The sequence below is a fragment of the Lygodium microphyllum genome, chromosome 7, assembly GCF_053477565.2.
Source record: "Lygodium microphyllum isolate KBCC chromosome 7, Lygodium_microphyllum_v1.1.10, whole genome shotgun sequence".
Classification (NCBI taxonomy): Eukaryota; Viridiplantae; Streptophyta; class Polypodiopsida; order Schizaeales; family Lygodiaceae; genus Lygodium; species Lygodium microphyllum.
Window position 1 is genome coordinate 138543697 of NC_141141.1, and position 144179 is coordinate 138687875.

At 39.4% G+C, this 144179-nt stretch overlaps 1 protein-coding gene across 1 annotated transcript; it reads right to left on the reverse strand.

Moving 5' to 3' along the window:
• Positions 1-36411: 36411 nt before the first annotated feature.
• SWP (RNA polymerase II transcription mediator) lies at positions 36412-105743 on the reverse strand. The gene is made up of 7 exons (XM_087682036.1): positions 105345-105743; positions 68868-69962; positions 68599-68693; positions 42987-43161; positions 40545-42887; positions 39341-40461; positions 36412-39112 (listed from the first exon to the last, which is right to left on the reverse strand). The coding sequence occupies exons 1-7, from the start codon at positions 105561-105563 to the stop codon at positions 38164-38166; spliced, it is 5997 nt and encodes a 1998-aa protein (XP_087538162.1). The 5' UTR covers positions 105564-105743; the 3' UTR covers positions 36412-38163.
• Positions 105744-144179: the final 38436 nt, after the last annotated feature.

Genomic DNA, 144179 nt, shown 5'->3' on the forward strand with positions numbered 1-144179 from the left:
AGGGGCAAGATCACATAGTAGCAGTCCACCTAGAGGAGGTGCAAGAGTAATAAAATTCTGGAGAAAAACTCCATACAACACATTGCTAAGTTGACCTTTCCTAACATGCAAGAAGTGCTGGTCCATTTTAGCTAAAAGAAATGCTACCCAATTAAACTTAACACCTTCAAGTATCTTGATAGATGCAGTGAATAATTCTTTGGGCAAGTTTTTTAATGCAAACTTGCCCAACATGAAGCGATCTTATAGAAATTGACACAACTACTTCCATATAGGATAAGAGATATGGGTCATTGATACCTTGAGTTGCTAATAACTTTGTTAAGTACCAAGGGGTTTGAAGTCTCCTTCTGTAAAAGGGCAAGAATCTCCTCTGATGCTAGCTGTTGGTTACCATTAGGCATAAAGGAAGCGGAAAGGGATAACAGTAATACCTCAGTGATGTTAGCCACACATAAGTAGACATTAAATCCATATACCAAGCCACAATATTTCTAGTAAGGCTAGCCTGATGAATACAATCAGCGTCTAGAAGGAGGGAGTAGTCATGCACCAGTAGTGGGACATGCTGAACCGTTATCGGTGGAGTGGAGGAAGATGCCATTTGGACTACACGAGATGAAAGCCACACACACACAAACTAAGAAAAAGAGGGAGTTCTTGAAAAACCCACATAGTCCACCATGAAGACAAATATCAAGAAGGAAACTAGAAGATAGACAAGGATTCCCCAAGTAGACTACATCCTACCAAAAATTTGCAACATGACCTATGCACATATGCACCTAAAAGCTTCATGGTATGCAAACATACACACACCCTGAAACCTCATAGTAGTCAAGCACTCAAAGCAAATATAATCTTAATCATACTGCATCCTTGACATTGAATAGACTTGTTCAGATATTTGCCATCACACCCACTATGAACTCTTTGTATGAGGCAGTTCTGGGCTTGGGACATGTAGGTAGAATGAATCCCATATACATAGAAAGGGAAACTTGTACCCATCCAACAACTATAAAGCATTGTAATTGACTACCACTTTTTGACATATGATGAATGCAATAGCATGATGCTTTCTCTTTTCAATTAGTGTCTTTTTTAGTCTATACACAAGATTTTTTTTATGAGTCCAAGCTTCCATCTTGAAACCTAATTCACTTGAGTAACAGTCAAGTCCAGTGTCTCTGTCATCATGAGCTTAATCTTCATCTTTCATCTGCCATAGACATGCTCTAGATCCCGCATCTTCTGACATGGTATTAGAGCCTAGTTGGGCATGCCTCAGCTTGGCTTAGCTCTCTCTTAGTCCCTTTTCAACTCTGGTTAGCTCAGTCCGGCCCATGACTTCATCTCTCAACTCTACCTTCACTTGAGCTTCCATGCCTTTCATAGCCAGCTGCACCTTGTCAACTTGAAGCTCTTATATCTCACTCCGCAAGTCAAATCTCTTGGATCTTCCTTCTAGAAAAGTGTTTTCTTACTTCTAGAACTTCTTTTTGTCACCTCAATCACTGACATCAAGAAACTATTAGCTCAACATTGTCAAAATTCTCAGTCACACTGCCATAGCTTGCAACTATGACCTACAAGACATACCTTGCTTGGAGTCCCTCAATCTCACAATAGAGGCCATTTCAGCTCACAATTTCTTCTGAGGACCTCTTCATCACTTCAAGGTACTCCTCTTGGTACATCATAGTTAGACATTGGTGATCATTCAAGCCAGCATTGCGTGATTTTGTCATCGCTACCGAAATTGCGCCTGTGATAGGTTGTACTACTGCCGCCATCACTACAGTCCACGATTCAACCTGCGAGCTTAGGGCAAAGTAAGCTTGCTATATAAGCTTCTTTCTCACCAAATGGATTATCAAATGGCTTTGTCTACTAGCTACACAAATCAAAAAACCACTCATCCAAAAACCCTAAGTACAGGTCCACCATAGCCATTTAAACTTCAAGCTTATCTATCATCTCATTTTCTCTCTCGTGCAACTTATGCCCAATCATTGACACCTTTGATTCACTGATTTACTAAAATCCACACATCAAGGAGGAGATTCTCGAAGATCTTTGGAGATTTTTTGAAAGGTTTGTGAAGATTGGAAGACTGGGCATTCAACATCAAGCTCTTCTCCCACTTCATTTCTCTCACTCCTCTTGACTCAAAAAAGTTGCTACCACTCTAATCTGAGTTCCCACTCAGTTCCCAACAAAGCATCACTCCAAATTAGCAATAGAAATCAAACATCAAGCGACAACAAGCATCAAGAATCATCATCTTCAAACCAAAGTATCTCTTGTGTCTTTTCACACATTAAGTTTCAAATCTTTTGCTAGTCAGAAAATTAAATATTTGAAGCTTATGACAAACATGAAGGTCTTCATGAAGATGGTATTCATAAAGAGTAGTACAATCATTTTTACTCACTTGTACCACATAGAAGATGTACTTGCTCTACTTGCAGGGAAGGATGGAGTTGTGAGCCTTCAAGTGCCATCAATATTTCCATTTGAAGACATGCATGTTACCTTGGAGATAGTGCAAGAAATTGAAGTCATTTTTTATGCCTCAAAGATAATGATATCTTTTCTTGAGGGGGACATGGACATGAAGACTAATGTAACTAATGCAAGAAAAGTCAATAAAGAAGAAGACCAAGAGGACCCAGAAGAAGAGGACCAAAATATCAAAGCAATGGATACTGAAGCTGCAAGCAAAGTGAATAACAAGTACAAGATCAAAAAGAGCAAGCTGGACTACATCGACAGGAAGACCTACAATAAATTGAAGATCTATGAGAAAAGAAATGCTGAAAACCGCAAGGATCTCACAATCCTTGACCCAAATTTTTTACTGACTTTTTTAGCCTTGTATTTCCTAGCCCAAAATGCTCCTGTCATAAGCTTGTAAACTCCTCGTGTAGCCTTGTACTACAACTGTTGTACACTTTGTGAGGCCCCTGTTACAGCCTCTAGATATCCACCATGTTTGTGGTACCCATACTTAGCCTTTTCTGCGATAGCCTCTAGTGTTTTTACCATGTTTATGGTGTGCCCACACTTTGCAAGTGTTGCTCTCACTAGGCTAAACTTGGGTACTTGCTGCACAATGTCCATAGACTGTCCATAGCCTGTGTCCGGCCGTTCCCACTCAGGACTGACCTCAAATCAGGGTTTCCTTCCTATCAACAAAGTCTCTAGGGAGTAGCTAGCGTCGAGCTCCATATGAACCACTTTGCATAGGAACAACAGAGTCAAAGCGGATTTATGGTGCACTTGGTTCATGGAGAATGGGAAACGAGAGGATGTGAAGCTCAACCTCTCTGCCCATAAGGCATTGTCCCATTCCATTCCCCTAAAACAGCATAAATCGGGATCCTAACTCTACTGACGCTAAGTCTTCATAGTCTCGTTATCACGTCTTTTGAGAAAATTTTTGAGCTAACTAGGACCACCCTTCCGTAGGACGACCCAAGTCATGTCCACCGCACTTTCCTCGGTTTGCTTAGTTATCTAATTACCTACCACATTATGTTTGACACAAAAGCACCTTCCTTAATTAATCAATTTAATCACTGGTTCCTTCACGTAACTTAGGCACTAACACAAAAACAATGTCAAGCAAGTTCCCTTTTTAAATATCTAATCTTTATTTATCATAGTCTCGGAATACATCAAGTATCATGCCCGAAGGCTATCCCAGCAATCTACAAGATTGCTACTCCAAGTTCCGCCTGTAGACTAGTACACGGGCCTCGAGATCCCATCCCGAGTCATGTCGGCCTCTTGTGCAGAATCCACAGGCAAGGAATTTACAACCAGAGCCTCCCCTAGCACAGAAGCGTCCTCCTGCTCCAAGAAGCACCCACGGAGAGACCTCTTGCGGTGGCGGGTTAGGTCCATGTACCCAGCACGGCTAACAACCCCCTTGGATAGGGCCAAGTAGACAGTCGAAGGTAACTAAACCTGTCTCTCCCTCCAGGATTTTAACCTGAAGCATTAAGTGTTTTGCCTTGAATTAGTTCCTTGAGCAAAGAAGTTCAAACAATGTACCTAAGTGTACAATCACGATCATTTCAGAGGTCATTTGTACGACCAACTGCTAAGGTGTGATTCATTCTTCTCAAATGCTCTGAGCATTCGATCCTGGATCGTTCACGACTTGGCGAGATTCTAAGGGCTTGGCAAGCTAAGGTGTGATTCATTCTTCTCGAATGCTCCGAGCATTCGATCTTGGATCATTCGCAACTTGGCAAGATTCCAAGGGCTTGGCAAGCTAGGTTGCTTGTTTCCCCTTTTCCTTTGGGTTAGGGTTTGTATGCTACCGACCCTAATTACCCTTACCTTGGGTCTCCTTGCAAGATAGATCATGGACAACCTCGTTGTCCTTGGTTGGTCCACTTGCTGGTTATCTCCTATATTCCTTGAAGTACCTATGTATCTTTATCTTTGATCTTAATTGATCAAGATTGTCTATCCCCTTGACCATGGTTGGTCAAGATGGTTCTATTTAGAACAGCTCTACTCCGCCTTTAGTATAATCTTCTTAAGCCTTCTTAATAATACTCATAGGCGCTTAAGCTTTTGACTATCCCTCTTGAAGTCACCAAGGACTTTGACATGGGACTCATGGATCTCAGTCCAATTTGGCATATTACAAACAACGTTGAATTTTCCTAACAACTTTAATGCACACAACATAATGCCATGCCTTCATTTCAATGCTTACAATTTTGCTATAATCCATACGCTATTTTAAGCCACATATGCGAAGGTACTTTCTATGCCTGCAATCTTAACATTATCCTCTATGTAACATTTTACATGATCTATAACCTTCTTGAATGGTTTAACTTTATGTGATCATTGTATGAGTCTAGTTGCACTTTAAACTTTTCTGCTGATTATTACATGTGCCTTAGAATCCATCTTGCGACATGGACATGCACTTTTTTTCTTTCAATGTTCTTTGAAATGCATTTTAAGCAAGAACTTGTGCAAGGAGTAATGGACTTTATGCAAGAATTTTTGGTAATTTGTGATGTAGTTTCTAATCAATTTCACCTATTACGATGTCATCCTACAACGGAGATTATCTTGTTCATTACATACATCACAACTATGTTCATATCTAAAACACGCAATTAATGTGATGCATGTGAATATGATTCTTCGCCGTGATGATTATAACCTACGATTTAATAATAGAGCAACCTGGGTTTGGAGTGATGCCGTGATTCCCGTGGTATTGATGCCTGATGAACCGTTCGCGGTTGCGGTGCCACCTTGATTCGAACCTCCATCCACGCTTACAGGGTTTCCGACCATCTTTGTGGAACTATGGTTCGGGGCCATACTCGAAGACATGTGTATGAGTGATGGGGTTCTCGCACTCTCCTAGCAAAAATCTCACCGCCTCTCCTTGAGTGGGAAAATAAAATAATGAAGGGGGAGGGAAGTATCTTTAGGAATTCTTCTTCTTCTTCTTCTTCTTCTTCTTCTCTTCTTCTCCTCTCTCTCTCTCTCTTCTTCTTCTTCTTCTTCTTCCTCTCTTCTTCTCCTTCTCTCTCTCCCTTCCTCTTCTTCTTCTTCTTCTACTCTTCTTCTCCTTCTCTCTCTCTCCTCTTCTTCTCCTTTTTCTTCTCTCTTCTTCTTCTTCTTCTCTTTTTCTCCTTTCTCTCTCCCTTCTTCTTCTTCTTCTTCTCTTCTTCTCCCTCTCTCTCTCTCTTCTTCTTCTTCTTCTCTTCTTCTCCTTCTCACTCACTCTCTCTCTCTCTCTCTCTCTCTCTCTCTCTCTCTCTCTCTCTCTCTCTCTCTCTCTCCCCTTCTACTTCTTCTTCTCCTCCTTCTCTCTCTCTCTCCCTTCTTCTTCTTCTTGTCTTCTTCTCCTCCTCTATCTCTCTCTCTCTCTTTCTTCTCTTCTTCTCTCTCTCTCCCTCCTCTCTCTCTCTCTCTCTCTCTCCCTCCTCTCTCTCTCTTTCTTCTCTTCTCTTTCTTCTCTTCTCTCTCTCTCTCTCTCCCTCTCTCTCTCTCTCTCTCTCTCTCTCTCTCTCTCTCTCTCTCTCTCTCTCTCTCTCTCTCTCTCTCTCTCTCTCTCTCTCTCTCTCTCTCTGTGTCACGGCCAGGGGGGGCACTGTTCACGGATGATAGGGGGGTTGGCTTTGTCCATCGAGACCACAAGGAGGGGGGGTGCTCTGCCTCAGCCCCATGAGGGGATTTTATAGAGGGGGAGGGAGGAGGTGGCTTATGGGGGGGAAAGACGGCCATCTAGCGGCCGCCACCCCTCCCACCTGGGGGCCACATGCCCCCCTCTCCTTCATTACTCACACACACACTCTCTCTCTCCCCGCCATGCAGTCGACAGGGGGAGAGAGAGGGAGTAAAAAAATTTAAAAATTTTTGAAATTTTTTTAAGGGGGGGTTCTCATGGGGGGAGGCACAAGGGGGGCACGGGGGATATTACATCCTCTCCCCCTTAAAGGAATCGAGATGTCCTCATCTCGAGAAGACCTGGGGGTATTGTTGGTCGAGAGTATTTTCGTCCATCTAGGTGGCATCCTCTTCTGGATAATCTTTTCACTGGATGAGGTATTCTCTCAAGGTCCTTGATCTCAAATGCCTCTCCCTAACATCTAGGATTCTATCGAGCCGTAGCGCTAGGATTCCTTGGCTAGGCATTACAATTTGCTGATCATCAAGTACATGATTCCGATTAGGTAGATACTTTTTCAATAGGCTAACGTGGAATGCATTATGAATATTTAGGGTTGCAGGCAGCTGTAGTCTGTAACCATTAAGTTCTGGGCACTTAGTGATTTTATAAGGTCCACAATACCTTGGACTTAGCTTCTTGTACTCTCCCAAGGACAGTGAACTCTTTTTAGGCCGTACAGGATGAAGGCCATATCACCTTGAGTGAAGGATCTGTCTTGCTGTTTCAAGTCAGTGTAGGCCTTCTGTCTATCCTTGGCAGCTTGAATATCTTATCTTATTAATTTGATTTGATTGTCCATGTCTTCCAGCATTTGTCTTGAAGCTTCTACCCTCAAAGTTGGATCTAAGAAGTTCAAAGGGGTACGACAATCATGCCCATACAATGCTTGGAAAGGGGTCATCTGAATACTTTGTTGGTAAGAAGCATTGTAGGCAAACTCAACCAGTGGTAAGTATTGAATCTAATTTTTGGGTTCGCGATAGCAGTTTGCCCTAAGCATATCTTCAATGACTTGATTGACTCTTCTGTTTGACCATCAATTTAGGGATGGTAAGTTGTACTGAAACAGAGTTGAGTTCCAATAGCCTCAAAGATAGCCCTCCAAAAGTGTGATGTGAAGAGAGAGTCACGATCACTAATGATTCTTCTGGGTAACCCATGAAGTTTGAATATTTCCTTGATGAATAATATTGCGATGTCTGAAGCTTTATCGTTCGTCTTGATAGGGGTGAGATATGCGACCTTGGTGAGCATATCTACTACAACCATAATAGAGTTATATCCTCCCTGAACTTGGGGTAGGCCAACAATGAAGTCCATACTAATGAACTCCCATTTCATTTGTGGAATGTCAAGTGGTTGCAGTTTTCCAGGCATTTTAACATATTCTGCCTTAATGCGTTGACTAGACAAACATTCCGTGACATATTTGAGTATGTCTCCCTTGAGCCTTTCCCAATAATAGCTCTTTCTGACTGCATTAAGGGTCTTGGCATAACCAGGATGTCCTAAGAAAGGGGAGTCATGGTCTTCCCATAGTATCTTCTGCTTGAGAGTTTGGCTTGTAGGGATACATAATCTTGTCCTAAAGTAGACAAGCCCACTACTGACAGAGAATTCTTGATACTTCGTCTTTAGCTTTGGGTCTTGATCCTTGATGGGGATCTCCCTTAGCATTTTTTGATAGACTGGGTCATGATATGCCTCCTCTTTTGCTATCTCAAGAATCGGGTTGTTTGGCATTGATACCTTTGTGGCTAGAGACCTTGCTGTTGATGGATCTTGCAAAATGAGAGAATTTAGAAATGCCTTGCGATTGAGTGCATCGGCAACCACATTCTCTTTTCCATGCCTATATTTCATTTCAAAATCATATTCTTCCAGCACTTCAATCCATTGACATTGCCTCATATTGAGCTCATTCTGAGTGAAAATCCATTTAAGACTCTTGTGGTCCGTTACTAAGGAAAATATGTTGCCTAGCAAGTAATGTCTCCAAAGTTTGAGAGCATGGATGACAACCAATAGCTCCAAGTCGTGGGTAGCATAATTCCTTTCATGGCTCTTCAATTTTCTTGAAGAATATGCTACGGGATGACCTTCTTGCATAAGGACACATCCTAAAGCAAGTGTGCTAGCATCAGTTACAACTTCAAACTCCTTACTAAGATCAAGAAGTTTCAGGATGGATGCTGATACTAAGATTTGCTTTAGTTTGTCAAAGTTGGTCTGTTCAGCAGGTGACCATACAATTGCTACTTGTTTCTTTAGTAGATCAGTCAGAGGTGCTGCAATCAAAGCATAATCTTTGATGAAAATTCTATACCATTCTCTTTTCCATGCCTTTGTGATTGAGAATTTTTTATGGTTGCTTGATTCAACCCTCTATAGTCAATGCATAGGCGAAGCGTTCCATCTTTCGTCTTTTCGAATAGCACTGGAGCTCCCCATGGTGAACTGCTAGGACGGATGTAACCTTGGTCTAGCAGTTGCTTGAGTTACTGCTTCAGTTTGATAGCTTCCGGAATGGACATCTTATATAGCCTCTTTGTGACCAATGCAAATCCTGGCACAAGTTTGATTTTGTGGTCGACTTCCCTTTGAGGAGGAAGTTCCGTCAGATCTTCAGGAAATACGTCTGCGTATTCCTTTAACCAAGAAGGTTCTTCTCCAGATTCCTAATTCTAATCTAGCTTATTCAGTTTAATCAGATAGCCAGGTAGACCCTTTTGAACACCTTTTATTATCCGTGTTGCCTTTGCCAACTGTATTTTTGGCTTACTGGCCTCACCTTGAGTCGTGACTAGTTCCCCTTCATAATTGTGGAAGGAGACTTGGCCCTTCCCATAGTGGATGTGGGCATCATTGGGTATTAGCCAATCCATTCCGAGTAAACATTCATGGACACCTAGATTCATTACCCTGAATCTCGCAGATGTTGGCTTCCCACCCAGTAGGAATTTCACCTTAGTAGTTTGCCTAGTACAAGTGACTTCACGACCATTTGCTAATTCCACAAGTAAAGTAGATGCACCTATTGTGGCTATCCCTAATCTTTTTGCACTGATTGGTGAAATGAAGGAATGTGTACTGCCACAGTCAATCAGGGTTTTGAAGCTTTTACCTTGATATTCTAATGGAGTTTGAATCAATGTGAATTGGCAATTTGGACCCTTCTTGTGAAGAGTGGCGTGAACCATCGCCATCTCCATGTCAGCATCCATGGATGGATCTTCTTCATCGTCCAGCTCCTTGTTGGAAACACTGGAGGTTCTCCCTCTGGCCATAATGGTGGTTCCTTGGCCATGAGCGGCTCTATTTTGACCTCGGAATTGCCCCTGGCGATGTCCTCTGCCAAGCTTGGGACACTCCCTCTTGAAGTGTCCGAGCTTGTTGCAATGGAAGCAACGTGGATTGTGATGATTACTTTGTGTTGGAACAAAGTTGTTGACAGCATTGGCACTAGCTTTCTTTCTTTGGCCCTGATTCTAACCCTGCGCTCTCTTAGTCTGAGCCATAGACATACCCTTATTCTAATCTTTATAAGGCCAAATCCTATTGTACCTTGGTTTGGTCTGCACCTCCTGTATTATTGGAGCACTCAAATGAGTGCGTCTTGTAGGTCCATTGGGCGCATCAATTCCAATCGAGTGTTTATGGGTAGATTCAACCCAACACAAAATTTTGACACCTGTTGTGTCATATCCATTGGGGGTGCATACTTTAGGAGTGAAATGAACTTCGAATAATATGCTTCCAGGGATAATCCTAGCTACTTCAAGTCATAGAATTCATTCATCTTTTGTGTGCGGTAGGAAGGTGGTAGATACCTCCCTCGCACAGCTTCCTTAAGCTTATCCCAAGTGACTGTCCCCTCCGAGATCGCTTGGTCTCTACACGATTGTTCCCACCAAAGTCTCGCTTTGCCTGTAAGCTTAAGTTTGGCGAGCATGGCTTGGTTAGCAGGTACAGTTCCTGCTGTCTCAAAATAGTCCTCCATGGACTCAATCCAAATCATGGCGTCGACTTGAACAGTCCTTCCCTTGCCATCAAACTTGGGTGGCTTAATTTGTTTGAGAAGGAACTTCTTCTCTTGAACCACAGCTAGACTTAGTGCAGGAGTCAGATTTGGAACCTATGCTTGGGGTTGCATCTGGGCAATAAGATTCTTTATGTTAACATCTTATCACACATTCCCATATTACGTTAGTATGACTAGCATAGATTTTTAGCTATGTGATTTAATCACTTAACACCTTAGCTAACATTTACGATCAAAATAGACAATTGTAAAAAGTCTTATTTATTCATGAAGGCATAACCCTTTGAGTACTTTTTTTTTTGTAAGTAGGACAAGCTGATTGATACATCAGTTTGGGGAAAATAAGATTGTATTACAATCGGCTACAGGGACAGAATAATAATATGGAGTAGGGTCATAGAGTTTCAGGAAACGGTAAGTCATAGGAAGCTTGGGATATCCCTTCCTTTGATACCCGTTCTTCTCATAGCACCCTAACACTTTAATTCTATCAGCAGAGATCACCCAGGTCACTTCTTCATAGACATACTTATTCTACTTGACTTGCTGGCCGTTAACGTGCAAAGTTGCGTTTACGTGGCCTTCGACAAAGATGAATAGCTTCACGATCTTTAAATCCTTCATCCACTTGATTCTCTTCAAGTTGGTCTAAAGGTACACGAGTCGGTGGGCTACTATGTAGTATATTCCTAAATCTCCCATCCATCTTTGCTCCGTATACAGGGGTGAAGGTTTATAGATGTGGTCCAGAATATCCATCATGCCAAGCCTCTGGCGATAATTCAAAGCATGTATTGCAGTCATGAACATGACCTGGAACACCAAGAACTTGCTCCATGCTTCGTGACTCTGCAACCCAGCATCCATAAGTGAGTAAAGAAATCTTTTCAACAGAAAACACTGCTCTATTATACTCACCTTTCCCTGTTTATCCCCTTATTCCCTTTATTTTCCTCCATTAAGTTCCCATCTGATCCTTAGATCTCGTTGGTTTGCTCTGATACCAACTATAACATGTCCGCTCGTCCACTTGTGGGACACAACTTGCGGATTTATGCTGCACTTGGTTCATGGAGAATGGAAAATGAGAGGGATGCAAAGCTCAACCTCTCTGCCCATAAGGCATTGTCCCATTCCATTCCCCTAAAACATCATAAATTGGGATCCTAACTCTACTGACGCTAAGACTTCATAGTCTCGTTATCACATCTTTTGAGAAAAGTTTCCAGCTAGCCGAGACCACCCTTCCGTTGGACGGACCCAAGTCACATCCACCGCACTTTCATCGGTTTGCTTAGTTATCTAATTACCTACCACATTATGTTTGACATGCAAAAGCAGCTTCCTTAATTAATCAATCTAATCACTAGTTCCTTCATGTAACTTAGGCACTGACACACAAAAAATGTCAAGCAAGTTTCTTTTTCAAATATCTGATCTTTATTTATCATAGTCTCAGAATACATCAAGTATCATGCCCGAAGGCTATCCTAGCAATCAACAGGATTGCTGCTCCAAGTTTCTCCCATAGACTAGAACACGGGCCTCGAGATCCCATCCCAAGTCACGCCGGCCTCTTGTGCGGGATCCGGAGACAAGGAATTTACAACCAAAGCCTCCCCTAGCACCCAAGCTTCCTCTCGCTCCAAGCAGCACCCACGGAGAGACCTCTCACAGGAGTTAGGTCCATATACCCGGCACGGCTAACAACCCCCTTGGATAGGGCCAGGCAGACAGTCGGAGGTAACTGAACCTACCTCTCCCTCCAGGATTTTAACCTGAAGCATTAAGTGTTTTTCCTTGAATTATTTCCTTGAGCAAAGAAGTTCAAACAATGTACCTAAGTGTACAATCACGATCATTTCAGAGGTCATTTGTACGACCAACTGCTAAGGTGTGATTCATTCTTCTCGAATGCTCCGAGCATTCGATCTTGGATCATTCGCAACTTGGCAAGATTCCAAGGGGGGGCAAGCTAGGTTGCTTGTTTCCCCTTTTCCTTTGGGTTAGGGTTTGTACACTACCGACCCTAATTACCCTTACCTTGGGTCTCCTTGCAAGATAGATCATGGACAACCTCGTTGTCCTTGGTTGGTCCACTTGCTGGTTATCTCCTATATCCCTTGAAGTACCTATGTATCTTTATCTTTGATCTTAATTGATCAAGATTGTCTATCCCCTTGACCATGGTTGGTCAAGATGGTTCTATTTAGAACAGCTCTACTCCGCCTTTAGTATAATCTTCTTAAGCCTTCTTAATAATACTCATAGGCGCTTAAGCTTTTGACTATCCCTCTTGAAGTCACCAAGGACTTTGACATGGGACTCATGGATCTCAGTCCAATTTGGCATATTACAAACAACGTTGAATTTTCCTAACAACTTTAATGCACACAACATAATGCCATGCCTTCATTTCAATGCTTACAATTTTGCTATAATCCATACGCTATTTTAAGCCACATATGCGAAGGTACTTTCTATGCCTGCAATCTTAACATTATCCTCTATGTAACAATTTACACGATCTATAACCTTCTTGAATGGTTTAACTTTATGTGATCATTGTATGAGTCTAGCTGCACTTTAATCTTTTCTGCAGATTATTACATGTACCTTAGAATCCATCTTGCGACATGGACATGCACTTTGTTTCTTTCAATGTTCTCTGAAATGCATTTTAAGCAAGGACTTCTGTAAGGAGTAATGCACTTTATGCAAGAGTTTATGCAAGAATTTTTGGTAATTTGTGATGCAGTTTCTAATCAATTTCACATATTACGATGTCATCCTACAACGGAGATTATCTTGTTCGTTACATACATCACAACTATGTTCATACCTAAAACACGCAATTAATGTTATGCATGTGAATATGATTCTTCACCGTGATGATTATAACCTACGATTTAATAATAGAGCAACCTGGGTTTGGAGTGATGCCTTGATTCCAGTGGTATTGATGCCTTATGAACCGTTTGCGGTTGCGGTGCCACCTTGATTCGAACCTCCATCCATGCTTACAGGGTTTCTGACCATCTTTGTGGAACTACGCTTCGGGGCCATACTCGAAGACGTGTGTACAAGTGATGGGGTTCTCGCACTCTCCTAGCAAAAATCTCGCCGCCTCTCCTTGAGTGGGGATATAAAATAATGAATGGGGAAGGGCGTATCTTCAAGAATTCTTCTTCTCCTCTCTCTCTCTTTTCTTCTTCTTCTTCTTCTTCCTCTCTTCTTCTCCTTCTCTCTCTCCCTTCCTCTTCTTCTTCTTCTTTTACTCTTCTTCTCCTTCTCTCTCTCTCCTCTTCTTCTTCTTCTCCTTTTTCTTCTCTCTTCTTCTTCTTCTTCTCTTCTTCTCCTTCTCTCTCTCTCTCTTCTTCTTCTTCTTCTCTTCTCCTTCTCACTCTCCCTCTTCTCTCTCTCTCTCTCTCTCTCTCTCTCTCTCTCTCTCTCTCTCTCTCTCTCTCTCTCTCTCTCTCTCTCTCTCTCTCTCTCTCTCTCTCTCTCTCTCTCTCTCTCTCTCTCTCTCTCTCTCTCTCTCTCTCCTTCTTCTTCTTCTCCTCTCCTCTCTCTCTCTCTCTCTCTCTCTCTCTCTCTCTCTCTCTCTCTCTCTCTCTCTCTCTCTCTCTCTCTCTCTCTCTCTCTCTCTCTCTCCTTCTTCTTCTCTTCTTCTCCTTCTCTCTCTCCCTTCTTCTTCTTCTTCTCTTCTTCTCCTTCTCTCTCTCTCTCTCTCTCTCTCTCTCTCTCTCTCTCTCTCTCTCTCTCTCTCTCTCTCTCTCTCTCTCTCTCTCTCTCTCTCTCTCTCTCTCTCTCTCTTTGTGTCACGACCAGGGGGCATTGTTCACGGATGATGGGGGGGAAATGCTGCAACCACGGTCAGGGGGGCCTGCTGTCGTCAATGAGGGAGGGGGCGCTCTACCTTAGCCCCATGAGGGGATTTTATAGAGGGGGAGGGAGGTGGTGGCTTATTGGGGGGGAGGAGGGGGAAAGACGGCCATCTAGCGGCCGCCACACCTCGCACCTGGGGGACTGCATGCCCCCTCTCCTTCATTACTCACACACACTCTCTCTCTCTCCCCGCCATGCAGTCATTAGCAAGGGGAGAGAGAGGGAGTTAAAAAAATTAATAATTTAAAAAAATAATAGGAGGGTTTCTCATGGGGGGGAGGCACGAGGGGTGGAGCCACGGGGGATATTACATCTTTCCTTGGCCATCAAACTCAAGTGGTTTGATTTGCTTAAGCATGAACTTCTTTTCTTGGATCTTGGCAGCATTAAGGGTAGGAACAGCTTCTTGTGGTATCATAAGATTTTTTCTAGTTAGCTCTACGAATGTTATCATACAATTTGTTCGTATCTTTTCAAAAAGAGAAATCATTTCAGAAGGATAGAAATGCTTTATATTAAATTTTCAAAGAAGGTTACATCATGATAGAGTTTTCCAAATGAACTTAAGGAATCTAACCATGGATTTTAGATATATTTACTAACTCGTAATTCTTAATTGCTAGAATGGTAGCCAATTTCATATTCAATGGATAGACAAAATAATTTCTTTTGTTGTAGGGGATAAATACATGGTTTATTTTGGGATGGCTAGTTATTTGGGAGAGAAGATTTTCCTAATACAATCTAGACATAGCATTTGGATACATCCATTGGGTAATAATTGAGCTTTGAAGAATGGATATCTAAAAATTGGTACTTAAAAGGAAGATTAGGAAGTCCATCTTTGGCATAATTGTAGCGTTTAGAGTGGCCAATACCTATGATTCGGTCCCGCTAGGATGACCGTTGTCGCTTCCTCGTAAATATATCAATTTAGTTTAACCTCCTAGCCTCTAGTGAATAAAGTTGAATTCACTTTGGCTTCATGTAATAAATAAACCTTCATGACTTGGTCTGAAGGAAGGTAAGACAGTTTGCATCAATATAACAAATTCCACCGCTTATCATCCAGTGTCTTTCCCCGTATAGTGGAGAAGGATCGTAGATGCAATCCAAAATCCACATTACTTTCATTCTCCATCCATAATCCGTAGACTGCGTTGCCGATGTAAACATTGCTCGAAAGACTAGGAATTGCTTCCAATCTTCATCTCTCTATGGTATGATTTTAAAAAACACATCAGCAAGAGAAGGGGGAAAACATCTCACATTTCAAGCTACATTTACCAAGTTCTTTTTTAATTTTGTTTCGCTTTGATACAAGTTGTAATGTACCTGCCTTAATTTCTTGACGGATAACATTTTAGTAGTTTCCCAGAGTTTACCTTCTAGCCATCGATATCCGTACTCTAATTAGAATTATCAGATTTTTTCTGGCTACTTAACCCTAGGTCTATCGCACAAGGAAAGCATCTTGTCGTTACCCGCGGAGGACCAACATGAAGGTTCCTAATTGACCTAACACTCACCTGTCAACAACTAATTCACATCTGGAGGTGTCCTTTGAGAGGCTTCTTGTTGTTCGGAATGAGCAACTGCCATTACCCTTGGTTCATGGAGTACAACACTTTTTTCTAGTAGTAGACTAAGGATTTATGAAATCCCTCGCAATGCTTTGGCATAGACATCGTACCTTTTCCCTAAGATAATTTATAGTTCAGGTTCTAAGACCAAACCCTAAGTAAGTCAACAAATCGGCCCTTCCTAGAGTTTCTTCCTAGTGTTTGTTTTTGGGGAAACCTCTCGGCTAATTGAGACCACCCTACCATAGGACTGGATTCGTTGGGAATCGATCCACCCACTTCCCTCTATGGAAGTTCTTAGTTATCTAATTATCTACCATATTACGTGAAACATATAAAAACAACTTCATTAATTAAAATCCTTTTATGCACATTTGTTCCTTTACGTAATTTACTCATGGACATACAATCAGAATTTAAAAAAATCATTCGTTATATTCCATAATGTGTGTTCTCCCATACACACAGGAGAAAAATTACAATTTCACGTAATGCCTCATCCAACGCATCTACACGTCACCAAGATCAAATCCACCTATAGCTAGCATTTATAGGTGTCCCAAGTAGAATTTGGGTCATACAGGGGGCCAAGTAGTTCTTATGTGCGAAAAGGGATTTACTAGCCATAGCCCCCCTAGCACCCTATCCACCTCCTACTTAATATGATCCCTGCTGGGAGACCTCTCGCCATCGGAGCCGATTCATGCTTCCGCGGCAGTAAAAACATCCCCTCTTGGTATGGGGATTTAGCACCTATCCTTGAGGGAGGTAAAAGGCTCCTCAATCTTTATCTATTCCAATACTTAATTCAATCAGAATCTAATCTCGAAGATCACAAACAAGATTGATGTCTGCAAGCAGTTATGACTTCAATCAATCATGTAACTTTCAAGCGATGCTTAATTCTAGTAGCAATCGACACTTGCGTTTCACATAATGAAATCTTCCCCTTGGAATTTAACTAGGGGCATCTAGATTTTGGGGTCTCTAAATTCCTAGTTCTTGTAACCAAGTTTCTAGGCCTTAAGTCAATATTTCTCAAGAGACTTATCTTATTTGGATAGAACTTTTTTAGAAAAACCTGTGGTATCGCGATTGGTAAAGGATTGTTATCGACACTCGTGACTCCATTAGTGACTCCCATGTGCTCGCAATTCCAACTGTTGCTTCCATGATAGTAGGGTCATTTGCGATTTCTACTTTTGAATTCTTTTTCTTTAGGGCCATGACAAAAATATGATTCGTAGAAGAAGAAGAAGAGAAGCACGGCAATAATACCAGTTGGAAAGGGTATAAGACTCTTGATGATGATGATGGATATTATGGGATTCAATGATGTAGGCATCGCGGATGATTCTTCTTGCCTCGTGGAGAGCAATACTTCACTCTCTCTAGTAGATGGTGGAATAGATATGAGAGTAGAGGTATGATAGAATAGGATAGAGTTCTTCAGTATCTTCTCTTCTTGGATCAGAGTAGAAGATGATGAGAGACCTTCAACATATCCCCTTCCTTGGGTTGAACGGAATGATGTCTCTTCGTCTCATGCAATAGAGTTTCCTCCTTCTCGATGAGCATCTCCTCCCATCAAGATTTCTCTTGTCTCTCTTTCTGGTCATCCCCAAGCCCTCAATTTATAGTTTTGCAAGGGAGTAGGAGAGAGGACACGTTCTTTTTTAGCGTTTTTCAATGACATCATCGATGACAAAGAGAGAATGCTTTCTTTTAGCACTTTTGATGACATCATTGATGATGCCAGAGAGGGAGATCCATTTTTGTAGTGTAAAGATAAAAATTTATGAATCTAACAATAAGCACCGTGTGGTGTGTCATCGGGCGGTCGTTACTTAGCAATGAGCTACGAAGGCTTCATTGGCACCATTGGCTGCGCGCAAGAAGCTCCCGCTAGCTTGTAGGAAAATCTTCATGGGAGATCACCCATCTCGATAGTGTCCTCACCCAAGTGCGCTTAATTGCCAAGTGACTATCCACTAGGCTAGCTATTTTTGTGTTGTTCTATACTAGAAACATAGTTTTAATAAGCTAGACTTGGGAGGGTCTCCCAAGTCTTTCTTCCAAGAACTAGCATATAATACCTCATTAATTATCTTCATAATGAGAGTCAAGTTCATAATTAGAGCTAGTATTTTAAAAATAAATAAATAAATAAATGTGCAACATGAATCAATTTTCTTTGGAATGTATATGCACATTAAAATAAACTAAGTAATGGGGACATTACATGAGGACATTGCTGGTCCTTCCTCTTCATGCCCATCTAAACGCATAACACAAAGTAAAATGGAGTAGCAGAAAGAGACTGAAAAAGCCATACCTGAGCATGTTATGGAGGATGCATCTCAAGAGAAGAAACAAGAAGGGAAGAAAAGGGGCAAGTATGTTGGTTATATAGGTTACAATCAAATCTTGAGACTACCATACACCTCAAAAAGGTCTTGGAAGATCACATACTTGGTACCCGGGGAGTCCACCTTATAGAACATGTAAGATACCATGTGAGTTCAAAAGAAAGGGTATATTTATTATGTTGACTTACAGTTTTCTAAAAATAGAAGGGGCTTATAAATGTGCTCAATGTAAATTCACATTATGGGTCATTTTATTCCAAATTTCTCATCGGCACAATTGGGGGGGGGGGGGGGGGATAGGAAGGGGGGATGCCCGGGATGTGTCTATTTGAGAGCCCTAAATAAAAGTCCCATCTCCTTTACCACCACTCTCTCTCTTGGTATACAAAGTGTTGGTTTAATTTCAAACCACTAGCCTATTTGTTTGGGATCTCCATACTTCATAAGGAGCCTATGCCTCTTTCAACATCTACTGCTAGCTATTAGTTTGTACCTTTCTCATTCAAACCAAAAACATATGGTCTATAAGAAAAAAACTAATGCTTTCTCTTTGTAAAATCCTCAATATCAACCCTCAAATAGTGGAAAAATAGCATTGTACCTTCCTTCCACAAAAAGACAAAATAAAAAGCTATGCCTACAAAATCATATCATACAATTTTGTTGACATAGGCCTCACTTTTACAAATGACTAGGTGCTTTCTCTTCTAATCACCTTATCATTTTCTATATGCCAAGACCACTTGCTTCAACCTATGAGGATACACCCTCCTTAGTGATCTCTCTACAAGGATCAAATCGAAGATTGAGACCCAATATACTCCTCATAGCTAGACTTAGGAGGGGTACAATCGCATCTCAAGCCCCCCTTAAGTCTTTGGGTCCTTGATTTATCTTTTGATCTTATGCATATGTAGAAGATCAAAACTATGCTTGAGATATGAGCTTCATGCTGCTCAACCATAATTTTTAGAAGAATACAATATTTGAAAAGAAAAGCATTCATCAGACACTCTTATGTTAGGCCACCAAATATGGATGCCATGAAAAAAATTAGCTAGCTTAGTCATGCACGTCATGAGTGTCATGAGTGGTACACAATATGTAGGGTTCATTGGTTGAATTTTATCTTAAAGCGCTTTTGTCACCCCTTTAATTGTTTTGCAAAGGGAAAAGGAGAGTGTGTGTGTGTGTGTGTACTTTTGTGGAAATTTAATATTTTGCGAAAGAGGAGTTAGAGAGAGAGAGAGAGAGAGAGGCTAGTTGATGTTGATATAGTGGCTGAAATTTTTTGCAACAATTAATGCTAAAAATAGGGTAAAAAAAGAGGTTATTTATGTTGACACTTTGGAGATGTGTGAAGTCATTCAAGAGTTTGTTGAGCATGAATGTTATGGGTTATAAAACAAGGTTGAAGCAAGGGTGAATACAAAGTACAAAACAGTTGCAAAGAAGGTTAAGTTTGTTGAGCTGATTTTAAAGACCATAAAGTGTGGAAAAGAAGCAGATTAGTGTAAATTTTAGGTGGGAATTTAAAGCTGACGGAAGTAGAACCTGAAGATCCAATAATTTTAGATATCAAGAAAGACGGAAATGCAAAACTTCAGTCGTTGCGGTGACTGCAGATTTTTAGCAATTTTCTCGACTTGCTAGATTGAAGAGAGAGAGCTTCCTAGCCATTCGGGATGTTGAGTTGGTCAAGCAAGATTTTTCAGAACTGAATTCGGGCGTTAGACGTTTGAGATGCTGGAAGCTGGACATTGTCAAGTGAAAATGGCCAAGAGATTTAAAATTTGGGCCTGCCCCTTTAGTAAAAGTTTTGTGATTTAGGCGGGGGGGGGGGCGCCGTTAACAACACCGTTCAGGATGTGCCACCTCCCCTCTAGCCGATGATTTGGTTGGAGATGGCCATGGCAGCCCACAAGCAAGCCACCAATCAGATGAAGGCAATGATTTCCTTGATTTTTTTGCTTCTCGTTGCCATTCTCTAATCGTACGATGGCTGCCTAATGGGGAAGATGAAAATCTAGACTTTCTCTCTCCTCTCTCCTTTGAGGGTTGTTCTTGCTTGATAGAGTGACTTTATAGCTAGACTTGACCGAATAGATAGACTCAAATATTGCTTGATATGGAGTGTGGTTATATAAAATATATTGCACCATTAACCAACAAATAAAGTTAATTGATAAGTTTTCTTATAGTTAAACATAAATAAGAAGGCAAACTTCTTACCATATAGTCAATAAATTTTTTATTATCCAAGGCTTCTATCATTGTTTTTCTAAAAATGTTAAATTGGTCTTTGAAGTCTTTGAGATCACCATCTTTCCATTCAAAATTTTTACAATAAAAAACTATTCTTTCTAGTGTTTTTCAAACTTTGTCTTTTCTATTCCAAGCTTTACATTATCAATATGATCCTTAACTCCATTATGCTAGAATTGCATTGATTGTGTGTAATGGTTGAGCCATCTTTTCTAGATTTTATATTGCCATTTTTTCCCTGAAAGCCCAATAACCTTCTAGCTTTCACCCCATTAATAGATGAATTTTTTGGGAGACACAATTTTCATCCTTGGAATTTTAAGGATTTGGTTCGATTACAAGATTATGTCTATGCAAATAAATTAAAGATAAAAACTTGTGTGGTCTTGGTTATAGCATCTTTTCTAGCTAACAAGGAGTTCAACTTCCAAGAAAACTCTATAAAAAGATGAACAAGCTTTTCAATCATTTTGCAAAGTATTCATGTTAAGCATTTGACTACTAGTCACACAAAGTCAATCTTCAGTGACCAATAAGCTTGAGGAATCATAAAGTGTCATGAGTTTTTCCATGATGCACATTTCCCTTGTAATAGGGTAAGTGTCCCAATAAGAAGATGCTCCTAGAAGGAGTTTCGTCCATCTACCAATAGAAGATTACATCTTCTCCAAAATTTCATTAGTTTTTGAAGTAGCCAATCAATGAGAACACATCATGCTAGATAGTCATTGGCCAATCATCTTCTCCCACAACACTAATTTCCTTCTATGATACTCGAAACCTTATGTTATAATGCATATTTTGGATGGTTGATTAGTTATAAAAAATTTAATTTGAAGTAGCAAATAAAATTACAATAAAGGTCACAAAAAACCTCTCATTACTTGGCCTCTACCTACAAACTCCCCAAAAAGTATAGTGCACTCTTTACTGGGACACTTATCCTATGCCAAGTTTGTGTTTGGATGAATAGCGACCTAAATGTTTTTTGAACTTTATGATTGGGCTTGAAAATAAAGAATAAGTCAATCTGGGCTAAATTAGGAATATACTACTTATGCCAATGTTTCACATTTCAAAAGCAATGTCTCAAACAAAGGCTACCAATCATTGGTTATATTCCACTGATTAAGAGCATCCTATCCTAGCTCTTCGTACCATTTTTACTACCTAATGTGATTGACAATGCTGAGGTAAAGTAATGTATGCATGCTTCCTTGCATATATTTATCAAATGTGTGAGTATGCACCTATGTATACTTGTGTATATATTACCTTCACCCATATAAAAACATTAGTAAAATTATTTGTGTTAGTGCATATTACACATATCCATGCTAAAACCCAATTGACATCCATGTCGAACCCACTAAGACACTACAAAAACCTAACCCAAAGGACTTGTATTAAAACAATTGAATGATATAATTTTAAGAAAGAACCCAACCCAGTACCTATTATCCCTTTGTTACGAAATCACATAGAGTATTAACAAATAATATACTTACAAATCTAGTCATCAATAAAGGTTCAAGGTTGTACTTACAAATCTTATGGTTCAAGGTTGTACTAGTGTAAAATACTTAAGGAACCTAAAAAGATGGATTAAGAGAAAATTTTAAGCTAAGGGTGACCAGAAGGGTCTCATTCTGACACATGGATACAATTTTTAAAAATATGAAACTTACAAACTTAAAAAGTGAAGGGTCTCAGCTTTTCACATTGAGAACTCAACAAAACCTTGATAACTTAAGTATCACTAATCTAGAGAGTTATGTTCATAGGTAGGAGATGCTTTATCCATGCTAAAACCCTATTGACATCCATGTCGAACCCACTAAGACACTACAAAAACCTAACCCAAAGGACTTGTATTAAAACAATTGAATGATATAATTTTAAGAAAGAACCCAACCCAATACCTATTATCCCTTTGTTACAAAATCACATAGAGCATTAACAAATAATATACTTACAAATCTAGTCATCAATAAAGGTTTCTTATGGTTCAAGGTTGTACTAGTGTAAAATACTTAAGGAACCTAAAAAGATGGATTAAGAGAAAATTTTAAGCTAAGGGTGACCAGAAGGGTCTCATTCTGACACATGGATACAATTTTTAAAAATATGAAACTTACAAACTTAAAACGTGAAGGGTCTCAGCTTTTCACATTGAGAACTCAACAAAACCTTGATAACTTAAGTCTCACTAATCTAGAGAGTTATGTTCATAGGTAGGAGATGCTTTACTAACATGATACCATTGAAGACTTGAAAAGAAAAGGATTGTGAGAAATTATAATGTTAGAAAATGTATAACCATGTTCCCACTAAACCTAAAGGATATCCTCTTCATAAGCTATGTCTTTGTACACAAGAAAAAGAAATTCAAGAGCAACCTACAAGTGCTAAGTGAATCTAGGTGCTTAAAAGTTAAAGTAAGAATGTAGGTATACAAGGCTACTTAACACACATTAAGCACATAATTGGTGAAGCTCAATCATAGTATTATCAAGACCACCATCAAATTTTAAGTAGCTAAAAAATAATCTTTATGAAATGTAACATGTCTACAAGTCCATACAATTGACATGAATATGCTTGGGATGATATCACACTGTGTAGCTCACAAAGTAGCACCAATGAGATTATACAAACCCTAAAATCTCAAATGGAAACATGAAACCTTGCTTACTATCATATCTAGGTCACAACCAAGATATTTAATTCCAATCTCTCTAGATCTCTCAATGTGCAAGGTATTACCTCGATGACTTACAAGCTTCAAGGTTCATTGACCTTAGGACTTCCCTCCAAATGAATAGTAAGTATTCAAAAGTGAAGTCAAACATGTAGAAACACCCGTTTCCTAGAAATAGTCTAAAATTGGACCATTCAATTTGGCTATCCCAGCAAAAGTGAGAATGCTACCACAATCATTGTAACACAATGCAGATGATGAGTCCATCCAACGATGCTCCCCTTGAAATATTCTCAATGTGCACACTCAATAGGCCCTCTAACAACTATCCTATACACCAATTTATGTTTTCTCTTTCCTAAAGGGTCTTAGGTTCCTTTGGACTTATCTTTCCAATGTTTTGATCTATGTTAGATTAATGTTCTTTTGACTCCTATTTTAAAAAATTGTGTCTCCTTTTCTTAGAAAAAGTAGTGACTTGTCAAAATTTTAACAAGAGAAACAAACTCACTGCCTTCAAATGCTCACACAGTAATTCATATCATTTTTTAATGATATTCTTAATTCATATAAAACAAACTCAAACACCCTTGATCAAAAAGGAAAGTCTTGCAAATTCTATGGCAACCAGAGTATAATACACCATTGACCACAAACCAAACTTAATGTGCAATCATAAAAGCAATCACACTCTAAATCGACCACTATCCAAAATCCTTAAGCACACAAAAGGCTGCACATGAATAGCCTCTTCTAGTATGACTCCCCTTAGTAGTGCTTTTGGCCTCCTATGATGTATGGACATCTACTTTGTCTTGATGCTTGTCACTCTATGAATGAAGGACCACAATGTAAATAGTCCCTTTCTTCTTTTTTATTTTACTTGAAGAATTTTCTTGTTTTCACCTACCAAATGCACATATTATGTCAACACGCCAATTCACATTAGTTTGTTTAATGGAGAGATCGTTGAGGTTTTATTGCTCTCCCTACATTTTATATCCTTGATAGCATCATTATTAACTCTACTAAACACTTTTTCCTCGACCAACCAAAATAAAAGCAAGTTTTCGAAGAAACCTGATTTGCTCTTCAAAATCTATATGAAAGGCCACTTTTCTAACTAAAATAATTGAAAAAAAAATATCAGTATATTTCAGGGAATAAGTTAATTCAAATCGGTATTTTAGAATTCCAAACAATACCAAATACACTAAAATGTCATTTTGTGTTAGCATTGCTAGCCTCTCTTCTATATTATTTGCTATTGACTCCCCTCTTTTTCTTTTCTTACAATAATGGCTCCTATTCTCCTATTGTACCAATAGCATTATTTTGATGCCTTCTCAATGTCTAGCATGCTAAGGTAAGCTTTTCTTCAACTTTACTCCTCTTCACTACACTCACATCTCTTTGACAACCCTTATATCCCTCATTCTTCATTAGGCCTTCGCAAGTTTACAATATTACTCTTTCTCATCACAATGTCCTATCTCAATTTCTTCAATCCCTTTTCTCTTTGTTTAACCTTTCTCACCTCAAGAAGGTTACCTTCTCCCTTATATACACTAGGGACCCTTCGCCTAGGCTGCACAATACACAACACTAGACCAGCATTGCACATTGGTCCTCTCTCTCTCTCTCTCTCTCTCTCTCTCTCTCTCTCTCTCTCTCTCTCTCTCTCTCTCTCTCTGTGCGCACGCATGCACATTTGTACGTGCCAGAATAATTCCCGACCCAACCCTATACATGGCCCACCATCCACATGTATGCCTATATTAAGATTAAAATATTAATACAAACATAAGATTATTATATTTTTATAAATATAATAAAACATAATCAAAAATGAGGTTGGGGGTTACCCCACTCTAATAAGACTTGAAACACCCAACACTACAACAGAAACAAGGCATAGACGCGCATGTTAGACGCGCAAAGTTGGGCGCGTCTATCATTGCGTCTATATGTGCATGTAAAAGAGCGTGTGAATAGACGTGACTTTTGCATCTATATATCCACGTAAATAGACGCTAATATAGACGCGCCTTCAGACGCACAATTATTTAACCACCTGAAATTGGACTTAATATAAATAAAAAACAGAGTTAATAATTATTTAACCACCTGAAATTGATTCTTGAGTATGCACGTGTGCGCATGATAAAAACCATAGAATTAAGAATACACATTGAATCATTGAATTAAAAAACCAGAGTTAATAATTATTTTTACATTGCTCTCTAATGAATGGCAATTCCTCCTGTTGACAAGCCTGATATAAGTAATTTGCAGCAAGCGACAAAAACCTTATTATACAATTAGTAGCAAGCATTGCAATATGTATCTCGTAATTTCTCTACTTGAAGATGATAAAAAATACTTCCTTTTTATTATGGAAAATTCAATTTAGCTTTAAACTTGACTATTAATTCTTGAGTATGCACGTGTGTGCATGATAAAAACCATAGAATTAAGAATACACATTGAATCATTAAGCAAATTAAGTATGTTACAGTGAATGATCCATCTCATCTTCAATGAGATCAGCCCTTGCTAAACTATCTACTTCTAGGTCTATGTTACCAAGAGGTAACGAAACAAATAAGTCTATCCCACTATCAGATGTGTTGCTATATTTCTCAATAACTTCATCAATATCATCAACAATCACATTATAACACCATATTGGGTAATATGGGAATTTCGCATAAGTTTGGGACACGTGGTCAAATCTTTGGATTTCTTATAACTTGAACACTATAACTCCAAATCGAGTGATCTATAGCTCAATAGATTCCATTTTTCAAGCGCTTTCCAATGAATGGTTACATCATATGGTTTTGAGAAACTTATGGGCATGTTATCCAGGTGCCACCTTTTTAGTATTCAAAAAATGGGAATTGGGAGATTCCCAAACTCACTAATATTGTGTTTTATTGTCTTCTTCTGCGTTTCCTTGAACATCCTCGCGAGGTTCATCTTGTACTATATCACGCATATCATCCATTATGGTGTCATCATGTACATCATCATTAATTGTTGGATTGTCATCTGCTATCTCCATGTCGATAATATTACCATATATTGGTTTTGAACTATTAGATATAGGGATGACATACCACCATCAGTTATTGTTTACCATTGGATGATACACAACCTGTATTTGAAAAAAAAAAAAGCAAGAAACTTAAATACTTATTATATTGTGTATATATATCACATGTATACATATAAAAAAATTAGCTTTTGCATATATACATGCTCTCATTGTTGAGGTAGTACTAATGTGTCATTCTTGTTTTGGTGAAATTTTGTAGAGTCAATGATTACAAAACCACTTGGATGACATCTAATTGTGCAATGCTCACCATTTGTTACCACTTCTTTAAACCACTTCACATCCAGTACATATATAAAGAATTGTCTGAAGTCAAGCTTCAGAATATCTTGGATCAAGCCACAATAACCTTCCATGGTACCATTGGCATCCTCGAAGTGAGCAAGGACACCACAATCTTGGGTATTTCTCTTTTCATCTATACGTTGAGTTCGAAGATGTTTACCCTCACACCAAATAGCATTGAATAATGTGCACTAGTAGTAAAAGATTAAGATCAAACATGTCAATTATTTATATAAAATATAACTTATAGAAACAAATTAATTGATAGTATGTCTCACCTTTGATAAGCAACCTCATGCGTATTCCCACTCTTCTTGAGATATATTAATTTCCTCCTATTTTTCCATTCTCTCCATTTCCTCATGTAACCAATCTATATCAATATGACGTGGGAGCGCATTTAGATGATCTGGAAATGAGACATTATGTCCATATCTGGTGCGAAATGCTTATCTTTCACTTTTTCTTCTTGCCCTTGCTTCATTATATAGTGTCACCCATTTGCTCATTAGATCACTATTGAGCACACAAAAACTATTTAACTTACGAAGTTCTTCTTTTCTTAGCACTTTACACATTCCTTTTCCTTGAGGTATTATAGAGTTCATCCTCAAGTTTTCATCATCTTTCCATAGTCATGGTTGAGAGGAGTCCACTTCAGCAAGATATTTAGATATATAAACAAGGGATGATTGCACTAACCAACCCTCAACCATGCTTCCCTCAGGCCGTGCTTTTTGCCTCACAAAATCTTTCAAGGTTTTCATGAAGCGCTCAAGAAAAAACATCCACCTTGCATGAACTGCCCCAAAGTGCCATCTCATCAATCAAATGTACGAGTAAATGTAATTGAGTAGCCAAAATGAATCGAGGAAAAATTTCCTCCACCAAACAAACCACCTCAACAGATAATACTCAAGCATCTTGCAATGTGTTTGGATCAATTTCCTTTGAGCTCACGTATCTGTCAGGATGTATTTGAGAATTGTTTATTTTTGTGTAGAAATTCAAAGATATATAATGAAAAAATACAATGTATACACACCTCACAAGCTCTCCCATCTTGTAAATGATATCACGTACATCTTTGGATACACAATGGGATATGCTAGTAGGAAGTACGAACTGAATGTAAACAATATTCATAGATCAAATGATTAGTTGAGGAAAAAGTCATCATACCCCAAAGTTTACACATAGTTACTCCACTAATTACTATATTCATGGTTAGAGATACCCTTACTTGAATCATTTTGTGCCAATCGTGGAACTTCAAACCAGATAGTTGCTCCACATCTCTTTTCTTTTTCTTTATGAAGGCTCCCTTGAGACATCTCATACATCTTGTGGGTGTTCGAAAGCTACATATTTGTTCCTTCACAATTTTTTCCTCCTTCTTTGACAACATCCCACGAAATATGACACAATCATTGACACATGCATGGATCTTGACATAATCGAGGCATCCCAGAGATGTCAAGTAATGTCTTGCTTGCTCCCTCTTAGTTGGCAATTTGTTTCCTTTTGGAAGCATTTGTGATAATAACCTACATATATTTTTTAAAGTGAGTTAAAAAACCACCAACATATATTTCTGTCTGATTTCAAAATAGAACAATTAATATTATGATTCATAAGCCAAACTGAATTCATACCTACTTCAATAATGCATCCAAACTGACATTACTCCATCCATAAATTGTTTGCAAGTTAAGTATCTCGAGGGATGCACGAAGAACGGAGTACGTACAACCTTCATACAACGGAGTAGATGACGCTACGTATAGTGGATCATCTGGCTTCATAGAGTGACCTTCTTCCTAAACCGGTTGCGAAAATAGATGGTGTACCATGTCCAAAATCTCATCCTCTATGACTTGATGGGGCATTTCATGAGGGCTACTATCATGGTCGTCAGTCTCCACTCTTCTTGAAGACTCTGCCTCCTCGCGTCGACGTTTTGCAGCCTCTCGATGTGCCCGGGAGGGAACATCTGAGAATGTGGCACCGCATCCTGCTCGACCACAAAAAGGAGTTTCATGTACGTTGATATATCTTGAGTAACATAGACTAGCAATCTTAGTGTTAAAAAAACAATGAATACCGGTGATTTTTCTCGGTCCCATTCTCCATACATGCTGAGATGTGACATTGCAACTCGACGTGCTCGAAAAATACACCCTCGACAACGATCACACATGCATTTAATTTTTCGTCGTAGCCAGGCATCTCGATTATGAAGACGTAATGTTTCATCCTCACTTGAGAATGTGCTCATTGAGTCATCAGCATGCACCGCACTAGGTGATGATGACGACATGATTAAACCTAATTCATGACAACATCAAAATATTTGTCATTCATATGTTTACATAAAAACTTCAAGCTGGCGTATTAATTATTCTAAGATCTCAATTATAAATACACAAAACTCATCATAAATACATTAAAACTTATGATAAGAATTCACTATCAAAACTTATCTTAAAAACAAAAAATTATGATAAAACCTAAATGTGCATTTATATCTGCGTTTACGTACGCGTCTACATTAGCGTCTATTTGCGCGTCTACGTTCGCGTCGATATACATGTTTACGTAAACTTAGACACGCATATACACGCCAAAATAGACGCACACGTCAAAATTCAAAACATACTTAAATCATTTCTTTTCAAACTACGCCTTTCCTTTCTTGCGTTTTTTGCGGTTCTAAAGCTCGAGTTTAGCCGACATACAGTCTCTTCATGCCTCACCTAGTCTGTTCATGCCTCACCTCCTCATGACTCACCTCTTCTTTCATTTCAAACACACAAGAAGGGAAAAAGGAAAGCCAAGGAGAGGAAGAAAGAGAGAACAAGAGAGAGGAGAACAAGAGGAAGAAGAAGCAAAGGGAAGAGACAACAAGCAGCAAGCAAGCATCAAGGGAGAGTAACTCACCAAGGAGAGGAAGAAGGAGAAGGAAGAAGTGCCACCACCCGCCACACCAAACACCCAAGGTGAGTCCTCTCTCTCTCTCTCTCTCTCTCTCTCTCTCTCTCTCTCTCTCTCTCTCTCTCTCTCTCTCTCTCTCTCTCTCTCTCTCTCTCTCTCTCTCTCTCTCTCTCTCTCTCTCTCTCTCTCTCTCTCTTTGTGTATCAGGATTTCTGATTGCATTATGCATTGCATTTTGTAAATCATGAATGGCGGTCGTCGGACCGAAATTAGCCGACTGAGCGCATCTGCATTTCAATGCAGACGCAGGGATAGACGTGAAGAAATGTTTTCTCTCATTGCGTCTGAGGCCGCATCTCAAAGCGCGTGTATTCTGCGTTGGAGACGCGAGAATACACGTGCTCTGCACAGAGACTTTGACTTCAGATTTGCGTCTCCAGGCGCGTGTATTCTGCAGTCTACACGCGAGGATACACGTGTGAGCCAGAAGCATTGACCTAGAAATCGCGTCTGATAGCGCGTCTATACTGCATCTTAGATGCAAATATAGACGCGCTCTGGACAAAGGGTTGACTTTAGGAACGTGTCTGAGAGCGCGTCTATCCTACATTTTAGACGCGATTATACACGGGCCAGTCAGCTCTAACAAAAAACAATTTTCATTGCCTAAACAATATATTTTTGCAATGATGAATGTGACCAATCCCATGTTTGTGTTTATCAGTTTTCTTGATTCATGATCAAATTTTTCTATGGGATTTTCACACCTTTGTTTCACTTAAATGGACCTTAGTAAGTGCTTACAAAATACACTTGAAGAAAATGAAAATGTGTGAGCATCAAAAGCCTTCTCTTACATAATGATTCTAGGCTCACTGAATGATTTTTTATAATTAATGTTGGATTGGATCAAGGATTATGGCTCTTTGAAAATGTTTAGGTGTGGATGAAGGTAATATGATTTTTTGTATGCAAACAAATTTGCTTTTTCTTGTGTTTTTTTTTGCAAATGTCGCATCCTAGTTCATCTAGCAATGACCCGGATTTGGATCGCATGGATGATACATTGGCCTTGTTCGATAGGGGGATCAATGCATTTTTTGGAGGTTTTCCTAGTAGGAAAGACTTCATGGGAGAGATGACCGGATACCTTGGCCGCTCTGCCACAGCAGACGAGGTGTTCAGTGTTATGTCTGGAATGCCTCTGACGTCTTTGCCTAGCACTACTTCCCAAACTCTAATTGCAGGTACTCCACGTGCAGCACATGTACATGCATCGGCTGAAGCACAAGCATCAACCAACACACGTGCATCCAGCGAGGCAGAGGGTAGTCGACAAAGAGGGAGGAGGGAGAGTCGAGGGGGAGGACGAGGCTTATGTGGGGTTTGCCTAGGAGGTGGCGAGCGATCACCCTCACCAGTAGATCACGTAGAGGAGCCTGTACACCAGTACTATAGAGTTACAAATACTGGTGGCATCTTCCATGATGATGAAGAAAGGGATGTAATGGCGTACATGAGGAGCGTCGTGAATGCGACGTATAAAGATTGTTTCGTCTACTTCAAAAATCAGAAAATCGGCTTGTGGCGAGAGGCGTTGAGGGCAGTCCATAGGAGGTACCCAAATCTTGAGGGTCAACGATTCTCGGATGATTGGGGATGCACAAAAGTGAGGGATTTGCTTCACAACAAAAGATCCCACCTCATGGCATGCGCCAGGGACTCACTGCGGAGGCAAGAGGAGGGGTGTGGAGCCTATAGCCAACCACCTATGTGCCACCGCATAGAGTGGAAGAAAGCCAAGAAGAAAGCAGCAGAGAAAGTGAAGAGTTGCCAACATGCAGAGGCGCGACGCATCCAAATGGAAACCATGGGATCGTCGCATTATGGATCGGGCGGCAGAGAGTCGTGGGAGGCAGAGTTTGTGAGTATATTTTGATTTCTAGTTTTTTAAAATTTATATTTCTTTCAATTCTTTATATAATTTGTTCTAATACATTGTGTCTCATAATTGTTTGTATATATCATGATTGTTTTGCAAACTACTATTGTTGGTAGGATACCTACTCCTAGAGAGGTAGGTTACCATCGAGGCCATAACCACGCAGCCACATGGCTTCACTTCTATGAGGAGGGTCTCATCACTGAGGATCAATACAACCGGGCTATGAGGATTCGACATCCAGAGGAGGTATGTTTATCTTACTTTCCTATTAAAAGTATAGCTAATTATAACTTTTTCTCCACCATGTCTATGTAAGCAACCTTGATCTTTTGTGTGTGTAGGCGAACCCGAATGTGGAGCATAGTGAGGAGGGGGATAGCGACACTAGTAGCCATGGTGGTGCTAGCAAAGATGTTTTTTCTTCCGATTCGTAGAGGAGCACCATACCTCCTCTATGGCCTTGTTTTTTTGTATATATATTATCCATCTTTGAGCCTACTGCTTGCGGCCACGCTTTAGGTCGCAAGCACTTAAACTCCCCATGTAAATGCTTTTGATCTATAATGAATACATGGACTTTTATTTTCAATTCTCATGCTTTTAGATCCATTGTCTTTTTCCCAAATGCACAATCTGATGTATGGGAGGGTTCCAGTTCTGTTTTGTGCGTCTATTCGCGCGTCTAAATTGTAGAAAACACGCGTTTATAAGCGCGTCTAAAATGCAAAGTACACGCGCTCATACACACACTAGATAATTCAAGTTTTTAAAAAAATAAATATCTTTTTTTTAATGAGATTTTTTATTTTTTGTTCCCATCTATGGGTGCTTGTAACAGTGCGTCTACAGGCGTGTCTATATGCCCGTCTAGTTTGCCAAATAGACGCGTTGGTAGACGCACAGAATAAACTAAATAAATAATAATTTTAGTTTTTTTAGGCGCTTGTATTCACGCATGTATATGTGCGTCTGTTGCGCGTCTATTTCTGCGTGTAAATTCCTTTATACATGCGATTATAGACGCGAATTCATAGACGAGCAAATAGACGGGAGGATAGATGCGCCCGTAAGATTTTCTCTATATTCAAAAATCACGTCTAAAAGTGCATCTAAGAGGCCTTTTTGTTGTAGTGCAATGTTGTTTTGACCTTGATGTATGAAAAGTTGAATAAACTATGATCCTCTTTAAATCATTTTGCAATATTCCAATGAATGACTGCCGCAAAAAATAATGTCATAGTCCCCCATAAAAGTAATAATGATCGAAGCCTCAAGTAGATATTCAAATTTAAAAAACACCTCGTCATCATAAAAATGCCAGTTGTTATCATAATAGCATGTGGCATACCCGATAATAGTGTAATGGCCACCACTCAATAGCCCTATCAAAGCTTTCTTTAATATATATTATAGAGAATCATGTTGTCAAGTGTTTTTGTGTAAATTATAAATCCCTAGAGTTGTGCCTTGTTGGTAGAATTTTTTTTGTACTTGATTGTTTGTGTGATTGGTTGTGTTGATTTTTTTAGCTAAATTTTGAATTTGTCTAGAGTAGGAATTGTTTTTGTCTTGATTTTGAAATTGTTGTGTTTGAAAACTTGATAGTCTTGGTCGAGATTGGTGTTTTTTTTGATAGATTGGAGCAGGATTTTGATTGTAGCTACTAGAAGTTCTAATATATGTATGTTTTTTTGCAAATATTTTTACACATCAAGGGAATTATGGATTCATGAGCACTTCACGTTGCACTTGTTGGATGCACTTCACTTGGGAGCTGTCTCTTGATTTTTTCAATTACTTTCATGCCATAATTGGGTTAATGCACTTATTGCATCATTTTGTAGCACTAGCATGGCATGATGCCCATTGCAACTCTATATAGTAAAACTTAGATGCACATGTACTTAAAAGAGCATTCATTATACAAGCACAGTTTTTTGCATACACAAGTGTTGGGATGTTCGTCACTAGAATAAGAACCTTAAGATGAGTGGGAAAGGTGGTTTCATGAGTTTGAGGGTCATGAAGGACTCCTCTAGTTATAAGAAAGGTTGCTTACCTAGTCAACATCATGAGAACCACTAATTGTCATGAGTGTTTATAAGTTTTAGATGGGTGGAGTGGAGTGCAACAATTATTCTTTTAACTAAGTGTTGAGAGGTCGGGTTAAGGATTTAAACTAATTAAGAAACTTTGTTTGCATCTTGCATGGCGCACAGGGACTTGTAGATAGACTAGTCACCAATTATATTAGCGCATATTTTTTTTGTGGCATTGTTTGTATGATTGCATGGATTAGAACTTTTCACTTCTTTTCAAATCATATCTGATTGAGCACGGAGTTCATTTTCAAAGCATGTCTTCAGCCACAGGGCGCATTGCATTTGATCAAGAACAAGTTATCCATACATATTTGGCATATTTTTTTCAAGAGCTATGGGAGGCAAGGGAGTGCAACCAAGGAAATAGCTAAGGTCTCCTCGAATTTATTACATAAAGGATGCATGTAAATTGTTGAATTTTGGGGATAGTATTACCTAGATCACATATATCTTTTCATAAGGATTGTTCAAGCTTCCAAGTACTTGATGATGGAGAGAGCTTCTTGGGGTACTTGTTTTGATCACATGAATTACCCAAACTACCTACAAAGGATGATAAAGAATCATCATTTCCACCTAAAGAGAGCACATTGCCTTTGGAAGAACCCATCGAAAGTACAACCTACCTATGATGCTGAGAGGAAGATGGTTCATGAAGGACATTTTGGTTCAACCAGTGTGTTTGGGAATATCTAATTCTCTAGGGACTCTTGATGTGATAGCACAAGAGCGTGAATTGGAAAGAAAAAAATGGCAAAGGAGAAGGAAGATTCATGATGACTCACAAGCCTACATATTGCGCAGTGTGTACTTCAAGAATATGAAGAGGCAAGCAGCAATTAAGGTTGATAAGAGGCAAATATTCTAAGGCATTGTTGCAACAATGGAAAAAGGGACCCTATGATCGTCCTGCTCCGGCTGGTCGCCATGCAGCTCCTCACCTCGCCCATCAATTGCCTCTCGGTTTGTTGATTCGGCTTGTCGACTGATCGATTCCTTAGCCTCTTACCGGATTATAACATATTTGATCAAGCGCCAAAACGGTTGCTATTGCAAATGGTGGCACATACTCTTGCTGTGTTATTGAGCTAGCAATAATATCAGAGTAGTGCGCACGTGATTTTGAAGCATTCCTGAGTTGGTAGCATTGCAAGAACTACGCTGATGTGTTTTGCTCAACGAGATTATCAGCTAAAGGCTGCAGAGCTTGCGCCACTTCTCTCGTGATTGTCCTCAGTTCAGTAGTTTTGGTTTTCGCAGTGGGGATATGGTGGTGCACGATCTTACGGGAGAGTCTCTGGTGAATGGGTTATAAGCTTGCATGAGAAGGAAGGCAAGCAGGAAACAGATGTGAGGAAAGAGCAAGCTCCGATTCGGACCGTGCCGAACGAACAGGCTTAGTACAGGCTGTGGCCGACACAGTTGCAGTAACATTAAAAGTAAGCTTCAATGGCTGATAATCGGATGACAGGCAGATGATAGTAATAGTTGCAGCTCACCGTCATTCTAATGGCAAGACGAAATGCGGAGGCTCCAAGACCAAAAAGATGGTGAAACATTATAATAGGGAATTTAGGATTTTTTTATGCACTTTGGAAACCCCCATACCTTTATTATTTTATCACATGATGAAATCTTGTTCTATTACTTAAAGATTGAGTTTACTCTAAATGTTATATAAGCTATCTTCTCAAATGCCACTTTCAAATATAGATCAAGATTTAGTCACATGGTCAAATATTTATCACCTATTTAAGATTGGGACTTGGAAAATTCTTAAATTTTCTCCAACATGGTGTTGTGATGATTTGCATAAAACAAAATAAAAAGCTTAAAGAGCTTTTTAAAGCAGGCCTTTTTGATGAAAGGCTATAAATACATGGCTAACGAACATGGGAGGGACGATAATTGAGAGGATTTGAGAGGTTAGTCAGCGTTTCCAAATTGGAGGCCATTAATCCATATTGAGCATGTTTGATGGGTTCCAACTCTCGACTCTAGAGCATAGGAGGTCTTGTGATGAAGAGCCCTCTTGGAAGTATCGAGCAGCTAGCGTAAATGAATGAAAGCTCTGATTTCGAGTAAGACTTTATTGCATAGTATATTCTTTTCTCGTAAGTGTCACTATGGATTTATGAAGCTAGTGATACAAATTTTGTCTGGTATTTTATTGGAAGCTTAGTTTTGGGATATGGCTCTTAAGAAAGAATTGTGGACTATGGTCTTGAGCATGTTTTATCATGTGTTATGCAACTGAGTTATGTGATTTGTTATTAAGGAGCTTCAGGATGTCTCGTATTTGTCTTTGTTTCATTGCAAGAGATGCAGTTGCTTGGAGGTTAAATATTTCTAGAGTGGTAGCTCTGTGATGGGTTTTTTAAGACATTGATCTCAAGACCTTCCGTTCTTTGTTTTATGGATATCATTTCTCAACACTTGGATAGTTTGTAAGGCTACAAGAGATATTATCATTGTTTGGAAAATTGGGTTATGGCTATATATCGATGGAGTTTCCCGTCGAGTTTAGCACCTAGACAAAGTCTAGCATTACTATTAACACTCCTTGTCGTCTTGTCTTCGGGTTGTGAGGTGTGTTTCCATACTTCACTGCTCGTGTAACAACGCAACTCACACTCTCAAGAATATTCTCCTTTTTGCTTTTCTCTTCACCCTTCTTTATTAACCCTCACTTTTGTAGCCACCATCTTTTTTTCCTTGGCATGCATTTATTTTTTTCCAATAAATACAAATGGAGTTTAGAAACAAACTACAATTAGATGCGTTCATATATGCACAAAAGTAAGATGTTAGCCATATATGTTGAAACATGTGAAGCTTCCTTTATAGAAAAAATAAAGAAGTTGTGCATATCAAAGACCTTGTGTCCTCAAGACACAAGCAAAATTTGAGCAAACTCATAGCCTCAAGCATCATCATGATGTCAAAGTAGCTCAAGTATGATGAGATGTAGAAGTACCCACGTGTAGTGCATGGAGCGTTGTAACACGATGAGCCATATTCAATGTTGAGCAAAAAATGCATTATGCATTTAGGAGCTTCTCCAAGAAGGGTATAATTCCATCCTAGGTCCCCCTTAGGTCTTGATACAATCCTTGCTCTTTATTATTCCTACTTCAATCAATATAATTTGTACCCTACAAAAATTCATGCTGAAAAAATGTATCCCATGATCAAATGTTCGTGCTTAGTTGAAGGTGTGAATTTAAAGAAATCACACTTGAAAGTCATGAACTTTATGCTCCACATAAAGCCACCTCACCCCTCATTAAGAAGAAGAAGAAATCTCCACTCTACTCCATGCTTTTCTAAGGTTTTGTTATAGACTAACATATGAACAATGTACATGATGACAAAAATATATATTCTCTTGCTTGAGTAAAAAGCTCCCAACCCACTGCTAAGTCTAAAGGACTAGCCACTTGAAGCTTCCATATCTAGTGTGGAAGGCCATCTTTGGGATACCTTCTTCAGCTATGTGAATTTGGCGGTAGCCTGAACTAAGATCTATGGAGCTGAAGTATTGGGCTCCATGGAGTCTATCTGATAAGTCATCCACCAAATGGGGTATTTGTTTTTCATGCTAACCTTGTTGAGTGCCTTATAGCCTACGCACAGTTTGAGTCCTCCATCGTTCTTCTTAACAAACAACACTAAGGTTCCAAATGGGGACTTGCTTGGCTGGATGATGCCTTACTCTTCCAATTCATGTAGTTGATTCTTCAATTCCATCAATACAATGTGATTCATTCTATATAGGGCCTTAATTGTTGCAACCCTAGGATCAACTCGATCTTTATGGCCTACATCTCTTTTGTGGGGTAATCCTTTGGGTATTCTAAGGCATCACATTTGTATATTCCTAAAGCACTTCCTCTACTTCTTTGTTGTTGCCAACCTTCTCCACTTGTTTGGTGCTACATGCTCATGTCCAAGGTTTCAACTGTGTATTGTCATAATTCACAGTTGGACTATTTTGTGTGTACAATAGAAGCAATCATTTAGGCATGGTAATTCCTTCCAGGTTGACCTTGAGAAATTTGAATAAAATCCAAGCACCTACAGTGAACGTTGAGATTGCCATGACTTGCAAAATCCCATCCATTCCAAAGATACTCAACCTTCCTTTCCCGTCCATTCCAAATATACTCAACCTTCCTTTCTCCAAGGAGGGCCTTTCAAATGTAAATGTCTATAGACCATTAGTTTCACAAAATAACTATGGAAAGTATCAAAAATCACACCTTCGAGCTGACTTGAGAAAAGGCTAATATACAATTCTGATGTGTGACTTGTATTTGTATATTATTTCATATTTGAGCACTATTTGACTGCATCCTTTCCGACCCTGTATCTTTGCCTCATCATATGTACAGCAGCCATGATGTCATGACCCATAGAAGGTGTTCTTTGCCCTCCTCACAAGTCCCTTGACAAGAACCGGTTTCACATTTTTGTTTCCAGTTGTCATAATTACAGTGATGACAGGTGCAATAGAGCAGCTTCCAAATAAAAGGAGGGAGTTCCAAATCATGAAATTTACTTTATCCGGATAGAGGTAGCCATAAAACACGAGATATCAAAGCTGAACCACCTGAATCTTTTCAAAGATAGCATGCAAATATCCAGCGAGCTGTCACTGTCCCAACCTATGTATCATACTGGAAAATGAGTAGATGGATGCCAGTCAAGTTGCACCAGCCATGGGAGGAGTGTTGACAGTCCCACGACGAAGCTGTTGTAGAGCAGACTGCAGGGCTGTTTGGATAGTCTCTGCCACTGCTTGTAGCCGACCTTGTCCTTGATCAGTAACATTCCCGCCCCCAGAAACTTCTACAGCTCTGGCAACTTTTTCCTTGCATCGCTCCCAGTCCTCAATGCGAGACCAACAAGCCCGACCACCATGGCTGCCTTCCATACCAATGAGAGAGATGCTATTACCTTCTCCAAACATGTATCTCAGCCTTACAGCAACACATTGAGGAAGCCAACCAGCTCCCCCTGCCACATTTATGTGTGGAACATGAGAAGGATCAAAGATAACAGTCAATGTAAACTCAACCAAGCTCCTAGAACGGTCATAGTGTACACTGCTTTTTGGTGATGAGCTGCCTCCACCCTGTGAGATCATATCCTCCTGTGCACATGCATCCTGACCAACCCCTACGGATCTGTTTTCAAGACACAGTTCCAACTTGGGCCGTGGTGGCTGGCTTGGATCACTTACCTGTACATGCTGCCCTGTCTTAGCAGAATCTTTTTTCCAAGCTATGAGAACAATAAACTCACGCAGTACAGGAACTGGAAGGGTAAGCATAGTGACAAAAGATGCCAGCCTTGATGCATCATAAGGCTCAAATGCAGCTCGCCTAGCGAAAAAGTCGCCAATTTCTTGCATCTCTGCAAGACTTAGATCATTGTCTGATCCAGCTATGCCAGGTTGCTGCAATGGTTGTGATTGTTGTGATTGCGACTGTTGGATTTGCTGAACCTGTGGCTGATGTGTTTGTTGTGATTGTTGCTGTTGCTGTTGTTGCTGCTGTGGTTGTTGCTGTGGTTGATTTTGATAACGTTTTACATTTATAGCCTGAAGTACAAGCTGTTGACGATGCACACTAACCGCAAAGACACAATTCCTGTTGGCAATAATCAAACATTAATACTGCAAAAACAACCTTCTTCAATTGGCAGATCGTACAGCTCTGAAGTATAAACCACTATAATCCTAAAAGACAGTCCACAATCAAACCTGTGCTGGCATTCTGCCTTTAAACACTAATTTGACACGACTGCAGAGCTTAAATTTTGGCACCACCTACATGTGCGGACAGGCTAATAAGATGAAGACAAAGCAAAAACCTCACCGGATAAAAAAACGCAAAGCAGGGGTCTCTGGGTCATGGTTGAGAAGGGTTCCTTCAGTCTCCTTTAGGTGAGAAGCTAGCACTTCCTTTATAATACCAGGAAACTGGGCAAAAAGCCAAACCACACCAAGATATCTCAAAGTTCCTCTGAGTACCTTCTTGAGGAAAGCCAACGGAACCCATACTCCTCCATAGCCACCATCGTCCGAGAATCCATAGCCAGCTGCATTCAACTCCCTATGTGAGGGATGGAAGCTCATGCTTATCCCAGGAACCATGCTGCGGCCAGCTGTCATATTGTTCAAAGGACCCAAAGACTGTTGAGATACTACATTTCCAGTATTTGCCACTCGAAGGAGTGAGCCTGCTTGTGGGTTACCACTGCCAAAACTGGGCCGAGCCACTCCAGCAGGGCCAACACTCACCCTGCTTGAAGTTCCAGCAGAAACTTGACCCAGATTTGTTGCAGATCCAGTGACACCACCTGCTTGGGCAGGTTGCCCAACAAGTGCAACCACAGAAGGTGCTGGTGCAGAGTCCAGACTGTTATAGCATGCTGTAATCTGCTCCACTACAAAAGGACGAAATTGTGGGCAAGGAAGGGACCCTTTAGCCCCTGGTCCACTTCCTTGTGGCGGTGGAGCTGGCTGCAACCACACATGATCCCCAGAGAAACAACGCATGTCCACTGCAAACTGTCTACGATAAAATATGCGGATCCAGTAAGGAGAACGCAAGACAACCGATACATCCGTGGGCAACAAAGAGCTTGGCACAAGACCTGTTCCTCTACCAGGTCCAGAGACTATAGCTCCAGTTTGTGCAGCTTGCATCGAGCTTCCAATGGCCATGGCATTGCCACTTCCAGAGAGTCCACCTGTCAAAACCCTTCCAGGGTTACTGGGAGATGTGACACTAGGATTGCTGGGTGAGAGAACCTGGCCCACTGCTTTTGTAAGTCCAGTTGTGCCAGTATTAGCTGCAGGTCCAATTGGAGTAGTTGACACCGGCATTCGAGCAGGCCTGACAGCACTAGCAAGCGAATGCAATGGTCCAGCAGTCACACGTATGCAGCTAAGAAGTAATTCGATTTCTCCTGCATTGATGAAATCTTCCAGATGCTGCATTGAGATAACAAGAATTGTGAGGAATACATGCAAGACTGTCATACAGGTTTTTGGATAAGCATAATGATGTATATTACCTTTGTATGGGGCCATAGTTGATCAGGTGAAACATGCACAGTACAACCTTTTTTCCCTCTTTCCCACTCAACTACAAAGCGAGCATTAACTGATCCAACTGAGATTGTGTAGCTGAACCATACACTTGTAATCCCAACTGCTTCAATGCGAGAAGCTTTCCTCATAACTTCCGTTATTTTTTCTCCTTCAATTCCATTTGTGTACCCTTTATTCTGCAATTTGGTTAATTCACCTTTCTCATCTCCTTTGACTTCTAAAACCTGCTTGATCCCCAAAGCAAAGACTCGAGCATTCCACAAGCGTTCAAGGTCCGCCAACATGTTTTGAATGCTGTTGTCTTCTACCAACTCGTACATCAGTATGAGACCATAAGGTGTGCACTGTATGTGAGAGTCTGCTTCAGAGGCTATAACTTGAACTCCATGTGAGAGACCTTTCTGATGCTGAAGCTCATATAACTCCTTAAAGTAATCATCATTTACTCTTACCTCCCATGCAGTGCTTCCTGGTTTACCAAGACATAAGCGAAACAGTTCCCATCCACCATGATTGCTTGACCTGCAATCTCTTCTTATCTTAGGTAGACGGAACCACATATTTGAAGAAGGCCTTCGATAGCCAATTTCTTCAGAAGAAGAGATACCGCAAGAAAACATCTGACTAAGTAGTCGAGAATACTTAATACAGAGAGAGCATCTTCTACTGGCTTGCAGAAGAAAAGCAGTGTAAGTATACATCGATGCTTCTCCTTGGTTTGCCGCTGATAACAAGCTAGGATATGTTTGTCCCACAGTTTGTTGTATTGCACTAGACAAGCCACCACTACCTGATGTGGTTATAGCTAATGAATCAACTGCTTGCATCTCCGCTTCGCATTCCAGTTTCCTTTTCTTAAATGTCTGTATTGATGGATGGCCTTGAAGAACTGGTAAAGTAAAAATAATGTCAGAACCTTTGCGCTTGCGCTCAGAACTTTTATCCATTGAACTAGCGGCCTGTACAGAGATAATTTGCTGCAAATGCACTGACATAGGTGATGGAACAGGCTTTGTGGGGGAAGACAACCCAAGGGAAGGGTGTGTATGTTCAGTCATTTCTGATGACTCAAGCACATTATTTGCATTCTCAGTCCTTGAAACCAAGGAATCTGGCACAGGAGATCTTCGAGCTGGTGAAGGTGTGTGTGCAGACCCACCTGGAGACAATACAGGGTTGCGTGACAAGCTTCCTGGAGGTACAGAACCCTTTGCAGCAGATGGTTTTGAAGATGGCACAGAGCTCCTATACAAAGGTGACCCTCGTACAGGTGTTGCCATGCGAGCTTGTCTTGATGGTGAAGTTAGTAGAACCCCATCTTCAAAGTTGTTAGAACCACTAGTTGTACCAACTGTGCTCTTTGATGCAATGGTGTCTATTAGCTTTGAAAGATCATCATCATCCAGATTTATGGGAGAACTTGCACTGTCTCCTGGATTCAGTGGTGATTTTGAGAGCAATGTTTCAGTATCAGTTCCTTGTCTGGATCCAAGAGTTCCTCTTTGAAAAGAAGAACCCCTTGAGGGACTTGTTAGAACAGTTGAAGGATTTCTTGAGGGGCTGCCAACTGCACCAGAAGTATTTCTTGAGGGACTTCCAGTTGCCCCTGGACTTCCTACTGCAGGCATAAGATTGGGCTGCCTTACACCAGCTGACCATCCACTGCTGATGGTACCAGGAATTCCAGAAAATGATTTTCCTGCCAGGCTATTTTGAGGTAAAGCTTTGTTTGTGCTGGTTTGGTTTGAGAAACCCAGGTTGCCATGTTGTCCTGATTCCACACTTTGATTGAACATCTGAACTGAAGGAAAACTTATCTTTCCACTGAAGGGTTTGTCTGCATCAGGATTTGGCCAATTCTCAAGGGCAGCTGGACTTGATTTACAACCATCAGCACTGGAACCAGATAATGTTTCATACCTTTTGCAGCCAACAAGAGCATTAGGTGCACTGTCGGTCTCTATACCATGCAAGCTGACATTTGAGACTGCATCTTTATGATGTAAGTTCACTCGGCTCCCATCAAAAAGGCTGAAGTTAACTTCATCCTCAGTTGCAGCAAGAGAGTGATAAGGTATGTCCAAGGTAGCCACCACCTTAACAAGTCCACCAAGCACAGAGTTTTGTCCATTGGAAGACTGCAGTTGAGCTTCCAGCAGCGTAAGGACAGGCATGAAGCTGCTATCCAGCTGAAGGGCCAGAAAGAATCTCTCTCCACAATTTGGGAAACCCATAATGAGAGCATCTGGTCCCAGCTTCAGTGAATCTGCTGGAACTTTAAACACAAGTGCTCCCTTCTCGAATGGCTGCATTCATTAAAAGAGGAAATAAATACCCAGGAAATATAAAAACCACACCACACATTCACATTATAAACATGAATCACAAATGCACCCAAAGATCACCTTGAGCTTTATTGAGGCTCCAATTGAAGCATATAGATGAAGGAGACTCTTGTTACGCAAAGTAATGAATGCATCAACGGGGTTTTTCAATCCTGCATTCAAATCATCCTCTATTTCCTTGAGAGTTGCTGATGCAATCAGCGTATTGATAGTTCTCAATAGAAATCTCCCAGTCCTGAGAGTCAGGGTGATAAACAATTATTTAATGATGTGGAAGAAAAACTATTCAAGCAAACTTTCAGAGGCTACGGGATCCTGAAGTGCAGATAAAATATAAGTGACTGCACAAGAGTTATTGGGAGGTACTCTACTCAAAATTTCAGAAGTATACCACGCAAGCATGAAAATATATAATTAAAACTGTTGTTCATGCCAGCAAAATGTGCTGAATGGAAATTCAACTTGGGTGCTATTTAAGACAACATCCAGCGATATCTGCTCTTTGTATTCACATCTTTTTGGTGGCACTTGAAAAAAAGGGTACTTGGAAAAACAGCAACCTCTAGCATCTAAGAAAGTGCTTTCTCATATGGTCATACTGTAAAAAGTGGTATGTTTAAACAAGGATGCATATTCAACATAAAATATCAATTTATACTATCTGATGCAGTTCAATAGCTAACTCTAGCTATTATAATATATAATGCAGGTAAATAGCTAAGTCTAGCTATTGGCATCAATCTAACTTCTCTATGAAATTAAGATTTTAAATTTGATACATCCTTTCAGAGAATCAAGTTGGTACATTTGCATTATTTTTTTTAATTAAGTCAAAATATAGAACACTCTTTGCATATCAAAGAGCTGTTTTAATAGCACTAATTACCGGAATAAGATCTTAATCTTGACAAATATGTTGGAACGAAGAGAATAGAAAGTGTTGATGCCATTAATGATAATAATGTGCTTTTTACTGTCGCAGCAGCACTCTTCCAGCAGCTAACCAAAGCTCTTGCTATTGATTAACTGCAGAATAAACAACACAAAGAGGCGACACGCATTTGTGCGCGTGCGAGAGAGAGAGAGAGAGAGAGAGAGAGAGAGAGAGAGAGAGTAGCAGCAGCAGCAGCAGCAGCAGAAAGAAGAAAGCACATGAAACCAGCCTTCCTTCTTGGATAGGGTGGTAGATGACCTGATTTAACACAATTCACAGCAAGCAACAAATTCAAAAATCTGAGATTTGACGCTTTACCAATTAATCTTGGACAGCCGACACCCAATCCGCCCCAACAACTAGTGCCCCTTGCAGTATTTCATTAACTAGTATTGCTCCAATTCGAAATATATGGAGATATATGGTGATCTCTCTCTTCAAAGCCCAATACAATTGGCTATCACAAACAACCAGCAACAACAAAAATCAATTTGCCCCTTGATTTGACTGAAGATTGGGCACAAATTGATCCTTGGGCTCTTACATGTGGGCAAATCAAATGGAGATGGTGAAACCCTTTGGATCAGCTGTAATTTCTTCACTTACAGCTGCTACTCCGCTGTCCAGGTCTTCAATTAATGAGCATGGTTCCCAAGGTGGCTGAGAGAGACCCTAATTCCTACTATAAGTTAGGGTTTGACAGTAGTAGATCACTGTTGCCCTTCACCAAGATCTGGAAAATGCTGAGAATTGCTGAGAGAATGTCAAAGGATGAGAGAGAAAGCTGAGAAGAGAGAAATTTCTGAGATCCATGGCCAGAAAGTGATCAAAACAGCTATCACCTTCGATAGGACAACCAAAAATGTTGTGGCCTACAGCCTGGGAAGGCTTGGATGCTGTGGTCTGCTGCTGTAGACATCAAGGATGTTGTTGGCTGCACCTGTAAAGCCTCCTGGCCATTGTTGCCTAACTGTTGGCTGATGATCTCTCTCTCTCTCTCTCTCTCTCTCTCTCTCTCTCTCTCTCTCTCTCCAGCTGATGTCCACACTCAACCATTATATGAAGGAGGCTCATCACCTTTCCCAACTTTGCCTGCAAATTTTAAAATGCCAAGTAACATAGACTCCTCACTTTCCAAAAAGGAATATAAGCAGCAGCAAACAGCAATGTTTGCCTCCTTACACACATGTACCTCCCAAGCTTTTGCCGTTTTTGCTCACATGCTTTTGAGAGCTAGACAGCCAATAGCCCTTGTAGCATTCAATGCAATCTACATTGCTAATAACATGAGAAGCATCTCCAAATCTCGCATGCATACATCAATGTTTGTCAAGGAGTCTTGCACTCCAACACTTGGATGTAATCTATGACATACATCCATATCACTTTACACTAGTACCCTTCTTCCACGACAAGACACATGCATAGTGAGTCACCATCCCAAGTGCACCCACAATACTTGCATTTGCATTAATATTCTACCTTTCCCAACTATTTTGACAATGGTCACATGGTCTCATTCTACTTTTAGTTTCTTCTTCTTCTTCAAAACTAACACAAATTTAGTGTAGATGTGACATCACCAATGTAAGATGAAGACATTGAAATTAGAAATTTGGCTATAAAAGCTTGTTGCAAATACAATCAAAATCAACCTTGATAGAAACCAATATATATGAGTTAGAGAAAGAGAGAAGTCTTGACTCATAATGTATATGTAGGCCATCTCATGGGCTACACATTGATGCCCTTTCATCCATGATCTAGGCTCCTAGGCATTTAAATTGTTATTAAATGCTATTGTTGCCCCTAGTGTCCTAGGCACTACTGTCAAGCACTAGGTGACACTAGGGTTAGGGTTTATTTTAGGGTTTCCTATGAAGGTTAAGCCATTAGTGTTTCATTTTATTATAAATAGCCACTTTGTGCCTCATTAGCACATTAGTGTGGCATTATTCAATGTGATCACCTTGAGCATTGTACACTCTCCCTCATTAATACACTGCTTCTCATTCATGATTGAGTATCCTTGTGCTTTGATTAATTCTTTCATTCTCATTCATTTCCCATCGAAAATGTTTGCATGAAAGGAGCTAACATAGATGCCTTTCTGACAAGCATCAAATATCTCATTCAACAATTATTAAATATTGATGAAAAAGTTCCAAATAATCACCTTGTTTCCATCACTCTTAATGGCCTAACGGAGTCATATCAAGGTTTTGCTACCACCTTGCGGCTGGTACCTATTGGCAGCCAAGTTACCCACACTTTTGACCTACTTGTGTCTCTTTTGTTGCAAGAACAAAGCCGTCTCTACCGCAACCATGGCGATTGAACAAGCCTTTTCTACCCGCCATTGTGGAAAAGGTTGAGATCAAGTGAAGCACAAGCACGCTAGTCAAAAACCAGCAAATAACCATGCTCGGCATTCATCTTCTTCATCAAATAATTCATCCAAGACATCTTCTCATGCTGGTCTATTCTCTTTCCATCCCTCCAAAGGTACATCCAACAAACGAAAAAGGGGCTATACTGAGAAGAAAAAGAAAAGGTCGATTCTCATTGTCACCAATGAGACTGCCAACCTCACCAAGCACAAGGAATATACTTTCTTCATCGAATATCACTATAATCCTTCTATGCATGATGCTTGTTCTCTTATCACTTATGCTGCTTCTACTTGGTATTTTGACCATGGTGCTTCTAAGCACATCACTTCTTATTGAGAATTATTCTCATCCATTTCTCATATACCGAAGGGGGGCATAGTCATGTGTGCAAACAATGCCTCTCTTATGCAATTGAAGGCATTGGTATTGTGCAAGTTAATACTATTTTTGGCACTTTCATGATGTTACAAAATGACCTCTATATGCCAAGCATTAAGAAGAACCATCTTTCCATCTCAACCATTGCCACTTCACGCTTTCATGTCCTCTCTGATGGCCCTTGATGTGCAGTTTATGATGATCGAGTACCTTCTTCTATTGTATTGACCAACACTCTCCCATCAGGACTTTAATGTCTTGATAATTATGATCAACAACATGCAGAAATTTCTCTTGATCATGCTCCTTTAGCAAGTGATCTTTTTATGCCACATGTTCCTTCAATGCCACATATTTCAGATTTACTGATTTTTATTCCATACATTGATATTCATTTATTATTAGGATCAATGCTATCCAAATTGCAGCATTAAAGCATTATTTCCAGCAACCACTTGATGTCATTTATGTTGGTGTTCTTTGCCCACCTATGGCTTCCCGATTTGTCACCATTAAGGGGGGGATATTATCATCACCAATTAAGTATTCGGCTACCAATCAAGTATCATAACTAGCAGCCCTTTTGTGAATCATTGGCAAACAATCAAGAGTGTCTTTACTCACCTCAAGGACACCAAGAATTTAAGGCTTTTCTTTAAGGTTGTTTCTTCACGTATGCATAGATTTGCTGATTGTGATTGGGCTAGTTATTCAAAAGACATTTTGACATATCTTTTTATGAAGGCTATACCTCCATCAAAGTTTCGAGCTATTCAGCTATTTCTACTCATGATACCTTTTTAAAAATAATCTATCATTCATTGTATTGTCATAGCTTGCTATATCCATCAAGATAAACATGTGCAACCATGACCACATATTTCTTTTTATTTTCTAGGATTCTATCATTCTTTCTAAAACAATCCATCCATTTCATGGAGGGGAATTTGAAAGCCATCTCGTGGGCTACGCATTGATGCCCTTTGATCCATGATCTGAGCTTCCTAGGCATTTTAACTATCATTAAATGCAATTGTTGCCCCCAGTGTCCTAGGCACTAAGTGACACTAGGGTTAGGGTTTTCTATGACGGTTAAGCAATTGCGGTTTCATTTTATTATAAATAGACACTTTGTGTCTCTTTAGCACATAAGTGTGACATTATTTAGTGTGATCGCCTTGAGCATTGTACTCTCTCTCACTCATCAATACAATGCTTCTCATTCATGATTGAGTATTGTTCTACATTGATTAATTCTTTCATTCTCATTCATTTTCCATTAAATTAATCGTACAATTGCTCCATGCCTAGGCCAACAGTGTAATCACAAAGAGAGAGAGAGAGAGAGAGAGAGAGAGAGAGAGAGAGAGAGGGGGAGGGAGGTGTTTTAGCTTAAGAGCACAAATTAATTGCAAACTACAACCTACAATCATGGCATGAAGGCTAAGCACTCTTTCACTTTTTTCTAAACTTCTATCCCAAAAGCATGCACCTTTGAAACCCCTTCTCATTCTCTATGTTTTCAAATGTCTACCTAAAATATCATATGCATCCAAAAATAACCATGACCTTGATCATAGACATTCCAAAGGTCAGAGCAAATGTCTCTATAGAATCCAAGCCCACCTTTTGAGCAAAGCCCTTGGTAACAAGCCTAGCCTTATGCTTGTCCAACGTACCATGAGTAGAGTATTTGGACCTTTACTCTCGTAGACCCATTGAACACCAATCACTTTTATATGTGGGGGATACCAAATAAAATCTCAAGTTTGACTCCACTCAATGTAATTGATGTCCTCCAACCAAGGTAGTTTCATATGTTTAGTACAATACATTCAGTACATGAAAATGTGTAGTTTAGTATGTACACAAAATTTTAAGAATAAAATTCGTTGTTTCATACGTTCATTTAAAAAACAAATATAAAATTACACATAAAATCAGCCTATATACGTATAAACACTACAACTTAAAGATAGATCATGAAAAGCACAAAGTTTCTATGAATTTGAGTTTAGACAACAATTGCAAGGCCATATAAGAGTTGAAACTTGAAACTAGAGTCAGATAAACCATAACATGTTCGATTGAGTAAGAGAAAACGATATAAAATCGCATTTTCCATGGCACATGCTATAGCCTATCACTCAATGCTCATAAAAAGACTCTAAATGACAATATACAAAATGGCTCGTCACTCATGAAGACTCATCATCAGGCCCAAATATATCAGAAGGTGGAGAGCCACCCTCACTAGAAGAGGCCTCAGACATGTCACCAAAGTCTCCATCACTAATAACGTTTCTATCATCATCATACTCAGGCTCTCTAACATGAGCATCCTTTACAACAACTACATATGCAATAGGAAAACTCCCCAAGTCTCACCTCACATAGGTCATGATGGCTGGTGCAACGGTGATCCTAGTGCTCGCAACTCCAACAACAACTCAATGCCCCTAATGGGTGCGTGAGATTCGACCATCAACATCCTTAAGCTCTATGTAGAGATCCCTGAAGATGGCCTCCTTCTCCTCATTTCACTCTCTATTAACACTCTTCACGATGGCCCTACTCTACTTCAACTCATCAACATTCATCTATTGGAGCAAAATGATAAGTTGACCGTTACAACTTGCATACGAAGATTCAAATTTAACTCTAAAAGAAATTGGATAGTTAAATTTTTAACTTAGCATTTACCTGTCTAGCCATAGGCATCTCATGCATAGTCCGTGGCATACATAAGTTAGAGCAACAATAAATTAGTCGCTCTAACTGCCATGTACTCAACTTATTTTGGATCTTAGTATGTATGAGAGAATATGGTGACCAATTTTTCTCACATGTACCAACTGAGCAATCCTACATTGGATAAAAAATTCAAGTGAACTTCAATGTTCAAAGTTCAAACTTCACATAGCAATCAAGATTCAAAGATTATAAACTCTCAAGGTTCTAGTCTCTAGATGAGAACTTACAAGTTTAAAACGAAATTTTCAAACTTCAAAAGTTTAGCTCACCTGTGTAAGAAATTTACGCTTAACTTTTTGGACTTGGATACTTGATATCCAAAAGATTTTCACCAAACTAGAGGCTTGACCAAAGAGAACCTCTTCCAATATAGAGCACTAGCAAAAGTCGCTATAATTGATGATTTCTTATAGAAATGTTGTGTGCTGGTCCTATCCACTACCTTGGGAAGGTAGGCATCTCTATTGATTGCCAACTCCTAATCCAAAGATTTATAGATAGGATGTTAGAGGGCAGCAAGACCATGAAAGGATTTCATCGCACCTTGGTGTGGCATCCAATATATTAACACTACATTTTAACAAAAACAATACATTTAGCCTTTCCAATTTGAAACTTAAAGTAATTGATCAACTTGTATAAAACTTACCTCAAGTCCTCGACATCAAGTGCTTTGCATACCTTTATCTCCTCAATGGCCTCTCTCATAAACTGTACAAGAAGCTCTGAGGTGGTTCCCTCCATGTCAATCATGTGTCACACCCTATACAAGGGGGTGATTGCTATGACCAATGCATGCACATCGTGCCAAAATGCATCTTTCAAGGAAAGCCTCCAAATGCCTTTCCCCTCTTCTACACTCGAGAGTGGCTTCTCCTATAACTAGGCCTTAAACTCCTTCGAGACCATTGCTTGTTGAATTTTACTTTGCACATCATATAGTTGCTCTAGAAGCAACAACATGGTGGAAAAACGGAACTTGGAGGGCTTTTTGAGCTCCACGTCACTATAGGACTATAGGCGCAAAAGATAGCAAAGACCTCTACTTTCTTTGTGATGAAATCTACAATGCGGCAAGCATCTATAACTCTTTTTCACCCAATCAAGTGACCCAATGTCTTCCATGAGGAGGTCAATCAAATCCACATAATCCCACCCAATATAAAGAATTGCATATTTCAAGATGCCAAAGAAAAACTTGCCGAGCTTGTATTTCCCACTTATATCAACAAGTTTTTAAAAATTGAACCATAAATAATGTAGCCATGATCTCTTCCACTTCTCCCTAATGTCAAGCAAGTCACACTCCATGCATTTAACCTCATCCAGAAGATCCTTTATGTAGATCATCTCATTAGCTCCCAGTCGATACTCTTTATTCCATGTTTTGGGCTTCACTAGTATTTTTTAACTATCACTTACGACGATTGTTACCCCTAGTCATCTAGAACTAAAGTGCCCCTTGGGTTAGGTTTTTCATGGCTGTTAAAGTCATTTTAGGGTTAGGTTTTTCTATCAAATGACACTTTGTGCGACCCTAGCACTAGAAGAGTGACATTATTCATTCTCTCTTTTTTTCGTAATAGGTAATTGTATTAATCACGAAAGATTACAAGATTACAAGGTGCAAGATGGCTCTATGCCATCATGCACAAAAAGATACAAAGTCACAACAATAGAACAAAGAAGATTGTTGTATGCCAAGGAAGTAAATCCTCCCAAGGGAGAAGATCAGCATACCAGCTAAGATCTAACTACAAATACAAGAAACCCTTGAATTCGGCAATATGTCCTTGAACACCTACAGCTCAATCAAAGATGAACACATTCAGATGACCCAATTATGCCAATAGCCCCAAAATCTGAAAAATGAAACATATGTTTTATATGTTGCTATGGTGTGGTGGGATATTCTGGACTCCCAAAAACCCAATCAGAGAGGTGTAATAACGAACCAGACACAATTCTCCAAATATTTAACAAGAAAGTCCAAATCTCTCTCTCTCTCTCTCTCTCTCTCTCTCTCTCTCTCTCTCTCTCTCTCTCTCTCTCTCTCTCTCTCTCTCTCTCTCTCTCTCTCTCTCTCTCTCTCTCTCTCTCTCTCTCTCTCTCTCTCTCTCACACACACACACACACACATAGATTGTGCACAATCACTTCACGAGGGCCAACAATGGTATTACAGTGGCTTCCACTATAGCCTTCGCTCACAATCACCTTCAAAGCAACCATTGTCATTGAGCGCCACGCCTTGATTGGCTAGTACCCAAAGCCATTGCCACTGCATCAACTTTCATCACTCCAACAAGCGGCTATCAACTACTCGTCACCTGTAGCTCAACACCTAGCTTCCACATCAAACAAGCCAATTGCCCATCTTAATAGTTAACATTTAAAAGCTTCAAAATTTTTAAATCACCATATCAGCAATGCCCTAAGACTAATCTGTCCACCACTTGCCCAAGGTCCCCTCACAACTTGTCGCACTTGTCCCAATTTCATCATGTCAATTACAGAATTATTCTAGTGGACCTATTGCAACTTGGGTCCCCCAACACCTTCTCAATACTTCGTCATCAATCTTTCAACATCTGAACAACCATTGTCTTCTGCATACCAAGGCCATGTTCATGCACTTCTCCATACTTTGCCATCAATCTTTCAACATCTGAACAACCATTGTCTTCAGCATACCAAGGCCATGTTCATACACATGCCCCTTCCAAGCACAATTTGGGGCAAATTTAGGGGTTTTGTCAAATTTTCCCAATTCTATCCCAATTCACACAAAAATTTTGGGACTTTCCATCAATTCCTAAAAATATTTCACTAAATTGTCAAACTTTGTCATTGCTAATTGCCAATTTTGGGGTTTTTCATTGTGTCCCTCCAATTTCGTCAAAAATTTTGGCGGCTTTTATCAATTTTGGTTGAATTCATCCAATTCGAGACCTAATTTGGCATTTGGTGCAACATCAAGTATCATCAAGTAAAAATTTTATCAAAGTTCTAAAACTTCTATTCAATTTTTGGGCAAAATTGGGGACTTTTGCCCACTTTTACCTCCAAGGCACCCAAAATTTAGAATTTTGCCTCAATTCACTTCCTTTGGCCTCAACATGTTCAAAAATTACATTATTTGACTTATTGTCCTATTTTTTTCTCAACATTGAAGCAAATTTCTATTTCTCGAGTGTATTTCTAGGGTGAATACTCTCAATTTTTGCTGCCATTCATTTTATTAACCATCATCTTTATCAGGTAATATTATATATCCTCAAAATTATTATTTTCAGCATACTTTTCTCTCTCATCAGCAATCATGCATATTTAAATATTATTCGTCTTCCACAAAGCAGCTAGCAGTATTTCTATCAATGGTATGGTAATTTTTCATTTTGGGATTTATTTTCTCTCTCTTCATTTCTACATACAAGTCATTTTTTATTTATTGGGCATGCTTTGTGCCAACGACAAGCTCCAATGCACTAATTATCCTATATAAGCTTATATGTTGCGACATGTTCTTGTTGCAAAGAATCTATGGAATATTGTAATCAACATCGAGCAAAGGCCAGGGTAACATGGTAAGTGACTGTCTTAATAAAAAACGGGCAGCCAATGGTAAGATGAGCAGCAACCAAGAAGAAGAAATAGGCGATTGGTTTCCTTTCAAATAAAGTCAATGAGAAGCCTCTCTGAGATGCTATTGAGTTGCACAAGGCTTGGGGCAAAGTGAGAGATCAGACAATCTTAATCTTCTTTGACTAAGGTGCACTAGTGAACTTCATATCTCCAAAGTCGGCCGATAAATTAAGCATTCATCCAAAGAAGATGGGGTCTATAAGTACGATTGGCTGGTCCTACCAATGTTAAACCTATTACACCTATCATTGGCAAATTGCAAATTCATGATCACTACAATGTGAAATGTTAAAGAACTTTCAACATTTTGATTGAGCTTCACATAAGATTATTAACGGAGACTACTTCAATTCTAGTGCCCCCAACTGTAGGGCCTAGGCATAGTGACCGTTGCACTAGCTATAAAGGACATGGGTATCGGATATGCAATGCCTAGACTCACAACTTTGGGGTGCAAGGGCAAGATGAGAGAATTGGCTCAGAACAACAATGAGTTTCTGAGCTTAAATATAAACCTCTCAAGCAATGTGGTTTTTAAACCTTAATTCAAAAGTATGGCCACTATTTGAGCGGCAAGATCTCAAACTTAAGTTTGGGCAGCCACTTTAGATTATAAGTGTGGAAAAGCCATGTTGGGGCAGGTTGAAAAAGTAAAGATGTGGGAGAAAGTTTTGAAAGTCTTATCTTGCCATTCTCAACTCTCTCTCTCCCTCTTGGAATCAGCCACAAGCTGTTTGGCAGCAATTCTTGTTCGTTTTTTAAGGATTCAGCCATATAGATTGAAGCTCAAACTTCTGCATGGATCCATGTAATAGTTAAGATCTATCCAATTTCCAATATAAAATTTCTCTCATCTACAGCTGAGATCTACAATTATTGATCATTGTAATTAAGTGCTTGATCAAGAATCACTTACCCTATCAAAGAAGGCAAGCTGGTTACATGGTTTCATTGCCGGGATAGTTGTAATTAAGTGCTTGATCAAGAATTACTTACCCTATCAAAGAAAGCAAGTTGGTTACATGGTTTCATTGCCGGGATACCACTCAATCCCTTGATTTGGTGGGCTCGAGGCACCTGATTGCAAGCCAAAGCTTTGTGCTAGTCCTAATTTTTGTGCTCAGCTAAGAAATTACAACAAGATGGAATCGCATAGTGATGATGCCTCTCAGTATGGACATTCACATAGGAATGAAGGAAATGCAATGCCTAATCTTGAACAAGGCTCATACCATGGACAACAAGCTGAAAATGTTGTTTTTAGGCAAGACACATGGCCTTGAAGGCATAATGAGACTAATGACAGCAAAGTGAAGAGGAATTTGATGACCAATTCAAGAATTGGATTAGGACAGCAACAAATCTCTTTGGTGAATTGGCAAAGGATCCTCGGTTCACCCAATATTTGAATGCTCCAAAGGATAGCAAGGGCAAGAAGAAGAAGTTGTCTTTTACACCTTCAAGACAACAAGATCCACCAAAGGCAGTGCCAAAGCCTTTACTTGAAGCTCCCAAAACAGGGCAATGAAGCAAAACAACCTATGAGGCAAGAAATGCAAATACAAGGCCAACATGGAAGTGCCAATCCAATGGATTTTGGACAACCGGACATGCATACTATGACACGGCAAGCCATGATACTTTGGTATCTTTTCCACTTGCATAGGCAAGTTTTGCCAAGTAGCATCCTTTTAATCCCATTTTCCAACATTATCCAACTTATTAAATTAATGTTCAAAAGATTATTTTTGAAAATTAATTTAATAATTATTCTAGTGCCTAGAAAAATAATTCCATCAGCCAATAATTAAATTGGCTAGGCTAATTTGTCTCCCAAGTGTCCTTGAGCAATTATTGACCTCTAGATTAGCATTAATTAATTAATTAATGCCTAGTCTCTAATGTCACCACCGACATTAGTGGCCAATAAATTGGTCTAGGCCCAAATCTGAGACCAAGTACCACCTAGTACCCGTCAACATAACTTATTACAACTTTTGCCTTTGACACCACCTGATATCTCAAGGTCCTAGGTCCCACATTGTGAAATAATTGACATGCACTTCACATATAGGAGGTGTCAAAAATAGCAATTATGCTCTAATGCGATGTCAAAACAAGTGACAGTGTAGAGAGACAACAAAGTTTGCAGGGAGTAACACAAAGTGTATACGGCAAACACTAAGAGGAAAGAGAAACTCAGAAACATAAGAAGATGGTGATGATGCATTGAATCATGCTATGAAAAGAAAAGCTAATACAATGGAGCCGAAGCTCAAAAGATGACTACACTCTTCTGGTCCAAATCAAGTGGCAACATCTATAAAAAATCTGCAGAGTGAAGAGAGCAAAACGCAGTCCTTCGGGAAATGGGCTATCAAGGTAATCATTGGAAGGTAAAGAACAACTGTCAAGGGAGCGAACCGCAATCCTCTGATGCTGTCAAAGATATGGAAAATGATCACTAGCTGTCAAGGGAGTAAACCGCAGTCCTTCGATGCCAAGGAGTGACCTGGGCAGCAAAACGCAAATCCCAGGATGTTAGAGTTGTCAAACATAGGGAGAGCAGCCCAAATGCTGACGCCAAGTGGATAATGATAATGTCAAATGATAATGAGTTGGGCTACACAAAAGCAGGTCCCAACATCCTTTGTAACAGACAAGTGATGCCAAGTGATGGAGAAGAAGCCACGCTACAACAACACAAGTCCCAGCAGATCCAGCAATAGAGGACTGATAAAATCATTGACGCTAGGTGAGGTAGAATACTGCCAGAGGCCAGGATGCTGACACCAGACTGGAGATGATGACGCCAGGCAAGAATAAGACCTCCCTACTAAGAAACGTAGGTGAAGGTGGAGCCTGAAGGAGAAGGGTGCTGGCGCCAAGCAAATGATGGTGACGCCAAGTAAAAGATGCTCCAATCGCAAGGCATGATGATGAAGCAGGGCGCCTAAAGCAAAAAAGAAAGGGTGAAGGCAGCCACAAGCCACAAACTGTAATGTCCTCCTAAAGGGGTATTATGCTAGTGGAAGGAGCAGGTGAGAGAAGGGAAGTGGTGGTGAAGAATAACTGAAGAGAAGTGGGGTGGTGAAGAATGAATGAAGTGATTGTCTATTTATAGGCATAAGTTGTCTAGGGTGGTGCACCACTGGGTGGGTGCCCACCGAAAAAGTAGCCAAAATGTGGACATCAACCCTTTTTGGGGCTATCAATGTGAAACCCTAAAATAAAGTGTGTGAATTGAAGAAGTTTCTCAACAGGAGGATCACATAACAAGGGACTATTCCAATAGGGACATCCCAAGGGAAACAAGCCCAAAACATCGGTGGGATTGGTGCCCAATGTTATTAGTGATCAGCCCAACAATGATGCTAGTGAGTTGTGCAGAGCATGGAACAAAATTAGAGATCCACACATTGATATTCTTTGATAATGGGGCACGAGCCAACTTCATCTCTATAGACAAAGCAACCCATCTAGACATCAAAGAGAATGAGATGGGATCTATGGGGGAAGTTTGAATGGCATGTAAAGGCCATGCAAAGCCCATCACACTGCTCATTGAAAAGCTTTGGTTGCATATACAAGGATATGTGGACAACGAAGAGTTCTTCATTGTTGGAAATAAAGGCCCTCGTGCCTTTAAATATACTCGAGTGTTAATACACCTTAGCACTTGTACTAACACATATATATCTATCTAAAAACCTAAAGGTACACACTCGTCAATGTACCTAAAATCGTGCACACTCTTTGCTTTGCTCTCTCCCACTCTCTCTGTCTCTTCGCGCCTAAGGAACTCCTACTGTCTCGATCTTCATGCCTAACCCGTCATTACAAACTGGTATTAGAGCTACGGTTGAGACATTCGTACCTCTCGGAGTTCGAGCAGGTCGTGAGCTACAGAAGGCTCCAGCGTGGAGAGAGTGCGCCTGACCCCAGCGTGGAGAGTAGAGAGCTGTAGCGTGGCAACGTGGCAATGCTGACGTCAGACGCTGCACGGCTCAGAGACGAGACTGGAGGGAGCTGCACATGACAACTGTTAGACTGGCAACAACCAGCAGTCGCGACTAGGCAAGCACAACCATCGACACGTGACGGGGCACTTACAGCTAATGAGCTGCACGACAGAATCACTGGCGGCGGCCTCCGCACGTGACAGATTAGCTGGCGAGACTGCCGACACGCAACGCAACAACAGGTACCAGGCAGCAACCTGCACGGCGGGTGCATTGACTCATCATTCAACATTTTTTTTCTTCAAATTTCCTTTTTTTGAAGTTCCCCTACTGAGGGTTCACGTGTGGAGGTACAACGGAAATTTCCGTGCAATTCAAGCCCAGAAATTTGGGGCTTTTCCCAAATTTGGGGATCCTAATGCAGAACTGGACAATTTGACTCTGAAACTGTAAAGTCAGTGCACTTTGCCCGGGAATTTTGGGGCTTTTCACATTTTAGTGAAATTCTTTCAATTTCACTAAAATTAGTACACGTAGGACTTGGAAAATTTGGGGATTTGTCCATATTTGGTGCGAGCAAGATGCAACAGTGATATCTATCTCAAAAATTGCAGAAATTTGTGGCATTTTGCCTCCGACATTTGGGGCTTTTCATGTGCATGCACAAATTGGGCTGAAATTTACCCAATTTCTCGACATTGATGCACATTGGACCCCGTGCAATTTGGGGCTTTTGCAGTTTGGGAAAAATTTGTGCACCATTTGGTCATTTTATATACATGGTTAATTCCATGTAATTTGGGCATCCAACACTTCAAAATTTGGAGGTTTAGCTGAAATTTCTCTATTTTGGTAAAGTTTACCTGCTCTGTGCATGACAGAAAAAATGCAAATGTGTGGTTGATGCTTTGAGCACAAAAAAATTTGGGGCTTTTGACCGTTCGTGTCAAATTTTATGCCTATGGCTAAAAGTACAACAGAAATTGCAGCTAAAATTTGGAATTTCTCATGTAATGTGATGCATATGCCCTTGGAACAGCTGTAATCAATGGTGGAATGCTGTAGCACATGGTTTGGTGCTTCTGAAAATTTAATTACAGATCTGAAATCTGTGATTCTACATGGTCATTTATTGCTGGTTGGTATTTGTTTGTACCTTGGTCACTTGGTGACAGTTTGGGCCTGCATTTGCTGATTTTTTTATCACATTTGGGCTGAAAATCATGGCTGGTAGCAGTGACAGCAATAATCTCATGCACATAAAGAAGCTTGAAGGAGCACATAACTTTGCAGCTTGGCAAAAACAGTGTTACAATATCCTGTTGCAAAAGAAGCAGGCAAAGCCGATTAAAACCAAAGGCGCAAAGCCCGCGGACATGGAACTGGAAGATTAGGATGAGTTAAATGAGCTTGCACACTCAACCATCGAGCTATCAATTTCTGATGCCTTGTTGTTTAACATTGAAGGTTTGGATTTTGCATATGCTATATGGACTTGACTGGAAGAACTGTATACACAGAAGAGTGCTGCAAGCAAAGTGTATTGGCTAAAAAAGCTTATGGATTTGCATATGAAAGAGGGTACAGCAATGTCTACGCACTTGAGTGAGTTTAACTCTATTTTCAGCCAGCTGGTTGCCTTGAAGTTCTTGATTGATGAAGAATTTAGGGCTACGTTGTTGCTTTGCACTCTTCTAGAGAGTTGGGATACATTTGGGACTGCTATGAGCAATTCCAATGCGATTCTTTTGTATGCTGATGTAGAAAGTGCTCTACTTATGGAAGAAATGAATCGGCAGAACAATGCATCCAGTTAGTCTTCTAGTGCTTTGCATACTAGGGGCAGATCACAGCAGAAAGGCAAATCTGATAGCAAGGGATGCAATAAATCACGTGGCAAAATGTTGAATGCCATCATTGTGGCAAGAAGGGTCACTTTAAATGTGACTGCTACAAATGGAAAAAAGAGAAAGGATGTCACAGGGACGTGAAATTTTGAGATACTTTAATCTTGCTAGTAACATTTGATTAAGTTATTAATCAAATGTGCAAGGTTGTTTAGCACATGTGATGCACATGGCAGTTATTTCATGGGAAATCAATTCTTCGCAACAAATCTCAGAATTTTCTCTCTCTACAGCATTCTCTCATCTCCTCTAGTCTATGCTCAAGCATTCTCAATAATTCTCAGCCATTGGTAGCAGAGTACAGCCAAATTTGGTGGACAACAGAGAGTTTACTGCTGTAAACCCTAACTTACAGTAGTAATTAGGGTTTAGCAACCACCTTGGAACCCGTGCCATCAGTTAAAGGCATTGTACACTGAAATCAGCACCGGAAATTCGTGGAATTGTGAGAATTTCAGATGCCAGCCCATCTATTGTGAATTTGGGATAGCATTTGATCAGTTGAGGTTCCATTGGAGCAAGTCCTAGGTGAAAATCAAGGGGCAATTTGCCCGAATACTTTGCTGATTATTGAAACAGCAAGGGGCTTTTGAATCAGCCAAGGAGATCGTGAAATCTCGGCTTGTAATTTATCCATTAGCAATTGAAATTAAAGAAATACCGAAAGGGGCGCCAGTTTTGGGGTCAACAGGGTGTCCACTGTCCAAGTTTATGAAGGTAAAGTGAGCATTTCAGTTTATGTTCATTTTCTGATTGCTGTAATTAAGTGCTTAATCAGGTTAAACCACCCTATCCGAAAAGAAAGGCTGGTTTCAAAGGAAAAGGCAAGAAGATAGATGATAGCAAAGAAGAGAAGAAAGAAGGTCAACCCAAGAAGAGCAGTGTCAAAATTGAAGAGGTGAATGTAGTCACTCATGACAATGAGGACAGTGGGAATGATGTACTTTTAGTCTCTTCACACTTTGGTGCGTATGCTTTACTTGCAGATATAGATGATCACATGCATACCTAGATTCTCGATTCAGGTGCTTCCTTCCATATCACCCCTCATCGAGAGTGATTCTCTACCTATACAGGGGGTCGACATGGTGTTATCCATCTTGGGGACAACTATGCATGTGGCATTGCAGGTATTGGCAGTGTGCAGTTACAGTTTGAGCATGGTTCTGTCTTCACACTTCAGCATGTACAGTATATACCTCGGCTCAAGAAGAGCTTGATTAGCACAAGGCAGCTAGATGATAATGGTTTTCATACCACCTTTGGTGATGGAAAATGGAAGATCTGTAAGGGATCTGGAGCGATTACTTGAGGTTGTAAAAGTGATATTTTGTATCCTCTCCATGTATCTAGTGTCAGTGATCATGTTATTGCCGTGACTAAGCAGCCAAGAGTTTCTTTGTGGCATGGCCGGTTGGGACACATGAGTCAAACAGGAATGAAAGTGCTTTCTCATTTGGGTTACTTGCCTTGTTTTCGTTATGCTGATTTTGAGCATTGTGATCATTGTATTTATGATAAACATACACAGACGTCTCACAAAAAGTCTCTTTCTTTGAAATCTTCTCCTCTAGAGTAAGTACATTCAGATGTATGTCAGATGCCAGGATTATGTTTAGGGAAAAAGAAATATTTTGTCACCTTTGTCGACAACGCTACACGAAATGTATGAGTTTATCTTATTCATAGCAAGGATGAATTGCTTGACAAGTTCAAAAAATTATTGGCATTGGTTGAAAATCAAACTGATAAGACACTCAAGTATCTTCGCTCTGATAATGGTGGGGAATATGTGTCCAAGGCCTTTCAGGCATTTTGTGACACCAAAGGGATAAAGAGGGAGCTCACGGCTCCTCATCATCCACCCCAAAATGAAGTTGCAGAGCGTATGAATTGAACCATACAGGATAAGGTCTGTACGATGCTGTCTCATATTGCATTACCCCATGGTTTTTGGACACAGGCTATTATAACACTCGTTCACTTAATTAATTGGTCACCGAACAAGTCTTTGAGAGGGGGAGTTCCCCAAGAAGTGTGGTCGGGCAAGCCACCTTTATATGCTCACCTGAAAGTGTTTGGTTGCGAGGCTTTTGTGCACATTCGTAAAGAAAAACGCAACAAAATTGAGCCAAAGTCCTGTAAATGCATTTTCCTAAGATATGGTAACGGGGGTGAAATGGGGTATAGACTGTGGGATCCCGAGAAAAGGAAAGTAGTATGCAGCAATAATGTTATTTTCCAGGAAGATCACATATATAAACAGCCTGAAAAGACTGAGGAAGTCCGTAGGGTTGAATTCCGATAAGAAATACCTTTTGGACAGCAAAATGTGCCCGTTGTATATCTACTATAAATGAACTTGTAAATGCAGAAAATAGTGCTGGAAATAATCAGCCAACTATTGCCCATGATAATGAGCCACTACATGTGCAGGAACAGCCAGGACAGCAAGCTGTTAATGCTAATTTGCAGGCTGAAATGCCAGGACAGCAAGCTGAAAATGCTCAACCACCAACAAACAATGATCATTGGGTTAGCAAATCGTCTAGGGTTACTAGACAACCTGATAGATTCATTCCTGGTGCAAATAATATGGCTGATTATGTCATGTTGATAGACTGTGGTGAACTGTCTTGCTTCAACGAAGCAATGGACAAATAGGACAGCAAGAAATTGTATAAAGCCATACTGTCAGAGATGGAATCTCTTGAAAAAAAATGGCACTTGAGACCTGGTATAGTTGCCTAAAGGGCCAAAAACCCTTCCATGCAAATGGATTTACAAGATGGTCACTTTTGGTTCCTCACCAAAGTACAAAGCAAGATTGGTTGCGAAGGGATACAAGCAAGAGGATGGAATTGACTTTGATGAGATTTTCTCTCCTAAAGTCAAGATGACTATATTGAGAATCATTTTGGGCTTGGTTATAGCTAAAGATATGGAGCTCATACACATGGATATAAAGACTACGTTTTTACATGGTGATCTGCATGAAGACATATATATGCAGCAGCTTGAAGGGTTTGTGGAAAAAGGGAAAGAGAAGAGGATATGTAAACTCAAAAGAAGTTTGTATGGGCTGAAACGAGCACCAAGAGAATGAAATGGGGTATAGACTGTGGGATCCCGAGAAAAGGAAAGTAGTATGCAGCAATAATGTTATTTTCCAGGAAGATCACATATATAAACAGCCTGAAAAGACTGAGGAAGTCCGTAGGGTTGAATTCCGATAAGAAATACCTTTTGGACAGCAAAATGTGCCCGTTGTATATCTACTATAAATGAACTTGTAAATGCAGAAAATAGTGCTGGAAATAATCAGCCAACTATTGCCCATGATAATGAGCCACTACATGTGCAGGAACAGCCAGGACAGCAAGCTGTTAATGCTAATTTGCAGGCTGAAATGCCAGGACAGCAAGCTGAAAATGCTCAACCACCAACAAACAATGATCATTGGGTTAGCAAATCGTCTAGGGTTACTAGACAACCTAATAGATTCATTCCTGGTGCAAATAATATGGCTGATTATGTCATGTTGATAGACTGTGGTGAACTGTCTTGCTTCAACGAAGCAATGGACAAATAGGACAGCAAGAAATTGTATAAAGCCATACTGTCAGAGATGGAATCTCTTGAAAAAAAATGGCACTTGAGACCTGGTATAGTTGCCTAAAGGGCCAAAAACCCTTCCATGCAAATGGATTTACAAGATGGTCACTTTTGGTTCCTCACCAAAGTACAAAGCAAGATTGGTTGCGAAGGGATACAAGCAAGAGGATGGAATTGACTTTGATGAGATTTTCTCTCCTAAAGTCAAGATGACTATATTGAGAATCATTTTGGGCTTGGTTATAGCTAAAGATATGGAGCTCATACACATGGATATAAAGACTACGTTTTTACATGGTGATCTGCATGAAGACATATATATGCAGCAGCTTGAAGGGTTTGTGGAAAAAGGGAAAGAGAAGAGGATATGTAAACTCAAAAGAAGTTTGTATGGGCTGAAACGAGCACCAAGAGAATGGTATCATAAGTTTGGTACATTTATGCAATCTCAAGGTTTCCATAGAAGTCAAGTGGATCACTGCTTGTACACTAAGAAGGCAGCAGATGGGAGCCTGATTATCTTGGTTTTGTATGTTGATGACATGCTGATTGCTAACAGGGATACTCATGCACTGGATTCATTGAAGCAAAATCTTCAAGGCAGCTTTGACATGAAGGATCTTGGTGATGCAAATCACATTCTTGGCATGCGAATACTCAGAGATAGATCAAAAGGCTTACTCTATCTATCTCAGCAAGAGTATATCTCCAAGGTTTTGTATCGTTTCAATATGAAGGGAAGGGGGGCAAACAATTGGGATTCCATTACCTCCATATGTGAAATTCAGTGCAGAGGACAGTCCTACATCTGATAATGAGAAGGCTAAAATGGCCAAGTTACCATATGCTTCAGCTGTTGGCAGTTTGATGTATGCTATGGTTACAACACGTCCTGACATTGCATTTGCAATGGGAGTGGTTAGCAGATACATGGCAAACCCTAGCAAGAAGCATTGGGATGCAGTGAAAGGTATTATGAGATACCTCAAAGGCACAAAGGAGTTGTGCATCTGCTTTGAAAAGCAAAAGGTATCTGTTGTTGGCTTTACGGATGCAGACTATGCTCATCATGCGAATTACAGAAAGTCCACTTTTGAATATATGTTTACTTTCACAAGAGAAGCAGTCTCTTGAATCTCCGGGCTACAAAAATGTGTTGCATTGTCTACTATAGAGGCAGAGTATGTGACTGCCACTGAGGCATGCAAGGAGGCTTTATGGCTTTCACGTTTAGTGGGAGAGCTTGGCATCACAGAGTTACCTATTCTTCATTGTAATAGTCAAAGTGCTATCATGCTAGCACGGAATCTTGTCTTTTATGCAAAGACAAAGCACATATAAGTGAAGTACCACTTCATTAGAGATGTACTTGACAACAAGAGCATTGAGCTTGTCAAAGTGCACACTGATAATAATCCTGCAGACCTTCTCACGAAGGGTCTTCCAGCAGAGCGATTTGCTCATTGCCGACAAATGATGGGAGTTGGATAGATATATGTATTTCAGCTTTGTACATACCTAGACTTAGCTGATTCTTTTCTCCTTTTAAGACACATTGCCTTTAGGTGGGAGGTTGTTGGGAATAAAGGCCCTCATGCCTTTAAATGTGCTGGAGTGTGAATACACCCTTAGCACTTATACTTACACATATATATCTATCTAAAAACCTAAAATACATACTCGTCATTGTACCTAAAATCGTGTACACACTCTGCTTTGCTCTCTCCCACTCTCTCTGTCTCTTCGCGCCTAAGGAACTCCTCATGTCTCGATCTTCGTGTCTAACCCGTCACTACATTCATTACTCCACTTGAGGACTCTGATGTGTTGCTTGGTATACCATGGTGTCACCGTATACATGCAGTAATTGATTCACATGCAAAAGCAATCACTATTGAACATAAGAGAAAGACACTAACACTTGATGTAAAGTTGAAAGGGGAATCTATCCCTATTGCATCTGCAACTATCATTTCTCAAGTAATAAAAAATCATTCAGCGTATTTGGTTTTTACTAAGGATAAGTATGATAGTGAGAATATTGAAAATATCTCTAAGTTAGAGAAAGATTGCTTGTCATTTCTGAAAATGTATGATGATTGCTTCTATCAATCACTTCCAAAGCAGCTACCACCTAAAAAACCTGAAGATCATGGCATAGATCTTATCCCTATAAGTAGCTCACCTAATAAGCCACCCTACAGAGTTAGTACAACCCAACAAAAGGAGATTATGAGTCAAGTGGGTGAGCTATTAGAAAAAGGGTTGATTCAACCTAGCACATCTCCTTTTTATTCTCCAGTGCTTTTGGTGTAGAAAAAGGAGGACTCATAACATATGTGCATTGACTATCATGCTAAACAAAATCATGATAAAGAATCAATCAAAGATTATGTTATAGATAGATTGCAAATGGCAACCATATTCTGCCATATACATTTGAAAAGTGAGTATCATCAAATACGCATTAGACTGGAGGATGTGCCTAAAATAACTTTCAAGTCATCTTTTGGATCATATGAGTTTTTTGTCGTACCTTTTTGGCTTACAAATACTCCTGTCACTTTCAATCAGATAATGGATCTCATCTTCAGGCCACATAGGACATTTGTGAACACTTTCTTTGATGACACGATTGTCTATTTAAAGAATGAGGCAAAGCATAGAAGACATTCGAGCGTTGTGTTCAATAAGTTGTGTAAGCATAGGCTGATTATTAATGATAAGAAAAGTGAATTCTTTTTATATAAAATCCACTTCTTGGGGCACATTGTATTGGCTGATGGTATTCACATGGACCTTGCTAAGGTTGAGGCAATACATTCATAGCCACCTTTGGAAAATGTGCATGAGATCCACAGCTTCTTGGATTTATATTCTTACTACGAAAAGTATGTACGCAGGTTTACTAAAATTACATCTCCATTGATGCTTTGCAGCAGAAGAATAATGCATCCAATGGGTTTTTAGCAAGAGTTCTGGACTGTTTCTCAGTTTTATCTGAAGTTTATGCTGGCTGGAAATTTTCAGCAAGTTTGGAACATATGGCATGGTTAGACAACAGTAGCCAATGTTGTGATTGTGATGCCTTACGAAAATTTCAATGCGATATACTTTTCCTTTGGCACAATGCAGTGCAATCAGGGACGATCTCTCATGAGGACGTGAAATTTTGAGATACTTAAATCTTGTTGATAACATTTAATTAAGCTACTAATCAGTTGTGCAAGGTTATTTAGCACATGTGATGCACATGGCAATTATTTCATGGTAACAAGCCAAGGACCTAAAGGATGCATTGGATATCCAAGGCAAAAGTTGTGATAAGTTATGTCAGCTAGGCTTTGGTGTCAGTTTTGACCCTAAGATAATTGTTTGGCCAATAAGTGTCAATGTGATACTAAAAACCAGCATTAATTGGTTGATTAATGCCACTCTAAGGGTCAACAAAGGTTGTGGCCCACTCCAAGTTGCAAATGGCCTAGCCAATTCAATTATGGATGGGCACATTTAATTTTGGGCAAGGTTAGAAGGACTGAAGTTAATTTATAGAATTATTCAATTCTGAAAATTAATTTAATGGCTTAATAATGCTGAAAATTGGGTTTAGAAGGCTGCCACTTGGCAAAAATACCCACACAAATTGAGAAACATCTTTTGGGCTGTTGGAGGCATTCAAATCAGTTTTTCAACTTTGTGTGTGTATGTGTGTGTGTGTGTGTGTGTGTGTGTGTGTGTGTGTGTGTGAGAGAGAAGGTGCTACAGATCAGAATTCAGACTAGTTTTCAGTCATTTGCTGCAGGAGACATCAACCGGAGGCCCTAGGGGATCAAGCGCCAGCAAGAGAAGGACCATCAGGATCAGGTGACAGCATCTTGAGGATGGCGACAGTAGTTTTGGGCCTCTCTACCAGTAGGTGGCAACTCAAGGGAAAACTTGACAGGCTGCATGCAAAATTCAGCCATTTCCCACAAGAAATCTCTGAATTTTCTCTCTCTAGCATTCTCTCACTTATTCCAACCCATTCTCAAGAAATCTCGGCTTATCTCAGCCATTTGGAGCAAATCTCAGCCAGATTTGGTAATTGACAACAGAAAGGATTATGCTGTAAACCCTAAATTTTTGCAGAAATTCAGGTTTAGCAACCACCTCGGGACCTGTGCCATCAATAGAAGGCATCATACATTGAATTCAACACCTGAAATTTGTGGAATTATCAGGGAACTTGGATGCCAACCTGTCCTTTGTGAATTTGGGGTAACATTTGGTCTGTTGGGGTTCTCTTAGAGCAAAAGTCCTAGGTAAAATTCAAGGGGCAATTTGCCCAATCTGTTTGCTAATTGCATCTACAGCAAGGGGCTTTTGGATTAGCCAAGGAGATTGTGGAATCTCAACTTGTACCCAATCCATTAGTCAATACAATTAAAGAAATACTGAGAGGGGCGTCAATTTTGGGGCCAACAAGGTGTCTACTATCCAAGATTATTAAGGTAAAGTGTGCATTTCCATTTGTGCTCATTTTTTGACTAATGTAATTAAGTGCTTGATAAAGAATTACCACCCTATCCGCGAAGGAAGGCTGGTTACAGCCAGGTATGCAACTAGAATGTTTGATCAGTTGGGAGGGCATACAAGGCAAATGACAAATGGAAAGGCAGCAACAACATTACCCCTGGGCCACTATTTTTGCAAGCTAGGGGCTACATTGATAGTTGTGGAGGCCCTTAATCAGTACCATTTCTACATAGCTTATGGGATTTACCCAGACACACACATGCACAACTAGCCCTCGAGTCCTCTCGACACCTAGCTGGAGAGGGAGACACCTCATGTTGGTATGTGCAGATGTCCACCTCGTTTGCTACATGGTTTCAACATGGATAGATTGCCCCCCTTTCAGTACCCTTGATGCACCCTCCGTTCCTCTATGTCACTCAGAGATCAGCAAAGTCATCAAAATAGACCTCACTCACTTAGATGTCAAGAGGACATGGATAGCACCAGTACAAGAACTAGGAATGAAGATGGCTTTCTATCAAAAGTATCTTCTTCATACTGCAGAGGATGGCTTTTTAGTCCACCCAGGATATATGGACAGCCACCTATCCCATAGTCAAATGTGCTATCGGCCAGCTGCACACCTCCTCACACAGGTTAGAGATTGGAACTGGCAAATATCCCAAAGAAGGACATGTCAGATGTCAACTAGAGCTAGAGACTGAGGAGCACTATATTTGCCACTGCCCAGCCAATTTCATTGTCTATTCATAGATGGGTTTGGACCACTATCAAGGACCATGGATTGTACTGACCAGCAATGTTTGGGCCTTTTTCTCCTAGAGATAAGGCAGTTTAGAGACATGCTACTCAGGGGCAGAGCATTAGCTGCCATACGCCTACCCAAAGGCAGCTTACAGATTTCTTTACAAGTGTCCAAAGGATCCCAGAGCAGTCCCAGTCCCACTCTGCACCTGGTGGGGGCATTGAGGAGACTTTGATACAACCACAGTCACAGCTCATACCTACATGAGGGGTTGTGATAGACTGAGTGGTCCAGCTTGGCCAATCCAGGCATCCCAGACCTCAACATAGTATGAAACCTGCCCAGCCTACACGTAGGACAGTTCCTGTTTTCAATCAATCATTTCTCACATGCAAATTGAAAGAATGTCAATGTGCATGTGTGAAACCAACTGTGCATACTCCCGGCATTCACTTGCTCAATAGCCATCAGCTCAGTGTTAACTTGCATATGGGAAGGGGGTGATTTGTGTTGTGATTGGTACAGTTACAATCCATGGTAGGTGTGCTTGGACATTGTTGAAGTAATCTCTTTGCAGTAATCAGGGAATACTGTGGCTTAATGGCTAGGTCTCTTTACAATGGTTGCCTGCATGTTCAGCAGTCCATTGCATGTCAAGTTACCAAAATCATTGTAGTCTTCACACAATACCAACATAACTTTAGATTACCAAGTTCTAGGCACTTCTGGAACAACTCTAACAATACAAAATCATGACAAAAGCAAAACAACCAAAAAACTAGCAGAAAGAGAACAGCATAGCAGTTTTCCCAACAGCTTACCTAATGTTCATGCCAAGAGCTAGATAGCTCTTTCCATATGCTCGAACACAAAGCACTTCTTCACCAACTTCCCCACTATCAACCATTCCACTTTCCTGAAATCAGTACCACAAGTTCTTATCATCAGTCATTCAAGCTGCATGAAGATGATCAGAACACCTACAAGCTAACAGCCAAAGGAAAGAAAGCAACTTGTCTTTTTATAAATTTTCCAGGCAGGTATTTGATAACTACAATGAGGGCAAATTCCATTCTTTGGGAGCACATACTTCAATGAGGGTTTTCTCTGATTTGTTCCCCTCACTTTTGACAGTTCGCAAGACCACATCGGTATCCACTCTGTAAAGTTGACTGTTACTTTTCAGGCAACGTTCTACCTCACGAAGCCGAGTATGTATGTTGCACTGTATGGCACTCAATAGAAGCCTTTCAACATCAACAGAATCTAGATGAATTTGAAATTGGGCATCAAGATTGCTAACTGGGTCAATTACAGAAGGAACATGAGAGCAAGCTACATTATGATCTGCCCCTTGTTCTATTCTCAGAGCTGGCAAAGATGCCAAATCGTTTCCTTTGCATAGATCCAACCAGTAAGTGATCTTTAAAGCTGGTGAGCTGGATGGTTTTCCACTGCCAATATCTGTCTCTCCATCAAGAGCAATGCCCTGCACCTGACCTGTACTCTGGCCTAAGCTGCTGCTGGACCCTTCTTGAATGATCTCAAACCTGATTGCATCCCTCCATCGCCCTTGTCTCAAGGATCGGACTTGTCTAATAATCGTATCCATGACCCATGCTGTGCAAAACTCATGTAAGACTGAGAATAGAATCTGAAATGGATCTTCTAAAGCAGCCATCCGACGCTCCAGATCATCACGAAGGGCCAACTCCTGTGAACCAGTAAGCTTCAACCTGCCACTACCTTCACCCACAAGGATTTCCAAGTGCAGAACTCTCCACAAGGATGGATTACCTCTGTACCCAAGTGTAAGATGGGCCTCAAACTCCTCATTCACACGCAAGGTGACTCTCCCATTGGCAATGTGGACTGCGGACATCTCCCTTGGAAGGGGGATGTCAAGCAGACGTGAACGCAACAATGTATCCAATTTTTGCAGTGTAGATTCTTTCTCATCACCAACCAGCATTGGTTGCATTCCAAGATCCTCAATACATTTGGGTAGACGCCTGTAACTACCTGTGAGCAGTACTTCCACAGCTGAAGGAATGTCATACATGGGAGCACGGGCTTGCTGCAATCCCTCATGAAGGAAAAAAAGTGAATCTGCTGCCTGGATGAAGCTTGTGTCATGATTAGAGAGTGTTCCCACAAGCTGCTGACAGCATTCCACCAATGGCATCTGAGACACACAAGAATAGAAATTAATGTAACTCTTCCATTCATAGGAGAGAGCGAGCTGTTAAAAAGTACAATATCCTGCTGCTGAAGTAAAAGAAGATGATGTTAAAGGCATCGCTTCTTTTTGAACAAATATAGAGACCTTCCTATAAAACTATGCCATTGTAGTAAGTATAAGTGTTTACAATAGATGATAAATGATAAAGCAAATATTAAGAACCTCTAGAACTTGCTTCATTATGGTAACAGTAATTTGCTTGGGTAAGCCAATGGAGAATTGTCTGCGATTTTTTTTAGTTTGGTGGGTGGGTTTTTTTTTTTTTTTTTTTTTTTTGGGGGAAAGGCCCATGAACAAGTTTCCAAAACCAAGCATGTACAAAATGTATCTATAAGGAATCTTGTACTATCCACACAAAAAACAAAAACAAAAACAAAAAGGGGGACACATCTCCAAACTGTTAGCCTGCCTATTTTAGTCATGTCAGTTTGTCATCTCCTGGTTGTGAGCTCCTATTAGAGTCTAACAGAGACATAGGAGATCTAGCAGGCTTAGGTGCATTTCCTTCAGTTGGTGGCTTCTTGTGTGCAGTTCTAGGTCAAATCAATCTCCTTTTTCTTTCCATTTGTATCAACATTCTTCCTTATTCAGTGCAGATTTCATTTTTCTTTTCTTATAGTTGCTCTCTGTTCCTTTGTCTTTGTGTTTCCGTTCCTTTCCATTATGCACTATCACATGGTATCAAAGCATGGTTGTTGAGATATTAGCAATCACACCTAATGTAGCCTCTTTGTATGAGGCAGTTTGGGATGAAGACATGCAGGCTGCAGGAATAGCATATGCGCAAAAAGGGAAACCTGTACCCGTCCAACAACTATAAAGCATTGTACTTGACTACCACTTTTGATAGATAAATGAATACATGATGATGCTTTTCTTTATCAGTTAGTGTCAATCTTGTACTTGTCAATCCTACACAAGATTGTGTTTATGAGTCCAAGCTTCCATCTTGAAACCTAATTCACTTGTGTAAGAGTAGTGGTCTTCAACCAATGTCATCATGAGTTTAGTCTATGCTTACAAGCCGCCATAGTCATGCTCTAGATCCCGCGTATTTTAACATGGTATCAGAGCTCAGCTGAGCATGGCCCAACTCTCCTTTCACTCCTCTCAACTCCTTTCCATCTCTGCTCAGCTCAGTTTGAGTATTGGACCCTATCTCCAACTTCATTTGCATCCCTACCTTCAATGAAGCTTCCATGGCAGCCATAGCCAGCAGCACCCTGTCAGCTTGAAGCTTTCATATCTCTCTCCACAAGCCAAATGTCTCTGAGCTTCCTTCTAGAGAAGTGATTCTCTACTTCCAAAGCTCCTCCCTGGCACCTCAATCATTGAGATTGGGCAACTATAGCTTCAGCATTGCCTCTTTTCAGAGTCGCTGCCATATCTGTGTCTATGGACAGCACCTGCCTACCTCTGTTGGAGTAGCCATATCTCATCAACCAAGCCATCTCTCTTCGAGCTTTCTTCTCAGAGTTGTTCTTCAGGTCAAGGCACAACTTTTTGCCACAAAAATCAAGGAGATCAATGCACACCATGCCCGGCATTTGCATTTTCCCAAATCTGGGCGCAGTTTTGATAGCGACCACTTTGAAAGCTTAGATCTCTCAACTCGGGCAAAACGAGTACAAACCCTCTTAGGGGGAGTTAGGCCCATTAGTGAGGGTCCTCCATCTTAAAGGGTTTGAGCAAATTCGACCTAAGGAGTTGATGGGAACTCATTTACTAGTCGCTGGTCCTTGTTTTGACAGGACAACCATAGCCACTTACCTTCAAGCTCACTTTTCCTTCATTTTCTCTCTCTTGCCACTTAAACCAAGCCAAGGCCACTCTAATCTAAAGTTTTCAGCAAGTATTCAACCATCAAATCAACAAGGAGGGGAAGGTATGAAGAGTTTTTGAAGATCATCAAGTCAAACTCAAGCAACAAACATCAAATTTCAAACTAGTATCTTTTGATACTTCACTGCCATTACTTGTGTCTTTTGACACATACAAAGATCAACTCATTGCTGGTTATTCTCAGTCATTTGAAGCTGATTTCCATCATGGGAATGACCAAAATCAAGTCTTTTATGAAGATGCTTCTCATGAAGAGTAACATTACTCTTGTTGCTCAATTCAACTACATGGAAGACATGTTTATTCCGCTTGCAAAGATGGATGGATTTACTTGTTTTGAAGAGCAATCGATGAATTTATTTGAAGATTTTGAAGACATTTCTGCTGCCTCAAAGACAATGATACCTTTGCTTAAGGGGAACATGGACATAAAGACTGATGCAACTATTGCAAGCAAAGTCAATGAAAAAGCAGATCAAGAGAACCAAATGAATAAGAATAAGAAGAAGAAGCAGAAAAATCATGAAGCCTTTGAAGTGGCAAACAAAGTGAAGTACAAGTACAGGAAGTTAGACAAGAAGAACTGCAATGAATCGAAGATCTATGTCAAAAGAAATGCTAAAACTGCAAGGGCCTCACGGTCCTTGATCCTATTTTTTTATTGGCTTTTTTAGCCCTGTAATGTCTAGCCCAAATGTCTTTATCATAAGCTTGTAAAACTCTTCATGTAGCCTTGTACTACAGCCTCTGTAAGGCCCCTGCTACAACCTCTGGATGTCCATCATGTTTGTGGTACACACACTTGACCTTTTCTGCGACAGCCTCTGGTGTTTTGCCATGTTTATGGTGTGCCCACATTTTGCAAGTGTTACTTTCACTAAAGCCTACTTTCTGGTTGTGATTGAGAAGGGGTGTTGAGATATTAGCAATCACACCTAATGTAGCCTCTTTGTATGAGGCAATTTGAAATGAAGACATGCAGGCTGCAAGAATCCCATATGCACAGAAAGGGAAAACCGTACCCATCCAACAACTATAAAGCATTGTACTTGACTACTACTTTTGATAGATGAATGAATACATGATGATGCTTTTCTTTATCAGTTAGTGTCAGTCTTGTACTTGTCAGTCCTACACAAGATTGTGTTTATGAGTTCAAGCTTCCATCTTGGAACCTAATTCACTTGTGTAACAGTTGTGGTCTTCAATCAATGTCATCATGAGTTTAGTCTATGCTTACAAGCCGCCATAGCCATGCTCTAGATCCCGCGTAATTTCACAATGGTATCATTGTCTGAGAGACACAAAGGTTCTGATTCTTGCAAAGGAGACCATCCACATCCAAAACACGGGTATCCATCCTTGTGTTTGCTGCAAATGCCAACTTCTATGTGTGGACAACATCATTTGATAGCTAGGTGTCAACATCTAACGGATCGCAACATTATCAAGAGGCTAGGCGACATCATCCAAGTGTAGGCGACTCCTTTCAAGCATCCATCAACACATCTTGTGGTATGCCATAATAAAGTCACATTGAACTTTTTTCTAACGTATGTATACATAGTGTTTGGAAATGATTTTTACATCATTTCAAGTGTTTTGACAAATTTTAGTGATGGCAACTTTTTGGTCAAAATTTTTCCAACTTAGGCATAAGACATGTTTTAGAAGCTGATTTGTGATCAAACGAAGCAGAATTGGTCAAAGTTCCTCTCACGGAGTTTGAAGAGGAGATTGAGGAGAATATTTTGTTGTCTCATGGGCTCGGCCCAATTATTCACCATTTTGGAGATATGAGCCTTCGAAAATGAAAAATAAAAATTTTTCAACACTTTTTTTTTAATGTATCATGTTTTTTGTGCTTTCTTTTTGTTTTTGGCAAGTTTGCGTACAAGTGATGATTTGGGAGGATTGCGTAAATTTTGACATGCGCTTTTCTTGGAAAACGCGCCATTCTTGGAATAGCCTATTCTAGACGCATTAAGCCGTTTTGGCACAAAAGTTGAATGAACAAATATCTTTATCATCTCCTTCTTTCAAAATTCGTGAGACTATGAATGTAATTGAGTTTGCAATCGAGATTGTGAGTGAGAGTGAGATTGCAATTTGAAATCAGCTCAGTCCAAGGATTCAAGAACCGTATTGGAGTGCAATTTCTAATTATGCTATCTACTACTTCTAATTTTTCTTCAAACTATAATACAGATTTCTCTTTCTATCTTTTTACTTGCGTCTCTCTATCGAAAATTGTAATGATTTTTATCAAATTGTGACTAGTCGTGCTATAAGTGGCATCAAAGCAGTTTTGATTCGTGAAAATGGAAAGCTTGGAGCAAAATGTCAAGGAGCAAGAAGAACTCATTCAACATCTTCTTGCTGACTTGAGAAAAGAATAAGCCGGTAAATAAGCTGCAAAGACACCATAGATCGTTGTGGATCTAGGAGGTGAAGTAAATACAACTAGCATTGGCGGATCAACTGGAGAGCCGCCTCAACATCAAACAGCAAGCGAAGAGAAGAAAAAGATCTTATGAATATGATGTTGGAGAATCTACTATTAAGTAAGTATTTAAGAAGATAAAACTAAATGAGTTTGAAGGCAAAAAGAAGACAGGAGAAGATCTAGAAGCATGGCTTAAAGAGCTTGAAGATTTCTTCGCATTGCGGGAATTTTTTAAAGAATCGAAAGCTAAGATTGCGATTCTGCAACTATGCAATGTAGCAAAGCTATGGTGGAAGTCCTATATGCAAACTAGAACTCAAGTTGGCCCTATCACATGGGAGGAGTTTCGTATGCAAGCAAACAAGAGGTATTGTTCTCCTCACTACAATATGGAAAAGAAGATAAAATTCTATAATTTCAAGCAATTTGAAAAGGATAAGCATGATCAATCTGTCAATGACTATAAAGAAAAATTCTTACAACTCTATAAGTATGCTCCTGAAGTGACTGGAGATGCCTTGAAAAGTAAGTTCATTAAAGGACTGAAGAATGACTTGAGATATTAAGTCAGGGATCAAGATGTAATGATTTTCTTAATCAAAGGCAGAGAATTATAAAAAGATGCAAAAATACAACAAAAGAAAAGCAGTAAACTTCTCTAGTCCGCGAATTATTTCCACGGATCATCATTCACAAAGTTCATATTCTACTATCTCAAAGAATAAACCAAGCTAGAATTTCAATAACAATAGAAGCCAGAATACTATGCAAAGAGGGCCTATACAAGGTTCTCAAAAAGTATCAATCCAAAATCAGAATATCTCCAACAATAACAATCAAAAGAAGAGACAGCCTCTTCGATGGCAACAAGATCCAGAATTCCTTGGACAAGTAAGAAGATTGGGACAATGAATTGCTGCGAGGAGTAAGGCCATTGTACTTTCAAATGTCCAAATAAGGGGGTGAACACTTCATTGCAAGCTAAGAAAAGTGAGACGGACATGACAATCGAGGAAGCAGATGAAGAAGGTAAGTGTCTAAATTTGCCTATCATATACATGATTTCTTCTAGTCGACACCTTAGAGCTTTCATTATCAAATTTTTTGGTAAAATTGGCAAACAAACTGTAAACTTTTTTATTGATTCCGGAAACACACATTGCTTTGTGTCACTCAAACTTCTTAAAGATCAAAACCTAAAATTTGATAAAACAATAAAGCAACTGATGGAATTGGCTAATGGGAGAAACCATTTTACAAAGGGCTTGATTCAAAACTTAGCATCCATATTAAACAATAAAACACATAACGAAGATTTTTATGTATTTGATATGGGGAAAAGAGATGTGATAATTCAAATGGATTTGTTAACCAAAAATCATGCCTTGATTGATTGTGAAAAGAGATCTTTAATTTTCAAAGAAAAAGATAACAATTTTCATAAAATTTAGGGAAGAAAGAGAGATTGCAAATCTTTAATCATTTCAGCCACAAAACTTTTGAGGGGAATCAAACAAGGATGTGAGACCTTTTTAATCTTTTCTAGCGAGTTGAAGTTGGAGGAGCCAAGAGGAATCCTAAATACATAGAGAAATTGTTAAATGACTACAATGATGTTTTTTTTAATGATCTACTAGGTATGTCTCCTCCTAGATCAATTGACTATGCTATAGAGTTGTATCCAGCAATAGAACCCTATCTAGAGCGCTTATCGGTTCAATATAAAAGAGCTGAAGGAGCTTAAACTACAACTTGATGATCTCTTGAAAAAGGGATTTATCAGACCCAATATATCTCCTTGGGGTGCTCCTATATTATTCTAAAACAAGAAGGATGGGACATATAGACATTGTATTGATTACAAAGGTCTTAATAAGTAAACCATAAAGAACAAATATCCGCTTCCACACATTGATGACTTATTGAGCCAATTGAGCAATGAAAAGGTGTTTTTAAATAAAGACTTACAATTGGGTTACCACTAAATCCATATAAAGTTTAAGGATATTTCAAAGCCTGCTTTTCGAACTAGATATGGTCATTACGAATTCACAGTTCTAGCTTTTGGACTCGTGTTTGATAAAGAACATTTTTCATCCACATCTTAATGAACTCATTCTTGCATTCTTGGATTATATATTTGTATATTTTAAAAATCATTAGAAACATGATATATACATCTTAGAAAAACTCTTCAAATTATGAGGGAACATAAACTTTATGCAAAACAAAGTAAACGTTTCTTTGCAAAAGATAAACTTGTTTATTTAGAAAGAGTTATTTCTAAAGAGGGAATTCATATAGATCCAAGGATGGTAAAGACTATTGTTGATTGGCCTATACCAAACTGTGTGAAAGATGTAAGAAGCTTCTTAGGATTAGCTCAATATGAGAGAACTCATATTCAAGATTTTTCTAAGATAGCTAGTCCTTTGATTGAATTGACTAAGAAAACTAGACCTTTTGTTTGGTCACATGCATGTTAGAAAGCCTTTGAAACATTGAAATGAAAAGTGGCTGAAAATTATACATTGAAAATTCCTAAGATGGGAAAACCTTTTGTATTATCTTATGAAGCCAATGGGGAGAAATTAGGATGTGTAGTGACACAAGAGAGAAGAGTAGTGCCTTATGAATCTCGAAAATTCAAGAGACATGAGATGAACTATCCTATACATGACTTAGAACTTGCTATTGTAGTTCATGCTCTAAAACATTAGAGACATTTCTTACTTCGTGTAAAATTTGAGTTAAGAACTCATCATCAAAGTCTAAAATATATTTTCACTCAATCTTTGTTAAATAACAGAGAAAAGAGATGGTTGTAATTGCTATGTGAATGTAAATTTGATATCAAACATGTATCTCGAAAGAAAAACAAAGTTGTTGATGCTTTAAGTCGTAGACCTATGTGTAATAGTTTGTCTATTATACAAACTGACTTGATTGATGATATGCAGCTTAAAGTGCAAGATGATCCATGTATTCTAAAATTTTATTGTTCTTAAATAAAAATTTAAAATATATATATAATGGAAAGTTTCAAATGCTTAAGGAAAATCTTTATTATCTGAATCGTTTGTCTATTCCTACTGTTTCAAAATTCAAGAAAGAAATTCTTAAGAAATATTGTAATTTGCCTTTCTCTACTTATCTTGGATTTTCAAAGACTTACAACAAAGTCAAGAACTCGTTTTTTAGACCAGGGATGAAGAAGAACATTAAAACATAGTGAAGAAACGTTTGGAGTGCCAACAAGTAAAAGTTGAACCGAAATGTATGCCTAATGAAATGCAACCATTCGATATACCTATCCAAAAGTGAGAATCCATATCTATGGACTTTATCACTAAGTTGCTTGTTGCTAGGGGAGGGTATGACACTATCTTTGTGGTAGTGGATAGACTCACAAAAATTGTATATTTCTTTCCCATGAAAAAGATTGACATGGCTTTAAATGTAGCTAAATTGTTTGTAAAAAATATTGTGTTTGCATGGTAGATCCGTAAGTATTGTTTCTGATAGAGATTTAAAATTTACATCTAACTTTTAGAAAGCCACATTTAAAGCCATTGGAACTAAATTAAAGATGAATACTGCATTTCATCCACAGATTGATGGAGAGACAGAGAGAGTGAATTGGGTTTAGAAGACATGCTTAGAATATATGTAAATGAAAAACAAAACAACTAGACTGAATATTTGACCTTAATTAAATTTGCATACAACAGTTCATGGCCTGAATCGATTAAAATGTCTCCGTTTGAAGCAATGTATAGTTGTGACTATGTGACTATGTGAATATTGTTCATTTTTCTTATGCTTCAGCCGTCAAACTAACTTGTTTCTTGGGAAATATAAAAGGTTATCTCTACGTTTTGAAGGCCCATCCTATTCAAAATTCTAAAGAAAATTGGTTCACTTGCATATAAACTCGAATTGTCATCTCATGTCGAGGTTTATATTGTTTTTCAAGTGGGTTTATTGAAAAAGTATGTTGCTAACTCTGATCATCTTTTGTAGGACAAGTTTAGATTACAAGAAGATGAAACATTGAAGGTTAAACTAGAATTAGTATTAGATCGTAAAGTCAGACATCTTAGTGGTAGAGATATTGTGGGAGTGTTGGTAAGATGGGGTACATATCCTATAGAGGATGTAACTTGGGTTCATCTAGATAGTTTGCAACAAGAATATCCATCTTTCCAACTCTGAACACAAAGTTTTTGAAAAAAGAAAAGAATGAGATATGCCCTAATAAAGCCATATTGAACTTTTTTTTGACTTGTGTAGATAAATGTTTAGAAATGATTTTTAGGTCATTTTAAGTGTTTTAATAAACTTTGGTTATGGCAACTTTTTGGTCAAATTTTTTCTAACTTTTAGGCATAATACCTATTTTAGATGCTAATTTGTAATCAAATGGAGCAGAATTTGGTCAAAGTTTCTCTCACAAAGTTCAAAGAGGAGATCAAGGAGAATATTTTGTCATCTCAGAGGCTCGGTCCAATTCTTCACCATTTTGGAGATATGAGCCTTCAAAAATGAAAAAAAAAAATTCAACACTTTTTTTAAAAACATATCGTGCTTTTTGTGCTTTCTTTTTGTTTTTGACAAGTTTGCGTACGAGTGATGATTTAGAAGAATTGTGTCAATTTTGGCACACGCTTCTCTTAGAAAACGCGACATTCTTGGAAAGGCCAATTCTGGACGTGCGAAGTTGTTTTGGCAAAAAAGCTGAACAAACAGTTATCTTCATCTTCTTCTTCTTCCAAAAATTCAAGATTAAGCCTGTGAATGTGATTGCGATTGTAATTGAGATTATCAGCGAGAGTGAGATTGTGATTCTTTCATGTACATAAAATCAGCTCAAGGGTGGTCGAGAGCTTTGAGCTCCTCATCAGAGTACAATTTCTAATTGTGATATTTGATGCTCCTCTGTTTCCTTCAAACTATAATACAGATTTCCCTTTTTATCTTTTTATTTGCATCTCTCTATCGAAAATTGAATTGATTTTTATCAAAGTGTGACTCGTCGTGTTGTACATCTACATCAGTGTTTATATAAACACAGCCCACTAGGTGGTGGCAACAATTTCCGGGCCCGGGTGATAGACCTCCACAATCAAACACAACTGTGGTGGAGCAAGCGACAGCATACTGATCAATGTTTTGTCCTTCTACATCTTTCTATATGCAAGAAACAATCTTCTCCCATCAGACAAACCTTCTACAATTAGATCTTCCTCTCTTATAGCCGATTCCTTCTGCTTTAGGGACTATATATAGCCAAACACGAGTTTTTTTCAATGGGTGTTTGTTGAAGAGAAAGATGTCTTACCAAATTACAAGCTTTGATGACTCAAAAGGAGAAAGTTCTTTCCAGACACTCTTCTACAAGGAGAGGTGATCATCACGGGCATCATCGAACGATAGGAGTCTCCTATTCGCACCTATCCCCCTTCTATTTGTTAAGAAACCCTTCACCCACAATTTTGCGTTTTGCATTTTGTGTTTAGGATTTCAAAGTGGACAGCCCCAAAAAGGAACTTGGCACCCACATTGGGACACCACCCTAGACAGCTGGCACCCGAAGGAACAATCTCTTGCCTATTTATAGGCTACCTCTGTCACTCATTCTTTACAGCTGATTCATTCAGTCCGTCACCTCTTGTCTCTAGCCTCTCCAGTACCCTCACACTCCTTCAGGAGGACATTGCGGTTCATGGTTCGTGGCTATCTTCATCGTCTTCCTTGTGCTGCAACACCCTTGTTCCCTTGTATCACATTCACTCCATTATTCAAATCTTCGTCCTTCCATTCATCAGAGTTTCTTCTCTCTTCTCTTCTCTTCTATCTCACTGGTACGTCATCTTTTGACATGGTATCAGAGTTGGATCTGCTCAAACAACGGCAAAGATCCTCTACTCCACTAAAAGGCAAAGACCGGTGGCAGATTCTGTATCCACTTCTCTATTGGGAATAAAGGCCTTGTGCTTTTAAATGTGCTCAAGTGTGAACACACCCTTCGCACTTGTACTTACACATATATATCTATCTAAAAACCTAAAGGTACTCTCTCGTCATTGTACCTAAAAACATGCTCTCTCTACGCTACTCTCTCTCACTCTCTACGCTACTCTCTCTCACTCTCTCTGTCTCTCACTATGCATAACGACAGTCTGTCTCGATCTTCGTGCCTAACCGGTCCCTACAAACTGGTATTAGAGCGTAAGGTGCTGCAAACGATCGTTAGGCTGAGGTAGAAGACCAGCATGGTGACGAGACAGCTCAAAGACGAGCAGGAGAGTCGTAGACAGGCTCGTGTGCTAGAGACACAGTTGACAAGTGCAGGCCTGCAATATCGTAGCGTGGCGGATTGACAACCAACTGACGGGCAACTCCAGCAAACGTGACGTGTGGCCAGTGGGCAGTAGTCGGTGGATTGGGCAACATAGGGACAGCAGCCGGTGCGTGGCGAGCAGCAGCCGACGGGCGCGCTGCACGGTGGGACAGGTCTCATGCGTCACGCGACAGCGGTCTGGGAGGCGACATGACCAGTCACGGATAGTGGTCGGGCAGGTCAACGGGGCATGTATACTATTTAAATTGTATTTCTTCAAAATCTCCTTTGAATTTGCCTCCTCTCCTCCTGGTATTCGCGAGTGCACATGCAATGTGCAAATCTGTGCAGATTTAGGCCCAGAAACTTCGGGCTTTTCCCAAATTTGGGGATTGTGATGCAAGACAAACAAATCTACCTCGTAAATTACAGGAATTTGTGACATTTTGTCCTCGAGATTTGGGGCTTTTCATGTACATGTACAAATTGGGCTGAAATTAACCCAATTTCTCGACATTGAGGCACATTGGACCCCGTGCAATTCGGGGCTTTTGCAATTTGGGCAAAATCTGTGCAGCATTTGGTCATTTTATGTACATGCAGGTTAAATTCCATGCAATTTGGACATCAACACTTGCTAAAATTTGGGGATTTTGCAGAAATTTCCCTATTTTGGCAAAATTGGCCTATTCTATGCATGACAGAGAAAATGCAGATGTGTGCTTGATGCTTTGAGCACAAAATTTTGGGGCTTTTAATCGTTCGTGTCAAATTTTATGCCTGTGGGTACATGTACAACAGAAATTGCAGCTGAAATTTTGGGATTCCTCATATAATGTGATGCATATGCCCTTGGAACAGTTGTAATCAGTTGGATAATGCTGCACCACATGGTTTGGTGTGTCTGAAAATTTAATTACAAATCTGAAATCTGTGCTTCTACATGGTCATTTATTGCTGATTGGTACTTGTTTGTACCTTGGTCACTTGGGTGACAATTTGGGCCTGCATTTGCTAGTTTTTTTTGTCACATTTGGGCTGAAAATCATAGCTGGCAGCAATGACAGTAGTAATCTGATGCAATAAAGAAGCTTGAAGGCACACATAACTTTGTAGTTTGGCAAAAGCAGTGCTACAATATCCTGTTACAAAAGAAGCAGGCAAAGCCAATCAAAACCAAAGGGGCAAAGCCCACGGACATGGAACAGGAAGATTGGGATGAGTTAAATGAGCTTGCACACTCAACCATAGAGCTATCGATTTCTGATGCCTTGCTCTTCAACATTGAAGGTTTGGATTCTGCATATGCTATATGGACTAGACTGGAAGAACTGTATGCACAAAAGAGTGCTGCAAGCAAAGTGTATTGGCGAAAAAAGCTTATGGATTTGCGTATGAAAGAGGGTACAGCAATGTCTACTCACTTGAGTGAGTTTAACTCAATTTTCAGCCAGCTGGTTGCCTTGAAGTTCATGATTGATGAGGAATTTAAGGCTACTTTCTTGCTTTGCACTCTACCAGAGAGTTGGGATACATTCAGGACTGCTATGAGCAATTCTAATGTAATCCTTTTGTATGCTGATGTAGAGAGTGCTCTACTCATGGAAGAAATGAATCAGCAGAACAATGCATCCAATAAGTCTTCTAGTGCTTTGCATACTAGGGGCTAATCACAGCAAAAGGGCAAATATGATAGCAAGGGACGCAATAAATCACGTGGCAAAGATGTTGAATGTCATCATTGTGGCAAGAAGGGTCACTTTAGACGTGATTGCTACAAATTAAAAAAAGAGAAAGGAAAAGGCAAGAAGATAGATGATAGCAAGGAAGAGAAGAAGGGCAGTCAACCTAAGAAAAGCAGTGTAAAAATTAAAGAGGTGAATGTAGTCACTCATGACAGTGACAGTGGGAGTGGCATACTCTTTGTCTCTTCACACTTCGGTGCACATGCTTTACTTGCAGATACAGATGATCACATGCATACCTGGATTCTCAATTCAAGTGTTTCCTTTCATGTCACCCCTCATCGTGAGTGGTTCTCCGCCTATACAGGGGGTCGACATGGTGTTGTCTATCTTGGGGACAACTATGCATGTGAGATTGCAGGTATTAACACTGTGCAGTTACAGTTTCAACATGGCTTTGTCTTTACACTTGAGCATGTACGGCATGTACCTCAGCTCAAGAAAAGCTTGATTAACATAGGGCAGCTAGATAATAATGGCTTTCATACCACCTTTGGTGATGGAAAATGGAAGATCTGTAAGGGATCTAGGGTTATTGCCAGAGGTTGCAAGAGTGATACTTTGTATCCACTTCATATATCTAGTGTGCGTAACCATATTATTTCCGTGACCGAGCAGCGAAGCGTTTCTTTGTGGCATGGCCGGTTTGGACACATGAGTCAAACAAAAATGAAAGTGCTTTATCGTTTGGTTACTTGCCTTGTCTTCGTTATGCTGATTTTGAGCATTGTGGTCATTGTATTTATGGAAAACATGCATAGACGTCTCATAAAAAGTCTCTTTCTTTGAAATCTTCTCCTCTAGAGTTAATACATTCGGATGTATATGTATGTCAAATGCCAAGATTATCTTTAGGGAGAAAGAAATATTTTGTCACCTTTGTCGATGATGCTACACGGAAGGTATAGGTTTACCCCATTCGTAGCAAGGACGAAGTGCTTGATAAGTTTAAAAATTTCTTGGCTTTGGCTGAAAATCAGACAGATAAGATACTTAAGTGTTTTCGCTCTAATAATGGTAGGGAATATATGTCCAAGGCCTTTCAGGCATTTTGTGACAACAAAGAGATAAAGAGGAAACTCACTGCCCCTCATAATCCGCCCCAAAATGGAGTTGCAAAGCATATGAATCAGACCATACAAGATAAGGTCTGTACGATGCTGTCTCATGCCGCATTACCCCATTGCTTTTAGGCAGAGGCTGTTATGACAGTCGTTCACTTGATTAATCGGTCACCAAACAAGTCTTTGGGGGGGGGGGGGGGGGGGATTCCCCAAGAAGCGTGGTCGGACAAGCCACCTTCATATGCTCATCTAAAAGTGTTTGGCTGTGAGGCTTTTGTGCACATTCGTAAAGAAAAACGCAATAAACTTAGCCAAAGTCCTCTAAATGCATTTTCCTAGAATATGGTGACGAGGGTGAAATGGGGTATAAATTGTGGGATCCCGAGAAAAGGAAAGTAGTACGCAGCAATGACGTTATCTTCTGAGAAGATTGCATGCACAAACAGCCCGAAAAGACTGAGGAGGTCCGTAAGGTTGTATTCCGAGAAGAAATACCTTTTGGACAGCCAAATGTGCCCGTTGTATAGCAGCAAATGCCTACTGTAAATGAACCTGTAAATGCTGCTATTACCCATGAAAATGAGCCATTACATGTGCACGAACAACCAAGACAGCAAGCTGTTAATGCTGATTTGCAGACTGAAATACCAAGATAGCATGCTGAAAATGGAAATTTGCAGGAACAGCCAACAAACAATGACCATAGGGTTAGGAGATCATCTAGGGCTACTAGATAACCTGACAGATTTGTTCCTAGTGCAATTAATGTGGCTAATTATGTCATGTTGACAGACTGTGGTGAATTGTCTTGCTTCAAGGAAACAATGGACAGACAGGACAGCAAGAAATTGTATAAAGCCATGCTGTCAGAGATAGAATCTCTTGAAAAAAAATGGCACTTGGAACCTGGTGCAATTGCCTAAAGGGCAGAAAACCCTTCCATGCAAATGGGTTTACAAGATGGTCATCACTTCTAGTTCCTCACCAAAGTACAAAGCAAGATTGGTTGCAAAGGGGTACAAGCAAGAGCATGGAATTGACTTTGATGAGATTTTCTCTCCTATAGTCAAGATGGCTACATTGAGAACCATTTTGGGCTTGGTTGCAGTTGAGGATATGGAGCTCATACAGATGGATGTAAAGACTACGTTTTTACATGGTGATCTGCATTAAGATATATATATGCAGCAGCCTGAAGGGTTTGTTAAACAAGGGAAGGAAAAAATGGTATGTAAACTCAAAAGGAGTTTGTATGGGCTGAAACAAGCACCAAGAGAATGGTATCATAAGTTTGATACATTCATGCAGTCCCAAGGTCTTCATAGAAGTCAAGTGGATCACTGCTTGCACACCAAGAAGGCAGCAGATGGCAGCCTAATTATCTTGGTTTTATATGTTGATGACATGTTGATTGCTGGCAAGGATACTCATGCCTTGGATTCATTGAAGCAAAGTCTTCATGGCAGCTTTGACATGAAGGATCTTGGTGATGCAAATCACATTCTTGGCGAAAACTCAGAGATAGATCAAAAGGCTTACTCTATCTATCTCAGCAAGAGTATATCTCCAAAGTTTTGCAACATTTCAATATGGAGGGGGGAAAAACAATTGGGATTCCATTGTCTCCATATGTGAAACTTAGTGCAAAGGACAGCCCTACATCTAATGATGAGAAGGCTAAAATGGCCAAGATACCATATGCTTCAGCTGTTGGCAGTTTGATGTATGCTATGGTTGCTACACGTCCTGGCATTGCCTTTGCAGTAGGAGTGGTTAGCAAATACATGGGAACCCCTGGCAAGAAGCATTGGAATGCAGTGAAAGGTATTATGAGATACCTCAAAGGCACAAAGGAGTTGTGCATCTGCTTTGGAAAGCACAACTTTCACAAGAGGAGCAGTCTCTTGGATCTCCAAGCTGCAAAAGAGTGTTGCATTGTCTACTATAGAGGCAGAGTATGTGGCTGCCACTGAGACATGCAAGGAGGCTTTATGGCTTTCACGTCTGGTAGGAGAGCTTGGCATCTCAGAGTTACATGTTCTCCATTGTGATACTCGGAGTGCTATCATGCTAGCATGGAATCCTGTCTTTCATGCAAAGACAAAGCACATACAAGTGAAGTACCACTTCATTAGAGATGTACTTGACAGCAAGAGCATTGAGCTTGTCAAAGTGCATACAGATGATAATCCTGCAGACCTTCTCACGAAGGGTCTTCCAGTATAGAAGTTTGCTCATTGCCGACAGATGATTGGAGTTGGATAGATATATGTATTTTAGCTTTGTATATACCTAGACTTAGCTGATTCTTTTCTCCTCTTCAGGCACATTGCCTTTAGATGGGAGGTGTTGGGAATAAAGGCCTCGTGCCTTTAAATGTGCTCGGGTGTGAACACACCCTTAGCACTTGTACTTACACATATATATCTATCTAAAAACCTAAAGGTACTCTCGTCATTGTACCTAAAAACGTGCTCACTCTCTGCTCTGCTCTCTTTTACTCTCTCTGTCTCTCACTACGCGTAACGACAGTCTGTCTCGATCTCCGTGCCTAACCGGTCCCTATAAACGTTGTTGGGAATAAAGGCCTCGTGCCTTTAAATGTGCTCGGGTGTGAACACACCCTTAGCACTTGTACTTACACATATATATCTATCTAAAAACCTAAAAGTACTCTCTCGTCATTGTACCTAAAAACTTTCAGCCCTTCCACTGCCCTCTAAGCCCTTAAGGTAGACATTGCAATTCATGGTTCGTGGCTGTCCGCTTCCTTCTTCAGCAAGGCACACTGATACCCATGGCTTCTTTACCAACAGATGACCAATCTACTGGGTGCTCCTATTGTGGCATTACCGAACACACCATTGATGCTTGCCGACTTTGACCTTTGCTCCCCACCTCCGCCCAGAGTATATGTGTCTCCCACTTGGCACTACCTTTGCCATCTCTCCTTTCTAGGCCACAGAGATCATTCTGCATCGGCTATCAGAGTACTATGCTTAAGGCAATAAGACACATCCGATGCACACTAAGTCCTTTCAAGCACATGGAGAATCGATTGGTGCTATGACCTCCTGGAGATCATCCCAATGCCAATGGCAGTCTTCTCCCACCTATTTTCGGGTACAGTGGCTACCACGGCCTGCAGTTTTGCAGTCCACTCTATCGAGAGACAGTGATTGTTTGATATCGTCTCCTCGTTAGTCCTCTCCTTCAAGAGATAGTGACTACTCGACTCCATCCTCTTCTTCGGCTTCCCGATCCACTCCATTGAGAAGTAGTGACTGTTGCCCACTCATTGCTCAAACTAAGCCCTATCCTTCACCCTCGCCTACTCAAGTTCGAGAGGCCACCTCTGGGAGTTCTTCACCACCCCAAATACCTTCTTCGGCATGACCAGTGACACTTCTTTCATCCTCACACATTTCGAAGTCAGTGATCGATAAGTTTTTGGATTCCCTATCTACCTCAAAGAGGGATTCAAAGGGGGATAATCTTTCTTTGCCCTCTGAGGGGGCATCTACACCTGCTACAACTTGAGAGGGGGCTCCTATTCCTCCAATTTCAAAGGGGATCCCCACCCACCGCTCAATCCTTCGCACACCCAGGCAAAGGCCTTTTACCTTCTTCTTCTACCCTTGGATGGGGTGGCTTCCTTCCAGGGGTCATCTCACCTATTGATACCCAGGATCTCGAGGATCTACTAGTCGCGACTTGGTGACAAGGCCCTGTATTCCTTCTTGCATGGATACACGGAGCTAGTGGCTTCTCTCCCAAGGTTGAGTTTCAAGTTTTCCAATTCACTCTGTCTATTGTTCTTTACTGCAGATTACCTTTCAGGTGGAAATCTTGGATCTTAGAGATCCTCTACACCTTCTTCCTCCTCTTCTTCTTGCCTTGGTCACTCAGTCAATATGGACCCAACTCTCAAGATCGAGTACGGGCATATCCTTATGGTTCTCGGCACCACACAAAGCCCGACATTCCTCCTATACATTGCATGTTTTCATCGTCTTTGTACTAGGACGCTTGGGCAAGTGAACAATTTTCCCAAGGGACATTGTTCAAGTGGCACCTGCTACATGAGCATTCTTCAGCATGTAGCATTCCATCTCCATCTCACTCTTCTCTTGTTCCCCTTTTTGGGCCTAGGAGGGAGTGTTGAGAAACCCTTCACCCGCAGTTCTGCATTTTGTGTTTAGGGTTTCACAATGGACAATCCCAAAAAGAGGGTTGGATACCATCCTTGATACCCTTGGTGTAGGTGCTTGTTCTACCTTCCTTACCCAAAGAAAACAAACTAGATGGTTCAAACTATTCGTAGTGGTCATGTAAGGTGGAATGCATACTCAATACCTTTGACCTTTGGAAGCTAGTTTCTAACTCTATTCCCCGTCGTAAGGAGGATACAATAGATGGGACTTCTATGGACCGTGCAACTATATGGGATCAACTCAACTCTAGAGTCACATCCTCTCTTTATGAGTTTGCAAGATTCTCTCCTTGTGCATGTTCGCAAGTTGAAGACTGCAGTAGAAGTATAGAGGAAGCTTGCATCTTTATATCAACACAAGATGTTTTTCCACAAGATTTTCCTCGAGAAGATGTTGCACATGCTCAATATTGACGACTCCTCTTCCATGAAGGAGCACATCACTAAGATGGAGGACATGAGAAATGAGCTTGCCTCTCTTGGTCAAACGATATTCTCTAAAGACATGGCTATGGTTCTTTTAACTCAGCTGTTATCTCCTCGGTTCGATGTATTCTATGCCAACCTTATTATATCAAGGACCCACGAGACTCTCTTATGGGAGGAGCTTTCATTGCTTGTCTTGGAGCATGACAAGCAACTCAGAGAGGTTAGGGCCAATGATTCTGGCTCCACCAAGGTATTTATTGCATGTATAGGTGGAGGAAAGAAGAGGAAGAAGAATGCCAAGAAGAAGAAGTAGGAGGACAAAAAGAATGAGGAGAAGAAGCCCAAGAGCCCAAATTGTGAAGAGGGCACTCATGCCAAGAAGAAGTGCTGGTAGAAGTACCCCCATTTTAAGTTGAAGAAGATTAGAAGAATTCAAAGGCCACCCCAACCATGACAAAGTCTATCTTTATGCATATTTTTGTTGTGAGAGTGCCCAACAAAAGAGAAACACGAACACAGTGAGAAGCATAGAGAGAGAGGGGAGAAGCTGAGGATGAACGAAGAATACTGCACTGACAGAAGAAAAATGTTGATACAATGATAATTGACTAATCAATCCATGCACACAGCCCAAAGCGTCAGTAAAGGGAAGACTAAAGACTAAAGAGTGTGTTTGTCTACCGTGTGTCTGTGTGTGGGAGAGAGGGGGGGTGTGTGAGGGGGCTATAAATGGCCAAATCCCAAGCAAATTTGAGCGACTTGCTCTTGTAGGGGCCATAAATATTGGAAGACTAATATTTAATACTGGTCATTGAAGAAAAAATGTCACAAAAAATAAGGGTGACCCCAAAAAAATCCTAGATAACAATAACAGTGTCCAACAAGTATAGATAGACTATGGAAAGCAATAACTAGTCTAAGAATGTACACAAGAAGCTGAAAATTTTAAAAAAGTGCACCTAAACTGCCAGAGCTTCTATGTCTTCGTCAAACTCTAGCAAAAGCTCACAACTAAGAGATGACACACTAGCATAACTAACATAAGCAGGCTAACATTTGCCGAGGAAGATACAACTCTTGCTTCTTCCGCATAGGAGAAGCCTCGGCTCGTGGATAGCACTCCACTACCCACATGACCTATAGACAGGATTGGCTTCAAGACATGCGTTCCAGAGGGGGCACAATCACCATTGGTGACAATTTTATTGTTTCTCTTTGAGCGATGGGACTATTCCTTTATCACCAGACAGTCTGTCTTCTTTGACCAAAGTCCTTTATGCACCAAATTTAGATTTTAACCTCGTCTGTTCATGGTCTTACACGGCTAGGTACCCACGTTGTCTTTACACAAGATGCAATGATCGTGGAGGATGATTCTACCAATGTAGTTCTTTGGACTAGTTCACAAGAAGGTGGGCTTCGCAAGCTCACAGCCTTAGATGAGGTCTTCCCACGAGCTTGGGCTACTTTCGCATGCTCATTATGGTCACTTGAACATTGATGCTATTCAACAAGCTTCTTAGAAGAAGATGATGGAGAGACTTCCAAATTTCCCTCCTATTCACACTTTATGCCCTAGTTATTTGAGGGGCAAGCAGCATAATCAGCCATTTCCACACGTTGAACTAGGACCCCACTTGAGTTGATACATACTGACCTTTGCAGACATATGGGCATGGCCTCCCTTGGGAAGGCCAAGTATTTGATGTTGATTATAAAGGACTTCAATTGTTAGGTGTGGCCTTGTTTTCTAGAGTATAAGAGCGAGGCGTACTCTTGATTCAACAAGTGAAAGGTATTTGTGGAGATGTAAACTCCTCCTAAATTCCATGGTATACAAGCAAATCATGGTGGAGTGTTTACTTCTAAAGCATGCGAAAACCGCTCAACTTCTACATTATAGGAAGTGACTCCATACGATGCTTTCTTTGATAGGAAGCCTTCTATGTCTCACTTTTGTATCTTTGGTGTGATGCATTTGTCCATGAGAACAAGAAGCAAAGAAAGACAAAGCTTGACTCGAAGTCAAGAAAGTTCATCTCGTGGGCTATAGCACTCCCACGGAGGACTATCGGCTCTACGACCCAAGGACACGGAAGATTGACGTGAGCAAGGATGTGATATTTGATGAGACTGTAGCCTGTGAGGATCCTATTGATGATTCTATTTGTAAGCGCAGGAAAGAACGTGAGAATGACACTACTATGAACTTAACCAACTTGATCAATTATGACCATGAAAATTAGAAGAGAGAGAAATAAAGAGAGAGAGAGAGAGAGAGAAAGAAAGAAAGTTATATTAACCTCTACAAAAGGCCAAGTTGACCTATGAGACCAAAAGGTTACATACAAAATGTCTGGGAAGTTTTCCAAGTCCCAGTAAAGCTACTATCTAGTGTTATGGTGAACTAGGTGAATAGGTACAAAATGGTACACAGACTCGATACAATCTAGATGCACTTCAAGTGCAGTGTGGAATTGCTCATGAAGTGTGGTCATCTTAAGATGTCCCACATGGGCCTGTCTAGCATGGAGAGGCTAAAGCAACGGGGTATGGCTCCCAGTATCCGCTATATCTGTGGATAATGTCTCCTACATGGGTGTGGGCTTGCTTGGTGGGCGGCGAGCTCTACCTCTCTCTGTAGCTCTATCCAAGGTGACTCCTCAGGGTGGGGCCACAAGTCGGTTGGCTGCAATCCTCATTGTAAAGGGGGTGGCCGAGGGTCTGTAGAACTCTTGGAGGGTGCATTGATGTGAGTTCCTCGCCGTTTGGTCCCGGACCCGTAGAAGGTGATCTCTGTGTTGGCATAGCTCCAAGAGAAAGAGCCCGAGGCATTTCTCGTCGAGGAAGTCTAGTGTTTGGGAGAGTGGCCCGAATCCCTCCTTGAAGAGAGAGTGGAAGCAGCCTCTGATCTCGTAGTACAATGGGCATCTACATATGTAATGTTCTTCTGTCTCTGGCTCCAACTAACAAAGTTGGCAAATCCTTTTCTCTGGGGGAGAAGAGTCCGCTCTATATCTGCTTGTCAAGATCCGTAGCTGGTGTGATGATGTACGAAGTTGCCCGATGGCACTTCGAACCCCATGGGACAAGTGTACATCCATGTATCTTGGGCGTATAATGAAGCCATCAGGTGTGAAGCGTAGGAGGTGCTCTCAATAGAAGGCCATCTTCTTCCCCAGATCCTCGGCCGGAAACACCCATGTCCTGGCTGTGTGTAGCTGAATAATATCCCCCTTGATGACACGGTTCAACTCCTCCCGACTAATCTTTAGGTGGGGGCAGTCCAGACTATATTGTAGGGGCGGGAGGTGGTCCATGTGTAGCCCATGCAGCTGCAACCAAGCCTAAGTACAGGAGTACCAGCATTCAATGTCCCCTAGCGATGTGAGTTGTTTGAATGATTCTAGTGCGAGACAGGAGTATTTGTATCGTGGTAGGCTCCAAAGCCTATGTAAAAAAGTCACCATCTAGGATAGGGGCTCTGCCACTATAGGTGGTGCTCCCAATTTTGCCCTCACGATCTCGTGTGGTACTAATGGTTTACTCCTGTAGTTGACACCACATTGAGAGGAGAACCGGTCCCTCCCCCTTTACAAGAATTAATTGAAACAAAACCATGGGCACCAAGTGCCTAAACCATATACACAAGGCTGATTTGCTGCAATTCTGAAAATTAGAGTTTTGAAACCCTAATTTCTGCAAAACTCAAACAGCAAGCTGATTTTCTTCTTTAGTGCTTGGATTAGATCAAACTAAGTAGGAAGTGCTTCTTGGATGAGAGATAGATAGGAGAATACAAAGCATGTGGCTAAAATTTCAACATAAGAGTTTATTCCAAATGAAGAGAGAGATCTTCAATATATAAGTGTAGGCTTGGGTGCTCAAAAGTGGAAAGTAGAGGCCACAAATGACAAGTGTTTGCTGAAAATGACAAGTGTAGGGACACTTGTCTCCACAGTTGGATTCAGACACATAATTCATCATACCAGACATCTGAAAACATCTAGTATGAAAACGTATGATACGTCATTTCATACTTGACATTTTTTTCACATTAAAAAATTTCGCCACGACTGCCCCAATTTGACGACTTCTTCCTGGAGCCCTGTTTGTGACACTTTTTGCCCGAGTTCTCTACGTTTTTTTCTACATGTGCAGCCTGTGTGGTCAGCTCTCACCCTACATGTGCCAGCAGTATTCAAACTTTAGAGATCAGTGTGTGCAGAAATTCAACTTCACGAGTGTGTGCAAAAATTCAGCTTCACGAGAGGGCAATGTGTGCAAACTGCAGTTTGCTCACTGCTGAGTACTCAGCCTCATCCTCTCTCTCTCTCTCTCTCTCTCTCTCTCTCTCTCTCTCTCTCTCTCTCTCTCTCTCTCAGTTTTCCAGGTCAGCATGGTTCGGAAGCAATGAAAAGCGTGGCAATTTGTGATAGAATTGCAGAAATTGAAGAATGGACAATGTATTATGCAATGCAAATATTGTTTCCAAACATGGAATAGTGGCCCCGCTCGTATTCGTGCCCACATCTTGGGGCTAAAGGGATTTGAGGTTGATAAATGCTCTAGTGCACCCCAAGATGTAAAAGATGCAGTTCATAGATTGCATGTAAGTGCTCCAATGAGTTCAAAGATGCATTGGATGCAAAGGTTTCTGATTTGGGAGATGCATCACAACATGCTAGGGCCAATGTGGCTGCTTGTTCCTCTCAAGCTAATGCTAGGGAAGGCCCCTTGTTTCAAAGTTAGGACATACAAGCAAGGAAAGAGGCATCAACTGCCCTTCGTCGGTTCTTTTATACAGAGGATATATCTCATTCAAAGGTGAGGAGTCCTTAAGAAATTCTTGACATGGTGAAGGCAATTGTAAATGTTGGCCCAAGCTTCAAGGCCCCTTCATACCATCACTTACGTACTAAAGAATTGGATGATGAGGTCAAATGTGTGCAAAGAGATTTGTTTGATCTCAGAGAGAAATGGAAAAGATATGGCTCTAGCATTGTTTGTGATGGATGGTCTAATGCAGGTCATCGACCCATTATCAATGTAATGGTTTTCCGCATGTTTGGTTCCACATTCTTGTGATCAATTGATACAAGTGGTGAGTATAAGTCAGGAGGGTACATCTTTGAAATTCTTCAGACTGCCACTCTTGAAGTGGGGCCTCAAAATGTAGTCCAAGTGTGCATGGATAATACAGCCAATTGTGTTCATGCTGGTCACTTGGTTGAACAAGAGTGGCCAACCATTTTTTACACCCATTGCACAAGCCATTGCCTTGATTTGTTGTTTGAGGATATTGGAGAACTTTCTTGGGTAAAGCCTGTTTTGGAAGAAGCTGTGCAGATTGTGACATTTGTCACACGAAAAAATATAGTTCTTGCTTTGTATAGAAAGTTCAACTCAAAGGAATTGCTTAAACCATCACAAACTCGATTTGCAAATATGTTTATCATTTTTGCAAACATGTTTGATGAGAGTCTTCAATGGATTGCACCGCAAGAAAGTGAGCATAAGTGCCAAGGCTTTGTAGGTTTTATCTATTGTCTTGGGTTCTTCATTTTGAACCAATGCCAAGATGATTGTGAAGCTATGTGCTCCAATTTTAAAGATTTTGTGCCTTATTGATAGAGAGGGTGCCACTATGGGGTTGGTGTATGAGCTCACTGATCGCATGATGAAAAGATTGAAAGTCGAGGTTTTTTGTGCTTCCAAGCTACAGCAAGTCAAGGCACTTTGTGTAGACCAATGGAACATGATGCACTCTCCATTGCATGCTATTGCTTTTGTACTCCATCCTATTTGGAGAGCAAAGAATCCTGACAATGACAAAGAGATGAGTAAGGGGTGGATGGATGTAGTTGAACGTGTTTCAAACTATGATATAAGTGCTCAAGGGGAGTTATATGATGAATTGGATAAGTATAAGTATGAGGACATATATATGCAACAACCAAAAGGTTTTGCAGCCAAGGGGCAAGAAAAATTGGTATGTAAACTCAACAAAAGCTTGTATGGGCTGAAACAAGCACTGCGTGAATGATATTATAAGTTTGATACATTCATGCAATCTCAAGGATTTAAAATAAGTGGATCAATACTTAGATACCAACACGGCAACAGATGACAACCTTATTATACTAATTTTATATGTGGATAATATGTTGATTGGTGGCAGGGATATTCATGCGTTGGAAACATTGAAGCAGAACCTACATAGCAATTTTGACGTGAAGGGTCTTGGTGAGGCTAATCACATTCTTGGCATGCAGATACTTACGAATAGATCGCAAGGACTTCTTTATCTATCACATCAAGGGTACGTATCCAAGATTTTGCAACATTTCAATATGTAGGAGGGGGAAGCAACTGGTGTACCATTGCCTCCATATGTGAAACTCAGTGCAGAGGACAACCCTACATCTGCTGATGAAAAGGCTAAAATGGCCAAGATTCTGTATGCTTTAGCTATGGGTAGCTTGATGTAAGTGGTTAGGAGGAGGTACATGGCATATCCTGGTAGAAAGCATTGGAAGGTATCATGAGATATCTTAGGGGCACAAAGGATTCGTGCATCAGCTTTGGAAAGCAAAAGCCATTTGCCGTTGGCTTTATGAATGTGGACTATGCTGGTCATGTTGACTGCAAGAAGTCTACTTCAAGGTATGTATTCACTCCACAGGGGAGTAGTTTCTTAGATCTCCCGACTACAAAAGTATGTTGCATTGTCTACTACAAAGGCAGAATGAGACATGCAAGGAGGCTTTATGACTTTCACATCTAGTGGGAGAGCTTGGCATTACTGATACCCCTGTCCTCTATTGTAATAGCCAACATACTATTGTGCTAGCACCGAATCCTATCTTTCATGCAAAGACAAAGCACATACACGTAAAGTATCACTTCATCAAGGATGTACTTGGCAATAAAAGCATTGAGCTTGTCAAGGTACATACAGATGATAATCCTACAAATCTTCTCACAAAGGGTCTTCCGGTAGAGGAGTTTACCCATTGCCGACAAATGATGGAAATTGGAAAGTATATGTATTTCCACTTTGTACATACTTAGACTTAGCTAATTCTTTTCTCAAGCCTAAGGCACGTTGCCTTTAGGTGGAAGGTTATTGGAAATAAAGACCAATATGCCTTTTATACGTGCTCAAGTGTGCACACACCCTTAGCACTTGTACTTTACATATACTCTCATTCTCTACTGGTACTCACACACACACACACACTCTCTCTCTCTCTCTCTCTCTCTCTCTCTCTCTCTCTCTCATTGCCATTACTAAACATCACATAGTGGACCACTACGCACCCATCACTACAAGCTCAATCAAGTTCAGCAGAGCAAGGATCCAGAGTATTGCCCGATGCTCAAGGGAAAGGACCGGAGGTAGTACTTCTATTCTGCCAATTGTGGAACTCTCGCATGTAGTGGATCTCAGATGTATTCAGCATACATCCAAGGTACTGTGCTAGTAGCATGTCTAGCATGGGGTCACTACTCAATGTACTAGTCACTGTGAGATGTATTCAAATGAGTATGGTTGTTATCACAGCTCTAAGACAAGGAGGCCTATCATGGGATATGAAATTAAGAGATACTCTAATCTTATCGATAACATTTGATTAAGATATTAATCAAATGTGCAAGGTTATTTAGCACATGATACACATGGCATTTATTTCATGGTAACAACCCAAGGACGCCGAAGGTGCACAAAGGTAAAATTTGTAATAAGTTATACTTGACAAATACTAGGTGGTACTCCGTGTTAAATTTAGGCCTAGACCAATTTATTAGCCATTAATATCAATGGTAACATTAGGGACTAGCCATAATTAATTAATTAATTAAATTATTGCTTGGTGGAATTAATTTTTTAAGCACTAGAATAATTATTAAGAACTGTCACTTGGAAAAACTTACCCATGGAAGTGGGAAAAACGTTTTAGGGATTGGTGATCTATTCCAACCATTGTGAGAGAGAATGAGGCTTTTAGAGAGCAAGGAGATGCTATTGATGTGATTTACAGCCACTATGGACAAGTCTTACAGCAAGAGATAGCAAATTGGAGCCCTTCCGAGATAAGTGACAACAGACCAAGGTCCTTCTAGTGCACATGACAACATACAAGAGGAGACAGCAATCTTTCTGGTGGTCTAGGCTGTGAGTGACAGCTTCCATGGTTGTTTGAGCAAGTAGCAATTTTTCAATATTTCTCACAATGAAACTCTGAAATTTCTCTCTCTACAATATTCTCTCTCATCCCCCAATCATTTCACAAGTTATCTCAACATTTTCCAGTGGTTTGAGCCATCAATGAAAGAGATTTCAGTCGATCTCTCCTGTAACCCTGAATTACAATAGACATTAGTGTTTGACATCCGCCTCGAGACGCATGCTCAAAATTGAGAGCTTAGGACTTGAATTCCAGTAGCTGAAATTGAGGAATTTCAAGGAGATTCAAGAGACCAACTAGTCAATATTAAATTTGGGGCTGAATTTGTCTTTTAAGGAGTAAGATAAAGGCCAATCCCCAAGGGGCACATTGGTTTGGAGGCTTGCTGGTCAGTTTTGATAGCAAGAGGCACTTGGATTAACAGAGGAGATCAAAGGATCTCATTGTACTCCTTTCATTTGTAATATATGATAAAGTAATACCACAAGGAGCACCAATTTTGGGGCTAATAGAGTGTCAAATATCCAAGATTAAAGTGATAAAGTGTGCATTTTCAATTTAAGTGAATTTTATGCTTGTTATAATTAGTGCTTAATCACGTTATTTACCACCCTATCCGAGGAGGAATGCTAGTTTCAATAGGCTGGCTAGTTTTGGGCATTTATGGCTATATATAGCCAACCCCCCCACTTGGTAATCATTCACTCTCTCCAATCTTTTGTCCTTAACAAGTACACACTCCATGCTTGGTACTACCAACATCATTAGCCTAATCTAGTGCCCTCACTGATGCAATGGGCTGCGTGCACGGACTGATCACTCTTCTTCCGCTTTCCTATTTGTATAAGCATTATTCCTTGTTAAATGCAGATTTCATTCTTTCTTTTGTTACAGTCTCTTTCTATTTCTTTGTCTTTGTATTTCTATTTATTTCTGTTGCGCACTCTCACACAAACTACACCCTCGACACCACAAGCAAGGAATCACCATGAGGAATGGAGATCTCTCATATATAGAAGCCTCAAGACGAGACACAAGAAAACTAAAGAAACCCTAAAAGCCTCAAGATGAGACACAAGACAACAAGAGAAACCCTAAAACCGATGGCCCAACTACCTCTACTCGACACTCAACTGAAATGCTAAACACAGTGCTTAAAGCCCATGATATGTATTAAACTAACACCCTCTCTCATATCCTGGGTGATTAATACGACAATTATACAATCACGGGGAACATACGCACCCCTACAAATGACCACCATATTCCATACCACAACAATAATCTACCAAAAGCTGTAACATCATTATATATACAACCAATGCCAATCAACTAGGACAATGGATACCTAATCAAGCAACCACCAAGGTGCCTTGAAAAAACAATAATGTCGATATCAATCATGCTCAATCCTTGATCATAGAAAGTGCAAATAATCAACTCTTTATACCAACACCCAGTAATGTTCTATAGAAGCACATCATGACCATGGATTTCACTCTCCAACCGAATCATACAAGTGTTTCCCCATGTGAGAACATCCAAGACTTTGAGCTGCCAAACTAATCTAATGCATGTGGCAAGTCTTCCTTTGGGTCCTGGTGAGGCCGGCAAGCCCCACCACCACACTCTCAGATTCCCCTTCTAGCCCAAGAACTCAAGAGAGATGGAAACATCACTAGGGCTAGAAAATGAATTCCTTGGTCACTACAACATTGGCCGTAGTCCAAAGTCAAAGTCGAAGGATGATGAAGAGCCTGAGTCGTCCTTGCTCTTTCTTCCCTTCCCTTGAAAAGCCACAAACTTCTCACAATCATTCCAAGATACCTCTTCTTGCTACAAAAGAACCACTTCACACTCTTCTTCTTACCACCCCTATTTGCAACTACAAAAGCTCAAACATCGAAAGCACCAACTAGAGATGGCAACCTTACTTATAGCCTCAAGAAAAACTCATGCTCCATCAACAAAGATTACGTGTGATAACAACTAACTAAGGTCATCAAGGTCTAAGCCCTCAAGGTATTGGCCACAACATCAAACCTGGATGGAAGTTTGTACAACACCAACCCCACAAGATATGCTTCAAGAAGATTAACTCATTTGTTATGAAGCTAGTCTTGGATAGTCATCACTTGAAGAAGAAAAGATTAAATAGTGTCCATCGACTCAAACTTGAGGGTCTAAATATATCCATAGAGAGTGACATCCACATGGATGATGAAGTCTTGTATAGTAAGCGAAGCTTCATCCACACCTTGTGAGAAGTCTCACAGGAGATAACCGCTACTAAGCTTCCTTGGGGATGGACCAAAGAAGAACCGAATATGCAACAACATCATCAAAGTTCCTATCAAGAACTTCCTTCTTGAAGTTATCCTTGTTTCAACCAGATATAAGTGGAGATGGCTATTAATGAGGGAAGTCAAACCAATGAGACGATATACCATAACCACTTTTGTACAAACCAAGCCTTCATAATAGTACTCCAAGTAGAGTAGTCAAGCCCTTGGAGTTTATCGCTGATAGAGAAAGAGATCCAGGGCACTTTTTGGTCAAAATCAACCCAAGCAAACAAGAGTTCAATAGTTCAATAGTTCATACACATAAGTACACAAGAGCAAGAGTGGACAAAGGGTGGATCAGCAGTTAAGAAAATGCAATGAAAAATCACAACCACCAATACATGAGAAAATTGAAAGAACAAAAATGCAAAACTGAAGGGTATCAACGAAAACCCTAGTTTTACCGGTTACCAAGAGTAATCAACATAGAAGCCAAAAATGTCAGAAAAGTTTAGAAACAAAATGTTATAAATGCATTGCATAAGTTTCCTTCAAGAGGAGGTAGAATAAGAAACGCGGGTTTTCTAATATAGGGATTTTTTATAGTTTTGACTAGGGAAAGAGGTTCTAAACCTCTATGGAACTCTCTCTTAAACAAAGAATGGCCAATTGAGCTTAAGTGAAAATAGAGCCAATTGAGAATAATACGTTACATATCCATGATCCATTATTAACTTGTCACTTATGTCAAAGTTAGTCTTTGGACAAGTTATACTATGGTTTAAAACTCAAACATTATGATTCATATATATCATATAAAGAAAATTAAAATAAACATGTAAATAGCCTATCTACAACATGAACCAAGTCAAGTTGCAACATCATGATTCTCGTTTCAAAACAAACCAACAAAATGTCAAAATTGAGAATAAATCATAATATATTATAAATAACTCATAAATGAGACTAAAGTTGTATAATAATCAACTCTCAAGACAATAATAGATGCTAGATTCACAAAATCCAATAACTAAACAAAATGACAAAAAAATTTAGTCTCTCATCCAAAATCTTGAGCCCTTACGATTCATTACACATCATCATCATCATGTATAACATTGCCCAACTGCTTTTGTCAAAAAAAGCATGTTTTGGGTTCCAACTCACCAAACCCCCACCCCCCCCCCCCACGTTTTTTACTCTCAGAAATGTTTCTTACTTTAAGAAATGTTTCGTAAGTTTCAAACTGAAAGAAACACCTTTCTTAGCTGCTCCGGTAATCAGCCCACAAATGCAAAGTCTTGGATAGTGCAGCACAGTGGGTGACAGATGGATGATCCTTGGTGAAGCAGTCCCAGCACCAAATGAGATCACGGCAGCACTAACTGCAGAATCGAACAGGTTCGGGAGGAAGAAAACAGGTCATCTGCAGCAGCTGAAGTCACCAAGCTGCTAGATAAGTCCTCAGCCAGAGAGAAAGGGGTAGGGAGCAGAAACACAAGGTAGGAAGGCTGCAACAGCAGAAATCAAGGAGGTTTCAGACCTGAAACTTTCACTAGTAGCACACAAAACCAGGAAGCAATCTAGAAATATTGGCCATCTGGTATCATGTGAAAATCCATAGATTATCAAAAGCCTTAAAGAGAAAGCATGAACACTAATATAAAGAAAAAACACATGAAAATGAGAAGCCCAGAATGGATGGACAACAGAGTCCATAAGATGAAGTATGAGATGTGCACTACAATACTAGTAGGGCACTAGCACAATGATGAGCAACAGCAGTGCCTCTAAATCTCTCTCTCGCCAAAGATGCATGATGATGCCATACAACTGAGAGAGAAGTGGATCATGCATAGAAGTCTCGGAACAAGATACAAAAAGACTGAAGAACCTGAAAGCCTCAAAATGAGACATGAGACAACTTGGAAAACCCTAAAATGGGCTGCCTCTCCCCAGTGCCCAACTGAAGATCAAACATAGTGCCTTAAGCCCATGATACATACAAAAATAGTAGAAACCTCTCACACCAACCCCTACACAATGGGTTGTTATCCTAATCAATCTATGTCAAAAAAAATTCATGCGACAACCATACATCAAATGCCACGAGTATGGAAGTATAAATAGAGTATGATTTGGACTTCAGGGCTGAATCATACATTGCCCTAATATTTATTCAAATAATCAAGAAAAGTATGTTTAAATCGATCCACTCGAATTTGTAGCCTTTCAACAGTATCTGCTGACACAAAATTATATGTGGACCTTGGATCAAAGAGTATCAAAACTCATTGATTGTTGAGTGTCCCCCAACCCTTTAAGAGTTGTCTTTTTTTCTCATTTAAATGAGTGTTAGCTTGCACATCCGGAATAGAATTTGAGGATGGCGGAGGAGGATCTTTAACCACATTTGCTTCCTACCTTTTGTGAGGACAATCAAGCTTCATATGCCCTAACTCACCACAAAGAAAGCACCTTCCTTCCTTTTTGTACTTTTGTATCTCAGAGGATGAGAGATACTAGACACTTGTACACATAAGAGTACTTTAATCAACAAGTCGAGTAAAAACTTAAATTCATTATGCACACAAATTGGCTCAAAAGTCAAGAGTCAATCATTCATTTCCCCAAAATAGAAGCTTCTCGTATCCATGAGCCAACTTTTCAAGACTCGAAACTCAAGTCTAGACTAGCAATTGCAAGTGACATAGATGTAAACTCCATTCATAAAGCCTAAAATGTAGATGGTAGGCAGTAGATACTTAAAAAGACTTAACAAAGTTCAAACCACAAGTATAAATAGTTGCCTATCATGAGCACAATGCAGCATCCTCATCATCATTCTCACCACCATCATTCTCCTCGCCTTCATCAACACCATCATCATCAATGTCATCCACAACAATAGTACCACTAGTACTGGTGTTTGGACAGCAATTCCTAACTCTTCCTCTTTGTAAGCAACCTATCATTATCCTTTTCTTTGTTTAGCATCTCAAGAGTCACCTCAACCTTTTCCCATCCTCATTCTTTGATTTTCAAAATACAATGAAACTTAATGTGGATATAGGCAAGTTTCTCCTTACGCCTCAAGGAAGTGACTTGTTCTTCTCTTTGTTTGGATGAGACAAAAGGTGCTTTAATTTCTCTAACATGGAGATGTACATGTGCCTTGTGAAAGCACTTTGATAGCCAACTGTTGCATTTTAGGGGCACATGCTCCAAGTGTTTCCCACCATTTTACATCTTTATGCATCCTTTTCTCATCTTGCAAGGGAATGTGTGAATCCACTTGATTATTACTTATATATACCTAGCTCATCACACAGAAAACACCTAGCAAAGCCACATCACTGTTAATGTACCTCATGATGAGAATGCACATGCAATAGGTGCCACTTGGACACTCTCCTCATGGGAAAATTATTCACTAGCCCAAGGGCCCTTTTACAAAGATGATAATGATCATGCAGTGCAAAGGGGAGGTGCCACAAGGAAGGGAGGTTGATGTCAAAGACAAATGCCAAAACCTATAGAATACCAAGACAGAGTAGAAACCCCCTCTCAACCATGGATGTCGATGCTAAAAGAGAAAGAGGAGCCTAAAGTTGGTCTTTGTGTGGTGCCAAGAACCATGAAGAATCCGATGATGAAGGTAGAACCGACACTCATTAGCTGAAATGGCCAAAGTAAAATCAATCTAGTATATGGAACATGCCCGCACCCCATCTCTAGAGAGGGCCCCTATGGTGGCCAAGATATAGGCAAGCCCAAATTTAAACCTTGGTAGTGAGAAGATATGCTAGGGTTTGCACTGAGGAAACATGGCATGTACGACCAAGACTGAAACACAAGGACTCAGACAAAGACAAGCAAAACTTAAACTCTAAACGCAAAACGCAAAACACAAAAACTCAAAACTCAAACATTATGACAAACGTAGAGAGAAGAAACTTGGAAGTGAATGAATGTTGTAAACGAATATAAGAGTGTACAAAATGCCCAAGGGCAGAGCAATGCAGTGTCGGAGAGTGACGTCCACTTGAGACAGATCCCAAGTGCTGTGACCGCCAGTCGGAGTGCAAGAAACACCAAACGATGATCACCACAGTGTTAGGGAACTAACGCGACAACAAGAGAGGTGTTTGCTGATGTAGACAGTCTGCTAGATAGCAAAAATGCAAGTATTGCAACAATCACCTAGTGGGAGAGATGACAGCAGCCTATCACCTAATACCAAATGCTAAAAATGCAAATCGATCAGGTGCCATGATGACACAGCAAATGGAGACCTTCAACAGCAAGGCAATGGCTGAAAACAAGCCGCCTAGAGCTGGATAGTGATGGGCTGCAGTCGGTGATGGCTAAACAACTGATGGTAGGTTGCTAATGGCTGAAATCTACATGGTAGAGTGAGAAACCTGCACAAAACAATAAGGTTGAATGGTAGGCAATCCATCTTTTTACAGATATTGAAGGGTGTCCCAAAAATAGGGTTTTGGGAAACCATTGAAACTCTCTCAAACCACACACCAAATTTGCATTTTTCATTAAGTATATTTTGGGGCTGCTTAAAAAATGCTAATAAAATATAAAGCATGTTTTAGCTCAACAGGGAGAGGCTCTATATGGCCAAAGGAGAATCAATCGTGCGATATGTAAGACATGCCCGTACTCAATCTTGAGAGAGGGCTCTTGTGCTAACAAAGTGGTATAAGCAAGCCCAAATCTCAACCTCAACAAAGGGCTCCATTCTAGTTGAGAAGTGCTAGGATAGCAATCCACCATATAAATGGATCTAACGGATGAAGAATAAAGACCTTACCCTTCCCAATTGGAAGAGTGGAGAAAAGTCAACCACCAAGGCAGTCGAAATGGGCCTGTGCTGATCTCAAAAGAGGGCTTCAATGCTAACCAAGTGTCATAGACATGCCCAAAACTCAATCTCAGCAAATGGATCTTGTGATAGTCAAGAATGCGAAGGCACAATTGTTGAGCTAAAATATGCATTACATACTAATTAGCCTCTTAAACAGCCCCAAAACATGCTTATTTAATGTAAATTTTCTAAAATGGGAAGCAATTCGAGAAAGTTAAAATGGGAGAGGTTCTAGACTGTTGAGGACCCAAATTTTCTATAAATAGGCACGCTGCCCTCCATTCAGCCTTAATCTCATTTTTGTACATTGCACATAATAGAGCTTTGCTGTGCACACCCTGTTCACGGAGGATATCTCAGCCGGAGCAGCCCATCATCACCCTTTATTGTCAGACACCTACTGTCCAGCCATTCCACACTATTCATGACTGTTTTCAGCCCTCTTTGCTGCTGTCAGCCAAGCGACTGTTGCTGATCACTCCACTACTATCGTATAGCCTGCCACATCAGCCCTACTGCTGCACTTGCAGGTTCCAGCTACCGCTCAACCATCAGTGTCACTCTCCCAACTGTCATCATCACTCTAGGTGCCTGCATTTGCTGTCTTTTCTCTCCTGACAGCTGCGTTTTCACCATAGTCTCTCTCTTCTACCTATCTAGCATCAGATCCGACTATCTCACTTGCATTTGCTAGTGTGTCAGCAAGCTGCTTTCTGCGTTTCGGGATCCATTCAGGAATTCAACCACCCTATTCCCAGCCTGCAGACCATCAGCATCTGCAGTCCAACCATCATCAATTGGAGTCCCTCCACCTAGCGCATGTCCACTACTGCTGGCGACGGTTTCCAGCTGCTGGCAGACTGCATTTACTGCCCCAGACAGCTGTGTTCACCGCTCCAACTAGCTGCCCTGCTGATCAACCTCATCACCCACACCAGCCAGCTATCATTTTTGTCCTCAGTCAGCAGCTGCCCTGTTGTTTATAACCTTGGTGATCAGTTTCAAGATGTTGGCTCAATTAGGTGCTTAAGCATAAGCCAAGTCACATATACTGTCTCACACACTTGAATTGAAAGCAAGGAAGATTTTTCAGAAAATGGTACTTCTTCTGACTGGTGTGACAAGCTACCATTGGATATTACAAATCCAAGGTTGATGTAAGAACGATGAATTGAGCTTGTTCTAGGACCAAAACCCTCGTATAAGAACCTTCACAAGGGACAACTTGGACAAAGCCATGCTTAGTTCATGAGGACATTCTATTAACAAGAATCTTCCTTCCAACTACCATATGAGGAAGATCGGTGGTTTGGATTACATGTAGACACAATGAACATATTCAGCTCCATATCACAAAAAGGAAAGAACAAAAGTCATGATGATGGTTTTGACTAGCAAATTAGCAAATGGCTTTAGACTGGCTTGTCTTTTGGCTTCAGGAAATGTGGAGCAGAATGCTACTCGGATGGCTTTTATAAACATGTATTCCTATGCACCTAGGAAACAAAGCCAGCCAACAAGACACTAGTATCTCTCAAATCACATAACAATTGAATGTCCTGCAGGTGTACAGAGTTGAGTATACATTATCAGACCTAAAAAGTGCCCCGGTTGATAGTAGTCACAGGTGAAAATAAGAAGCTGAAAGGTGCCCCAATTAGTTGTAATCACAGGTGTTAATAAGTGTATGTCAAATGCTAAGATTGATATCTCCACATAGCGCGACTCCTAAAAAGAGCATGTGGAGTGCAAATTGCTAATGCTATGCTGCGTTGATCATAAGGACAAGCCATAACGGATACATCATTTACACTGTGCCAATCTCAATACTCCCATGATAAATCGAAACGAGAATGGTACCCCTTCTCGAATAAATGGACTAACCTGACCACACCATCGCGCCAGCACGAGAAGGCGAAGCAGGCGCTGGCGAGTCTTGTTGATGAATTTGAGCAAACCTATCTTCCTTTCTGTGTCTGAAAGCTCAGGCCCGACAGCACAGAGGTCCTTGAAAGCCGAAAAGGAAGCCTCAGCGGACTTCTTAACTAGGACAGAGAAATCCACTGTCTGCTGGCCTTGCTGGAACCCGAAGACGTCCGCCATTGCAGAAAACGGAAGAGAGCTGGAGCTCCTGGTGTTTGGCCTTACAGAAAGGATGGATCGCGTGTATTTACTTTCCCCTGTCGTATGTTTCCATGGAGGAGTGCGTTTGGACGATCGCGAGAGAGCGAGCGAGAAAGCTCTTTTCTCCCGTCGATTTGGCTTGGTTTAGACGCAGCACATTTTTAATCACATCCATTAGACTGCGATCTTCCCTTTAAAGCATTTTTGGCCCGGCTCTTTAGCGAAGGACGAGTTTTCAAGCCCATTGTCCCAAATCGGTGAACAAAAGTCATGCAAGGAGATTTGAAAATCTAGATATCTCTCAATCTTGAGCGTGCCATTTCTAGGTATTTTTTAAATTTGTAATTTGTAATTTAAAAACAATTGTTGCTTCATCTTCTTCCTGTTTGATGCCTATGAGAAAAAGTATAGCTACAAAGAGACACACACAATGGGGAGGGGGGGCAGCATTATCAGCAAATCCTTATTTTGTTGATTCTGCACCTTCTACATCTGATTCATCATGGCTCACCATTGACACTCTGACATTCTAGAGGTTGTCATCGTGCTGTACGTTGCTGCATTTTGCCATTTCAGCCTTGAAGTTTGCCACATTAGACACTTGGCATGGTGCCTTGCTATCCTCGATCTTCTACATTAGTTTTATGCATTGATTGTTGTGTTTTGCAATCTTGAATGTTGCCTAGTTGCTATCGACATTGTCTAACCAGTTGTCTAGATCATGCAGCTTGCATTTTGCATATTCAATAGGCCACCCAGCAGTCATATATGTTATAGCTGCCTGTATGGAGTGTTGATGTCGTCATCAGCCCCCCTCGCTCCATTACATTTCACTGTTGCTTGGAGATGGACGTGGAGGCGGCAAGAGACCGCAAGAAACACACTCTCGGATCGATGGTGAATATATGATTTGCTTGCACTTTTGAGAGAGAAAGAGAGGCTAACTTTAAGTGCTAATAAAGCTAGCTTAAGTTCAAATTCTTTCATGCTTTCGAATTGTTTTTCTATAGCACTGTGTTTTTAATAAGAGAGAGAGATTGATAATTGTCACCCTATGAGAGAGGTTTCATGTTTTTGAACTCCTCTTCTAATCGGAGGGTGTATCATACCCTCTAATTTAGCAAGTGATGTATGATTCTATGAGATTAAGGGTTCTATACATTTGTGTGGCATATCACGCATTGGTTGTAGTTTTATAATGTGATTCTCCAATGTCTTCAAGACTTTGAAATGGTGTTTTTCCAGTTTTGAAGTTGCTTCTAAAACTCTCTAATAAGATGGTTTTTGAAAAAAAAAATCGAATGATGATTTTTTCAATTCACATGTTTTATTTAAAATGGTGATTATTTGATTTTGTAATATTTTCTTAAAATGATGATTCTCAAATACTTGTGAATTTTTCTTGAAATGATGTTTCTCTAATTTTCCTTTTTGAATATTCTCCAATTTTGAGTGATTGGAGAAGGTGATTCTCCAATTTGTGAAATAAAAGTTGATTTAAAATTGAAAATTTAGAAGGATATAATATTTATAAATTTCTTATAACTTCAAAGACTATTTATGCATGCATTCTATTTTTTTCTTTCACAAATATGTGATATGTGCATGCATACTAGTCCTAAATGGAATTATTTAATTACTATAGTGAATTTTTATCATTTTGGAATTTGATTTTGAATGGTGTGCACATATTCTATGTATCGTATATTGTAGCATGAGGTGTACAACTTTTTGAATGTAGAGCCATTTAGTCATGATGTATCAAGAATCAAGAACAAACCTATGCGTTGTTTGTATGGATAGGTGTAATTCAATACAACTAAAATACATTATCTACTTTACACCATAAAATATATGTACACTTCAAGTGTAGCGTTGATTTGAAAGTATAATATATATACACTTTGAGGCTATTTGAATATTTGTACATCTATGTTCACGAAAGGCAAGACCATATTCATTATATGATAAACTTGTTTTTTATTTCTTTTTTTTTAAGAAGAGTTAAAAGTATATATTATAGGTAAGAAAGAAGGTATATGTATATCTAGATTAGGGGGAGGATCCCTTAAGCACATTTTGACAAAAAACCTTGAGAGTAAGATAAATTCATTATTCCATGAGTTGTATCAACTTCGAGGAGGGAGAATTAGGCAAGATTGGGGGTGGGAGATCTTTATTGAGCGGGCCATCTCACATTAGGTTCCACATGGCTTCCCTTCACTCCAATCTAAGTCAGCACTCCTCATGTTAAAAAAACTATTGTAATAATTAAAAAACAACTTTTCCCCAATGGGGTCACAGCCTACTAGTTTGTTCTTTGTGGGTTAAGCATTGCAAGTGCATAAGTTCAAACCTTGGGCTCTGCTTATCCAATGACACAAGTGATTTCATGTCCAAAAACAACTTTTCTTTTAAATAATACATATTATGATTATGAAAAAGTGAAGTGATTACAATGTACAATTGACTCGAGGTGGGAATTGCCTTCCTCTTCATTACACACCTATTTATAATACATTAAGAGTCATGTTGGCCTTTTCCTGGAAAATCCTACATGAATAGAGAATAGGTGATCAAGCAAAGCAGGCAAGCCCCACATCGGCATCCCTTAGACAAACATAGTAGCCAATTTTTAATCATGTCGATTTGATTATAACTTTTTTTTAAAAATATCTATTAATTAAAAAAGTAAGGTGATTACAATGTAAACTTGAGACAAGGAGAAAGAGATAAAGAATGATGCAAATGGACAAAGATCTTCCTCTTCATTAAACGCTCATTTATAATACATTGAAACTCCTATTGACATTTTTGGGACATCCTTAGTAGATATACATTGTTACAATGGGTGAACTCTAAGTCTTGGACAATCTCTCCACATACATGGATAGGAGAACAAAAGATCAGGCAAGGAGGTGCTCTCCATGTGGAGATCTCTTAGGCAAGCAACACAACATGCCGCACTTTTCCCACATCCTAAATGATATAAGATTCGTAAAGTTTGACTTGTTTTTTATCATCTTCATGGTCTTTGAGTTTCCCATGGAGTTTATTTTTACTTCCTAATTATTTATTCTCTTAGTTCACTTCCACCTCTATATCTTCATTACATCATTGTCATTATTCTAGAAAAAAACCATTTTACCTTATTGCATGTCTTTTTTTTTGTTTTTTCTATCCTTTTTCCTACATAAATATTATTTCTTATTTCATTAGTCATAATGTAAAAACTAATCCATTTATGCTAAATTGATTCATTTAAATTTTTATTTTTATTTTGGTAGGAAACTAATGCTTTATCTCTAATTTTGTACTATTTTTGTACTTTATTTCCATTGTAATATCATTATTATTGAGCTTATGCAATTATTAAGTTATTATGAACTATTATTCTCCTCAAAAGTTGTGTTTGTTTTCATTCTAAATACCAAACTACTACATCTTTGCATTTATTATGGATTTATAACTATCGTATTTGTTTTAATTATAAATACCAATCTACTATATCTTTGTATTTATTATTAAAACCTCTAAAGGAAATTTTGAGTCTCGTCCATATATTACCCTAAAGATTTTCACCTTCAATCCATTTTTTGCTTTTCATTATATACTAACCAACATTTAACTAAAAATTGAGAGGCATCAATTGTATAGGAGAAAAAATAGAGACAAGAGTGCATTATAAAAGAATAGGTAAATCTCCCCCCATGCATGAGTGAACACCTTCCTCATGCATGTATTTATGGATTTGTATTTTTAAGCTTTTGTGCTCAAAAATCATAAGAAGTATCATTTTGTGCTTTTTGCTTTCCTTTCAAGAATGACATGCTTTGAGTAATTGCTCCTCTACACATAAATGAATTTATCTAATAATTTACTCCCTACTAGAAACATAAAACACATTAGTTTCTTGCAATCTATCTACTAGGCATAACGTGACCACTACTACACAAGGTACCTCATGTAACAAACCACTAATCATGCAACAATTAAACAAATGAAAATTCACAAATATAAATAAATAAATAGCATTTATTTTTATAGCAATGCCTAGAGATTAAAAATTAATTTTCCTTAATTGATATAAAACAAACAACATGCTAGTGTTACCTCGTGAAGTGAATTAACACTAGACCAATGAGTTAATGTAGAATGCCTATGTATTGCCTTATGTGGAAAATCTATAAATATCCTATGAAGGTAAGGTAGCCATAGATTATGTTAGAACATTGTCTCATGGTGTAGATTCATGCCTACTAGATATTAGTGTGATTGAGAGTGGTATACATATAGTAGATAGGCATAAGTCAAAGTTAGTGATAACTTTTCAATCCATTGGAATTTCTTAGCAAAGTGGTCTATATATTTACCTATTCTATTAGAGGTCTATTCATGTTCAAGAATAAGTTTGTGTCGTAGGACTTCATTATGTTCCTCAAGTAGTGGAGGGTCATTTACAATCAGTGTGATGGGTGGAGCTAGTAATCTAGTATGAAATGAATTATACTTTTTTTCAATGAGGAGAAATACCCAATTTGAATGCAAAATAGTCTATAGTGTCTCAGAGCTAGTTAACAATGGGATGCTTTTCAATGTATTTGATTCCCCTCATTTGAATATGAAGCCCTACTAAGTCATATAAAAAGCTTCATAGTTTTGTTGGAGTTTAATAATTATGTACTACAAGATATAAATGAGCTTGTATAATGGGGATATCTCTAGCATAAAGGATTTTAATAGGATAGAAGTTAGTAGCTTAAAAAGACATCGGTCATGAAATAAAAAGTATTAAGGGGATCTCCACCAAGAGTGATGCTAAATTAAGACACAAGAATGAGACAAAGACCTACCTAATATAAATATATAGGCTTAATATTCTTTGGAAATGTATTATAAAGAGTTTTTTCAATTCTAAGATACTTGTTATTATTATTATCAATTCTTCCTAGAATATAGTTTGTAGAGTACAATATAAAGTACTTAATTTAATATCATTATTATTAAGATTTTAGAGTCAAATATGATATTGCTACCACTATATTTTTATATTTGTAAATATTTCATCCTAGTAAAGTCTTTTATAATGAAAAACACTAAGAAAGTGAATTATAATATTTTACTATTGAGTAACATCAAGATTAGATCATTTCTAATTTAAATGATATATAAAATCCCAAACTTGGAGCTCCTTGTATTTGTTCGAGTTAGATATGTTGGTCTTGTAGACAAATGTTTGAAAATGTCAATGGGTCTCTGTGAAGCCATCGTGAGCTAGGATGGTTGTGTTCAGCTCACAAACTTCAAGATGTCTCCCCATTTTGGATGAATTATGTTGTCAATCCCACAAATAGATGCATCTAATTCAAGAAAAAGAAGATCTTTAACTTGGAACACAATAAGAATATGCAAGGGATGCTCTTGACTATGTGATTTGGTCCATAATATATTGGTATAATAGACCACATAGGAGTAAGCTTTTGTGTATCATAAGTCCATATTTAGAGCTTGATATAAGCATTAGGAACAAGCTTTTGTGTATTAGAAGTCCTTGTTTAAAGCTTGATATAAGCCTTGGTATGTGCAAAGAGACTAAATATGTAGCTTGTAGCCAAAAGCGATCAGCCTAAAGGCTAAGCCTTAGGTTGAATTCAAAGATCTTTGAGGCATCAAGCCGGTAGGATGAAATAAGGCGACGGTATTAGGTTTTGAAAAGAAGAATTACTCATTGTGTTGTACAAAGAGCCCTCTACTAGTCATGAACATGGAGATCATGTCAGGACTTGTCAATTGATGGAGGTGAGGCAATGTTGACATGCCCAAGGTCTAACAATGGTTGACAAAAGACATTAGCAAAGGCATCATCAAATCGACCACCTTTCTTTTGAATGTAATTTTTTTTTTAGTTTATAATATCTTTTAAACTTAAGCTTTTAGATGCAAATAGATTTGATAATATGCCTCTAGAGAAGCGGAACGTAGGGTCACACACACCCCAAACTCAACACACACCTAAACCACTATGCCACAACCTCATTGGCTCTAAACTTAAGCTTTTTAAAAGTTTAGCTTTTCTATTTATGGTTGATGTGGCTCTATCAAACACATTGATATTGATGTTGATAGAGGGGAGATGGCATTAGCTTTTAAGCTTGAAATGGGTTTTTCTGCAACAATTTTGGCAATCAATGGTAGTTTTGAAACCGCAATACCTTCATAAAACATATTACTAGGTCCTAATGGATCTCTCTTCTCTTGTGACTCAAAACCATTTCAAAGCCAAAAGCTGCTTAGCTTATTGGTTTTACGATCTACTATCGTAGCTTTCTTAAAGAAAAAGAATATTGAAGTGTTTGAGAGGGGTTCACATCCTTGTTGTTTTGAAAACAAACTTTTGGGGCTATGAACCAATGGATTAGGCCTTTGACAAGTAGCAATAGTAGAATGCTTCATGTGATGATGAAGATGACTTCAAGGATATATGTACGGCTCCTCTTTATATTGATGTGTAGACTTATCACCTTGTTTTGATACATATCTTATAATCTTTCATCATAAATTAACTAATAATTAACTACTATTTGAGAGACACAAATTGGATATAAAGAAAATAGAGATAAGTGTGCATGACAAAAGAATAGGTAAAATCTCCCCCTATGCACAAGGGAGAAGCTCCCTCATGCATGTATTCATGGATTTGTATTCCTTCAAAAGTATGAAAGCATCCTTTTGGGCTTTTTGCTTTTCTTGAATGAATGACACGCTTTTGGCTATTTATTTTCTCTAACTCCTATCTAATAAACCTATTCTAAGGTTTCAAATGGTCTAGCCCTTTAACTTTTAATATAAAGCTTACAACCATAATAACTAAATCTGTGCATGTACATACAATTAAATTTGCACAATAGAAGAATCCAATAATAATAATAATAATAATTCCTATACACCAAGATGTGCTCCTATATATAAAAATAATTTATCTAAATAACTTTGCATAAAAATCAACTAATTAGAAATGCAAAGCACATTAGTTTCTTCTATCTATCTACTGAGAATAATGCAATCCCCATAGATCCTTAGATGTCAATCCAAACCAAAGAGTCTTATATAGTCCCACTTGTTAGGTGAAATACAAACAAATTCAATCATTTGATAACTAGCCCTTTGAAATACTAATAAGCTCAATCATTAGATCAAAAAATGCAAAGAAAAGTGCTCAAAGGTATTATTATTGACACAAGTAATACATATACTATACATGTAAGGATTACTCACAAATATAACAATATAATGCAATTTTACAACTAGATTCTAGAAGATGATTAAAAATTTGTCAAGCCCTTGGAATAAAAAACACAATTTTGATGTGCTTCAAAAATAAAACCTACATTTTCTATACATTTTGAAAGTTCACTATAATCTTACTTTGATTGTTTGTGAATTATATAAGAACCATATCTAAATGTCCACCTACCACAATATGCACTTCACACATGGCACATTTGAGTTTGCACTGCTCTAATTCTCATCACCTTTAGGAGTGTTAGGAGGTCAAACACTTATGGGACATGAAAAAAGAGTGGATTGACTAAGCATGATTTCACAAGAAAATTACCCAAAAGGTGGTGCCCTTTGGGATTTAGGATATTTGAATGGAAAATCAATCAAGCTTTGGAATGAAATTTGAGGTATCTAAGATTTAGAAATCACAAATCTTTTGGAAGAATGGTGCCTTGCCTTAGCATTGCCAAACGTAAGGATGATGCATTTATGGCTTTCGAGGAACTCTGTAGGAGCTTTATATATGGTAGCCAATAAGGCCCTTAGGGAGGCTTATGGGAATGCCCACGTTGATATTAGATCAACATTAGGTGCTATAAATATTTCATTTTTTCTTTTAATATTCCACTCAAAAAATAATGGTGGAAAACATATGATCCTACTTGCCCTTAAATTTTTAAATTATTTTGTTGTATAGAAATAGAATTATATTGGTTTCTAACTATTAAGAAATATGTTACCTATCTTTTTTATGGCATCTACTAGGGCAACTACAATATGTTGTTGCCTGCCATATAGAAAACGCTTCTCCTTCATGACATTCTACCATGCCTTGCCTTGGGTTCTATCGCATTCATAGAAGCTTATTAATACCCTTTCATTTCTAAAAAACCCCCCTCTTCTACCTCCTCTACATCGATGACATAGTCGAGAGCTGTGACAGTGTGGAAGTAGTTCTAAAGCCTTCATAACCATGTAATGGCATCTCTTGTGAATCTTTTTCTCTGATTCAATTGCTTTAAGAATGCAAAGCCACCTACCCTCTTCTTGAAAGCCATGATATAGAGGATATGGGGCTTTGATAAGTAATGACTTCTGTGAATCTTTTTCTTTGATTCAACCACTTTAAGAACATAGAGTTGCCTACCCTTAATTGGAAGCCATTTCTAGTCAACTATTACATATGATAGAGGATGGAGCTTTGATAAGGGTTGGCTATTTCTAGTCAACTATTACATATGATAGTGCCTTTGATTCACCACAATATGTGAGAGTTGTCAATATTTTAAAAATGGCAAGATCCATATGTCACATATCATAATCGGTGTGCTATTCATACCTATGTATTGCATGATGGCATCATGCCCAACTTTGGGACAATTCAATCATGCCCCTATATGTTCTTTTGTATCTTGTAGTACTATAATGATCAATGTCTTCTGTAATAAACCCAAGGTTTATCCATGGGTATTTAATGTCAGTGGTTACTATTGGTTCATCACTATGAACCAGTAATATATCTAGTTACACTTAAAACATTGGGGGTTTGCGCATATAGATCTAAATCATGCACATCCTTGCAAGCCCATCACCCTAGGATCAGGGGCTAATGACCTATCAATCACCTAATTTTTTCTACCTCAGGGGTTATTGTATGGTCCAGGCACATAGCCCAATTGGCCCATATACATGAGGTCGCCCTACAGCTACATATACCCATATTCAAGAGACTGATTCTTCCCTCATTGCATGTTTTAGGCAAAGGGCCTCTACTAAGCCATGCTACTATGATATATATTGCACTTATCATATGCAAATTGGTTTAATAAGCATGTATAGTTTTAGCGGCCATCGAGATTTGGGTGAAAGGACTACTTAATTGGTCTACTTGTCTTGGTCTTGGACTACTTAATTGGTCTACTTGTCTTGGTCTGTCATAATTGGTCTAATGCCATCGTATAAATCAATTGTTAATTTCGCTATTGTTCATGAATTTTTATAATTGTAGTTATTCCTTGTTAAGTTATCTATTTAATAAATATTAGTAAATTTATAAACCTTAGAAGAAATTGAGAATACTCTTACGCTCCCCTTGTCCCATATGATACAACTTAACACTTTACGAACACGTTATGATATTTTTCCTCGATTGCTAAAACCATTAAACAATCTAGGGTTGTGTCTACTGAGGTGGATAACTAGCGAGTAATATCGCTGTCAGAGTCATTATCTAATGAAAAATTAACAGCATATTCACCAATACCCACTTGTTCTGCTTCGTTAGGCTAATGCACAATATTCACCTCTAGTTTTTCTGCTATTGTTGGTCATTGTGTTATAAATAACCAAGTATAAGGCCCTTCGTTATTGGTCCTCTCTACTTCAGAATCATAGAATTCACTACTAGATTTTTCATCCATCTCGCTAACTACATCTCCTGACTCCCTTAAAAACCCTTTTGTGATAGCTTGTATTTTGACCCTACCATTTCGAGGACCAATCACAATTGAACCTTTATACCGATCCTGAGTGCACCTTGCTTGGTATAACCAAGGTCAACCTAGCAACACAGAATATGAAGAGATATTTTACAATAAGCGAACTACTAGGTAATTCACATGAAATTCTAGTCTATCAATTACAAATTTCACATTGCAAAGTAACCCCAAAGGAGTCACTTTCCTTTGATCAACCACACGTAAATCTATATGAGTAGATTCTAGATTCTTCAACCCTAATTCTTACATCGTTTGTTTAGTCATCAAATTGACTGTTGAGCCACCATCTAACTATACTTCATTCAACAAATATCCATTGATGGTGGTGTTTATAACTGGTGCTCATGGATCCACAAATAAATCTACAATTTTTACTTCCTTAGTTGTTCTCCTTTTGGATGCATTTGCAATTACTTTAGAAGTGTTAGTCTTAATCCTTTTCCTCCTATGACGAACTAGCTTATAATAAAGCTGCCTTCGACATATAGGGGATATTTCAAGCAGCTACATTAGATTAATTATTAAGTTTAGTTCCTCCAATGCTGTCCAAAGATCATAGGTCTTATTTATTGTTTCCGGTTGCTTTTGGGTCTCTTCTTTTGGAGGTATGAGTCTTTCAGGAAAAGGAGCTACCCCAACTGCATCTTAGGATTTGCCAGAGGCATAGGTAATAATGAATGGTTAGAGGAATGTGATGGAGAATCTGACTCAGGTAGCTCTATGTTAGGATCTGCGTCCTTAGATTTATCCCTCACGGCTTCTTTTGATTGGGGAGTTTTTTCCTCTAGACCATGCTCCTTTTGTTGTTGTTTTTGCGCTCTAGTAACAACACCAATCATGGGGTCAGCCTTAAAGGTCACCTTGCGGGGTATGAATTTAGACCTAACCCCATTCTCTTGCCTTGTTGTTTCTACTTCAACTAAATTTGCAGATGAGATTGAGGGTCCATTAGAAACTTGCTTACCCCTATCATTACTTTTGTTATCCTCTCGCTTAGGGCAATTCTCTTCATGATGCCCTTCACCACGACACCTCCTACAAAGAGGAGTAAAATCTTGATTTCTACACTCATTTGGACAATATGTAGCTATATGACCTTCTTATTGACATCAAAAGAAAATCATTGGTCCTCTAGGCCTTTGTTGTCCACTTTGCCCCATTGGGTTACAAAAATTACCATTGTTTCTCATGAAAGGAGAGTTTTTTCCTCAGTTTCCATCAATATTGTAATTATTTCGGGATACTAGGGGTCTACCTTGGGTTGGCAATCCTCTTGGCCTAAAAGGTTGATTAGGTGGTCCAATCTCATAAGTCGTATTATTACGATCCATGTAATTATAATTCGTTTGCATTGAACGAGCTTGTTGTTGCTCTTGACCTATCTTATGCCAACAATTTGTATCTAGATGCCCTGTCTAAAGCAAAAAGTGCAGAACAATGGATGGTCAGACATTAGTCTTGAAGGCGCAAACACTCTGTAGCCACATGGCTATACCCATGACACTTAGCACACTAGAACGGTGGATGGTCAGACATTAGTCTTGAAGGCATGGACACTCTGTAGCCACATGGCCATACCCATGACATTTACCACACCAGATATTAGATCTAGGTGGGTTTGAAGTTGAGTTGCTCGAGGATTGTTATGCACTAGAAGACTGTGTTGTTATCGAATAAATTTCTTTCAAGGGACAACAACAGATGCAAACTCGACAGGAAGCATAAAGAATTGATTCCTTAGTAGCCGTGAATGCATTGCAAGCAGTGGGACAAGAATTGAAGCAGTTCAAAGCTCAAAATGTTTCGGCCTTCATCTAGTTGTATGAAGAAAAGATGTTGTTTCATGGGGTACCGCAGTATATATGGAGTCGGTATTTCTCCCGTTTGGCCTTGCATGCATTGCATGATCAGATTGATGAGTTACATAGAAGAGATGCTGATTGGGTAGCTTTTAAGAAAGTGTAAAGAGGAGTTTTTCTTGGAAGATGTAGGACTGGTAACTAAAAAGATATTTATAGATTGGATTGAAAAGCCCAATAAAGGGTTGACTGCTACAGCATTGCTCTGTGAATTCGAAAGTCACTATGCATAGTTGGATGCCGATGAGTAGCAATCATTGGAGAGTCAGAAAAGTGATTTGTTCTGAAGGCTGTAGATCTTGTTTTGTAGGAGAAGCTAACTAATCGTTTAGAAGATGCCTCTTTTGAAACGGGACTGAAGTCAGATTGGGCGAATATAATTGAGGCAATGCATATGTTGGTAAAGAGAGAGTAGATGAAAATAAGATGGGGTACATGCACCACACCTTCCAGTGTGCTTAGAAGGGAGTTGAAATTGCAGCCAAGGAGCTTATAGCTATGGCGGAACAACTAGCTATACATGTTGGTCTGGCTCTTAAAGGTGACATTGAAGATGAATTAATCAAAGGCATGCATGATTTGAGGTTGCATTTGACAGAAATCTATGCAAAGGTCAAAAATTTGGATGTCAAGGTAGAAGAGAAGGGTCAGGCAACAACCCAAAGACCATATAGAGAAGGATACAATAGAAGATGTATTTGGAGTGATAGTTTTTAGCATGAAAAATGAGATTGTATAGCTTATCGTAAGCGGAAGCAAAAATATTAGTCTTTTGGAAAGATGGCAAAATATGTGTAACAGAAACTAGTCTTCCAATAGAGCCAAACTTTGGAAATGGTGGCATGCAAAAGAGGTTGGAAGAGATGGCTGCAAGGACAGCATTTGTTGCCATAGATGCAGCCACATATGGGTTAAGAATTGAAAGGATTGATGAATCTCATAAAGGAGGTATGGTCGAAGCAGAATCTTGCGTTTGGATGCGAGCATTAGATTGCATGGAAAAGGGCAAAACAACAAAGTCTGAATTGGTTGATGCATGTCAGAGTATAAGAGGAAGAGTAGGATGGAGTGCACTAGTGGATTCATTTTCAACCTATGCTTATTTGGCAAAGGTTTATAATCAATAAGCTCTTGTGGAAGAAAAGAGAAGAAGAGATGAGGACACTACTGGTCCTTCCTCTTCAGGTCCATCTAAACGCATAACATGAAGTAAAATGGAGTAGCATAAAGAGGCTGAAAAAGCCATACCCGAGCATGTTATGGAGGATGCATCTCAAGAGAAGAAACAAGAAGGAAAGAAAAGGGGCAAGTAGCCTAGTTACAGGTTACAATCAGATCTTGAGATTGCCACAAACCTTAAAAAGGTCTTGGAAGATCGCATACTTGGCAGTAGAGTGAAATTCACACTTGGTAAAGTTCTTGGAATCGCAAAGCATAAATTTCATGATGCAATCTTTGATATGCTGAAACGAAAAAGACAATTTGATGGTGAAGTTTTGCAAGCATTAATGCAGGTTGACAAAGACATAAAGAAACATCTTCAGAGAAAAAGTGATGATGCATGTCATGCTGTTTTGGAATAGGTTGATGCTGAAAATGGGCTAAATGGGAGTATAGATAGCAAGCTTGTGGGCTGAAAATGGTATTATGGGTAGCACAAAGCATAGAGAGAAGGCTATATATAATAGGGATGTTCATCAACAAGCACATGAAGAAGAAGATGCTCATTTTATTCCAAGGAGTCATTATTCACGAATGCATTAGGCTCGTGCTACACCAGAGACAATTATTAAAGTGGGAGAAAGAGAGACGCCTTGCATAGCTCTCTTGGATCATGGTTTCGAAATCAATGTTATGGCATGCAACTTGTATGAGAATGGAGGATGGCCGATTGATGTAGATCCAGGATGGCGCATGAGGGCCGCAAACAATTCATCAGGGGATCTTTATGCGGCTTGCCCGAATGTACCCGTTGTCGGAGGGGTTTTTGTCGAAAGGTCGAATCCACCGGGATCAAAAGTAGAAGGAAGTAGAGATAGGAGATGGAAGAGAAGATAGAGAATACCCAAGTGGTAAACACTACAAAAACAAATCACAATGAATTGAATCAATATGTATTGAAAGAACCTAGAATCTTCACACTACTCAGAAGCAATCTCTAGGCATTAGATCTCCTAGAGCTTCTTCGTAGAACAAAACATGCATAAAAATTACAGCTCCTTCTCTGCTGCTTGGAACCCAAATCTGATGGCTTCATTGGCTCTGACGCCTGATGACGGATCTCCCAGATCACTCCTTCTTCTTCTTTTAGTTCAATCTGCAGTTTTTAGTCTATTTACAACGATTGTGATGCGCGCGATTTTGTCAATTTGTCTTTTTTATGAAAAATCTCCTAACTGGCTGAAAAAATAACTTGCTTTTTGCATGCCATCCTAATCTAGAAGGTTTTTTAACTTTTCAGATTTTTACAATAAATAATATCAAATATAGCTAAAATTATCCAAAAATCTAGTATTTTTGGATAATCCATGCAACTCACACTAGTTCTAATGGCTCAAATCACATTGACTCTCTAAATCAATAAAGAAGTTGGATGATGGTGCATTCCATACTTTTTCACATTGTGTCCTCATAACATCACGACATCCACCCCCTCTGAACCTGCACATCCTCCGGTATGTGCCAAAATCCTAGTTGTCACCAGATTCTGAGTCCTCCTCATCCTCTGCAACCATATTCTCTACTTCTTCATCTTCCATATCTTCATGGCTAGCCCCTGTATCAGGACCACTATTTTCTTCCAATTCTGGCAACTCATAGGTAGTAGATTCTCACCTTTTGAATAATTTGATTCTTTTTTCTACTACCAGAAGTTTGATGGCTGTCCCATCTAGCTCATTTAATGCATAAGTAGCATTATCAAACACATGTCTTACCACATAGCGTCCAAACCATCTTTTGGAAACTTTACACATGGCACTATGCTAGTTATCTAAATTGCTATCATAAACCAATACCCAATCCCCATCTTGTATGGTTCTTGGTCTCAATCTATGTCTTTTGTCAAACCGTTTCTTATTTTGTATCCTTGTTGCCCTTAACTTTGCAGTTGCTTCCTCTATGTCTTCTGACTTTCTTTCCAATTGTCCAACAACTCCTCTCGATTCAACTCCTCCTCCCAAGGTAACATACTCCATGTGACTGTCATCTCTTCTATCGGCATGATAGGTTTTTGACCATACATCAATTCTATAGGCATATATCCTGTAACAGCACTATGAGTTGTTCTGTTAGTCCACAAAGCATAAGGGAGTAATCGTGGCCACTCTTTTACCTTCTCTCCACATGCTTTTGCCAATTCCTTCACAACAAGTGGATGACCTCTTTCACTTTTTCCGTTTCCTTCAGGGTTATAGGCTAAAGTCCTGTGGAAAGAAATCATGAGCTTCATCTGCATCCAACTCACCCCTATCTGCTGTAATTTTTTCCACACAGTCATATCGACAAAAGATCTCTTCTAAGAGAAAAGTACATACGGCATTTGTCGTCTTAGTACGTAGAGCTCTCCCTTCCACTTGATTAGTCAAGTCTTCACGAGCAAGCACAAGATACCTCATTTGCCAAAGACCTGTAGGCATGTCACCAAATCCACCACCCACTTAAAATGAAGAGACAATGGATATGTGGGTTGCAATCCATCTCAATGTCTCACAGATGAATATATTTGACATGTTGTACATGTTTCCACAAAGTGCTGTTCTGCAAGATCCAACTGCTCAAATTAACTTTCAATTTCTCTTAACAATTCCGTAGCTATAAGACCCTTATTGGGTTGTAAAACCCACTCTTGAAAAGTCTTGCGCGTAATCAAATTGGTGTCCTCAATGTAAAATTCTTCCCTAAGTGTCTTCTTGAAGGCTACCCAGTCTGCATCCTGCAAGTATAATTCAGTAATCCGTGCTTTCAGTTCATGAACAGTAACACGTACAAAATACCGGCTCCATGCAAATTGAGCCACTCCAAAGAATTCCATCTTTTGAGCATAGGTATGTACATATGCATATACATTTCTGCCATTGAATAACTTTACCTCACGCTTAACTGCTTGCAAAGCATTCATCACAACACTTTCTGTTTGAGCTGAAGCTTGCATTACCAGTTGTTGTTGTTGTGCTTGCATAAGCATATTCATATTTTGCACCAACTGTTGCAAAACATCACTGGAGAATGTATTCAAAGATTCTCCCATCTTGTCTTTCCTTCTTCAGACGACCTTTCACGTAGGGTTCACCAATGTTGGAGGGGTTTTTGTCGAAAGGTCGAATCCACCGGGGATCAAAAGTAGAAGGCATAGGAGATGGAAGAGAAGATAGAGAATACCCAAGTGATAAACACTACAAAAACAAATCACAATGAATTGAATCAATATGTACTGAAAGAACCTGGAATCTTTGCACTACTCAAAAGCAATCTCCAGGCATTAGATCTCTTGGAGCTTCTTCGTAGAATAAAACGTGCATAAAAATTACAGCTCCTTCTCTGTTGCTCGGAACCCAAATTTGATGGCTCCGTTGACTCCAAAAGGGGGGTAAAACCACTGGACGCCCGATCACGGATCTCCCAGATCACTCCTTCTTCTTCTTTTAGTTCAATCTGTAGTTTTCAGCTTGTTTACAGCGATCGCGATGCGCACGATTTTGTCAAACTGTCTTTTCTATGAAAAATCTCCTAACTGGCTGAAAAAGCAACTTGCTTTTTGCATGCCATCCTAATCTAGAAGCTTTTTTAACTTTTTTGGATTTTTACAATAAATAATATCAAATATAGGCTAAAATGATCCAAAAATCTAGTATTTTTGGATAATCCATGCAACTCACACTAGTACTAATGGCTCAGATCACATTGACTCTCTAGATTAATAAAGAAGTCAGATGATGATGCATTCCATACTTTTTCACGCTGTGTCCTCATAACATCACAACACCGTGACTATTGGAGATGTTAGGGATGAATATCATTTTTTGTGTGTAGGATTCATGCAGTTATCCTGTGATTTTGGGGCAGCCCTATATTTTAGAATCAAGGTTGGAAACAAAAGCCTTGGATGATGGTTCGTCATATGCTCAGGTTCGAAGTAAAGACAATACAAAGGCGGTACAGTTTCTCACTGTTTGTGTGAATCATCCCTACAATCGGGATTGGCTGCGAGATAATCCTATGCCACCTAATGCACGAGTGTTTAAAGGTTTTTAGACAGCACTGCTATAAGTGGAGGCTATGGCAGTGCCTCTAGGAAGATAATTATGCCTCCAAGAAAGGGGGAAACTGTGTTTGTGTCTAGATTGCAGGAATGGACATCATGTAGTCTTGGTAGTTTTAAGAATATTTCAGCCATGTGCAAGGCTGAAAAATAATATGTAGGATGGGCTGAAAAAGAGACGAAAACATATGGTTTGATGGCTGCAAATGAAGGTATTTCAGGGATATTTTAAGGGCTGGTCGATGTTGATACAATGCCTGAAATTTCTACAGCAATTAATGCTAAAAACAAGGCAAGAAAAGAGGTTATTTATGTTAATACTTTACAGGTGTATGAAGTCATTCAAGAGTTTGATGAGCATGAATGTTATGGGCTACAATATGGGCTGCAAAACAGGGCTGAAGCAAGGATGGATACAAAGTACAAAATAGTGGAAAAGAAGGTTAAGCTTGTGGCTTTGCCTTTACCACCTGAAAGTGATGGGTTGGCTGAAAAAGTGACTCAATAGCCTAGTTTACAGGATCCATATGGAGTAGGACATAAATTTATAGCTGAAACTTTTCAAAAGCTAAAAATTGGTGATATAAGCTTTCTTTCACGTGTAGAAAGAGCTTGTTTCTTAAAGATGTTGGCAAGGCATGGGAAAGCCTTTGCATTTCAGCCAGATGAAATTGGATGTGTTGATCCGACCAGCACCTATGGTGATCTTTACAGTACCTCATGTGCCATGGAGTTTAAAGCCTACTCTAGTACCTTGGGCATATTTGCTTAAGCTGCTAGAGATTTTGAACGAGAAAATCAGGATGCGAATTTTGGAGCCCTCTTCAGCTCCATATTCGAATCATGGTTGACTATTCCAAAGAAGAATGGTACTTTGAGGTTTATACAGGATTTATAGCCAGTTAACAAGGTCACCATAAGGTTGGATCAAGCCCGATAGTGGATGAATTTGTAGGAGCATTTGCAAGCAAGGCAATTTACTCTATGGGAGATATATATTCAGGATATGATTAGTTCTAGCTTGCATTGGAAAGCTGGGACTACCATGAAGACACCACATGGATTGGTTAGGATGTGTACGCTTCCATAGGGAGCAACCAATTTAGTGGCACATATGATGAATGTTATGCATAAACTTTTGAGGGAGTATATTCCTCAATTGACATTACCCTTTCTTGATGATGTGCTGATCAAAGGATGTGATACCCATGAGAAGAATGAAGAGTTGAATGAGTAGGGATGTAGAAGATTTGTGGCTAATCATATTGCTGATTGTGACATGATTTTGAGCCATCTTGAAGAAGTGCATTTGACTCTGTCAGGAGAAAAGTCAATTTTTGGAGTGGAGGAAATATTAGTTGTTGGGCACATGTGTGGACCATATGAGAGAAAGCCCTCACTAGTAAAGATTGATGCCATAAGCATGATGCAGGAGACATGTTTGAATGTATATGAGATGAGGAGATTTTTGGGTGCATGTGTCTTTTACTTGATACGGATTCCGCATTTTTCTCATGTGGCTGAAAGTTTATATCAACTCTTGAGAAAGGGGCAAAAGATTTGGTGGGGGAAACAATAAACGAAGGCAGTTCAAAAGAAGAGCTTATTGATTTCAGCCCCGGCACTAAAGAGACAAAATTATAAGAATGGGCAACCTATTATTCTCATCGTGGTGGATACAAGCCCAATTGGCATTAACTGGGTAGTGGATTAGGATGATGCTGATGGAAATAGGTGTGCCATTCGGTTTGGAGTAAAGGTCCTCAATGAACTGCAATGGCGGTATTCTCAAGTCAAAAGAGAGCTTTGGGGTGTAGTGATAGCCCTTAAGTGTGATAGGGAGTATTTTATGGGAGCTCGTGTAGTGGTAGAGACAGGTTGTCTACCTTGATTGGGCATGATAGTGAATTGCTCAACTCCTGATATTGCCACATTACGGTGGATTGCATATATAAAGTCACTTAACCTTGATTTTTAGCATATTGTAGGTAAAGAAAACCCCGTGGTTGACATGCTTTCACGAGCAAGTTTTGAAGATGAAGAGGAGATGATGAGGAAGATGAAGAGGATAATGTGATAGGTATTGAAAATGACATTATGATAGCAGGGAATGAGTAGGCTGCTGCTATTTTTACTGCAGAGGTACAATTTTGTAATAGGGTTTCAACAATAAGAAAATAGCTTACAGCCATGGAGAAGAGATTGGGCAATAGAGAGAAAGCATCATCAGTGTTATGCTTCAGCAAGATCACAATTTTTGGAAGAGTTGTATGAGGATGATTGGCTAAAAATATGCCAATATCTCAGCCTCATGAAAAAGAAGGCTGAGTAGTCTTAAGCTGAATTCAAAAGGATTAAAAGAAAAGCTTATGGGTTTTTCTTGAAAGATGGATATTTATGGAAGCATGCAAAGAAAACGAGAGGAGCTCCAGTACGTGTATTGGGAGATAGGGCTTCTAAAAAATAGGTGATGCAAGAGTTTCATGAAAGCTTATGGGCTAGACATAGAGGAGTTTGGGGCACATTTACCAAGATCAAAGAGAAGTTTTGGCGGCAAAACATGTATAAAGATGTGGAGCATTATGTGGAATCATGCAGTGTTTGTCAAATGTATTCCATGGTAAAGCATAGAGATGGGATGCAACCAACCTATCCATTGTCTATGCATTACAAGTGGGTAGTTGATTTGGTTACTATGCCTACAAGTTTATGGAATATGAGATATCTTGTATTTGCATGAGAAGACTTGATAAATCAAGTGGAAGGTCAAGCTCTTAGTACAAAGACTACTCAAGTAGTTTGTAGGTTCTTATTGGAAGAAGTCTTTTGCAGGTATGGTTGTGTTGGTAAAGTGGTTTGCAGATAGAGGAGAATCGGATGTGGATGAGGCTCGTGACTTCTTTTCACGATTGGGTATCAAGATGGCTTTAACTTCAGCTATAATCCTAAAGAAAATGGAAAAAGTGAAAGAGTTCATCAGCCTATCATTAAGGCATTAGCAAAGTCATGCAAGGGTAGGATGAAAGAGTGGTAAAAAATGTTATCCTTTGCTTTGTGGGCTGATAGGACCACTCATAGTGTAGTTATAGGATATATGCCTACTGAATTAATGTATGGACAACAACCAATCATGGCTATTGAGAAGACTATTGCTTTTTGGAGTGTTCTATCATGGGAAGAGGGTTTGAATAGAGAAGAGTTGCTGGTCTTACGCATTAGACAGTTAGAAAAAAGGCATAAAGACATTGAGACAAAGATGAAAAAGCTGAAGACTGCAAGGATTAAGAACAAGAAGAGGTTTGACAAGTGACATAGACTTCAATCATGAGCTATACAAGAAGGGGAGATGGTGCTGGTTTATGATAGTAGCTTGGAAAATCAGCATAGTGCCAGTCGAAAGATGGCAAAGCAGTGGTTTGGTCCGTATATAGTAAGGTATGCTTTTGATAATGCTACCTATGCATTAAATGAGATGGATGGGGCATCTCTAAGAATTTCAGTGGCTCAAAAATGTATTAAGCTCTTTAAAAAAAGGAAGTCTTCAGCATATGAGTTGAAAGAGTTGGATACTGAGCATGAACATTAGAATATGGAAGAAGAAAAGGTAGAAGATGAAGACATTGACATGGTAGAGGATACTTCTTCTGACACTGCAGATCCGTAAGACTTTGGCACATGCTAGAGGATGTGCAGGTTAGGAGGAGGTGGATGTCATGTCGCTACGTGAATACCATGTGAAATACTCTAGAGTGCAGCTTTTTTATTGATCTAGAGAGCCAATGCCATTTTAAACATTAGTGTTAGTGTCCATGGTTCAAAAATATTAGATTTTTGGACAAGTTTAGCCAATTTTTGATATTTCAGATATTATTTATTGTAAAAATCCAAGAACTATTGACAAATTCTAGATTAGGATGACATGTAAAAGAAAGTAGGTAGCTTTCAACCATTTTTGAGAGGTTTTTATGTAAAAACAAGAATTGGCAAAATTGCGCAACGCGCGATCACTGTTTTCAAGCAGTGAACAACACTCCGAAGTGGGAGATGAAGAAGGAGTGATATGGCAGAATTCTGGCTAGGTGTGCTGGTATTTTACCCCCCCTTTTGGAGCTAATGAAAGCATCAGATTGGTGATGTGAGTAGCATAGAGGAAGGTATTATTTTATATAAGTTTTTTTCTACAAGAGTTTTATCTTCTCATAATACAAAAATAAACTAACAGGCTTCATCTTTGTGAGTATTCTTCTACATTTTCTATTTCTTTCTGTGAGTATTCTTCTACATCTTCTGTTTCTTCGAACCCCTTCTCTTCCATCTACTCCTCTCCTTCAATCTCCCCTCACCCTACTGTCTCTTACCCTACAGTAGAATTTCGACCCCAAAACGCTCTGACAACATGCTAAGTGTAGACGTGCGGACCCATCTAGCTAGGCAATCCATCATCAATGTCTACACCTGTGTTGAGCTTGATATCTCAACACTCCCCCTCAAGCTCAACTCTATCTTTGCAACTCCAAGTAAGCTTCAGAACTTTCAAAGCTTCTCTGCACCCAATGCCTTTGTGAAAATGTCAGCTATTTGATTATGTGTGCTGACATATACCAAGTCAATCTCTCTTGCAAGTGCCTTCTCTCTCACAAAGTGGTAGTGCACCTCAATGTGTTTTGTCCTAGCATGAAACACTGGATTCCTAGCTAGCTATATGCTGCTCATTTTGTCACAATGAATGACGATTGTACCATCTTGCTACATATCCAAATCATCTAATAACTTTTATAGCCATACCACCTCACATGCTGCCATAGTAGCACCTCTATACTTAGCCTCTGTACTCGATAAAGCAACTATAGGTTGCTTTTTGCTGCTCCATATAACTGCTATACTATTAAGGAAAAACATGGATCCACTAGTAGATCTTCTATCTAACATGCTACTAGCCCAATCTGCATATGTGTATCCAAAGACATGTACATCCTTACTTGCCTCATAAAAAAGTCCATAATGTAAAGTGGACTTTACATACCTCAATATATGTATAACTGCATCCAAATGAGGCTTTCTAGGCATCTTCATAAACTGACTGACAAAGCCAATAACATAGCTCAAGTCTGGCCTTGTGATAGTCATGTAAATCAAACTCCCTACTATCCTCCTCAACATAGTAGGGTCTTCTATCTCATTCCCAATGTTAGCACTCAACTTCACATTTTGCTCCAATGGTATAGAAAGAGGCTTACATGCTGTCATACCATACTTGGATACATATCCAAGCCATACTGCCTTTGGGATAGCCATATACCATCATCACATTAGATTATCTCAATACCAAGAAAGTATCTCAGCTCACCCAAATCCTTCATCTCAAACTTCTTTTTCAAGAAGTCCTTAACTTTAGCAATTCCATTGTCATTGTCACCTGTAATAATCAAGTCATCCACATAAATGTCTATGATAACCAAACTTGCATCTCCCCTTCTCACATAAAGTGAGTGATCAACATCAAAAATAAAAAATCTAATATTGACAAGATACTCTCCAATCTTGTCAGACCATGCTCTAAGTGCTTGCTTCAGCCCATAGAGCACTTTCTTTAACCTGCACACATATGTGGGATGCTCTAAATCCTCATAACCTATTGGATGTTCCATATACACTTCTTCTTGCAATTCACCATGCAAGAAGGCATTCTTAACATCCATTTGCTACAAACTCCAACCTTTAGCTACTGCGAAGGCAATCACACATCTAACAATTGCCATCCTGGCAATTGAATTGAATGTCTCTTCATAATCTATGCCATATGTTTGAGCATAGCCTTTTGCAACCAGCCTAGCCTTATACCTCATAATGGAACCATCTGCATTATGCTTGACTTTATAAAACCACTTACAGCCAATAGCTTTCTTACCCTTAGGCAAGGGTACCAAATCCCAAGTCTTATTGGCTTTTAATGTAGCCATCTCCTCATCCATTGTTGCATTGACAACACCTAGAAACAATGCCTACTATTGCAAAATTTTTAGCAAAATTGTACACAATTGGAACATTGCTACCAACTTTTTATATTAATTTAATGTAGATGCAGTGCTCGTTATTGCTATTTTTGGAGGCCATGTCTCTATAACCTGGCCAAGAGATATTGATACAAAGAAGTTCTTGTATGAGAGAAAGGATTGAAGATTCGGGTAGAAGGCCTTAATCCTAGCCAAACTAACCATGCTTTGAATACCAACTATAACTAACACCCAACCTTGAGTGCTTGAGGATTCAACACATTCTGTAAAGGGTGCTGAATGGCATGCATTACTTCTCATGGAGAGACCCGTAGAGACACCATATTGGCCCTTGATTGTGTATTGAAGGCTATCCAATTCCCAAAGAGAGATTTGTACTAATATAAATACTAAGTCATGGAGGCCATGTTTGCATGATCGCCCAAATGCAAATTTGATAATCTATGAGGAATTACTAACTAAACCCACTTGGCAATGGAAAAATCCGCATCAAGTTTTATTCAACTTCCATAATAATCTCTTCATTTTACTAATGCACAAGCAAAATATAGAAGCTAAAGAGCTCACTGACTCAGAGGACGATCATTAGAAAGAGAATTCCAATTCAGACTCAATGGATTATGACATTGATGGCTACACCATTGAGAAAATTTGATTGGACCCTAAGCCATCTCAACCTAAGCCATTGCTCATTGATGTTAGAATTGTAAGAATTATATCTGAATTAGAATGGTTGGACTAACTCAAGGTCATGATCAAATTGAACCTCCAAATGACCATCTAGGTCTTGACCCTCACTCCTAGCCTAGATCATGATCAAATTGAACCTCCAAATGACCATCTAGGTCTTGACCCTCACTCCTAGCCTAGTACAATCAAGACAATGTCCAAGAGGACACTACAACAAGATCAAAGTTTGATCAATATGAGGACAAGGAATCTTACCCTAAATAGCTTAACTATCCTAGTCCAATAATGCCAAAGTTAAACTTCCAATCCATCTAAGGAGGAAGTACTTAAAAAGGGGATGCATGCCACATTGAGTCAGACTCTCATAGTCAGAAAAGCCACAAGATCTACAACCTAGATTCACCAAATTCAAGAGAAGCAATAGATTTGCTGTATTTCTTTTTAGAGCCAAATGGGAAGTCACATCTAGTGAACCTATTGAGGGACCACCAAAAGTCAAGGAAATGAATGTTCCTAAGGGTGGAGAATCCCCCCAAGCCCATGTACATTGGAGATACACAAGGTAAGGAAATGAATTAAAAGGAAATTTGAAAATTGGAGGGGGGAGGGGGGGGGGGGGGTGTTAGATATGATCAATGCCCCACCCTCATTAGGTGCTACCAATGATCCATGGTGCTCAAAGTTGTAAGGCCCCCATTATGAGGAGAAGCCAAATGTGAGCCCGGACATTGGTTGAGTCCTGACTTGTATATCAGATGAGGTCTATGTGACCGAATGGCAAAAAGGTGACTGTTGTGGGTCTAATCTTTGGGTTAGACGGAGTGGTTAAGCTGGTAGCAACTCGAGGCGCATTGCATCGAGTTGTGGTGTAAGGGAGTTAAAAGAGGCCCCTATTGTGGGGTCCGGGGGCCGCGGAAGCGGCCCCTGGCTGGGGGGTCCCAAGGGGGCCAGCGGCCCCCCTGGCGGGGGTTTGGGGGCAGCGCCCCTGGCCCGATGGTAAAGGGAATATTCCCTGGCCGACTAGTGGAGGCTCATATGGTAGGTCAGTCAACAGGCCGACCTAACGACCTTCGCGGGCTATAAAAGCTAAACCCCTTCGCAGCCATCACACACTCATCTTTCACCCAGTCAAAGTTATTGTTCCAGCTAGCCTTAAGCTCTTCACCTATCTTCTATCTAGATCGCCATCTAAGCTTCACACAGTGGAAGCGCACGGGTGGACAGAGCCATCTTTGTATCAGTTGTTTGGAGTTAAAGAATTTATTGATTCTCCTCTTATCTGTTGTGTACTCTCTATCTCTTTCTCAAATTCTGTTCGCTGTGCCGTGTAATATTTTACAGGGGGGAGAGAAGGAAGGAGTCTGTTGGAAATAGGAATTGTGATGAAGATGAAGAGGGTGCCATCATCTCCTTGGGGGTTTCATCATAGTGAAAGATGAAGAAAGGGAGATGAAATAAGGCTACGCTTGCTGTTGGAGGAGGATTAGGAAGGGGAGAGGAAGTCCAAAGGGGGACCAATTGGAGAAGAGCAAGGGGGGAGTTCATGGGAAATTGGAGAGGTCGTGGAAGAAGAGGGCGCCATCATCTCCTTGGGGGCGCCATGAATTGGAGAGGAGAGAGAGGGACAAGAGACTTTCTAAGCCATCAAACCAAGAAGATTTTCAAGAAAATTGTAGTTAGAGAGGGCAAGAGAAGGGCATTGAAGCTAGTGCCTCTCCTATGACCATCGCCATGTCTTCTCCTCCAACCTCCATTTTGGAGCTTCAATATACCTACCTGATCTGAAGTGATAAAGTAGGAGAATTCTCTGTTGCCTTCCAATCGCTTCACATCGCTCCTGATTCCATGGAAGCACGATGGAGATATTCAATTACCCTCTTCTCCTTCACAAGTCATCATCCCCAACTCCATGGAAGCCATAGTTTCAAGCTTAAAACTAATCAAAATTTATCTAAAAAAAGTTCTAAGGGACCATTCCTAAGGCAACAATGTAATTGGTCAATGGATCTCTTGGGAGAGGGGAAATGATGAGCTCGCATTTGAGACAACTGGGAGGAAGGTAGATCTTAGTGGGACTATAAAGGACATGGCTCCCAAAGACGCAAGTACGATTCTTGTACTTTACGTAAGTGCCTCAACTCGTTTAACATAAATAAGTAATTTTGTATAAATATTTCTTTGGTTTGAAATTTTTAAAAAATGTATTTGAATCTCAATTTCAACTCTGGATATCTTTTAGAATTTATGTAAGTTTTATTTTATATTTTAAAAATAAAAAATAGTTAAAAATATCTTCAAATGGTATAAATAAATTTTTATAAAATATTCGATTAAACAATTATGAGATGTGATATTTTTTTGATGAATTATGTACTATTGAAAGTATTTAATTTTTTTTAGAATTTTTGAAAGATGTTTACTATGTCTTAAAAATAAAAAATAGTTATTTTAGATAAAAATTAAAATATTTTTTGATAAAAATCATGTTTTTTAATTTAATAAAAATTAGGTTCTTCTAGAGAAACACTAATAATATAGTTTTGGATATTTTATGAAATTTTATTCGGATTAGAGAAAAAGAAAATTAATCCGATGTTATTACGTTTAACATTATTAGTATAAAATATGATGTATTTAACTTTATGAAAATTAAAAGTGTTGAGGAGATATTAAGTTATACCATATTGGACAAGAAAAAATGTAAAAAATAAAAATAAAAATTAGAGTTTATGGGTTTGAGGAATGTTAAGTTGATTTTGTAATAAAAGGAAATATATAGAACTGTTGGATTTATGCTTTGAAATTTATTCGCGAAGGGATAAAAATCCTAGGGTTAGTATTTTAGTGTTTAGTATAGAGATAGAGACGAAGTGTGAGAATATGCAAGTTTATTGAGTTTTCGATATTAGATTAGTTGGACTACTATGAACAAGTGTTGTAAATATTGAGGAAGGTTAGGATAACTCAGAGAAATTAGTTATCAATATCACATATTCAGTGCAACAACTCCTAGAAGTTGGCTTGACAACCTGGTTAAAAGTGGCTTGGTCTTTGGTTAGTCATTTTTTGGTGCGTTCTCCGGGAGACAAGTGCACTCGAATGGGTGATCGATCTCCCTAGGATATTAAAATCCTAGGTATTTATGAGTGAATACGAGGTCTCTTTTTTAAGGGGCTATTTTCTTAATATGCCCCAAAATTGCCAAAGGAGAATATTGGATTGGGCAAGAGACACAGACTTAGTAGAGGAGAGGGGGTAAATATTTTGGCCTGAAACTAACTATGGAGGTAGAGCAGTTATCTTCTTGGAGTTGGGGTTATAATGATTGTGTGCAAACCATAGTTTTAATAGCATCGCTTTGGGCTAATAGATGTAGTGGAAATAAATACAACCAGTGTATTATACCACTTTGATTGGTATTATTGTAACGCTTATCGAACTTTTAGAAGAGTGGTATGGGATGATGTGTTGCCTTGGATACATGTATCCGAAGGTTTAAAAGTTACTTTCGACACAAAAAATGTTAGAAAGATCGCTAAAATTTTAGGCCTAATTCTTGAGCAAGAAGAAAAGTTGCCTTATGGAGAAATAGACCCAGAGTTACCAACCATTCTAAACCTTTTAAGCGCACATGCATGCAAAAATTTAACTCTATAGCTTCAAACAAAACGTGCGAAATTTTGGAATATGACAGTAATAGCAATTTCTTTAATAGTGGATGAATTCAGAGGAGAGACGGAGACAACAAAATGAAGCTCGAGATCAACAAACTAGAGAACGCGAGGCACGACAGGAGGCTTGGCTATTAGATAGGCTTGAGAGGGTGAATGCATTATTGAATCTGGGGATAGATGCTGTGTTTAACTCAAATGTAGAACCTTTTAGGCCTAGTATATCATTCGATAGAACATCATCAACGGGAAGTGAAGTAGACTCATATCAATGGGATCGAGTGGCCTTTAGGCACCAGTAGTGTCACTGGGAAAGGGAGTAGACAAAGTAGCGAAAGTAGATAGAGTGAAGCTAATGCTAAAGTAGGGAGTATTGAACCACCCTTTGATTGGGATTTAGAGTCAAATTTTGGATTTTGCCAACTATTTAGGGAGCCTAAGGAACCTGTGTGGTTGGATATTACTAAAGATTTAGGGTTAGAGATATTATTTAGAGAAACAATGGCTCATAATCCAGTCAGATTAGCTGACTTCACGCAATTTGGGGGATTGTGGGATGAGGATCCAGATGCGCATTTGCAAAGACTTGAGGTGACCTGTGTCACCAATGAGATAATAGATAATGAACAGAAGCTTCATATCTTCCCTGCAACATTAAAAGATGAGGCAGCAAGGTGGTACGGGAACCTAGATGCCCAACATAAAGTGACTTATGCGGACTTATCAAGAGTGTTCATGGAAAAAATTTGATGACAATGTTTCCAATATAGACTTTCCCTTCAATTGGATTATTTGTCCCAAGGAACAACCGAAAGTGTTAAACATTACATTGAACGTATGGAGACAATTATTCGAAAGATGAATCTAGCTCTTGATGAATTTACGCAAAAGCGTAAATTTGATGATGGGCTTAACCCTAAAGTTCATCAGCATGTTAGCCTACAACGGCTAGCTACACTGAGCATATGCTAAAACACGTGCTAGATGGTGGGAAGAAGTGCAACTTAGCCAACAATGATGGAGGGATTTATTAAAAAAACCTTAGATGGAATATCCAAGCACTTCAAGCGGGATATCTAAGAACGTGTTTTATGTGACCATTCCTTTAAATCCATCAGTAACTGCAAGTTCCAATGTATCAAGTGTACCTTTAAATCCGTACACTTCTATTCCAGCCTATATGATGCAAACAGGAATGCCTTCTATGCCTTAATCTCAGTCCCCTCTTGATGAAGTGAAAGTAGCTGATATTATTGCAAAATCCTTAGGAAAGTTGAAGGAGGAGATCATGGGTGCAGTGCAAGCACCCTTGAAAGAAATTTATTTGATAACAACATAGTCTTCTAGTGCACAACAATCCTCGAGTAGGTCAACTCCAAACCCACCTAGGTCTAATATCTGGTGTAGTAAGTGTCATGGGTATGGCCATGTGGCTACAAAGTGCCCAATGCCTTCAAGACTACCATCCACCGTTAAGCACCTTTTGCCTTAAGACAGGGCATCTAGATACAACTTGTTGGCATAAGATACGTCAAGAGCAACAACAAGCTCATTTAATGCAAATGAATTACAATTACATGGATCGTAATAATACAACTTATGCGATTGGACTACCTAATCAACCCTTTAGGCCGAGAGGATTGCCAACCCAAGGTAGACCCCCAGTACCCCAAAATAATTACAATAATGATGGAAATAGAGGAAGACATTCTCCTTTTTGGAGAAATAATGGTACTCTTTGTAATCCAATGGGGTAAGGGGGACCGCACAGGCCTAGGGGATCAGTAATTTGTTATCGATACCAACAGGAAGGTCATTAGCTACATATTGTCCAAATGCGCATAAAAATTAGGACTATACTCCTCTATGCAGGAGATGTAGTGACAAAGGGCATCACGAAGAGGATTGTCCTAAGAGAGAAGATAACCAACCTAATGTCAAGGGTAAGCAAATTTTTAACGAACCCTCAACCTCATTCGCAAATTTAGTTGAAGTAGAAACAACAAGGCAAGGGAATGGAGTTAGGTCTAAGTTCATACCCCGTAGGGTGACCTTTAAGGTTGACCCAATGATTGGTGTGGTGACTAGAGTGCAAAAGCAGCAATGAGAGGAGCAAGGTCAGGAGGAAGAAAGTTTACAGTTAAAAGAAGTAGCGAAGGATAAATCTAAGGATATAGATCCTAATGTAGAGCTACTTGAGTGAGATTCTCCACAACATTTCTCTGACCATCCATTATTACTTGTATCTTTAGCAAATCCTAAGATTCAAGTGGGGGTATCTCCTCTTCCCGAAAGACTGATACCTCCTAAGGAAGGAAGTAAAGAGTAGGCGGAAGCAGTAAATAAGACTTATGATCTTTGGGCTGCATTAGAGCAAGTATATTTGACCATTAACCTTCGGCAATTGCTAGAAATAGAGCCTACATATCAAAAGCAACTTTATCATAAATTAGTTCAACATCAAAGGAAGATGATTGAAATTAATGTCCCTAAAGTAATCGTAAGAAAAGCAACTAAGGACGTGAAAATAGTAGATTTGTTTGTGGATCCAGGAGCTCCAGTTATAGATACTAGTATTAATGGCCATTTACTGAATGAAGTGCAGTTAGATGGTGGCTTAGGAGTCAATTTGATGACAGAAAAAACAATCCATGAATTAGGGTTGAGGAAGCTAGCACCTACCAATATTGTCTTACATGTGGCTAATCAACGGAAAGTGATTTCTTTGGGGTTACTTCGTAATGTGAGATTTGTAATTGCTGGCCTAGAATTTCATGTGAATTACTTAATAGTTTGCTCATTGTCAAATTTCTCTTCATATTTTGTGTTGTTGAATTGACCTTGGTTATACCAAACAAAGTGCACTCAAGATTGGTATAAAGGTTCAATTGTGATTGCTCAAAATGATCGGGTTAAAATACAAGTTATTTTGAAAGGATTTTTGAAAGAGTCAGGAGATGAGATGGTTAGTGAAGTGGATGAGAAATCCAACAATGAGTTTTATGATTTAGAAAAGGAGAGGACCGATAATGAAGGGCCTTATGACTAGTTATTTAGAACACAATGCCCAATAAAAGCAGAAAAAGTGGATGCAAATATAGTACATCAACCTCATAAGGTAGAATAGATGGGTATTGGTGAATATGCTATACCATTTTCATCAGACAATGATTCGGATAGTGAGATTACTCATTGGTTGACTATGATTGAAGATACAACCCTAGATTGCTTAATGCTCTCTAAAGGGAAAGAGGAATACTTTGATGATTCACTTGAAACATATTCCTGATCATGGATTAGGAAGGAAATGATCAAGAAGATGCATTTTTTACGTATAATAAGGTAGAAGCGGCTTCTATGGATGAATTAGAAGAGGAAGAGACGCATGAGTTAGTGACATTTAATGTAGATGACATCTCAACAACCTCTTTGGGGATTATGGACGAATTTGATGTTATTGAGAGTAATAATGGCATGCATGAGAGTAGGGTTTTTATTGTTTCCTCTTATGAGGAAAATGCTCTACCCTTTGGATTTGAACAATTGCCAGATATAGCTAAAAGAACTTATTGCCACCAATTAGAAAGAAAGGAAAGAGAATGGAGGAGTAGGAATAGGTGCAAACTGTTACAAAGACCAATATCGTCGGATGATGAGGATGATTTAGCTTCAGCCTTGCATAGGTTCGCACAAACATCTAGTGAACATCATGGTAATTATGATAATATCATTAGAGAATTAAATGAGGATTTGGAAGTAGAATGTGAGGCAACATGACTGCTGTAAATGAAGGAATGAAGAAAATTACTGAGTTACAAAAAGAAAAGGTAGAATTTCAATTTAGAGAAAGGCGATATCTAGATGAACTTTTACTTCTAGAGTTGTGTTTAGAGGAGCAGAGATCGAAATTTAGTAGTGGGGAGTTACAGATGGAACAAGATTTATATATAGATAAGAACTATTGGGACGAATATGAAAAGACTAATCGATTTTGGAAAAAAGATAAGTCTGGGTGTCTTTTTGAACTAGAAATTCGAGGAAAAAACCCTACTAGCGGTCCTTGGTTGTATCATCCCTTTAAGCGCTTCAATGGAACTGCACAGAAGATGTATCATTGTTCTAAGGGACCACTAGTTGGTTATCAACCAGTCCAATCTAAACCCACTAAGATCAATATGCAAAATATGCCAGAGGTTGTATTACCTCATTCCAAAGAAAGGGTGATGAATTTTACTATCTATGGGGATGGAAAGGAACCACAACTTAGATGGTTTGAACCTGTGACACCTAGGGATTTTGCAGAACTTAAACAAGTCATACATTATTTGGGTTGTCGAATTCAAGGTGAGGAAAATGAGGATCGACATTCATTAATTATTAAGCTCAAGGATAATCAATGGTCTTGGAGTTCATATGATCAAGAATGTTTAGAAAAGAACAATAAAATCTTACGTCAATACCGTCGTAAGTTACATGATCAATATCCATGTGATCAAGAGCAGATTTTTCAGATGATAGGTTCAATACTATGTTCACGATAAAGTATAATATAAATTTGAAGCCTATTTTGCATGGCTTGAGTAAAGGACAATGAAGTCATACCGGTAAGCTATTTCCAGATTTATTGGATGTCCATATGATAGAAATGACTGGGGGTATTCAAAATGATCTTTCTGTTGTTCCTTATACGGCTATACCCTTGGTACATTCTATGAATGCGAGGAAAGAAGAAACAAAATTGAGTGCTAGGATAGTTTGCTTAAAAATGTATCAATGGGGATATTTGAGGATGTACCTACAATCAACCCTCGAAAAATAGCCTCTTTGTTTCTTGAAGAGTCCGAAGTGGAAGTAGTTAAAATAGAAATGGCAAAAGGGAAATATTTGAATATTGGGGCTCAATTGGAATCCCAAGATTAAGAAAGGTTTGAGGAGGTATTACGAGCACATGTTGGGAAATTCGCTTGGTCTTATACTGACCTTAAAGGTATTAAAGCTAAACTTTGTCACCATTATATTGATCTAGAACCAGGTACAAAACCCGTATATCAATGCCAACGATGAACAAATCCAGTGTATACAAAATTGGTCAAAACTGAGATTACTAAGCTTCTTGATGCGGGATTTATTTATCCCGTTGCATATAGTGAATGGGTTTCCCCTATAAACTAGTACCTAAGAAGAACAATAAGAAGATTCGCATTTGTGTTGATTATAGAAAGCTGAATAGCAAAACACATAAATATCATTTTCCTTTGCCATTTATAGATTAGGTACTTGATAAAGTTGTAGGCCATGAGCTATATTTTTTCATGGATGGGTTTAACAGCTACAATCAAATGTTGATTCATCCTGAAGATCAATCCAAAACTACTTTTACTACTGAATGGGGTAGATTTTCTTATAAAGTAATGCCTTTTGGTTTATGTAATGCACCTCGACATTTCAAAGAGTTATGATTGCGGCCTATCAAGACTTTCTTCGACAATGGATGTAAGTTTTTCTAGATGATTTTTGTGTCTATGGAAAGGCAAAAGAAATGTGTGATCAATTGGCGCAAGTGTTTGAACATAGTGACGAAGTAGGCATCTCCTTGAACCCTAATAAATGTGTTTTTGGAGTGCTAAAAGGAATGTTATTGGGGCATATTGTTTCTAAAGAAGGTATTGCTATGGATTTGGCTAAAATTTCTAACATTTCTGCACTTCCACCTCCAACAAACCTTAAGCAATTGGGTGGATTTTTGGGGCATCTAAATTATTATTGACAATTCATTTCTGATTTCGCAAAAGTGGCCTCACCCTTGACAAATTTGCTACGAAAGGACACTCCTTTTAATTGGGTTGCTACTTGTCAAGAAGCATTTGAATTTCTTAAGCAAATGTTAATTGAAGGACTAATATTGGCACCCCGGATTGGACGAAAGAATTCTATATTCATGCCGATGCATTTATGTATGCTGTAGAAGCCGTTTTATGCCCAATAGATGATACTAAATTTGATCATCCAATTTATTACGCAAGCCATATTTAAGTGATGCGAAAAGAAATTATACTACCACTGAGAAAGAATGCATCGATGGTATTTGCAATTGAAAAATTTCGTCATTATTTATTAGGGAATAAATTTACCATTTATGTGGATCATGAGGTGTTAAAGTATTTGCTTAATAAAGTAGAACTTTCAAGATGTGTAATTCGTTGGATGCTGTTATTTCAAGGGTTTTGGTTTTCAAATCGTTACTTGTCTTGGTAGAGCTCATGTTCTCGTCGATCATCTTTCACGATTATTAACATCTGATAAGGAAGAAGGTGTGGAGGATGATTTACCAGATGCATCACTTTTTATTGTGGAAACGCAAGTTCCATGGTATGCTGATATTGCAAATTTTCTTAGTACCACTCATTATCCACTTGGTGCTGAATATAAACGAGGAAAGCGGAAAATTTTTATGCAAGCACACTCCTATGGATTATTAGGGGGTTACCTTTATAAATTCTTTCCAAGCGAGGATGTCAATCGGCGATGTGTAAGGGAAGATGAAGTTTTAGTGGTTCTTAAGGCATTGCATGATAAGCCATGTGGTGGCCATTTTTCCAGTGAATTAATTGCAAGGAAAGTTCTATTAGCTAGCTATTGGTGGCCTACCCTCTTTAAATATGCTTATTATTGTTGTTGAAAATGTGATGTCTGGACTAGTCATCCTTCTAAAAGCTTTGCTACACCTTTGACATCTATATTGGCATTAGCGCCTTTTGAGAAGTGGGGAATTGACTTTGTGGGTGCAATTGATATGCCTACCAAATATAGATCTAATCGTTATATCTTGGTTTGTACTGACTATATTACAAAGTGGGTAGAAGTGAAAGTGCTTAAGATGGATAAAGCCATTGATGTGGCTAAGTTTATGTATGAGAATATCATTACCCATTTTGGTTGCCCACTAGAATTTGTAAGTGACCGAGGTTCCCATTTCTTTAATGGTCTTATTAGTGAGTTAATGAAAATATAAAAAATTAAGCATCGAAAATCGATGCCTTATTATATTCGAGCTAACGGGCAAGTTGAAGTAACTAATCGCATTATTTGCGGGATTCTAACTAAAACAATTGCTTCTCACAGGCGAGATTGAGATGAACATTTGTATGAGGCATTATGGGCCTATAGAATCACTTATAAAGTGACAATGCAAAATACACCTCTCAACTCAGTTTATGGAACTAATGCTATTTTTCCAATTGAGCAGGAGTTGCCTACTCTACAAATTTCCCTCTCGTTATGATTAGGTGAGGTTGAAACATTGAAGGAAAGAATTTTACAATTGCTGAGGTTAGATGAGGAAAGACTGTTAGCTTTACAGAGCTTAGAAGCAATGCAGAAACGTCGTAAAGCTTGGCATGATCAGAATATCAAGAAAAGAGAGTTTAAAGAAGAGGATTCAGTTTTATTATATGATAGCTGCTATTACAAATTTCCTGGGAAGCTAAAAATTCGTTGGTTAGGACCTTTTAAGGTCGTTAAAGTTTATGATAATGGTTCTCTTGATGTGCAAGATATTAATGCTGAAAATGAGATTTTTAGAGTTAAAGGCCTTCGCCTTAAACATTTTGTGACTTAGTTTAGTTAGGTATAGTTAGGTAAGTGGTTAGAATGACCCATTAACTAATCTATATTTGAATTTCTTTTCTCTTTTGGGGGTTTTTAATGGGATGCACGTATGGCTTTTTTGTGGATGGATGCGCTTTACCCTCGTCTTGATGCTGATAGTTCTGATCCTGTTCATGTTGGGCATTATAGTATTTCGCATTTTCAGATGCATGATAGGTTCTTATATGCACCAAGAGGAGAGGTCTGTTGCGGTTCCTCTTTTGTGATTATTTTTTGTTTGCAATACCATCCACCTTTTGGTTGTAAACAGTGTCAGAGGCATCTTTTCATGCATGCTCAGCTTTTGTGTTGGCAGTGTCGCACATACTTTCGACACTATCATACCACTACCATGCACGATGCTATAGGCTACACTTATCAGCTCCATGATTATGATAGTGTATTCTCACCTGAGCATGGTGTTGTTCAGTCTAGGGTGGGTAGAGAGCGGCAAGAATTTTCTCGATATCAAGCTATTGTTTATCGTTTTACTCCATCATATCCCGATGATCAAGTGAATTGTCCCTGTTGGGATTACATATGTTGGTATATGGATGCAACCGAGGGCTATTCTTTAGGATGTTTACCGGTGGCACCTATGCCCTATTATGATGATGCACCTGTGACTCCGCTCCATGATGTGATGGAGGTTTTTAGTGATGCACCTGATAGCCGGTCTCTGACCTCTGATGTGTCTACGTTGGAGGCTATTCATGAGCATGGTTTCATTGATAGGCTTGACTTAGATAGTGTGGATGATTTTGGATTAGGGGTATTTTTTGTAGTAGAAGATCTTAGGGAGTTTGAAGATTTTAGTTTACCACTTTTGTTTTCTTTGAGTCTTTTGGGGTTTTTACTTTATTCTACACATTTGAAAAAAGAAAAACATACAAAACAAATAATCCTTTAAAACAGAAAGAAAAGAAAAGAAAAAAACAAAGCTTTTGGTTTATTGATACATTTACATTTTAGGTTTTAGCACACTTTAGTTTAGTTAGTCTTCACATGGTTAGGTAGTTAGTTGCATGCACGGTTGGGATACGCCTTCAATGCTAGGAGCTCATTACAAAGTAGTTTGACTAGATGGTCGATTTTCAAAGAAGTTTCACTCTTTATTGATCTAACATATTAATGGGTTAGTGGTTAGTGGTTGAGTTCTGTGCAGGTTTGATTTATTGTTGCAATTTGCAAACCACTACCTGCTTATCTTCACAATTATCTTGGAGTTGCAATATCCATGTATATAACAAGTTGTTTCATGTCTAATTTATCTATTTATATTCATTTAAAATCAAGGAAAGTTCAAAATATAACTTGATTGAAATCATTTCGAGTTTTCTAAACCTAAATACCTACAGAAGAAACACAAACTTCAATTTTTAAAACACAAATACACCGAAAGAGATTTATAACCAATTTAGTCTATATGAGGGTACACCACATGGGATGGGACTTAGCACCAAGGAGTGATTAAAAGGGGGTGATGTGTGTACATAACATAGTGAATTTCATTGTATGGAAGTCTGATTAGGAATCCAATAGACTTTTTCCCTATCCTTTTGTCGTTTTCTTAACAATGTGGGGTAGCTGAATAACAAGGTTCTCTCCACGAAATTTTGACTAGGAGAAGCATGGACGAGAGATGCTAAGATGATGAGTATCTTTGCTTATCATTTTCCTAGCCACAGCGACTAGTATTATGTGTTAGATTAGATTTCTCGAGCAAAGTTGTTGAGCTGAAATGTTTGACCGTTCAATTAAGTGATGCATTCTTAGCCTTCTAGTTGATCCTTTATAAAAACAAAACTTAAATTCCAATCCAAATAATAAAAGTTTAGAAGAGTCTATAAATTTATTCTTCGAAATGCAAGAAAGAAAGAAACAAAGAAAGAAAAAATGCCCTGAGACTACATGGTTAAAAGGAAAAAGAGAGAGAAAAACACCAAAAGAAGATAACCATCGCCTCTGAGATCTTGGTAGGCTGTAGGGATTTCCTTGACGGGTGCCTTGCGTCCGATGCCTTGCATCTCTTTGGGGTGGCACCTTTTGGGAAGGAGAATCAATGTATATACTCTTTTGGCATTGAAATAAAGCCACTACCATTTAAAAACCAAATAAACAACACTCTGGAGAGTTGGAAGTTAGAGGCCATTGATTGGTTGTTCTAGTAGAACATGGAGGGCTAGCAACTAAACCATAGGAGTTCTATTTGGTGTCGTAATGTTAGCTTGCTTTTTTTGGTTTCTTTGTTAGGCATGGACCTTATTGGCGAGGCTATTTTGGAAGCAATATTCCTAGTAGGATAGTAGTGTGGAATTTTCTTGCCTAGAAGGATTATTGTTGTTTAGTGGCTCTAAAAAGCTTCCTAGTTTGTATATTCTATGTACTGGATGAAGCTATGTTATGCACTTAAGTGGGGAGAGTGAGTAAGGGAATGTTAGTATGCACTCGTTTTTAAACAACTTAATTGAATATTTGCTTTGCTGGATTTATAATATGACACTGGTAAATATTTTCCTATCTTTTTAGTGTCTACTAGTTTTCTATGCATGGTTTTACAGTTCTTGTAGCTGTGCTCGTGAGGATGCTTCACAATTAAGTGAGGGAGAGTATATTTTTCTTTTGAGGTTGCGTCGCAGTGCTCCTGGTAGCTGTGTTCATGATGCTGGATGTTTGTGATGTAGCTGTGCTCGTGAGGACACTTCGCCATTAAGTTGGGGAGAAATGACAACACCTAGAGACAATGCCTACTATTGCAAATTTTTTAGCAAAGTTGTACACAATTGGAACATTGTTACCAACTTTTTATATTAATTTAATGTAGATGCAGTGCTCGTTATTGTTATTTTTGGAGGCCGTGTCTCTACAACCTGGCCAAGAGATGTTGATACAAAGAAGTTCTTGTATGAGAGAAAGGATTGAAGATTCTGGTAGAAGGCCTTAATCCTAGCCAATCTAACCATGCTTTGAATACCAACTATAACTAGCACCCAACCTTGAGCGCTTGAGGATTCAATACATTATGCAAAGGGTGTTGAATGGCATGCATTACTTCTCATGGGGAGACCCGTAGAGACACCATATTGGCCCTTGACTGTGTACCAAAGGCTATACAATTCCCAAAGAGAGTTTTGTACTAATAAAAATACTAAGTCATGGAGGCCATGTTTCCATGATTGCCCAAATGCAAATCTGATAATCTATGAGGAATTACTAACTAAACCCACTTGGCAATGGAAAAATCCACATCAAGTTTTATTCAACTTCCACAATAATCTCTTCATTTTGGTAATGCACAAGCAAAATATAGAAGCTAAAGAGCTTAATGACTCAGAGGACGATCATTAGAAAGAGAATTCCAATCCAGACTCAATGGATTATGACATTGATGGCTACACCATTGAGAAAATTTGATTGGACCCCAAGCCATTTCTCATTGATGTTAGAATTGTAAGGATTATATCTGAATTAGAATGGTTGGACTAACTCAAGGTTCTAGATCACGATCAAATTGAACCTCCAAATGATGATCTAGGTCTTGACCCTCACTCCTAGCCTAGCACAATCAAGACAATGTCCAAGAGGACACTACAACAAGATCAAAGTTTGATCAAGATGAGAACAAGGAATCTTACCCTAAATAGCTTAACTATCCTAGTCCAAGAATGCCAAAGT

Excerpts from the sequence above, each read along its gene's own strand:
- SWP (XM_087682036.1), bottom strand. The coding sequence starts at position 105,563 with ATGGCGGACGTCTTCGGGTTCCAGCAAGGCCAGCAGACAGTGGATTTC. Across the intron at positions 40,462-40,544 it reads AACTATGGCCCCATACAAAG|CATCTGGAAGATTTCATCAA; the intron begins GTAATATACATC and ends ATCTCAATGCAG. Across the intron at positions 39,113-39,340 it reads GCTTTGCGTTTTTTTATCCG|GAATTGTGTCTTTGCGGTTA; the intron begins GTGAGGTTTTTG and ends TATTGCCAACAG.